The sequence below is a fragment of the Aulonocara sp. 'chitande type north' Nkhata Bay genome, linkage group LG4, assembly GCF_057382095.1.
Source record: "Aulonocara sp. 'chitande type north' Nkhata Bay isolate Kocher_YH1m ecotype deep benthic linkage group LG4, A_spYH_male_GT1.1, whole genome shotgun sequence".
Lineage (NCBI taxonomy): Eukaryota > Metazoa > Chordata > Actinopteri > Cichliformes > Cichlidae > Aulonocara > Aulonocara sp. 'chitande type north' Nkhata Bay.
Genome location: NC_141347.1, coordinates 29,341,955 through 29,463,850, shown reverse-complemented (window position 1 = coordinate 29,463,850; position 121,896 = coordinate 29,341,955). Strand labels below are relative to the sequence as shown.

At 40.9% G+C, this 121,896-nt stretch overlaps 1 protein-coding gene across 1 annotated transcript; it reads right to left on the bottom strand.

The window, feature by feature from the left end:
- Positions 1-2,108: 2,108 nt before the first annotated feature.
- Positions 2,109-112,289, bottom strand: srcin1a (SRC kinase signaling inhibitor 1a). Its single transcript, XM_086289727.1, has 21 exons — positions 110,965-112,289; positions 49,484-49,513; positions 48,223-48,578; positions 41,965-41,991; positions 34,608-34,803; positions 33,131-33,426; positions 30,682-31,502; positions 30,263-30,364; positions 29,715-29,842; positions 28,114-28,134; positions 27,293-27,453; positions 24,961-25,136; positions 23,900-24,030; positions 23,445-23,592; positions 22,216-22,507; positions 21,814-22,075; positions 18,991-19,130; positions 18,675-18,827; positions 11,534-12,421; positions 9,058-9,195; positions 2,109-2,749 (listed from the first exon to the last, which is right to left on the bottom strand). Exons 1-21 carry the CDS (start codon positions 111,035-111,037, stop codon positions 2,231-2,233), a joined length of 5,058 nt encoding a protein of 1,685 aa, XP_086145853.1. The 5' UTR covers positions 111,038-112,289; the 3' UTR covers positions 2,109-2,230.
- Between the last annotated feature and the right edge of the window lie 9,607 nt (positions 112,290-121,896).

Genomic DNA, 121,896 nt, shown 5'->3' with positions numbered 1-121,896 from the left:
ATATTGCACACATTGTTCATAATTGAAGCTTGTCAAACTTTGTTCTTGGATAACATCAGCTGAGCACTTTTGACTTTCAGAGATCCTTCACACCAAAGAATGCAAAGTGAAGAGGGCAGGGAAAGAAGTGCCCTCTGGCTGTCAGACCCTTCCTCTCATCTCTTTGGGTCTTTTATTTCACAAGCGCTCTCAATGGATACAGGACGAGTTAAAGCCGGCCTTATTAAAGTATCCTTCAAACACATGTCCCCAAACTAATCCCCTCTCCTAAAGCTGCCTACTCTTTGACATGAGCCCCTTTTCACATGTTTTAAACCTCAATGCCACAAAGCATCGATTTCACACAGTCATGCTGGAGAACCACTGAGAAGAATCACTTTGTCGCTTACGGTCCATTCAGCTACTTCACATCCCCAGCAGGCTGCCTCAAGGCAAACACGCAGGACAGGCAGCTTCCAAAGAGGTTCCTCGTGCAGGGTTCACACTGACACACCTTTGATGTGCTTGAAAATAATCCCAACTTGAGTTTCTATCATTGAGAAACACTGAAGGCCTTCATTCATAAAAGTTTCATGACTCAAAATGCAGGTAATATAACCAAAGCAATACTTGGAATCTAATGTGTAGCATATCAAATGTATATGCGAATGCTTCATCCTTTGTGCTTGTCATAATTAAAAAGAATTACAAAGTTAATTCTCGTTAATTGGGGATTTTGTGTTTGAGAGTCAACTGTGCTTGCTTTAGATTTCAATACTTTCCTCTCGTGTCGCTCTTGGTTTGTAAGACTCACTTTTAGGCTTTTTGTGTCATCTGCTCGTTTACAGAATGTGTTATATTTTACAACAAGGCCTAAAGTTTGATGTGATTAATTTTGAACTCAAGTATCCCAAGAGAAAGAATCTATCAGTGTAGATCTGGTGAGATCAGATTAATATAGCATAATTTACCAGAGTGCTCTTTATAAGTGGTGAAACAGATGTGACCTACGATGATTATTCACATGAGGTTGGCTGAAAGAAAAAAATAAGTGAGTCTGTGCTGTACAGGTTGCTTTTTCAAGTGTGTGTGTGAGAGAGAGACTGTGTATTTGTGTGTTGTTCATCAGTGTGTGTGCTTAAGTCTTTGGGATGGGTTGTGATGTCAGGCTCTGTAATGCCAGAGCAACCTAGAAGATGCTACTGTGGAAACATCCTGATTGTCATAATTAACTAGTTAATACACACATATGAAAACCAACATTTGAATACAATTCATCGTTTGCACTTTTCCCTTCTGTTTGCGTAACCGTGCCTCTTTGTCGTTTCTTTAAAAAGACTTGTGCTATTTCAGGACTGCTGCCTTCTTTGCATTCTTGTGAATGTGCTGCAGTTTCCAGTTTTCCAATTAGACATCTACTTTAAATGTCCCTAATTGCTGATGCAAGTATTTCGTTTGTAGGGTTGTAAATCTAGATTAAAATGCAAAATTAAATTAAAGCCGACTCCGAGACAGGAGGGGGAGGACAATTGTGTAAGCTCAGTTTGTACAAACAGAGGGGAAAACATAGCACCAGTTTAGAGTTTAAAACAGGCGATTTAAAAAAAAGCCACAAATGCCCTTTTAACACTAAACAGCTTGAAACCTCGTTCATCACCATGGCCACCTTCTGATTTTTTGAATTTTTTTTTTTTTGTTTTCCGAGTGGAATCACATTCTGTCAGGTGATGCAGGTAAGTCAAAACATTACTATCCTGAACACACACAACTACTGAACTCACTTGGTGATTATTGCAGCTCTTTTTTTCTATATGATCAAAGTCACCATCTAGATATTTCAACTATGCCACTAACAACCCACTGAGAGTATGTATGTGAGAATGGTGCTGTCAGCAAATACAGCCAGACCACATCAGCTTATAGCAGGTAGCTGGTGGGAGGGGAGGCCTGTTTGTGCACTCTCTATCTGGGAAGGTGACAGAATGACTTTGTGGGAGAACTGCAGTAGATCTAAGGTACTGGATCAGAGTAGGACACTTGTCCATGAAGAAAACTGTGACTCCATTTACACTGTGGTAGACTGTGCAATAAAAGGAAGCAGAAAAAACAAGAAAAGAAAAATTAAAAAATCTTATAAGAACTGGAATATAAAGAATATTGTTCCATAATGCAGCTAGTTCATCTTTATGGTTCATGATGTGATGGTTGTGGTTGAGAACTGTATCCAAAGTCCTTATCCTCCTCCTATTCATCACTTGTTGCCAGGGTAAAGGTCCTTTTTCACAGGCTTGTTGCCACCATCCTTGGACCTGTTGAGGCTGGAGCTGTCGAGGCTACGCCTGCTGGGCTTGAGAACTCCAGAGGAGAAGGCAAAGGAACCAAAGGTGGGAGAGGAGGGAGATAGGGATGGAGTCGGGGTGCTTGGCGAGGATGAAGAGGAGGAGGTAGCAGTTGGAGTAGGGGAGGAGGATTGGCTGCTGGGCAGGGGCAGGGAGGAGGCTCGCTGCTCACGTAGGAGGCGGTGATGACGAAGGGCGGAGGAAAGCAGCAAGGCCTCAGCGCTCAGGCCGGAAGCAGATAGGCTTGCCAAGAGGGCCTTTGCTTGGCTTGAGGAGGCTGTAAGTGCAGGCATCGCCCCCTCCTGGGGGTACTTCCTCAGACCAGGAACAAATGCTGCCGCAGGAGAGGCCACTCGGCCTGAAAAAATGCCCATTTTGATACCAGAGAGGTATGGCTCAATGCTGCCACTGGTGCTGTAGGTCCCTTTCGCCTTCAGGTAGAATAGGGACACAGAAGACAGGAGGGAGCAGAGGAGGAATGTAAAGAGATGAGGTTTTCAGGGGTCGAAGGGAAAAAGCATGAAAAATGAAAGTCTTAAAATTGGTTGTGGTTGGGTACTGTGCCCTGCAGCACCTTCCCTTACTATTACACTCAAACATTTCTGCGCAAGCATGCTTGCACACGCACACACACGCGCTTACACAGACTGGGTGTCAGACCATATATCAGAGTAAACATTGGGGATATGAAAGTAGTTGATAAGGTACAGGGAGCAGATGGTTGTGTGTATCTCTGGAGTCAGGTGAACAGGAGAAGAAGGAAACTGAAGATGCTGGACACGGACAGGTTGCTCACTGCTGCAGGTTTTATAGGTAGGGTATAGGTAGGGTAGATGGGCAGGCCAGAAGGTGCAGGGCAGCACAGGTTCACATGGGGTGACGGGGTAGGTGAGGTTGCACCGCAGGAACAAGTGTCAGAAGAAACATGTAGTGAAGGGGAGGGGAGTGAAAACAGAACAGGAAAAAAACACAGGAAATTGTTATTCAGGTTGATATCAGATTGTGTGATGCAAGCCACGACACAGGCTGCCATCTACACGTGATAAACAAAATCACTGATACCACTGAGAAGGTGCAACAGTGAAAGTGGGCAAATGACACTGTTGACCACCTTTATTTTGACACTTGTTTTATTAATGTTGACTCATTAAAAATGTACACATTCACTTTCAGTCCTTTTGTGTAATGCAGAAATGAGACACTAGATGGCACTGTTTCAACAGTAGATTGAGACTTGTGAGCAATACGTTTACAACATGTATTTGTCCGTCTTTGTTAAGCAGACTACATCTGAGAGAACAGTTTCTGTGTTTCATGTGCAAATCCATTTAAAAAAGTGAATACTCATTTTTTAATATATGGCAAAAAATGTATTTTTGTACTTTTCAGATGAAGCAACAGGAGAAAAGTTGATTTCTGTGGCTATAAAAGTTTTATTCTGTTTGTTTTGGGTTTACGGGAATTAGTTCTGCTTGAAAAGACAGCAGGTGTGCTAGTCTAGACTGCACTGCTGGGAGGCTTTCATCTGCTCTGTTGCAGCTCCAGATCCTGGGCTGCCAACCGTTCCCAGAGAGCCGGGCTGTTCCTTCTGCTCAAGGAACTCTTCTCAAGCCTGGTGGACGCATTTTTTCCTGATCTGCGAGTACAGGAGAGCACCCCTTCATCTCACGCACTCAGACCTGCCTGCCAAATGATAACCTCCATGGATAGTCCCCTACTAACCCCAACTCATGCCCAACACCTTTAACTAGCCTGCTTTACTGCCAGAAGTAATAAGTGCCCAAATGGGAAATGGAAATAGGGTTTTGCAGCGTGAAAGTGATTCACATTGTCATGCCTTCCTTGATCTGTGCCAAAGCAAACGGAGAGAAATTGTGGCTTTGAACTGTCTGTTCTTATCCAACACATTGATTTGAAGGATCCTCATGCCTGAAATGGTCTAAGTATGTCTCAGTATAGCTTTATTGAGCAAGCAGCCCGAGTACAGCGGCACGAGGCGCTATCAGAAAAGCTCTGTTAATTTTAACACCTGCAAATACACATAGATAACGCTAGAATTAAATCTAAAAAAGAAACTAATTCTCCAGGGGGAATAAAGCTACATTTTATACTGTGGTAAGGTGTAGCAAGTCCATTACGAAAATCTGACTGGCCAACTTTATCCCTACCCCATAATTCTAATTTATGGTGATTGAAATGCCGCAATGTTCAATCAGTATTTTTTCTTGAAACGGCAGGACCCGCGTTTAACGAAAAAGTGGTCTCGTTTTATCTTAAAAATAATAAACTATCCTTCCAGCTGGCTTTTAGTCATGACGAGTGAATGAACACCAGCTGCCTTTCATGCAATCTGGAGGAAAGTGTCATTGTGCGGTAAAGATATTTAAATGTATTCAGATAGTTTGGTCTATTCGTGTAGTAGCTGGAGCAGGGGACAGCAGACCATCAGGAGACTCTGAAGTGCTGTCCTCGTTCCTTTGGTTTGGACCCTATTTAAAATGCCCCAGAAATGTCATTACGGTTTGGCAAGAAGAGACAAAAGAGAACAATCTAAAAACACCAAGGGGAAATGGAAGGAGAGGTAAAAGTTTGGGACCATTTAGGGAGCTACGAACAGCAGATGTTTAAGAGAATAGCCCATTTTACCTTGAGTTCGGTGCCAAGGAGCGAGATCACCCAAGCTGGGCACATCTGATTGTTAAAACAACAATATTTTTAAAAAATTAGCAGTGAGTTTGGTGGTGAAATGTTGATGGGAAGCACTGTGATTAACTGTAGTCATTGCCACATTTTACACAGTTCAAAAATATCAGCTAAGCTTTAAGGTTTCATAAAATTAAAGAATACATCATATTTTTGTTTTTGCTTAGCAGCTGCAAGTCGAATTTCTCTTCAGAAAGATGACACGCCAGATGTCACTGAGGGGTTTAAAAAAAGATACCAGGTAAAGTAAAATGTGGATTAGGCAAAAGTTCTTAATTAGCTCTTAAAGGCAGTATGCAAATCAGCCAGCCGCCTTGATAATTTGATGAGATGAGCAGCAGATAATCAGCATGTTTTTTCCTGCCTAGTCTTTGCTCAGCTGTTTCATTATACTGAATTTAAAATGATTTAGTAGATAGATTTTGCCCCATCCATCTTTAAACTAAATTATCAGGTTCTGCACCATTTTCATTTGACATAAAAAGATTTCAAAAATATGTATAGAGTTAATGATGCAAGGACATTCAGACAGACAGATAAGTATCACTAGTATAGCCTTAATGCAATTATTCACCAATTTGAACTCTTCTTTTATATTTTTGTTGCTGTTATATCAGACCTTTTACAGTAAACACAGTCTGACAGCAAGTAGAGCAAAAACTGTGTTGCACTGATATCCATCCATCTATTTTCTTCTGTATACATAGAACCTAAGAAACCAAGGGGAGAACATGCAATCGCTACACAGAACGGGCAGTGGAACCCTAGAACCTTCTTGCTGTGAGGCAACAATGCTAACCACTGCACCACCATGCTGCCTTGTTTACTGATTACATTATTACAATGACAAAAATACAAAAAACCCCAAAACACTTTCAAGTAGCTGTTTTTTAAGCAATGAAATTTGGTTGAGAGTTATTTTGTTATGGTTGTAAACTACGCGAGGTACACTACACTGTACATGCAAAAAATCCATATGCAATTTTTCCACATTGCAGCATGAACTGGTAATGGTAACCTCACTTATAGGGATTGTCACAGTGCATAACAAGAGCAAGGGGTCACAACAAAGATAAAAAGTCCATTTTTGTGCTAAATTTCCCCCTGGCAGCTTCCTCCCACGGTCTAAAACAAGCAGGTTAATAAGTGTTTCTAAATTGGCCAAAGGTGTAAATATTAATGGCTGTCTGTCGCTCTGTGTTAGCTTTCAAGTAGACTGGTGACATGTTCAGGGACTACATCACCTCTCTCCCAATGACAGCTGAGAGAGGCTCCAACACCCCTGCAACCCTGAACTGCATGAAGAAAATAGACGGAAGAATAGATGGAAATTTTGGCTCTGCTAGGTAGATGAAGAAGAATGCTCGACAATGTTTATGAAGGAAACCGAGCAGATAGGGAGGTAAGAGTGCAGATGTATGCACAACTTTCACGATAGAGCTACTTTGTGACCAGTAGTAGAGGTCCAGATTACAAGTAGCCAGTGTTTATTTCCTCAATGATTGTTAACTGTGCATCAAAACTGTTGTCAAACTGCCAGTTTGCACATTTACGCAAGCCCGTTTGTAAATGTTCATCCATGAGGATCGCCACCATTAATGAATATTAGGATATTTAGGACAAGTATCTGACCAACTAACCTCTTTAGCCTTAAAGCAGCTAACAAACTATGGCAGCATTTTTAAAAATGGAGGCCTACCAACATTTTAACATCAATTTAATAAAGTGGCCAATTATTATATCAAGTGCACTTTTGCATTGAATAATTGTTTTTCACTTGTCTTTATACAACACCTGGAAATGTACAAAGGGACTAGTAGTCCCTCATCGTTAAAAATAATACAAAATAGAGTTATTGGCTGTTATAGCGCCTACCACAGCTGACTCTTTATTCTCCTACACTAAACCAGCTGGTTATTTGTTCCTCTTTGTTATTCATCACACAGTTGTGGTATGCTGCTACCCTTAACTGCTTGGCACCGACTTCCCACGCCGACAATTAGCTTTGAGTGTCCACCGTCCCTCGGAGGATAGCGCTTTCACTCGTACAGCATCTTTTCACAATGACTGTTTTGAAGTTTGTGGACAAAGAGACTGTGCTGCCTGTGAGTGTCATATTGAAATAATGGGATTAATTTTGCTTTCATTACACAAGTGTAGGCATCCACTCAGCTTCCAAATCTCGGGGAATGAGCGAGACTGACAGAGGAAGAGTGAAACGGAGAAAGGGCCAGCATGCATAAATTGCAGAGTAGAGAAAGCGGAAAGGGGAAGAAAAAGACATAAAGAAGAGGAAACCTGAAAGACTTTATGGTGGAAAGAGAACTGCCCTCTTCATAATGAATAATCGGTGATTGCCAGTGACTCAAGGGGTGATTATTACATGGCTCTGTAGAGATTCTTCTCAATCTTCTCTCAGTATGAGGCAACCAAACCCCTCCATGTCTCAAGTCTCTGGCTGTCTGCCTAACGCATTCATTTTTCAATCTTTAAGACTGAATTTGTGTCTGAATGCTCTGTCAAATTCTGTGGGTTATGAAGGTTTAGGTGCACTTCACTGCTTCGGTTATTTTTCAAATTACATTGACATTAAGCCTTTTTCCCCTCCTGTGCACCGGCATGCTGTAAAAATCTTCTCTTGGCTTTACTTGACCGACATGCTCCAACAGTTCAATTTCCTTGCCTCTAGAGGCCATCTAGCATCCTTATGTCCAGTCTTTTGCTGTACTTTAAACCTCTAAAATGCCAGCATATTAGAGACTGAAAAAAGAATGAAAAGCCAGCTGTCAGGCATATGCATAACAACAAATACTTAGAGAGAGAGTTTATGAAGTTTTATAAATTAAACTCAAGCGCTTTTAAGAGTTTCTTCATAACCAATTTTCTGTCAGAGTTCAGAAAAAAACAGAAGTGAAGACCTGTTAAAGATGCAAGCACGTCCATAATGCTAATACATAACAACACTTTAATAGGTTTAAATTATATAATTAGAAGCCACTTAAGACTTTCAGACATGAAACACTGCTTAGGTAATTAAAGTGCTAATCCTTCATCACTCTAACCTGTGTGACATGCATCTCTCTGTGGGACAGTGCCTGCAGAAAATCCTTTGATCCAATTGAGCATTCCTGTGATGATGAGCCTGTCACAATAATGTGACATTAAAAGGTTTATGGCAAAACTGGCTTTGAATTCAATTCATCGCTTCTGCTGTCTGCTAAGTTTGCATCTTGAATGTTACACAGACTGTAATACACAGAGGGCGAGGAATGTATCACGCTGAAAAGTGACAGTGGTTCTGCGGGGCACAGAAAGGATCCAGTGGCAGTGAAGAGTGGTAGTTAAGGCCCATTTAATCTTGATCTGGTGCAGAGTGGATTACTTGAATGGATGCACACACACTTGCTTTCGAGAAAATAACTCTGAACGAAGGCTTGCTGAAGTTGTTGGGGAGGTGGCGTAAACATTAACGCAAAATATGTCTCTATTTGAGGAAGAAAGCAATTATATTTGCTTAAATACAGAACAAAATCAATACTATCCTTTCTATCTTGATTTTTGGTAGGCCCAGATTTTTGCACTCCAAAAAATATTTATGCCCAAAATGCTGATATGACTACATAAGTATAATGTAAAAGAGGAAATTTAACAGAATCTGGTCAAATTAAATGTACTTTATTGGTATACATTCAGTATATATGGCATTTTTCCCTAATAATTACATACTTCAATAAATAAACCTTTGATTTTATATATTTCAGTTGCATTTTACTAAGAATGATAGTTTCATATTTCTCTTTGAACCTCTGACAGTTTCAACTGCAGTGACTCTGTGGGCATAAAGGCAGTACGATTCAATAATGATCATTATTGTAATTTTCATGTTTTTTATATCTCAATTTTGTTATATGCCTTCATTAAGTGCTTAAGATGGTTATACCTAAAAGCTAACTTGTCCATCTTAGGGATCATGCACAGACTCTGCCAGATCAAGTGCGTTTTGGCCTCAACAGCGCAAAACAAAGGCAAATTGTACCTGTTGCTGGCCCTGGACCTTCATGAAGTCCTCTCTTTTGCCACTTTTAGTCTTTTCTGTGCTGTTTTGTTGCAGGTGCTTCAGTTTGGAGGCAGCCGAGGAGTGGAGAAACTTCCCGCTACCTGAAATAGTTCCTCCCTAAGAATAGAATAAACAAGAGAAGAACAGAGGAGAACCATTAATAACACTTTGTCACACATCAGATGTCTGTAGATTTCACTTCCCCTCTACAGTGTATTTGATTTAAGCCTCAGACACACATCTACTTACTACAGAGTTTGAGTCCAGCCTTTATCAAGTCTTTCTCTTGAGACTAATAAGGTTTTTAAGACCTCAGCTTATAGTTGGTATAAAATGGAACTATCCACTTCACAGAGTTTCACTATCTATCAGCAGAAGATGACAAAGACCAGAATATAGAAATGCGGCATCAAAACTGACGTTGCGTAGCTTAGCCTCACCACAGGATCCACGAGGCAGCGTGCTTAATGATCTTTCCTGCTGAGTTACTCTATTGACTCTCTCTAATACACAGGAAAACAAATACACATCCAGTCAAATTTCCATCCAACTGTGCCTCATCTGCACACAGAGACATTAGCTAAAAGGAAAACTAACAAAAGATTAACCCTAATATCAAATAGTCAGTTACCCCTACTACATTAAATCAGAGAAGAAAGACTTGTAACCACCTTCCTTCTGCGCCAAATCCTTTTTTAACGAGAAGCAGAATTTTAAAATTAGATCATAAAATTTGCAAGTAAACTTGCTGTTTGATGTGCTAATTAAAAACTAAACTCTAATGGGTTCTGAAAGTAGATTTCTTGTCAGTGTGAATTTGGTAAGTGTGCCAGCAAATGTTGGACAAGAGTTGGAAGAAGGGTCATGTTGAAATGATGAACGTGGTTGAAGTTGGAGTGATGAAATAATGTGTGAAGACTCTGTAATCCGCAGCCGTGCCCATGGGAGTGCTTTCTGGCTCTACATCAGAGGGCTAAAACTCACCATGACAGTGTGACTGTCAAGTATTGCAGCCCTGCCCTGAGTGGTAGGCTACAATCAGAGTAACAGGGAGTGCTACGCAAGCTGTCAAGACCTCTCAGACGAGTGGCAGCTGACACAGGAATGCTTTTGATAATTACTAATCTTTTGTTGTGTAGCGGTCAGCTGGAGGTGAGCTAAAGCCAGGCCACTGACAACATCTGGTAATAGAGTTCAGCACATAGTCAGTACATATTAATGTGAAGTATATTAGACATGATACTAGCCTTTGGTAAGAAATCTTTTGTTTTTTAAACTTATTAGATCGAATTTTCTCTTTGTAGTTTTACCTCGTTATTTGAAAGCAGCTAAACAGTTTAAATGTCTGTTTATGTCCTTATGATTAAACATTTTGGGTCAGCTGTTTACAAGCGTTGTAAATTTATGTGGATGGATGAATACGCACTTAATCAAAACAATGTCGCAAAAGTGCTGCATCTGCATTTGTCAGTGGCTCTTTTATCTGTGACGCATGTCTGAATAGCTCCCCGAGAAAGGATTTCTCACATCTGTTTAGGGCAGAAGTTGCTGTAAATGTGTTACTCTTCATTCCTTGCATTGAAATGATTTGAAAGGGCAGCAATTAAATTGAGCTCATTAAAAAGCCTCGTCCTGTTTATTGCGCTTGAGGTGTTCATATGGGGAACTTCTACTGTGTTTGGTCTTTTAAAGTGAACATTCACAGAATAGAAATATTAGGCTCCATGTAAGCATAGCCACTCTGCCATTCTGACTTGTCACAGCAGGGCATTTAAGTAGGCCAACATGAACAATACCAGGACCTGGCCTATGTACAGATTCTTAAACTCATTAATAATGTGTCTGTTTAGCTTGCAATGACACGTCAAAACAGCTGCTGCAAAAAGAACATAATTTACAACAAAATGATGCTGGATGATGGAAGATACAGCTTAATGTAAATATGTCCTCGCGCTACCTTTTAATAAAGTACAACCGCAGTTGTACTGCTTTGTGCTTAAGACGATTAGTGAGGAAAAGAAAGTTGGATTTCAGGGCAGAACTAAGATAAGAAATTAAATGAATTAGATCGTACTAACCAGTAAAGAGCAGAAAAGGAGAAGAGGAAAATGCATTTATTTTTTATTGCCTCTTGGTGTAACAAAAGGCAAAATTAGCTAGACTCAGACAGATAGGAGATACCGGGACAGATCAATAAAAAACAATTAACAACTCTGAGCTCAGCAGGAGAGCAGCCCCAGCACTAATCACAGAACAGACAAGTAGGTAGGAAGTCTGCTGTCTGTCCCCTCTGCACGGTTTCGATTTCAAATACAGTCGCATGCCGATTTAATCAGGGAGCAGACATCAGAAGCTGGAAAGTGAATTTCCAACTGCCATCCACAGAGAAGAAGTGAAGAAAAAAAGAGGATGCTGCTTCAGAGCAGGAATGGACACAGGAGGTGTAAGCAAAAACCTGGATTGATGATGGACTCGAGGCGGATGGCTTGGGTGGGAGTGGCGGCTTCTTCGCCTCAGTTGGACTACCAGTCGTCGGTACAGGGCTACTGTTGATGATTGTCTGACTGTAGAGCTGCTCTCTAGTAGCATGACCACTGATCTCTATCAATGTGTTTTCCAGCTCTCGAATAGTCTCCTCCAAGCTGTCCAGCCTCTTGTAGGTGGTGCGTCGGACATCTTCTGTCATTCTCCTCTGAGTGTCCGCAGACCTAGTTGACCCATTAGAGTTAAGAGTACTGCTTACTGAGCTCAGCTCAGGCATTAACCTAATTTCAGGTTTGTGGTGAAATGTCAGCATGCTAGCCCCTGTCTCTATGCCGCTTCTGAGAGCCTCAGCTAGAGGCATCTGCTGGTCTGGGGCATGGGAGAATTTTAATTCGAATGATGCCACAAGGGAATACAGTAGTTCGTAGGCCTCTTTGACAGTTTTTTGTACCCTGAAGAGCACTAGCAGAGGCCGGTGACTCAGCTGAGTTTCAGACAGTTCCTTAGTCTGCGGTGAGATGATTAGAGTGTGAAGAACATCTCCTTTAGTCTCACTGAGCTCTTGGGCTTCAAGAGGAGACACCACTCTCATGCCCAGATCTGTCACCAGCAGGGCAACTTCCTGTTTGAATTCACTATCCGAACACTGTTCTCGCTGTGGAGGACTTTCAAATCCCCCTGAATGCTTTCCCCTTGAAATTATAGTCTTGCCGACTGAATGATGACCAGTCCAATCTTGTGATTGAGTCCCCTCCACAAGGTCATTCCCCAAATCTCTGACAGGATCCTCTGAGTTTGTGAGCGAAGCAGGACAGCAATCTGTCAACACGATGTGGGGGACAGGAGACATGTGCCCTGCCTATAAATGAAGAAAGCACTTGAGTTTTCAATTTAAACACACTCCAAGCACAAACTTCAAGTGAGATTACAAACCATGGCATTAAAAACACCCAAGCACATCAGAGAGCATGAAAGAAATATTATCACATTGTATCTAATACCTTTGTAGTAGGGGTGCAATGATACTCGTATTGATATTGAACCGTTCGATACAGTGCATTCGGTTCGGTACGCATATGTATCGAACAATACAAAATTTGTAATTTATTTTATCAACTTTCCTTCTGACGATGCTGTCTGTGTTGAGCGCTCAGTGAATCTGCGTTCGACTACTCCGCCTAGGCTGCACTGTCGAGCGCAGATCCACTGAGCGTTCAACACAGACAGCATCGTCAGAAGGAAGAGCGCAGGGCAAGCTAGCGAGACAGAAGTTAAGCTCTCCTTGCAACATGGCAAATTGAACCTCCCCCACCCTCATTCAGATCTGGCGTTTGGAATTATTTTGGTTTTCATGTGATGTATGACCCTGAAGGTAAGCGCGTCATGGACTAAAGTAAAACAGTATGTTGGATGTGCCACGCAATGCTCAATTACATGGGTGGGAACTAGTGTGTTAGCGCAGTTAGCTCGTTAAAGTGTTGGCCGTCTAGCCCCACGCAGGGGTAGCTCGTTAACGTCATTTCAACGAGATTAACGCTGACAGCACTAGTGGGAACACAACGAATATGACTGCACATTTACGCCGACATCATCCTAGTGCAAAGACAAGTGGAAGCAGACAAAAACAACAAGCATGCATGCTACAAACTTTACCCGAGTCATTTAGACAGCCGTTAGCACATGATTCTCCTTATGGGGACCTGATATGTTTAATATTGTGGCGAGCTCAGACAAGGAGGAGACGGAGATATCGTTTGGTCTTGCTTCCCGTGAGCTAGCCAGGGAGCACAGCCGTTTATTGACATCTGCAGAAGAACACTGCCGCTAGCTAACTGCTCAGCGCGGCAACCGCACAGCAACAAAAACACACAGAGCGCCCTCTGACCCCGGAAAGACACATCGTGGCAGCGAGAAGGCGTCACCCGTCACTATGGCAACATAAACAAAACATAACTGTACAAACAGAACCCCGAACAGCGCTGACCCGCTGCATAGCCCCCACCTAAGGGGTCAGTCGTCCCCGACGACCCCATTACCCCACACAAAGTCCTGCAAATGTCCAGGTGCCTTCTTTTGGCGCACCGGCCGGTCACGACCGGCGGGGGAAAAGTCACTCGGGTCAGAACATGGGGTGTCGCCATCATCCCACTTCTGACACCAATGTGGCGAGCTCAGACAACGAGGAGACGGAGGTGTCCTTTGGTCTTGCTTCCCATGAGCTAGCCAGGGAGTACAGCCGTTTATTGACATCTGCAGAAGAACACTGTCGCTAGCTAACTGCTCACCGCGGCAACCGCACAGCAACAACAACAACAACACACAGGGCGCCCTCTGACCCCGGAAGGACACACCGTCGCAGCGAGAGGGCGTCACCCGTCACTATGGCAACATAAACAAAACATAACTGTACAAACAGAACCCCGAACAGCCCTGACCCACTACAATATGCTGCTGAGAATATAGCCCAGAAGAAGCGTATAGTATAGCTTTTATTTTGGAATGAGCCATTTCTCTGTAATAAACTCTCTTTTCCAAAGATGAGTGATTCCTCAATCAGATACAGGTGTTACCGCGCCAGATCCGCGGCCCCGAACCGTAGTAAGGAAACCTCTGGCAGTTACTTGAAGGTTCCGTAACTGACTCATAGCCGGCAACAGCTTACTATACAGGTCAACTCTGCTAGCAAAAAGATCGAAGGAGGCGTAGGAAACTGCTTCACCGAACTTTATTTCTTCTCTAAGGCATGAACACCGCGTACAGTGGGCTGAAACAGTTTACTCACAGCGAGCATCGCCGACACAACTCTGGCTGTCGAGGGAGTTATTATATTCCTTTTATTTATTTTCTTTTCGTCTCTTCTGTAGCTAACCGTTACTTACACACCAGGCAGTCCCGACACACATCCCGAATACATTTCCCATCAGGCTTCATCCTTAAAGGGCCATGCCTGTAACACAGGGTTTGCAAAATTTTTCCAGTCGGGCTACCAAAATCTATCTCTGCCCTGCCCGTCGGGCTATTGTAGGAAGGAAAAATATATGTCAATGCTTTTGCATTCTTTCAGAAATGTAGCTGGGTAATTATGTCATTGGCATCGGTGAGCCACTGTCAATATGTGACATACTGAAATCGCGTTTGAATTTGCGCTTGTTTTTTTGCTTTCACTTTGTAAATGTCCAGGTGCCTTCTTTTGGCGCACCGGCCGGTCACCACCGGCGGGGGAAAAGTCACTCGGGTCAGAACATGGGGTGTCACCATCATCCCACTTCTGACACCAATGTGGCGAGCTCAGACAACGAGGAGACGGAGGTGTCCTTTGGTCTTGCTTCCCATGAGCTAGCCAGGGAGCACAGCCGTTTATTGACATCTGCAGAAGAACACTGTCGCTAGCTAACTGCTCACCGCGGCAACCGCACAGCAACAACAACAACAACACACAGGGCGCCCTCTGACCCCGGAAGGACACACCGTCGCAGCGAGAGGGCGTCACCCGTCACTATGGCAACATAAACAAAACATAACTGTACAAACAGAACCCCGAACAGCCCTGACCCGCTACAATATGCTGCTGAGAATATAGCCCAGAAGAAGCGTATAGTATAGCTTTTATTTTGGAATGAGCCATTTCTCTGTAATAAACTCTCTTTTCCAAAGATGAGTGATTCCTCAATCAGATACAGGTGTTACCGCGCCAGATCCGCGGCCCCGAACCGTAGTAAGGAAACCTCTGGCAGTTACTTGAAGGTTCCGTAACTGACTCATAGCCGGCAACAGCTTACTATACAGGTCAACTCTGCTAGCAAAAAGATCGAAGGAGGCGTAGGAAACTGCTTCACCGAACTTTATTTCTTCTCTAAGGCATGAACACCGCGTACAGTGGGCTGAAACAGTTTACTCACAGCGAGCATCGCCGACACAACTCTGGCTGTCGAGGGAGTTATTATATTCCTTTTATTTATTTTCTTTTCGTCTCTTCTGTAGCTAACCGTTACTTACACACCAGGCAGTCCCGACACACATCCCGAATACATTTCCCATCAGGCTTCATCCTTAAAGGGCCATGCCTGTAACACAGGGTTTGCAAAATTTTTCCAGTCGGGCTACCAAAATCTATCTCTGCCCTGCCCGTCGGGCTATTGTAGGAAGGAAAAATATATGTCAATGTTTTTGCATTCTTTCGGAAATGTAGCTGGGTAATTATGTCATTGGCATCGGTGAGCCACTGTCAATATGTGACATATTGAAATCGCGTTTGAATTTGCGCTTGTTTTTTTGCTTTCACTTTGTAAATGTCCAGGTGCCTTCTTTTGGCGCACCGGCCGGTCACGACCGGCGGGGGAAAAGTCACTCGGGTCAGAACATGGGGTGTCACCATCATCCCACTTCTGACACCAATGTGGCGAGCTCAGACAACGAGGAGACGGAGGTGTCCTTTGGTCTTGCTTCCCATGAGCTAGCCAGGGAGCACAGCCGTTTATTGACATCTGCAGAAGAACACTGTCGCTAGCTAACTGCTCACCGCGGCAACCGCACAGCAACAACAACAACACCACACAGGGCGCCCTCTGACCCCGGAAGGACACACCGTCGCAGCGAGAGGGCGTCACCCGTCACTATGGCAACATAAACAAAACATAACTGTACAAACAGAACCCCGAACAGCCCTGACCCGCTACAATATGCTGCTGAGAATATAGCCCAGAAGAAGCGTATAGTATAGCTTTTATTTTGGAAAGAGCCATTTCTCTGTAATAAACTCTCTTTTCCAAAGATTAGTGATTCCTCAATCAGATTATATTTATTTTTTTAATTACTTTTGTTTCAGCAACATTAAATTTAAAAACTGTACTTTTGAGTTAAAATATATATTTATAATTTTAATAAATGACAAATTAAAAAGGCATGAACATTTTTTTGTATCGAAAAAATATCGAACCGTGACACCAAAGTATCGAACCGAACCGTGAATTTTGTGTATCGTTGCACCCCTACTTTGTAGATAATGCTACCAGGATGCTCAGTGTATATTCTTTACATACTGACTCTCACGCACAAAAAAACACAATATTATTAATAAGTGCAAATACCTGTTAAGGACTGATGACTTTTATAAACATCTCTAAAAAGTTGTGTAACAGGTATAAATGGAAAGGATTAGAAAGATTGTTAATGAACATACTCAAACTGAATCAAATTACTCACTGTCAGACAAACCTGACTCTTTCAGTTATTGCTTTGGGTTTGCAGCGCATTATTGGCAGAAACCTCTGTATAGCTCCTGCCCAGAAACACTAGACAAAAGACAGCCTATAACCCCAGTTCCGAAAAAGTGTGGATGCTTTGTAAAATGGAAATAAAACCAGAAAGCAATGATTTGCAAATCATAAAACCAATGTATTTTTCTCAAAATTATTTAACCTGAAATAAAAAGGTGCAAGAAAAGCCAGAAAGAGCATCTTAGAGATGCAGACCTTCTCAGAAACAAAGGAGGGCTGAGGTTTGCCAATCTACATAAACCTGGATCTAAAAAATGTGGAACATGTTCCTGAAAATAAAATGAAAGTCTTTATATAGCTCAGCCTTTACAGTATATCATCAAAGGATTTAGACAACCTGGAGAAATCTCAGTGCACAAGGCCAAAAATCAATATTGGATGCCCTCAGGTGGCATTCTCTGTGAATACAGTTCGCTGTGCTATCCACAGCAAACAAGCGGAAACTCTATGATGCAAAGAAGAAGCCAAATGTGAACATGCTCCAAAAGAAAATGCCACTATCGTTTGGCCTAAGCTAATTTAAAATCGACTGAGGCAAAGTAGAAAACTGTTCTGTGGTCAAACAAATCGAAATTTGAAATTGGATTTGGAGAACATGGTGCCGGATCCTCTGGACTAAAGAAAAGAGAAATCATCTGGCTTGTTATCAGAGTTTTGTTCAAAAGCCTGCATCTCCGGTGGTATAATGGTGCATTATTGCCATGGATTCAGCAGTTTGCACATCTGGAAAGTGTAATACTGATTTTTAACGCACCAATACTACTTATTGTGCTCTATTCAGTTTGAGCACTTAAAGCATTTTCTTACATGCCTCATTCCACACATATACATGTGCTTTTATCTAAGCCTAAACACTTTTTACCTAATGTTCACACACTCTTACTTTGATACTGCATTTATTTCAACAGTAAGGCTCATAGAGTCCGTGTGCTGAACTTGCCTGCTTGCAGTTCAGATATTGTACAAATACCACAAAGAAGACCCATGGCATCAATATTCAAGCAACCAGTCTACTCAGTTCCCACATATATAAGCTTACATAGTTGCAAACATTGCCCTGTCCCAACTTCTGAGACATGTTGCTGCCATCAAATTCCAAATTCCTTTTTATTTTTACCTTAAAGTTTTAGTTTTTATTTGCATTTTATACAGTGTCCCAAGTTTTTGGAACTGGTGTTGTAGTTAATAATTCTTGTGTGTGGTAGCAGGTGTAGAAGTAAAGAGATGGAAACTTAATAGGTAGATAACTCAGGGTAAGCCAAAGGGTTACCTCACAGCCTGAGGCCTCAGGGGGCCACAGGTCCAGTCTGGATGGGTGTAAACTTTTTATACTGCATGGGCTAACTAGCAGGGAAAGGGGAGCTGGCATAGAGAGCCTGTGTGGGGCTCTCTCAAATAGCTGAGGAGGAAAAAAGAAAGTTACAAACTGTCATTATCTGCAAAATAAAAACACAGCAGCAGCTGAATGATCGAACTCAATTACTGTTGAGTCTTTACTCTATTCAGTTTCAGCAGGTCATCTCTAACACAGTCCAAGCAGCTATCAGGATCCATCTGTCTGGCTGTGATCTGTGAGCCCTGGGTGATGATGTGTGTGAGTGAGCAGTATGTGATCTTTGGGCTCTCACAGTGCCAGGGGCTGGGGACATATGGCACCTGCTGCTTGAACATGTGGTAATGAGGGTGAGCATATCTGAACAGACATTGTCTGCCTGTGTGCACACAAAGACTTGCTCCAAATTGTGGACGTAACATGAATACTAAAAACATTCCTTTTGGTTTTTTTTAATGAACAACAGACTATTGGGGATATTATTAACCTTGTGTTTTCTTTACCTCCAATTCGGCAGCAATTTTCTCCCCCTCTCCCTCCTCTTTGTCTTCAGAAGCCAGTGTGGGAGGTGTTGATGACGGACGAGGGTTTTCGGACACGGTCCTCCTCAGTTTTATGTGAGGTTTCTGTCCCTCTGTCTCTTCAGATTCAGCCTTCTAGGGCCACAAGAACAAAAAGGGGTAAGAACTTGTCCAAAGCTGGTGTGAGAAGCTTGCAATTTTGTCTTAAATATATCAATAGGGGAATTTTAATATGATGACTTGTAGATTTGAGAATTAAAACACTGGAATTGTTAAATGCACTATTTTTTTCAGTTACCTTTATGCTTTTTCCAGGAATTAGTGGCTCCCCACTGCGAGTGGTCACACCGGGAGATGAGGGGAAACTGCGTCTAGGCGGTGGAGGTGGAGGGGACTTGGAGGGTTTCTCTGTGCGATACCGAGGTACTGTCAGCTCATCTGAAAACACAGTAACATGTCATTAGAAAGAATTATTACATTATTAACACAACACATTTAAAAACAATATCATGCCAATAAATCCAATTCAGCTTATGTATGGAGGAGTAAAGGTGAGGCTTTTAAAAATATGATCACTGTATCAACTGTAAAGCTTGGTGGTGGTAGCATCATGCTCTGGAGCTGTTTTGCTTCCAGTGGTACCAGCACATTGCACAAATCCACAGCTAGAGACAACTGGGTGTTCCAACAGGACGATGACCTCAAACGTGCATCAAAACTGGTTTTGTAGTGGATAAAACATTAAGCTTCTGGAATGGCTTTCCCAAATCTCTAAACTCAAAGAAATGGAAATTGAAAATTTTAAGCCAGGTCTGTGGCAAGAAAAAAACAAAACATTTGAAATAAACTCTATCAGTTGTACCAAGAGGTGTTCAGCTCCTGTGTTCACTGAGATATTCAACATCTCTTTATCTCAGTCGGTGATCCCCACATGCTTCAAAGAGTCCATCATTGTTCCTGTCCCGAAGAAACCCCACCCTGCTTCTCTCAATGACTATCGCCCTGTAGCCCTCACCTCAGTAGTGATGAAGTGCTTTGAACGCCTGGTCAGAGACGTCATCATTTCTTCACTACCAGACACACTGGACCCACTACAGTTCGCTTACCGTCCAAATCGTTCCACAGACGATGCCATCTCTCATCTCCTCCACACATCACTTACTCACTTGGACACTAGAAGGGGGAATTATGTTAAAATGCTCTTCATAGACTACAGCTCTGCATTTAACACCATAATTCCCTCCACACTCACCACCAAGCTGGAGCATCTGGGACTCAGCTCATCTATGTGTCAGTGGATCTCCAACTTCCTAACTGGCAGACCACAGGCAGTAAGGATGGGCGGACATGTCTCAGCCTCCACCACTCTCAGCACTGGAGCCCCCCAGGGGTGTGTTCTGAGCCCCCTGCTGTACTCTTTGTACACATATGACTGTGTGGCCACTACCAGCTCCACCGCCATCATCAAGTTTGCTGACGACACCGTCGTGGTGGGCCTGATCTCTGATAACAACGAGACGGCCTACCTGAAGGAGATTAGGAATCTGGAGAACTGGTGCCAGAGGAACAACCTCCTTCTAAACGTCAGTAAGACAAAGGAGCTGATAGTGGACTTCAGCACTAAGCAGGAGAGGAACTACCAGACCCCCGTCATCAACGAGTGCCCAGTGGAGAGAGTGGACAGCTTCAAATACCTCGGAGTTCACATCACGCAGGACCTGTCATGGTCCTGTCACATCAACACCGTGGTGAAAAAGGCCCGTCAGCGTCTCTACCACCTCAGACGCTTGAGAGACTTCCAACTGCCCTCCAAGGTGCTCAGGAACTTTTACTCGTGCACCATAGAGAGCATCCTGGCGGGAAACATCTTAACCTGGTTCGGGAACAGCACCATGCAGGACAGACGAGCTCTACAGAGGGTTGTGCGGTCAGCTGAGCGCACCATCCGCTCCGAGCTCCCTGACCTGCACTCAATCTACAGCAGGCAGTGCCGGACCAAGGCCAGGAAGATCGTGAAGGACCTCAGCCATCCCAACAACAGACTGTTCTCTCTGCTGAGGTCAGGAAAGCGATTCCGCTCCCTGAAGACCAACACAGAGAGACTGAGGAGGAGCTTCTTCCCGCAGGCGATACGGTCTCTCAATCACACCACCACACAGTACTGACCCACACATATGGTTCTTACACACACACTGGACTTTCTGGACTTTGGTTTTGCACAACACTGGTCACTATATTCTTCATTTCCGGTTAATACTTGTACAGCTGCTGTTATTGTGTATATATTTATTTATATTTAGATTTCTTCATACATTCTTATATAGTTCTATATTGTGTATTGTGTATTTTGTTGTACAGTTATTTTATTTTCAACTTTAATTTATATATTTATCTTTATCTTATTCTTCCCAGTTAAATTTACCCTTCATTCTAATTTGTGTTGTACAGTTATTTCATTTTTAACCTTAATTTATATTTTATTCCTTCCTAGTTAAATTTACCCTTTTTAATTTTTCATATTTATTTCCTATCTTATTCATAGCCTTTCCTTTTTTGTTTTCTTTAGGTCACGAGCAGTTGTCCAAGCATTTCACTACATATCGTACTGTGTATGACTGTGTACGTGACAAATAAAATTTGAATTTGAAATTTGAAATTTGAAGAGGGATGGCCAAATATCCAGCCAGAATTACACCATATGGTATGCTTTACATACTTGTTGATGGCTACAACAAGCATAAAGTTGAACTGCAACTTTTAACCTTTAAAAGGAAAATTAACAAGTATTAGTGGAGTGTTTGTATATAACTGAGTATGTATATTTAATTCTGACCCTGTGTGAGGGTCAAAATACATTCAAATTAAATTCTTTAAGTCATTAAAGATGTATACTCTTCAATCAATCAACCCTGGAAAAAGAACAGTTTAAAGAAACAATTAAAAGCCCCAAATTACTATAATGTAAGCACAACCGTATGTTTTTAACATGCAGTTTAATAAACCGATTACATAACAGGGATTGTTTATTGAAGAATTAAAAATTAGATTCATTTAAAAAAAAAATGGATGCCATGAAACAAAACTGATCTATCATACTAATGCAGCCTGAGCCTCATCTCACCAGAGCCACGCCTGGACCCTCCCTCTTTCCCAGAAAGCTTGTGCTGGGGCTTGTTGGCACGGTGGTCTGGGGTCGCTGCCCCACTCTGGGGGGTCTGTGTTGATGGTGTGTTGGAGGAGGGCTTAATCTGCTTGGCAGCAAAATCCAAATCTGGAATAGCCTTCATTAGTTCAGCCTGGGTCTCTTCCAACAAACGGTTGATGTCCTGAGCACTGTACTGGGTTAGACTGGCCCGCTTCTCCTCCCAGTCCCGCTCTGCTGCCTGTGAAGTTGAGAGGTGGATGTGAGCAGTGTATGAACACAAAACTATAGTCATGCCTCACTGGTTTATTGGTTTGCATCACAAAGTATTTACAGCAGATGGTGAAAAACACGTAAATAAACAACAGAAATAATCCCTACCAGTCGGACCTCCATGGACAAAGCTTTGTCAGCAGCAGCACGACGCTCAAGCTCTTCCAGAGCTTTGCCCTTGTGGGGAACAGGAGGATGATTATCCTTGTGAAGGCCGGATGGGTTGCCATGTCCACGGCTGAGGCTGGTGTGAGGGCTCCAATTGGACAAGCTGTTGCCTCCCCCAAGATCATTGATGGTGGGGATTTCAAAGTCTGCAAACTTTCGCAAGTCCTCGTTGTGCTTGGATGATGAACTAGTGAAGTCTTCTTGCTTCTTCCATACTCCCTCATTTGCTTGTCTAGCAAGACAGAAGAAGAATTAATTAATCAACATTTTTAAATGTAACACAAACAACAAACATGTATTATACAGATCTCGAAATGAAAAAGAATTGCAAATGCTAAAAAAAGACCCCAAACACTAAACGCTGAAGGATAAAAACTTCCACTGCTGCTGAATGCATTTGCCAACTTACTGCTACCCAAAAGATGAAAGAAAAGAGCAACATTAGATGAGCTCTTTTATCACTGAGATTAATTAAGCCTGAGAGTGAGGCGCTTTTTGGACACAGGGCTGATTAGGAGATAGACAATGGCATGCTGAAGGGAAAAGTCCTTCAACATCCTCTAGTCTATACTAACCGCAAAATTAAAACTGTTACTCATGTGACTAAAAAGGACATTCATCAGTGTGACATTCAATAATGCCAATTAAGTACAACAATACTGGAAGCTTGACTACACACTTAAATACTGCTTTTCTTCACACTTGATGGATTTAAATCACTTCTATATCTCTTAATGAACTCAGAACTCTGACTTAAAACAGCAAATGTTTAAGCATGAAAGTTTCTGATCTGGATCAACAACATTATCTAATAAATTTTCTTGGTCAAAGGCCTCTCTCACTGCCTCATTTATGAAAATCCATAATGTTCTGCTGACACACCAGCACATAGGGGTGAAAACATTATGCCTTTGGCAGAGGTGCAAATGGAAAAACTGGGCTGACTGGAATTGATTACAAGTGGATACAGGTCAGTCAGTGTTCGGCATATTTAACAGCTTTCAGATCATACTTAAGAGCTTAAGAATTTACTGGACAAGTGCTTCCTTGTCAGTATTTAAAGGATTATTAAAATCTCAAACTCAGTGTAAAGACAGCTATTAGACTTTAATGTTGTTTTTTTACTGGAATACAAACAACCAAGTAGGTATTGTTGTGCTAGGTCATACTTGCGCATGGTAGCAAGGGTATCAGTTATAGTCTTGCATCTTTTTAACAGGGCATCAAGTCTGTGTGGCTCTTCCTTCAGGAACTTGACAGCTTCCACCTCCACCCGGAGCACCACCCGCATCTTGCTCTGCAGACCTGGAAATTGATCTTTAGGGGAAAGCAACAGATTAATACAGGGAGCCAACTGTGATCACACAAAAAATATCTATTACATTTGTCCAAAATGTTTTGTGGTAGGCAACCATAACCTTTTTCAATTTAGGTAAATGGTCACTGAGTTCATTGAGACAATGAGTAATCTGAGGGTGATTAAGTGCTACAGATTGGCTGTTCATGACTACAAGTTAGTCAGTGCATTGATGAGTAACTAGGGCGTTATAAATGGTCTGCCAGCATAAAGGGCTGTGTTTTCCTTTTTGCGCCAGTGTACAGTGAATCCACCAGAATGACTCACTTTTCAGCTCCGTGAGTGTTTCTCCCAGCTTTCTCAGAAGAGTGGCCTTCTCCTCCAGCTCCTGCACTGTCACCAGCTTGTGGTTGACAGACGACTCCTTCTGGATCTCCTCCACCGACTTCTCCAGGTCGCTGAGATGGAACAGACAGAAGGCTGAACACCAGGGATTCCTCCACCACACTTAGATTCGACTGAATATTTATCTCAAAATCGTGATATTCATGTTTCAGCCATGCTTTTGCCAATAAACTGTCTCTCAATCAACTGGGAACTAGATCAACAGTTTGGGCAAGCTGAACTGGACGAGGTACAGATTAGTTTTCGAAAGTTTCATGCAGCAACTGAAGTAAGAAACGTTTAAAATAGCTATATAATATGATGCCTTCAAGAAAACGTAAACTACGCAAATATAAATTCGTTAAGCGCTAATGTTGAGTTGATCTAGTCTGGTCCTCAAGACATATGATGAATAAAAATTCAGTGTATAATTAATCAAAATAATTGGCTGCCACTAGCCAGGAAAAGTACCAGACATCGATTAGCAGGGATCATCTAACAGTTCAACTAATTATTCTAAAATCCAAGTGCAGAAACGAGTGACATTCAATAAGTCTACTTCGACTCACAGAGCGATCCAGCAAATTTCCACATACAAGACTGAAGCAGGTTATCTGATTATTAAATCTCAAGGTAGCTCTTTGCTCTCATTTTGCAGTCAGTTTAATTAGTTGTTGGACAGTCGTGTAACTCAGATCTTAATAAGCATCTTGCTCTGTGCCGGGCTTAATTATAGCGACAGCTTTATCCTATCAGTGTGTCGTAAAAGAGACATGAATTTTGCTATGTCTGATATAATTATAAAATACAAGTTAAAACGCATCTTAAACTACACAAATGTCAACCAGTATTCACCTACAGCACAGATTGCATTCATAGATTCTTCTATATTTGGAAACCCCCTTTTTTTTTAAATTATCACTGGTTTCTATCATCAAGCGTGTACTGCTCAACAACTGTTATACACTGCACTGCCAAGAAACAAATCGTGTACTGTAACTGACTGGAGTTGCTGAATGATGAGCTCCTCCTCGTTGAGATATTTGAGTCTTTCTTCCTCCACCAGGAGGCGCTGCCTCTGGAGAGGATCCTCCTGTTTCCTCAGGGCATCAGTCACACGCACGTTCAGCTCCGCCTCTGTCCGCTTCAGCAGCGTTCGCACTGAATCCTGGTTCTCTAGCTGCATGAAAAAAAAGCCACACGTTAAAAAACAACATCACAGAAATACACGTACACTCAGCAAATATTTGGAAATTAGCTGTGGGAATGTTAGCCTTCTTGGTCTTTGGAGCATTGCTTGCTGGCGTTATGAAAGCTGCTATTTCATTTATCACAAAATACTATCGCATTAAGGAGGAGAACTGGAGCTGACTAAGGCTTTACAATGAAAACTTCAGTGATTTGCAACAACTGCACACCTTTTTCTACCTTGTCCTTGAGGGGTCAGGTTCTCTGGCATCTTTACTCCATGACCTTCCACATGAGAAGAACACTTAACTCTGTCCTTTAATGTATATTAATTTTCCAGTCAATATTAGTGAGTTTTAGCCTTCATGATGTAATGAACAATATGTTCTTAAAACCACTCTGAGATGCAGCCAATACTTCACTTTCTGCTGTCTGTATTTGCATTAGCATGTGCACACAATATTGTTCTAAACACAGAGGGCTGAAATACCCTGAGGAAAATGAAACAGATGCACCAAGCATGAACTCCACTTGCTTTCAGTGTTATGAAAGGAATATTCTACAGGACTATGCATGTAACACAACTCCCCAAGATTAAATCACCCAGTAAGCAAGAAAAAATTAATAATTGATTATTCTTTTGTTCCAGGAAGTGAAGCAAGACAACAATATCGCTAACATTTATAATTACCCAGTATTCCCTGATATACTGCCAGCAGCAGTGATGTAGATGCATGAGTCCAAAAGCAAGGAGTACAGTAACACATTAAAGAAAAATGTTTAATGCATCAAGAGAAATAGCATGCTCTGCTGCCTCTGTCTTGCTCAGTTGCCTGTCTCTACTTTACCCTCTTGCATAATTCATTCACATGTAAAATTAAAGCTGTTGGCCATCGGCACGGGTGGCAATATAGGCCCAGGTGCAGAGGTCACACTTGGGCACACTGACACGCAAACAGCAAACTGTTCTCTCTTCGGTGCATCACAACCATTGGTGTTTGGCTCGCCATCTCACTGTTTCGCTAGTTGAAAGCAGCCTTGCAACTGCTCTTACGGAACAAATAAAAGCACCACATGCCTATCATCTCTCACTTCCATTACTCAATTTTTCACTCCTTTTCCTGCAAGAAACTTCACTCCTCTGAAAGTGAGAGCATTTATCTCATCTCTTTCTAATTCCTCCTGCAGTAACCATGGCACCACTTCAAGCGGAGATAAATGAAACTCAGACAGAAAGGACTTAATTTCCACATTTTGGTTAACTCTTCTTGTGGCTTTCTGTCTAATTCTGCATCTATCTCGACAGGTCTAAGGAGCGAAACGGAAAAGGATGCTCCAAACAAATGCTACTAGCACATCATTCACGCTGATCAAGATAATGCCAGTTCGCTTCAGTAAAAAATGGGTTTATCTCAACCCAGAAACAGTGTCCTGGTTTCTCTAAATAATCTACTCAGCATGCTGTCAACACTCTTCCTAAGGACTACTTCTTCAGTAGAAACTTGTTAATAACAACTGCTCACGAGACTGTGTAATATGCAGAGTCATCAGTAAAGTGTCTCAGGCGAGGCATGCTGCTGCTGATTTTTTTAGAGCGTACATTTGCAAAGCCATTAGCAACACATACAAATACAAATAACCATTTGCATGTTATTAGGGTAGAGGTGGGGGTGTTAATAATTGTTCACCTTTTACAATTTGTTTTGATGAGTTATACCACTGTCACAGTGAATTTACATTTCAAAATATCGCATTAATATCAGATGTCTGTTTCTTTTTATCCTTATTACATATTTATATGCATTTGTTTTTCTGCTGTGCAATAACAACAATATAACTAACAAAAAAGATGAAAGAAAACATTATTTTCCTCCATAGGGAGGAGGACTAGATGTGTCCAGATAAATTTTATGTAGTTCTTACATAGTGGGATTCATTACACAACCACAGAGAGCTCGGTTCACAAACACAGAGTGCCATTGGCAGCTACGATAATCATTTAGATGAGACAGGAAACATTAAATATAAACTCGAATATCAAAGGTATATTTAGGAAAACAAACGGTGTTTGTAGAGCTAGACAATAACCAGTTTTCTAATCTGAAAGGACAAACCAATTAAAAACATTTAATCGTGGATATTAAATACCTGGATCTTGCGTAGCTGGTTGAGCTGTTTGCGCAGGTCGCTGGCGTTTTGCTGCAGACCGTGAAGATGGAGCTGCATCTGCAAGCGACCAACGCTGTTCACCTGGATTGAGTTAGAAGGTGGCGGCGGCATCAGAGCTAGAGGTGCCGACGGTGTATTTGCTGCCAATCACAGAGCAGGAAACGGGGGTCACCGGGAGGTCGTTGGGAAACAAAGCGGTTAGTTTGTTGGGTTATGCTCCGGTGAGAGTTGCAGCCAGCCAGCATCACACAGTAAAACAATAACACAAATACACACTTGCCATAAAGGCCAAAAAAATTACATATACAGAAACTCTGGGCGCACACACACAGAGGATATAGTGTGTGAATACAAAAAAGTCCCATATTCACAAAACTCTAATTGCCCAGTGGGAGAAATATGAGCTCATGCTATTAGTAACCCATAGAGAAGTGCAATTAGTCTATTCAGCAGTGACACACAGGGATAACCATGCTCTTATCTGAACATAGGCCTTTGTGAGTATGGTCATTGACCCACCAGATATTCTACCACATATTCACACACCCTCACAAAAGAGTTTTCCACTGTGTGCCAGAACAAACCTCTGAAATTCGCAAAGGAATAACCAAGCAGAAATTTAAAAAGTAGAGACAGACAGAACAAGGGGAGTCTGCGTTCTGGGAAACCAACCAGGAGATAAATAGGAGAATATACACTGCCAGCTACCCAGCAACACCACACACCCATACAGAGGTCAGGGAGCAATGAGAAATGTCTGGAAGGAGTAAAAGGGTGATAGAGTAGGAGATGGAAACTACCTTTCTTCTTCTGTCGTCCGGCTGGAATATAGAAAGAGTGAGCCAGTTACCAAGAAATTAATGAGTAGCAGAGAGACAAAGAGGGAGAGGAAAGTTTAGATTTACAGAATGGTGATCCCGGAGAACATTTTATTGACTATAGCAGAGACAATGGCTGTGATGATGGCATAAGTCTTATGGCAGTGATCCAATGCATGAGGAAGCTTCAAAGACAACAGGGTTAGAAAATTATGGAGAGACAGGAATGACTGTACAGTATCAAAGGGATGCATCCAGTGTACCTATCGGGGTACAAAAGCTGAAAAGCTCCTGTCAGTATTTAACAAATTCTATGATTAAATATTTATTTCTTATATAGAATATCTGATATTTTGAAAAATACCTTTGAACACAAAATTGAATTTACATGCCGCCAGCAGAGACAGTCACAAGTGAAGGAATAAACCTTCCAAAGACTTCAAAGCTGTCTTATTTCCTCTTTCTGGAGGTTATGTTTACAATTTGGCATCTCAGTTTATTTAACACATTTCACGAGCTGTCACCAGGTATATTTTTCAATCTCTGACAGATCCGTCTAGCATTTCGCCTCTGCTTTCCTGTATTTGTACTTAGCAATGCAAAAAAAACTTTGCGGTACAATCGCAAAAGAACCAAAGAGTAATTTTCTCATCTGACCGAGCTTTAACAATTCTATTAACCCGATTTGATGCTTGATTTGATGCTTAATTTTGATTATCAAATGATATATTAGACATTTTAAATTAAACTCTTCCACTTAAGAAGCGACAGAAAAGCAAAGACAGTCAAAGAGAAAAAGAAAAAAGAACTATGAAGGAGGTGGAAATGTAATGTCTCAGAGAGTGTCCAAAGAGACTTTAACACTGAACTCACTTGGTTCAATTAAAATGAACACTGGCAAGTTTTCCTGCGTAATGCAGTTAGTTTTGGATAGCTAGAAGAAAAACTGTCCATGAGAATTATTATGACTTCATAAGCTAAATCTGCTGTTAGATTTGCAATGCTTATAATAAAAAATGCACAGCCAGTGTAGGATCGCTATTTACGATACATGGAAGTATTACCATATAACCTATCATACCACTGATTTATTAAAGATATTTCATCTGACTCAGTGTATTATGCACTATATTTGGCCCATTAACATGTCAATATACATTCCCACTAGAGCAAAAATGAAATAAAATTCTTTGAATTCTGCTTGGGACAGGACACTATTACTGTTTATGTAGATAAACATGTTTAAGTTCCAGGGTCAGACTGTATAACTACATATTCACATGCAGTTTGATAGCTAACACATTGTTTGAACAATGCTGGAGTAGAACTAAAAGTTCCAAACAAACAATTACCAATGCTACATTTCTTAACTTAACCTCTTATCCGCCCTCTTGTAAGAAAGTTACCAAGTTGGCATATATTAGTCTTAAACCAGGAAGTCACCGCCATTGCTAGTTTGTGTACATTCGGGTGCGTGCACAGGGAGCAGGGAAATCGAGCCATAAAAGTATTCTAAACAGCACAGGAAAGGAAGTGTTAGTAACGGTTGGGTTCACAGGTAACAATTACGCTGCTTTACTCACTTCCAGTGGCGGAGCCATCACTGTTGGTTTCGGTCTTCTCGCTGGAAGAGAAAGGTAATGGCCGTGAAAACTCCGTCCCTTGGTCTGGAGGGCAGCCCGCCATCATGCAGAGACGCAGCAGGCCACATCTGAGGATCAACGGCCACAGGGCAAGGCAATTACAGTGCTAACACTAGAAGCACCAGTGCTGGATACTATCAGACTGATTACATTAACAAGTTGTCACCTTTTTAATGAAGTCTACTGCATATGTGAGAGTAAAGTGCCCTGATAACAATGGTCAGTGTAAGGAATCAAAATCTACTGAAAGACTCTAGGAGATGTCTGTATTTATCAGTGCACTGATCAGCATTGTGCCCTGTGGCTAATGTTTAGTGCTCTGAATTTGTGCTGTGCTCACACAAGGTAATGCACCACTTCACAGCTATGGAGCTTCTAATGGCTCTCATAATAGATAATAATCCTGTCGATCATCCTGTTTTTGTGTCCAAACTAATGCTGTATCTGTGACTTTCAGAGGGTTAATGGGCTGTAATGGAGAGTCTTACGTGCTGTCACTGTCTGGTGCTCTGGTCAGCACACTCTGGACGAGGCCAGTCAGACTGGCTATCTGCTTCTCCATGGCCTCCATACGCTCCAGGCGATGATCCCTGCGAAAATAACAAACAGCACATCTGTGAAACAAAACCCTGAACTCAACACAAACGAAGAGCTGAAAAAACACTTGGAATTCTTTGCAAACAGAAAAATATTTGTTCTTAGGGGTGTGAAATATGCAAATTTGAATAGAAGATTGTTAAACATGAATTAATAATATCTGTAAAATTTTATCAGGCAGAGAAAATATGTAACTTTGAGGGTTTTGTTTTTGTTTGTTTGCTTTTTTCCCCTGATGCACACTGCATCAGAAGATACAATAAAATACATGAATAAAAACAGGAAAACATTCACACTGATTCTTACTGACCTGCTACTGTCAGAATCTTGCCCAGATAACGAAGACCCAAAACCAGATGTGGTGCGGCTGCCCTCTCCAGGTCCAGCTGTTATACACAGAGGATCAGAACTGGAGCTGGGCCTGGATTTCGGGCTCTCCACAAACACAGAAGAAGAGGCAGAGTCCTTGCGGAAACTCTGTCTGACAGGTGAGGCTCTGGGTGTGCTGGAATAAGAGTCCCTGTCCCTCAGCTGCATGTCAGGGATTTTCTGTGGGGATGACGGTGGCATGCGAAATCCCATGCCCAGAGTGGCAGAAGAGTATGTGTCTGAGTATAGTGTACCTCCAGGCTTGTAGAGCGAGTCTTCCAGGTCTCCCTGGAGAGCAGCAGCTGAGTAGGTGCTGAGGGAGCGCACAGAGCCACGTCGGTACAGGCCAGCGGAAACAGGGAAGCTAAAGGGGTCTCCGATTGCAGCTAATGACTGGGTGGAAGCGATGCTGAGGCGGCCTTCGTGCATCAAGCTGTAGGGATCGGCATATAGCCCCTCATTTTTCATCAGTGCCATGTTTTTAGCAGAAACCTCTTCATCAGGCTTGACATCGCGGCGCTCCAGGATGGCACTAGGTGAAGGGGAAAGACCTGCGTTGGCACCATGGCCGGCTGAGGGATGGTGTGGGTGTCGGGGCTGATCATGTTGGGGATGGGATCCACCGAAGGATGGAGCACGGCCCCCGCTGTAGGAGAGGCGTGAGCGAGAAGGAGACCCAGAGGATGCTGAGGCGGTGGAGGAAGGAAGGGTATTTAGGCGGCGAGTTGGGGAGGAGTCGCGGGAAGAGTAGACCATTTCCCTCTGAAATGAACAAAGAGTGATGAGAGTTACCATGGAGACCAACAGATGAGTGTGCTGTGATTCCCATGCTTATAATGACTATGGCTATGACTTGGATCTGGCTGACACCAGACAAGGTGTCAGGATCTGCAGATGCCAAAATATGATGATAAATTTGTTAAACAACGAGACAAATTATTGGTCCAATGGAAGAGATCAGAGATGCTGCCTGTGATTTTGTTTATTAGACTAATGATAAAAGGAATAAAATTGATTGTGTCTATTCTAAATGGAAAGAATCTGCGAGGCAAAACAAGACCATGTAGTCTTAAATCTGTATCTTTATCTACAGCAGGATGATAACATGATGCAAAAGCTCATTCAACCTGAAAAGCTCTGAACGTTTCTTCACTGAGCTCTTCTTCCCTGCATTTTGTCTAGTATATTATTGTTAAACATGCCCCAGTGCTATCTTTAACTTCACCTCTGGCTGTGTTCCCCTGCTGCTAATTTACTCCTGTTGTGATTTTTCTCATTTCTGAACCTTTTAACTGTCAAATAGTCTGCTTTTCCTAGTCGCATATCTACTTTTCTAACTTAAGTCATTCCTGTTTTCATTCATTCTCAGCATCATAGCAAACAGTTTATTGCAGAGAATATATTAGACAAAGACAGAGTAATCTGTGATGTTTAGCCTTTGTAACCAGGGATAAATTTATTTATATACACTGAAAAACCATGGCATTAAAACTAAGCCAAACCCTGTATTCCCTGACCAGTTGACAAGTGGTTTCTGATTTTCAGTGGAAGAAACTGGATGTACCAAGAATCGCAAACACTAACTAACCACTGAGAGGTACTGAAACTTTAAAAAGTGCAGTAAAAACTACCTCCAGCCTGCAAGATTGGGGCTTTAGCAATAGATTTCACAGTGACTGTGAACAACCACTGGCAACCACTAAGGAATACTTATTTTTCCTAATCAACTGTTGCCAACTGGTTGCCAGGTGGTCACCAGCTGGTCTTTAGGCCTATGTGGATACTTGTTGATGTTTTTGTGGTGTACACATACTCGTTGGCCACCCCTTCCCCTCTTTTTCCATGTCAACTTCTTGTATAAAATGTTTACGTAAACAAGCACAGTACATGCACTGAAATCATTTTTCATTCTCTGTTTGCATGGTTAACAAGAGTTGTATTCTTAGTATTTTGTGAATAATGCAGATTGTAAGCAGAGTTTTGTATAAAAAAAAAAACTAAAAAAAGATCTCCCTCAGGCTCCCTTGATCTTTACTGAAGCAGAAATAGCTTTGAATGTTAAAATATGCTCATTTCACACAGGAACATTGTTCTCTGGTGTCTGCACAGCAACAGATGGCCTACTTGAAGATAAGAAAATACATTTCCAGGAGGAATACCTGTTAAATTACTAACCCGAATATACTGTAATAGCCTGTAATAGTCAAAGTAACCACTAAAATAATAAAAATAATAAAACAAGGCACTATTACCTTACCAAAAAGGCACCCAATTATAGTTTTCATTGACAGTTCAGTTGTCAAACTTGCCAGAGATCAGACAAGAATTTTGTTCTGTGAAATAGCAGAAAACAGGCTGGCCTTTTCACCTCCCAGCTCCATTCTGCTTACCCTCAAGTCCCCGTTGGCCAGGTGTGCGGCAGCGGGATAAGAAGCATAGATGGGTTCTTTGCGGTAAATCTTGATGATGCTGCGATCCTGAATGTCTCTGACATCCTCCAGCTCGTAGAAGACATTACGGGCCTCGTCCTTGATCAGGATGGCTGTGTTGGGTGACTTCAGCATACCTGCTGTCAACTTCTGAGGGAACATGTGCACGATGAGAGCATGCAGCGTATCCAGGCTGGTGAGCTCATGGGTGATGTGCACCCGACGCGTCTCATCTCCATATTGCAGAAACAGCACGCCTAATAGAAAGCGATGAAGGAGAAGGTGGCTGAGTCAGAAGATGCTGGCTTTAGTGGATGGAGAGAACTAGCAGAGACATTTTGTTGGCTGCAGCTGAAATGATACAAATGTTCTGACTCTTGAGATACGAAATCTAGATAACTTTTCTCATCAGATGTCAACATGATTAATGGCTAAATGAGTACCAAACCCACTCTTATTTTCTTAATGTTAGATTAGGATTGTGAGAGCTAGTTGAGAATTCACAGATAATGCACAAAGATGCATGCACAGGCTGAATTTTTTGCAAGGTTTTCTTTTTGAGTATTAGTTGCCCCACCTATGAATAATTAAACTCCAAAACAGCCCAACTTCATAAAAAGCTTTCAGCAGATTCTGCAACGATCATATAAATAAAGATGTGTTTGACGCCTGACTAACCTGAAAATTCATCTTCATACACCATGGGACAAACAAAAAGTCATACACCATGGGACAAACAAAAAAGAACAAACAAAGCAAAGAAAGACCAAGAGTTAAAAGTCAGGCAAAATTAAGTGTCAGTTAATACTGCAGACAAGTTGGGAAGAGAAGAAAACAAAGACAGTAGTTAGTGTAGAGACAGGGGAGACAGGCAAGCCTGGTGTGCCACTTTTGCTTGAACTTCTTATTCAGGAATGCCCTAATCAGGTATAGCTCTTTAATTTTACACCCACTTCTTTTACCTGCGCAAGGTAACTCCACACCTTGCTCTTCATGAATCTGCACCACCTTCACATTAATCCTCTCTACACTCCCAAGGCCCTTTTAATATAAAACTGTCCTCGAATGTTCTGCTTGCACACAAGGATATACTTAATCCAGTACAGTATGAACTCTGTTACAGTTAAATGAAATGTCACTAAAATACCTATCCTAAGAAAAAATTATCTATGTTTTTTTGTTGCATTCTAAAAACTACAAGACATTTTTGAGCTCACAGGGAGCGTACTGCATCGACACTGAAAAACAAAGTCATACTTTATCAGGTTTGAGTGTTCTGTACATTTTTATAGCAGGTCAATTAGACTAAAGACTGTAAATTCGGTGTGAATAAAACACAATTCCTTCAATTCCTTGTAAGCACAGTGGTTCCCTTCACCAGCTACATGAGGTAAAGAGAAAGCTGCCTTGAGTCCAGCTGGTATGCAGTGATTTTAACCTGGAGATCGTAGCTTATTCTGGCTGGCTGAGCGGGACAGCGGCAGACTCTGGCGAAATCGGTTCATCCGGTTAAACCCAATGGGGATGTCGGCTTCTGACATAGTCTCCAAGGATTCAGCGGAGGCAAAAGAGAGCTTGGCAGCCTGGTCGGCAAGACCAGACTGGGTAGACTGGGAGTGGCGTGGACTGCGGCTCTACAGAGAGAAAAGGGACAGATTAATTCACTGTGAAGTGAAACTGAAGTGGAAAGAATGGATTGGACGGGGCTAGTGGTGTAAGAACAACTCGAAAACAGAAAGCAGGCACACAGTGAGACACCACACAATGAAACACCTAACAAGATTATTGAAGCCCTGACAATGGTTAAGCTAGCAGCCATTTACAAAGAATTACTGGCGTCACAGTCTCTGACATTAGTTGAATGGTGCAGCAACAAAACATTATATAGCTGTACTCAGTTGGCACAGAATGCCAGGACATCAGCCTTTATGAATCACTTGTAAGGAGACGTATTAAGCAGAAACTCAGAAAAAGTTAGTGAGACTTTGCACACCTCCCACACGCTCTCATACAAACTTGTCCGTTTGCAGCTACGAACTTTAAATGAATGCTTGTGGGATGGGAGGAGAAGCTCATGCAAATCCCAGGCTGTCACTGTGGGTTTATCCTGCTGGCCTATGCCCAGGCGTCTCTCACTGAAAGACTGTTAGCGCAGCTGGGGCTGAGCTCACTGAACTGTCTCTCTGATCCCCCACCACTGCAGAGTCTCCTCCAGCTCAGAGGCTGCTGTAATGAGCTCCCAGAATGCTGTCTGCTCATTGTTTGGACGGCAAAAGCAAATGCATCTTTGGCCACAGCACAGGAGCCATTCCTGTCTCATCCTCCTTGAACCACGAGCACAACAGTCGTTCTGCTCGCTTAGAACAGTCCTTTCTAAGAATTTCCCTGTCTTCCTTTCGCTGCCTAAGTCAAGCAGCAGCATGGATCTACTGCTCCTTCCATTAATGTGGTATTTAATTAATGGGATACTGACAGAAGCAATATGGAGGGCCATATCTGCGCTCATTAAGTCTCAGCAGTGGATTGTTTGAATTCATTCATAAACACACAGCACTGCACAGAATACACAACCACTGTACATCCATTTATGGTTTTGTTAATTGGGTAATAAGCCAGGAAAGCATGCTGAACAAGAAATGAAAGATGCAAACAGAGAATACTTTCAATATGGATTTTTTTTTCAAAATAATCAATTAACTACTTAATCAGTAAAATGAAAAAATAGCAGGGAAGAAATCCATCTCAATATCCCAGACAGAGAATTTCAAAAGGGTGGGTTTTGTTTTTACCAAAAGGCAGCATGTGACAATATACTGTCACAGTGGGCAAAATGAATGTAGCACAAGATTAATTTTTTTTAGCCTTGCAGGTGGCACAGTTCAATGGATGGCAATGTCACCCTGTCAGATAGTCGATCGACCACCTCGGTGCATACTCAGCTTTTAGATCGATTGCTACAGAATTTTGCACCGATGATCATAGTTCAATTTGTCCAACACTTCCAAGTGAACACCAGCCTAGCTTTAGCTTTAGTAGATATCCTTAATATGTAGATGCAAATGATAATAAACGTTGCAGTACTCATGCAACTCAATGAGATAAATCTTTTTTACTTATTAAACTTCTGGGAATCGAGTAATTATTCCAGTAGGAAATGGAATAACCAAACAGCAATATATGGGACCTTATATCATGTTAGGTACTGCAGTCATTGGTAATTTGGTCTTTTAATTAGCTGCTGCATGCATTCACGTGTATGTTTACAAGACGAGTTACAAACCTGCAGCAAGACTAAAAATCCCAACGACCATTTTTTATAATGTAACCTTACATTCCTTTTGCCGCCATCATACATAATTCAATCACGCAATCATACACAGTGAACCAAACCAGTGATGGTAGCGGCAGACAGTGTCTGAGCGCACTGAGAAACTGCGATGCTGACAGATAACCCACACCATGTTTTCTAATAGGGTCATTTATCTAAGCTGTGACCACACCGAGGAACACAGCCAACAGCATCACAGAGGAGGAGGAGGAGCCCACACTGTAGCTTGCCTCATTCTGGCCAGACCATCCTACATAGGGACACTAAGGGGTGAGGAGGGTTGGGGGATCAAAATAAACCCTGGAGATTTTATTTACGTTTCCACTGTTTTAGGAAGCAAAAGTTGTGATTGAAATGTTGAAACGTGCTTTCGGTGTTATACAAGCTGTTTGATGTGAGTCTTCTGCTTAACTAAGAAGCTATTATTAGCAGACTGGCAACACTGGTGAACAGTCATCCCAGCTCTGAGGTAACAGCAGTATAATTCTTGGGCTTCGTGCACTTGCCAGACTACTATGTAGGCTGGAGTTATTTATACATGACCTTACGTCAAAATAGGCAAAATAACCAGTTGTAATTTTTACACTTTACAGGCTAAACAGTAAAAAGGTTACTTACTGAGCTAAAAGGTACTGATTTGTAGATTTTTGTTACTTTTTAGAATGAACCAGCGTAGTGAGGTGTGCTACTGATAGTGATGTTTTCATATATACTTTACATACATGAGACGGATAGCAATCTTCTCAACTAACTCTAGCATATTTCCTAACTATTACATTTTTTAATGTTAATTTTTGCTAGACTATTTGTAGACTACACTTGACGTTCTAAATGCCAATAAAGAAGGAGGATGATAAAAAGCAGTTTTTGGACTCTGTGCTTAACAAATTCAGGTGTTTAGCCAACACAGAACAGGTGCTGAACCAGCCGTCTAAATGAAATATTACTCAGTAAAAGTAACACCCAGGAGCTGATTTGGCAAAGAAATGCAGCTTTTTCTATGAATGGGAATATGAGCAACTCTGAACTACAGCTTGACTCATTCTAGCTGTCCTTGTTAGAATATAATTTAAAAGCGAAATAACCCACTGAGCTTTCTAGGAAATGGAAATGGGAGAGTATGATCCTGTATGTCTGAACTAGCTTTCCTGTCATCTTTTTAAACCCAAATTTACCTCCTTATTCACCCTGTATTCTCTCCGCAACTCCTTTCAACATGCTGCAAAAACAAGACAATGAAATCCCCATGTATGACTGGGTATAAGATTACTGCCGCTGTTGTTACATGTGGTTTTACTCAGATCGTCTTATTACAACAGTCCCCAAACATTGACTTCCATATTGGTGGTTTATGTGATATGTAAACTGAAAATGTCTCACTGCGGTAATTTTGCATTGTAAATAATATATGTGAATGCACCATCTGGTCATGCATCTGGTGCTGCTAGAAATGCCAGCGTTACATCACGGTGTTCACAGCCTTTGAGGAAAACTGGTTTTACCTCCTCATTTTTCCTCCACACCCTCCCACCGTCCACCCCCTTCCCTACACCTCAACCTTTTCTTTTAGACTTTTTCCAACAGCACTCAATTACTGTTGCAATCTCCACACTGCTATAAGGGCATTGCAGAAGAGAGGAACAAGAGGAGAACAGGATGATCTTACATGTGAATAGAGTGGAAAGTGGGACAAGGCAACCTAAGGCTACAAACTGCATTAAACTCATTGCAACCTCCCACCATGTCTTTTCTTGTTTCTTGCTTGTAGACACTAGCATGCGTGCATACACACAGACACACACACACAATGGTCTACTCTGCTTTAAGGTCAAAAGCCTTGTAGCCTTGGTATATGGCTTTCTATGTTTGGGGGAGCATTTCTCATCAAACTCCATCTTGTACTTCAGGGTCGTCTTATTTAGACTGCAAACTAGTTGTCAGATTTTTTATCTCTTCTTCAATAAAAATGGTGAACTTCACTTCAGCCACAGAATGTTTTAATCAGGCATACTGTAATTATACTTCTGGGGCGATCAAAAATTGAATGCATCTGCAAAGTTATCTCTCTGTGAAGATTACATTTAATTTAAACCCTGAACTTGTTTTCTGATATTGTGCTCAGTTTGAGGTGGTTGATGCCTGATTAACTAACTGCCTGAAGGTTCAGTGATCTGGCCATAAAAGTGAAGTGAGCTTGTTTTAAAAATTCTGGAGTATATTTTGAACTTGAAACCCCCTCTGTGTCCTTATATATTCCTATTTTCCTCTTGCTCATAACATAACATGTAGAATGTGAATAAATATGAACCGTGTGATGCACAAGCTTAAGTTAAGAGGAGTTCATGTGCGAGGTGTCGGCATTGGCTACGATACAGCTGAGCATCCAACAAGACAAGAAAATGGCTGAACACTGCTGTAACAGTCTAAAACCAGAGGCTGGCTTATTACATGATGGTTGCTGCCAGCCTCTTTCTAATCTTTTCTGCAAGAGCAGTAATTCTCCTCTTAAGTGACATTAAATTCTGTTGGATTTGAAAATTACTATATATAAAAATGCCAAACACAGCTTGATGTGAGTGAAGCCTTTGGTTCCCGAGGTGTAAAATCTTTAAATTGCAAACCTCACACCTTGTCCACATCTCATACTTTTTGCCCCCCACCAGCTTATTTTGTTCGCCCCTCCTAATAATATCTTTATCTTCCCTGGATGCTTCTGTGTGTCTTAGCCTCCAGTGATATGTCCTCATTTCCCACCTTTTATCCCCTGTCACTCATGTGTCCTCCTTTAATTCTTACTCGACTGCTTTGTGTGAACATATCTGCTTCCCCCTCAGTCTCTGAGGCCAAAGCCACATCCAGGTACATCTCTCGTGTTGTTTCTGTCTACATCTTGAGCATTTTTAATGTTTTTCCTCCACCCACAACCTGGCTCTTTTCCCACACAAAAAAAAGTTCACAGCTCTCACTTTTAGAAAATGGAGAGAAAACAGCCCCCTAAATCGATCCATCTCTCACATCCATTTGGCTCTACTTGCTTTTTTCCATTATTATAGCTTTTCATCTTTTCACACAGTCCCCCAATACTCTCAGAGTCCTTTCTCTTTAGAATACCAGGAATCATCAATGCATGGAACAAAATGCTTTGTAAAATTGCTATAAATTGTAAGTTGTTGCAATAGGTTTGCTTATAAAAGATAGTGATAATAACGCAGTGTTCCTCAAGACACCATATTATAACTGAGAGTGTTAGGTGGGTTTCTGGCCGAGAGAAACAGCAGTTTTGAAACTTTGACAGTTTCATTTCAGGGATATGTTCAGTCATGCATCACCCACAACTTGTTAATTAGACTTAAAAATGTGTCTATATTTAGCATGCTACAATCCAATAAGATCCCTGGAAAACATATTTATGCCAAAGATGAAACCATGAGTGTATGCAGTCCTTATACTACTTCCATTTGGGGGTTTAATTTGAGCAGGGAGGGTAATTCAGGGAGAATTAGCCTTAGATTAGAGATGATAGCATGAGGGAGCAGGACATGGCTTTCAGAAGCTCTAGTGCAAAATGGAGAAAATTGAACAAGATGAGGCGCCGACATACAGTAAAAGATGTCAACAACAGCCTCTGTGTTAAAATCTAAATATATGATATCTTTAGATTTATGATCACTTGGAGTATTTTGCTTATTTCATTTGACACTATATTAATGCTGCTGCATCTCTGGAACAAATCAATAAATTCTCTCTTTCTCACTACTGTGTTATTAAAACAACCTAATTTAGTGCAAAGCTGCAAAACAATACGTGAATAACAAAAAAGCAACTTGCACTAATAAATGCAAAGAAATGAAAACAATCTCTAGTAAATCACTGATAAAGAAAATGTTAATCATGAACTACTTTGACTAAAGAAGAGTTGATTAATTTTAGTTTTTTTCTAAAGCTTTTCTTCTAAACACTTCACAGTTTGTATAACGCAGCTTTCAGTTTCTCATTAACGGTTGGAAAAAAACTAAACATCCCTAAAGGTCAACTTGACTTTGGGGAATACCGATGAGCATGTCATGGCCTTCATTGCTAATCAAGAACCCACATTTTCAAATGCAAATATAATTATTAGTTTCAATTATTATTATTTTGACATCATTTTAACATTTTCATTGGGAATGAGCAGGATGGATAAGATTAGAAATGAGTATATCAGAGGGCTAGCTCAGGTTGACATGATTTGCACATGTGCAGAGGAGAGATAGTGGATATGTTGGGTAACAAATGGATAAAGGATGTTGAATGTGGAGCTTCCAAGCAGGAAAAGAGGAAGATTCATGGATATAGTGAAGGAGGACAAAGGGTTGGAGGCAGATGAATAGCATTCTCAGTATTTCTGCAGAAAATCTTTCAGTCTTGTTATTTCATTTCTCAAAAGTCATAATTGGTTCAATTGATTGTTTCAAATGCTATTTTTCTTCCTCAAACACCCCCGAGCTTTGGCAGCCCACCTGTATGTCCTGCAGAGTTCAAAATCGTTTACTTGTGTGGCACATTTATGTGACAGACAGAACTCTAAATTCATGTTATTCAGAATAAATTAGTTGTGGGAATAGGGGATAAATTGCTTACCCTTCCCCAAGGGTCAGGGCATTTAGCCATTGATATTTAGTGACATTTCCACCTGGTCCAAATGATGCTGAGAGCACAGACTGAGGTCAGAGTACAACTCAGACAAGCCCTGGGCTCTTCCCTCACACATATCAATACCTTCTTTAACCTCTTCTATTTAGATAGTACAACTCCCTGCCTACCACTATGATCTATAAAGTCAGAAAGTGATACACACAACCTTGCATGCAAGCCAGCAATTCAGCGTAAGTGATTTATACAGTCAATATCACTGCCTGTTCTCCAGTGTATATAACCCATGTTTTTCCTTTATAAACCTGTGGATAAAATACATTTAGCATCTTTAGCCATGACTCAAGCTTCTGTGCTAATGCCAAAGCATTATTTCAGTAATGCTTGAGTAGCACATCTGAAATGCATTCTTAATGTCTCACTCAGTAATACGTCAGCAGTGTCACATGGCTGCTATCCATTAATGCCAGCTGACTGAGGTATCATAAATCCAGAGAGATTCATCTTCTGCAGATTAAATGGAGCGGGAGAAGTTTAAGCTGTTGCCACCCCCTGACACCTCTGCCACCACACACACACACCCACACACACACACCCATAAAGAGACAAAAGTCTCACACACATGCACACACACAGTGCACAGAGAGCCAAGAGATGTCAAGCGAGTTGGATACTGAAGCCAAAGTAGCATGGAGATAGGCTAGTGATGCCTGAGGGTTGAAAGTGATGCCACAGCACAAAGCACACATAGACACATTCAAATGGACACACTAACACACACAACGGACAGGAAAAATGACAAACACACAGGGACACTTGAACTAGCAGCACTGACCTTAAAGCTCCAGTAGTTGGGCTGTTGCTGTGAAGTTTCAGGAAGGGAGACAGAGAGAATAGTTAGATATTTATGTCTCTGCTTATAGCTTAAGTTAAATATAAACAGAATATTGCGCAGAGCAAAGTAAACTAGTTACAAGACAGAGTCACGCTGCAGGCCACAAAAAGTTTTGCATTTTCCTCCAGAAAGCGTCATTTGAACTCATTAATATTACTGACAGCCTCATCTAATAGGGCTCTCTGAAGTATTAAATGATTGGTGTTAATGCAAGTGGTCTCTGTGTTTTGCAAGCACTGGGTTCCAGCGTACCTAAAACAAGATTGCGTTGTTGGCTGTAACTGGTGAAGGTGAGGAAATGAAAAGAATGAAATCGAATCAAGCAAGCAACCCACTCTGTAGCGGCAACGCTGGCCTCTCTCCCAGACTTCACCACCACAGGCAACCGAGCACTCTGCCTCCCGCTTGCCGTCTCCTGTCTCATCCATTCCCAATCCACCAGCTGCGCTCTTTTCATCAGAACCTCGAAATCTCACCTGCTTATTTTCGCCAGTGCATGCTGTATTTCTCATCTGTCCATTTGCCCTTCCTGCTGCTCTGCCACATACTAAAAGGCGCTCGCATTTTGGCAGAGGTCTCTGGCTTTCTATAAAGCCATAATTACCTCACAGTCAAATCCAGGCCAATCCACTGATGGCTCCAAAATACCTTAAACTGACATGGAAATTAAAAAAAAAAAGATTGCAAAAGTCCATGAATTTTAATTCTAATCCAAACTGTTATTCTTGTTCTTATTCTTATCTGCAGGCAATTTTCAGTCCATTCAGTCCCCGTTCTCCAGAACCCACATTAGTCTCCTGGCAGATGAATTTTTTTTCTTTTTCTTTTTTTTTTAAGCGACAAGTTTTGATTTATGATAGTTGGTGGTTTTTCATTACCCGCCTCCCATTCTAATACAGTCTCAACAAAAGCCAGATTATTTCTGTAAACACGAGAATCAGGGCCAGTGATTACTAACTTATTGCAACCCAAGCTTTCACTTAGTGTTCCCTCACTCTTTTTCAGCTCAGGTGTTTCTGTCACTCCATTTCCTTCCGTCTTCTCTTTTCGTATCGAGATGCAACTGTTTGCTTGGCCTTGACACAGAATGAAGTGCTATAATTAAATTAATACAAAGCAGTAAAGTTTCCTGGGCAAGAAGGTAGCAGCAGTAAACTACTGTGTGCTGAAACCCCCTTTGCAGCTCTTTTCAGTCAGTATACAAGGTGTTTTATGGCTCTGATGAAAACAGGAGAGGAAAACTTTAAATGTTTTGTAGCTACTTTACATAAATGAACAGATAATTATTTTATATTATCAGTTTTGAATTAAAGTGTGAATCTTGAACGCCACACCAACAAAAAGAATTAAAAAAAAAATAAAAATCACAAATGCACTAAAAAGACAATAAATGCTTTTTACTTCTAGAGCTATTCTACTAAAATTTTATTATTCTAATGATGAATTATTATTATTTTTCCCAGTACTTTGACTTTTTGCATCAATAGCACACATGATGGCTCGATGGTGTAGCGGTTCACGCCATCTAACAAGCAAAAGATCCCATCCCAGGAGGAGACAAATCCTTTTGAGGGTGTGTCAGGAAGTGCATCCAGCGTAAAAAAAAATATGCCAAATCAAACGTGCCGAGTGGGTCCCTTGTGAATAAAGGAGCAGCTGGAAGCAGCCACATCTACAGCACTCACGGAAATCATGTCTATATGGTTACCTAAAAATAAAAAGTTGCCAGAATAGCAAAATTTAATTGATTTTTTTTAGACAGAAGATACTGTATATACACACAAACAGGCTGGAGAGGGGGGAGCTAAATATCAAAATACATTTCCATGTTTCCCTGATATCTACGCTGCACTGATTGTACACTTCTCTTGAATAATAAAAGTCCATTTAATATGTTTAATAGGCTGCTGAGGTCCCGATAGACTCAATAGACTCAAGGACAGCTTTTACAACAGGGCAATGGCCCTAATCAGTGCAAACAGCTGACCTGATTGACTACCTCCCTGGACTTTTTTTGGGGGGGGGAAACAACAATAACAATAATAATATTTATAAAAAACAACGTGCAACAATAATTAATGTGCAATAATAACAGTGTGCAATACACAAAGACTTATTCTTCATTTTATTACTAAGTTAAGTTACTGTGATGTGTTGTGTTGTGTTGCATATAGTGCCAACGTGCAACAGTTTTCCAAGTTCATCATACTATTGTACTATGTATGACTGTACAATGACAATAAAGAGTTATCTTATCTTATCTTTAAATCAGCATGTAGTTTGGACTCAGCATTAGTCTTGGGATCGACTGCACCAACCTACCAGAACATCCCAAAAAGGGAAAAATATCCATAGCTCAGAATATCTGCGCCATTCATTACAAATCTGTGTTTTGTTATATATGATAGACAACAGCTTTAGAAGGCTGCTCTAAAATTATTCAGGTTTCGTGAAGTGGCTGCTGTCTTTGAGTTCATCTGTGCTTGTCTCTTCTTTTTTTATACTGCATCTCCACTATATAAACAAAACCTGCTTGGAGCTTACACAGTATACAATACAAAAATGGTTTAATAATCCTGTGATATGGGCCGAACAACAGTAACAAACTAACCACCTAAAAAATGAAAGACTGAAACCTTTAAATCTCACTCAAAGCATTGTGTGCCATTTTGTTATTTTATTCTCCAAGTAATGTTTTGCTAGTGTAGAGTGGAGTTGTTCTAAGTATAATTTTAAATGTGTATGACTGTGCTTAGGCTCACTGGCTCTGAGACAAGTGGGACGCAAATTTATATGGCGCTTAATCTCTACCCACGCTTCTTTTTCCCCGTGGTATATAAATTTCTACCAACATGTCAAAGCAGTTGCTAGAGAAGATGACTCTTTGGTGTGATGTCCCCTGCCAAACTCTAATGCCTTATATTGTTGCTGTCCATAGAAAACCACTCATCTTCAAAGTCCACAGGATTAAATTAACCAACATTGGTGATAATAAAGAGAAAACTCTTTGTGGATGATTTTAAAAAGTTCTCGTTGTTCACAGGAACACACTGGATTTGTAAATCATCTGGTCAAAAAGCAGACTCTCAGTTAGAGATTGAAGGTCAGTGATAAAGTGGGTCGCTTTTGGGGATATGCCAATACACAATCCTTCAGGACTGGACTTAAACTGAACTTCAATACCTGATCATGAGTCCATCATTTATTAACTGTAGCCACTGAGTTTTGTCCTTGACAATTTGTCGAACTGACAGGAGCTCAGGGGCAGCACCGGTGCATCATAAATAATTGCTGTTCATTTGTTCTGACAACCTTAATGATTTTATTTTCCCACAAAGCTGAATGACTCAGAGGCTTGGCTTTAATGGTGCAGAAGTGATTTGTGGTCTTGTGTGTCTGTCTCTTCCCAGTGTTTCTCTGTTTGTTGCTTTAATGAGGCTAACTCACACTAAAGTAAACACATTTTTATTGTTCTTTAACCGTTGCTCTGCTCTGACAGCTGCAGATACACTTCACTTGGACTTTGATTTGCAAATATTCGAATGTGAATGTGAGAGAGAGCAAACTGGAGAGGGCTTATTTCAATGTAGATTATTTCTCTTTAGCAGTTGTCCATGCAGGCAATAATCACTGCCATTAAAGAACATCTTCTGGGAAGAAATCATATTCAACACCTTAGCCTATAGTGCCAGTCGTTATCACTCTAATCCCAGATGAACAGATGACAGAGTAACTCTTGACTGTAGCTCTGCTACTTAGCTCAAATCTACACATTGTCATTTTTTAACTTCCACTTGAATTAAATAGGCTGCAAGCCCCACTTAGACAAAATTACTGATAGATGTTTGAACTTAGGGCTGGAGGGTTAAATGCATTTTTCACTGCAAAGTTAAGACATCTATATATTTACGCATAAGCTTGTGTTTGTGCACTTACTGGGGTTAACCACAGAAATCTAACAGAAGGACTTAGTCTCGCAGAGTGGAGCGCTGCATTACCTGACCTGCATGTAAAACAGGCTGCACTCGCTCCACCCCTCCTCCACCTCTGTCTCTTTCTCATGTCGTCATCCTCTCTGCACCCCCGCCCCCCTCAAATCAACCCTTCTTACTCTTTCTCCCTCGATCCTCCTCCAGTCCGGTGTTGTGTCTAAACATCACAGCAGCTTCTCCGTCTCTCTCTCTCTTAAAAACGCACACATTAATCAGCAAATTACTGCTCAAACAGAGACACAAAGGACGCTGTGAACAGCTTATACATCAGCCCCCGTGTAGCTTGCTTTGTGAGCATATGCACGCCGTCTATACAACCACAACAAGCACAACAGGTATGCACTCTAATCCCAGCGAGCACATGCCCTCCCAGAAACACACAAACACACAAACTCTCTGCGGCAGCCTCCAGTTTCCAGTCTCATCTCACCTGCAGTGCACCTGTGCCTGTCCACCACTCCAGTCATCCCAGGCTGTTCGTCAGGTACAGTGAATCCTCATCGTGCTTTCGCCTGTCTCTCCCTCCCTGAGCTTCTCTTACCCACCTCCCTCTCTTTCACTCAATCTCCCTCTCTCGCTGTCTCGCTCTACAGTTGCACATGCGGCGGAAACTCTTTATTTAATTCATTACAACACCAGCCGATTAACTCCTTCGCAGATGGGTGGCTGGGTCCTGCTGGTGCTGGCTAATTGAGCAGTGGGCTGCTTCACAGGCTGCTGCGCTCCTCTCCAGCTCCTCCTCCCACCCTCCCTCCTTCCTTGCTGTCCATGCTCTGCAAAACCACAAGATGACAAGAAATCCTGGGCTCTGCTGCTTCCTTCCCTGAGTGAAAATGCCCTGTCACCTATGGATCTGTCCACTCCACAGGCTGACACTTAATTTGAGAAAAACACCTACCTTGAGCTTATTATTCCCCTGTCTCTTCTGGATTCATTGCACAATTCATCCCTCTCTACACAACCTGACCTTTGCAATGCGATATCCCCACCTACCATACATGGGAGAGGTTACCAAGGCAACTACGGACTCCACCTGCCGTTCAACCACCCTCCCGCTCGCTCGCTCACTCCGTCACTCTCTTTGATTCTTTCCCTTCGCCCCTGATGTGCTTTTCTTGTCACATCATTACACTAAATCTACCCGGTTTTAACACAGCAGCTGCACTGGAACACAGAGAGCATGTTTCTGCGTAGTGTGTGTGAGACAGAGAGCCATGAAACTGGTCAAAGCATGAAGCACATTTAGAAAGGGGAAAACAAAAAGCGAGGAGAGCAGAGGAGAAAGATTATTTCGATGTGTCCGCACCTTAGCAGAACCCCTGCTCTGGTCTGAACCCCTCTTCTGAAGGCGGCACCATGCTGAGTAGCATCCTGTTGCAGCACCTCCGGCTCGGTTCTTTGATCTTTGTATTTTTTTAATCAGGGTTTCAACATTTTGTGCTAATTTGAGAGGACATCTCTCATCTTTAACTCTATGTAAAGTTTTGCTACTTCTTCAAGAAGTAAAACAAAACAAAGCATTTTATAATGACACCTGTTACACCTACAAAACTACCTGACGCACCTCTTTCACGTCTTTTCTATCTAGGTCGGTGTCAAACTGCGTGCTCGTTTCACTGTTGATATCACCAGCAAGATGCTTGTTTTTTTACCATTTAATAATCCATTTAACTCCACCTAAGTAATGGGGCATTCTGTGTGTACAGACAGCATGGTTTTTTTTTTTGTTTTGTTTTTTGGTGATGTCACCCACTGAGAAAACAGTAGTATGTCCTGAATTAAAAGCAGCACCTGCCAAAAAAGCACCATAAATGGAGTAAAACCCTGCAAGCTGGTTCAAGGCAAGCAACTTGAGCTGCGCTACGTCATACAAACGTAACATGATTCACGTCCTGCTGTCGTATATCAATAACACTGTCCCCATTTGATGGTGTATTTATACTTTTCTCTCCCTATAACAAATCAGTGCTGCTGGAGCCCTGCACCCACCTGTTGGCTCCCCTATCACTCCCAAATTTCTGCGCGTGTGATATTTGTGGGGGAAGAGATGTTCTCTGGGCTAAGATACCAAATTCTAGCTCTGCTGCTGTAATAAATTAGTCATTTCAAGCTTGAGTTGTCTTTTGGAAGTATCTCTGGAAATGGCAACAAAGTGAAAAATAGAAACAGTCGCAAGTACATTAACTAATAAATTAATATTAATTACTTGTTCTCTTGCAGATCGCTCTGATGTACCCCTCATGCTGGCGTGGGAGGGTGAGGGCGACGGTGGGTTGTGGTGAGGGCTGTGGTGTGGATGCTGAAGCTGCTGCTGCTGCTGCTGTTGTTGGTACTTGCTCTTCAGGTGATCCATGAAGGCGTCCCTCTTGCGTTCCATGTCAGCTTTGTGCAGGTTGGTCAGGGCCTCCAGGCTCTGCGCCGCACTGACTGTGTGCCGGTGCTCAGACGTATGCACCAGACCAACATTGGAGAAGCGCCGAGCATTGTTCCCCAGCGTCCGGTATTCCCGTGGATATTCCAGGTCATCTCTTGAGATCATGTGACCGCCAACACGCTCGGGATCTAAGAGACGAGGAAAGGGAGGACAAAGGAAAGGGAGAAAGGGAGGAAAGAAGGGTGGGAAGTATGCAGGAGAGAGGTGAATCATCACCCACACAAGCATGCAGAAAGATTTTAAGGTGGAGACGTACATACACACAGCAGGCACACATAGGTGGAAACAAATGAAGCAGAGAAGGAGAGTGGAAATATAAGGTACAAGAGAGAGCGAGAGAGAAAGAGAGAGAGAAATGGGATGGGATGTTAGACTATTTGCCACCAGGACAGAGCAGTTCCTTGCAGAATTATTGATTTCAAATGCTGAGGGAAGAAAAATGAGAAAAGTAAAATGCTTCTGCGGTACATCAAAGGAAGAAGCTCAAACTGAATTTGTTTTGCTGGATATTCCATTGTGATATGCCTGCTTGTCATCTTAAGTGGCTTTCATTGTTTTCTTGGAGAAACAGTGAAAAACAAACTACTGAAAATTGAGGTGATTGAAAGTCACATGGGAACATGAAGAGAACAGCATTTTCATTTCTCTCACTGTTCTTGTCCTTCCTCACCAACTCCTGTCGATCTGTGTGAGCATGCCCTCCATCCCATAACCCCGTGAGACATTTTCTCTACATATTCTTACTGTCTCTGCTGAAAGGTACTGATCCGGCTGTCCATTTTTAAGGAGGTGCTTCAAACTGACAGCCCTTGGCCTTTTGTCAGCTCTCTAACTGACAGACAACACAGCCCAAGGTGGAAGGAAAGAAAAGGACAGAAAAGGAGACAGTTGGAAGAAGACAGTGCGATTACACACACACACACACACACACACACACACACACACACACACACACACAAATAATTGTGTGACTTGAATCATGAATGAATGATGGTGCGATAAAGAGCAGAGAACCTTTCAACCAGTAAGTTACCTTGCTTAGGAAAACAGGCCCCAGCGTTGGCTAGAAGAGAAACATGCCAAAGGTTAATATATGTGTTTGTGCACAGATGTGCAACCAAACACACCAGAACACATGACCATCAGAAAAGGGCTATCAAGAAATGATAGCACTTCGTCTGAATTACGATAAGTTAATGCATTATATATGCATTGTGATGTATTCATAAGGGTTCACATATGGTGAAATGGCTTTCTATGAATGCTAATAGTGTCTGACGGTAACTTGCAGAATGGTGAATGACTACAATCATGAATTTTACACAGAAATAATGTTTCCTAAAACTCCAACACATTTAACTCTAACAAAATATTAAACGTCAGCAGGTAGACAAGCATTTTTCTTTTCAACTCGATAATAAAAACTAATATTATTTAAAGTAAAAGCATGAAAAGTGCTGAGGCTTAATAGGGCTGAATGAAGTGCACCATATGTACATTAAATTCACATCAGCAACATTAGCACGAGCTGAACAAGTGAGCAGCGGAGGGAGGCTCCTCGGGGCAGAAGCAACAAATGGACTGTTAATGAACGCACAAGTGACGAGAAAGCCGGCCAGATGGAGGCTCCGACGCTCTCTGGTGGAGAAACCTTAACACAGAAGGAGTCTGTTAAGAGCCGAAGGTCTGTGATCACTCCATGGCAGCTGCAATCAAACCGTGCACTCATTGTGAACCCATTTCTCACTCTCTTCGTTCGCCGAAAGATTCTGCACTTAAGTGTGAACTGCTGTCTCAACACCCCGCCCTACCACCCCGCACGTTATGAAGTGCTGATAAACTGAACAGGCAAAAGGCAAAATGGACTGACCTCCGAGCTAATAGCATTAGCATTGAGCTCTCCACTGCACACCAAGGCTGACGGCCATACTCATTTGGCCCCCTCTCAGTTTCCCAGATCTCTGGTTTACACCTCATTAGGCTGGAGCTTATTGTGCATCAGCTAACAAGGACCTGACTCAAGGGCCCCATTACAATGGCTGGCAAAGCTGTGCCTATGTAGTATGGCTTATTATGCAACTGAGTAGCAGCGTTGACAGTGAAAAGCTGAGTACACTAGGCTGCCTATAGACAGGCATAAAACTAAGAAGAGAACGAAACATCAGCAAACATTTATAGTACAGCCAAGAGTTTTATAGAGTCCTATAGACTGACTGTGAAACTTTTCACAGTGAATACCCCCTCAAAAAACATTTGGCTCTTCGAGTGCCATCATTACAGCCAGTATTAAAATACAGTAGATATATAGTATATCTACTATAATTAGATATATAGTAATAGTATTTTTACTTGAAGTTAAGACAACACATGGGAAAACGTTTTAAGGGTAACGAGGGCTAAATCTACAGCAAAATACAAGCACTGGTGGCAAGCCCTTATTAACTGTTAGCTAAATAATTCAAACCTCTTAACAACAATAATGCATCAGTGCTGGTTAATGCCTGGAAAAAAACATTTAGGACATTATCACTACACGGTTGTTCTCTAGAATGATGGCGTAAGCAACTAAACTGGCCTGTATATGATTTTCTTTCTTTCTCCTGGAAATTAAGTTTAAAAAGTGGGGATAATTTTATGATACTCCTTTGCTAGGCATGTTTTCACGTCTGATTATCAAGAATCTGTCAACTACAGAGGAGTTTCCTTAGGCTTATGTATCTCAGGGAAACAAGATGAGTGTAGAAATGTTTCCTATCTTCAAAATGAGTTCAACAGATGTCAGATAATTGGAAATTCTTTAATATCAGGTCTGTATTCAGACCAATATGCTATGTGGCTGTGCATATGTTTTAGTAAGATTTTATGTCATAGCAGAAGTCAAATGGCTTGCAAACGTCAACCAAAATGAATAACTCAGTATTTCTTTGTAACACTCGTTTCAAATCCAACCCAAAAACTTTCCAAACTGCAGTTTGTGGATATTCTTTGCAAAGCTGTACACAAAGCCCTCCATCTTAAAAACAGCGGGAGTAAAAGTTGTGTGGGCAGGAGCGTAAGAATAGAAAATGGAAACAGGTTATTCATCTTTACTTTCGTCATTCTCAGCCAATATATTTCCACATAAGCTGGCAGACAATAACCCTGACAGCCAAAACAATCTGTAAAAGCCCACGCAATGGCAGCATCATTTAAACACACATAAAAAGACGGGTTGGGGGAGGATTTCTAGTGTACACTATATAACAAGAAAGCACTTTCTGTCACAAAGTCTGGGTCTGCAGCGCACCAAATTGCAACTACAAAGCGCCTCCGGGAAAAGTTGCAGGATGTTGGTCAGCTAAAAAACAGAGGACTTGAATGACAACAGGAGCCTGCAATGAGAACTGATAAGATCTGTGAGCCCAATGAGGCCTGAGCTGCATTACCAAGATAGAGGCCACAGTCAAGTGCATTAACCTGTCTAAATAAAAAGAGCCTGCTGCGGCAAGCTCAGAGAGATAACACAAGACAAACAGAGGAGAAGAAATTACAATCCTGGAAAAATAGATACTATAATACAGTCCAAAAAATCCCAACAAAAAACAACTAACAACAAATGCAGCCTGATTGCACAGTCCAACTCCAGTGATGTTTCTCCCGGTTTATGCAAAATGCATGAAGTCTGAAACCATCTTCCATCAGTGAAGATTTTTCTACAAATTACAGATTATGCATAAAAAGAAAGTTGCTTAAAAAACAGGGCTCATACTAGTCATTTCCCCCCCATAATCACCTCATCCTCCTTAACGTTTCTCATCTATCTTTAAATGTAGGCAATTTCAGTTTCTGATGAGGTATTTGCCAAACCACCCACAAAAACTATTAAGAGACATACATGCATAATATTAATCTCTATCACTACAACCAAATTCTGGACTGTATACGAAAACGTGTTCTTACAGCCACCCACTGAGCTGGAGTTTCAGCTCAGGAAGAGAACTTGCTACTCATCATATGCAAAGACATATGGTATGGAGAATCAGGAGAAGGGGTTTGGATTCGCTTTTTGCTGGATTTGGAAGAGGCAGCCTGTGCAGCTTTATATTTTCGGGATGTTAAACATGTGGGTCAGAGAGAGCAGGGGGTGTATGAGAAGTTTTAAGTCCCACAGCATGATAAGAGAGCTTCAAGGTGCAAATAATCAGAGCTCTGGATTCCTTAATAGCTAAATCTAATTTCACAGGCACTTCAAAACACTTGAGTCTGCACATATTGTGCCATATGCAGGTGCAATTTAAGGCTTCTGAATAAGCATTGTTTGAGAGGATACAAATATGAATAAACATTCTTTTGACATAAAAAAAAACCATGATGCTTGCAGTTAAACAGTATTTTGGAGATGCAGTTATTGATAAATGTGGAGCATTTCTCCTTTAATCAATAATCATTTGGTCTGCACAATGTCAGAAAAAAATGAATATTTCTGTTATCATTTCCAACAGTTAAAGGTGATATCTTTAGTTTTCGAAAGTACTCTGGTGAAACACTAAAGAAGCTAAAATGCTATCATCTAGCTAAACAAGTTAATCAGTAACTAACTGAGGGATTGCTTGTCTACTTATTTAGGTGGCAGTAAGAAACAGGAGGAAAGAAAGCTATTTTTCCTATCTGTGAAATGTGAAATAGTTAAAGTATGAAGTATTTTCTAAGTTACTTTGTGTCTGAAATCTCTGGCACATGCTTTTTTCTAGTGTTTTTCAATAGTCTCGACTGTGCATTATCAGACAGCAAGAAGCAGAAGTGGCAAGAGGGAATAAATTAACGAGTAAGTGTAGCAATAGCTAAGAAAAACTCAATCATCTCTTCTAATTGGCCCTCTGGCCCTGTTGTTGCTATCAAAAATATTTTTTATAAGTGAAACTTCTTTTGATTTTTGAAGTAAGTATTTATTTTTATAACTCAATGTCCTCCCTATGCAGACGGTTGGGAAAACAAGGCGAGCACTTCCCTGTAAAGGCAATCTAATTTACTGCTACCAAGGCAAAGCTCTTTGCGGAATGCCGGCTGCAGCAGGACAGACTAGTTGATTATTAAACCTGTGAAAAAGTGGGGAAGATGTAAAATTAAGCAGAAGTAGGTAAAAAACTGCAAATTGCAAATCCGGCTCGTCTGTTGAGGCTAAAGGCAAAAGGAAATTTGCAAAGCCTAAAGCTGTTAGCAATTTTAACTCGGTGCACTCCAGTGGGAACACTTAAAACAAACAACCAGAAGGAAAGAAGGGCATGTCAGGATTAACTATAACCTCATGAAAACCCAACAATCAGGACATTATAAACCCTGCAGGTCACAACTCAAGAAAGAGGCTATATCTCCATAATGAATAAGCCGTAAAAAGAGTACTGTGAGCTGCATTATCAAAGATAGAACAAGGGTGGTTAAAAGTCAGGTAAGGTTAAGATGAGGTAAAATGCAGTCGCTACTGATTTTCCAACTGCAACAAGTGACTTGTGTCACAGTGATTGCAAGCTGTCACACATCTTGAAATCTACCGTAGCTGATATGAAGGCAACCATTTGAGTTTCATTGAATACAGCGCCAAAAAATGACTATGAACTTGTAAAAATAACCCCCCCTTCTCTCTTCTCTTGCTCTCTCACTGTTTGCGTCTGCTATACACTTAGAGCGATCAGGCTCCGGGTTAAAACACACACACACACATATAACCCAGCAGGCATGTGCTATTCAGTTTTTTCTCTCCATTAAGGTAATCTCTAAAAGCTCAGAGGCACTGCTGTGCCAGGAGAGGAGAGTTAAAAGGGGTGAAAGTGACGGCTGGGCAGAGAGAGCAAGCCATCAGGAGAAGGGCAGCCTGCCTGTCTGAGCTGCTGGATGGAATAACAGGCCAAGGCAATCATAAGGCTCCAGACAGCCTCACATATAACTGACAGAGACAACTGTAATCTGTTGCGCCACACAAAGCGATGGGGGGGACGCCTACTTGATCATTAAAACATGTACAATACAAAGCAACACGCCCATCTTTTCACCTTTTGCCCTCCACTGTCTATCTATTATCTGTGCCTCTCTCCCACCCACAAACCCAGCAGCCTCTAACTTTGTTTCCGTGTCAAACCTGGGAATACTACAGAGGCAGCCAAGTTAAAATTGCAGCAGTAATGTGGATCCAGCAAAACACCTGTTAATACACAAAGGCACACAATCGAGCAATTAGAGCACGCTACGGCTCCTCTGAAACATCTCCGGGGCCGTCTGTGGCTGCAAACGACAAATGTGTGTGTACTCAACTGGAGGATGAATGCGAGAGATGGAATATAAGTGTGACAAAGACATTCTGGAAGGGGAGGAGAGACCTGGGGAGAAACAGGTGGTGGTAGCTAGCGTATTGCATCTCTTTGTTTCACTTATCGTTCTGGTAAAAGCTGGCTGTCTTTTTTTTTTCTTTCAAAAATAACAGCAGTCCAGCAGCAGGTGAGAAAGCCTCTTAATTACAGCCTGTTGTCGAACCCGGTCAGGCAGCATGGTATTGCCACTGGGTGTGAGGAAGACACTCCAAACACACTACATTACATCAGTGCTGCTACATTTACCTCACTGGGGAGCTCTACAATAGGTTGCCAGATGGAGACAGGCAGGCGTGTTAGAGTTAAGAGAGAGCTGATGAAAAATACGTTTGGCGAGAGATACTTCAAAGAGCTGCAACCTAACCTCGAATCTCAACAGTGTTTTAGCTCATTTACAACAGCCAAACAACAATTTTAAGTAAATCCACCACACAGTATGTCTGGTTGCAGTTACAAAGTTTGATTTAAAGTGTGTACATCACCAAAACGATCCTTAAACTTATCCTTATAGGCCATAAAGAGACACTTTGGGAAAAGATTTTCTACTTCTTATCAAACCAGAGTGCGATTAGAAAATTACATATTTTAATTCCAGTGAATCAAATCTGTAAATTAAGGAGTAAATAGCAACCCTATACCAATGAGTCCAGTCAACACGGACTGTGATTGAACTTGTTATAAAAATCCCCCGGCTGCACTGCTGCCAAATGAAGCAAATGAAATCCTACAACCATTTTAGTCACAGCAGTATGAGGCCGCCTCTTCACTGAATGTGCCACGCTCAGTAACCTTCGAAGGGTCCAAACCACCGGAGAGGAGATAGAGATACATATAAAAACGAACAGTGAAATGAAATTGATAATATTATGGTGACAACTGATAGTCTGGGTTTAGAGACACATTACATCTCGAGTAGAACGCTAGAAAAAAACAACAATAAAAAACCCCAAAGAGGACATTGTACACTCTCAGTATGAATGACAGAGATGCCCGAGTCATCATAACATCTTAAACAAGCTGCTGCTGACAATACAACCTCTGGCAGGGCGATGTAATGAGATTGGCCCGTTGCCACATATACAGTGTATAAACACTGGGCACAATCAGCTGCACACACATAGCAGAGCTTGGCACAAACTGGTAGATGGTGTAGAAATCTGCAGACCACCTTTTAAAGTATCTGCATGGGTCCATCCTGTAAATGATGATGCATTATTATAGCTAATAAGATTCCTCATTGATCGCTGTTGCAAATGTGTCTTCCTGACTGATCCTGCCCACATGGAGATCAGAGTACAGTTTCAGTAACAGAGGAGTAAATGGTTCAGGTAAGTTTCTTCAGACATCAGGAATGTGAACTCCAGTTGAAACGCTAAAATCCAGGTCTATTTTCTTTTCTACTGATTTAAGGAGGAGTGTTAATGTATAACCACAATGACCTGACTCTACTGTATGCAGAGAGCAAACAACAGGAATTGTGTGGACCACATCTGGTTTGGTAGAAAAGGTCCTGTATACACTTTTCTCTCGCTTACTACACTCTCTAAGTGGCACCTGAACAGTTAAATACCAAATGGAGTTTTTGCCTTGTCCCTCTAAAATAGCATGATGCAATACACTGCTGAGCCTTTGAGTCAAGTAATGAAAGGAGCAACAAAACAAAGCATAAAAAAACAGCATCGCCTGTGGCCTTATCCAACTGTTTTTTCTTGTTTTCATTAGACGAATGCAGCACACTGAACTTTGAAACAATGGACGTCACTGCATGCGGAATACTGAATTTCCTTTTAAGGATTTAAAACAATCAGTTATTTTCCACGGCTGCATTTTCCTTTTCTTAAATTCATAACTGGGTGCCAATTTAGTTTACCGACTAGTAGCAGGTGACCCAAATGCTAAAAGGCTATAATGCAGTTGCCTGGGTGTGAATCGGCCTCAAAGACAGTCACTGCAAGTCTTCCCCTGGTCTTTCTCACATTCTTCTCTTTGCTGTTCTATCACAATAAAAGCCAAAATGTCTCAACTTTAAGAAACCAGGTTCTAGGTTTGAACCCACTGGTCCCCTCAGGCCTTTTTCTGGGGATTTGGCGTGTTTTCTTATTGCATGCACTGATTCAAGTGGAGTCCAAAGAAAGGTCCTCAAATTAGATCCACTCCGTGTGCCTAAATTGGCTTCAGGTGCAGCAGCGAGCATGAAATGTTGTCTGTTTCTTTATATTAGCCCTGTGATGGACTGGTAATCTTTCACCCTATGGCATCTGGGATAGGCTCCACTCCTCCTGCGACCCTGAACTGGATAAGCAGCTAAGAACATGGAAGGAAATAAAGATGGAAATGAAAAACCTCGAGATATAGTGGCATAATAAATCACGCCTTGAAAAAAGTAAAACTGAACACCAAACCACCAAACAAAAACATAAAGGATGGAGCTTTATACAAGTTAATGTGATTGTAGAGAAACAAACTATTTCGGGAGAGAGAAAGGGGACAGAGGCAAAATCCAAAGTTTTCCTGAGGGTTTCAACATGACTGTTTATCTTGCAAACAGGCCAACTCTGGCAAAGGCAAATGGATGACAACACTCATCCAATCAGGATCTGCCAGCTGTCCTCTTATCTTGCTCTCATATCAATAAATAAATCTCTCTAAGAACACACATGAACCGCTTGAAAAAAAGAGGTGCTCCCACTAAAAGCATTCAAGCTGCTGCATTGCACAACCATGTCTGAAGGACAGGGGGAGCCATAGTTAAAAATTAGAAAGCGGGAAGTGAAACGTTGCTAGAGGTCGCAGATAACAAAGGAAGCACCATAATGGCTGACAATAACTCTATCTTAAATTGGTTAGGTCTAATGGGTCATTATCTGCCCCACAGGCCCTGTTTTATTAACAGCAGGACACACCTGCACACACACAGTCACATATCCACATATCCAGATGCTTGCTAGAGTTTATAATGCAGCACACCCTAACTATAACATGACTGATGATGTGAAATCTGGTCGAGTAGCTGAGGCAGCAATGAAAATCTGAGGATATAAAAGGAAGATTTAAGAAGCCTTCGCTATCTGTGTTGATAACCTGAATGTTTACATATTCATAAGATGAGCAGGGTTATAATGACAGAGGGGGCAAGACGGGATGAGAGCAGTACTAAGAGAGCTATAAAGCTTTTTACAGCTGTGCTTCTATGTGTTCCTACAATGCGGACTGTAAAAAGCTATTAAAACATACATAAAGACCACTATAATCATGGTATATATAATAATGAAGCAAATAACTGGTGTAATAACTAAGAATGACCACCCAACCCTACTGCTCTACAGAGCTCCTATTTTATATTGCACATCATTTTCCTCTGATCTCAACTTTCATATTCTCCTGGCATCCTGGATGTAAAAATAATGTAATGTCTGAGTGGTAGTTCTGTCAGCTTCTCTCCCTGCTGCCAGCGGCCAAAAAAATCTATTATCCCAGCGTTAAAGGAGAGCGCCACCCATATTACTCGTAAAAGTCTTTTCAAATGTTTGTGGGAGTACCACTGAAAAACACAGAGGGGTCTAAACCCTATAACTTAAAAAAATCTGAGGCTGAGAAGCTAGAAAGGCTATGTAAGCTGTTGGTGGTCTAGTTGCACGATAGGTAGCGTTCTGCTGCATCAATTTTGATGTATTTTTCCCCTCCTTCGTGGCAATATAGGAGGGGAATGCTGAATTCACTGGCGTGCACTCTTATGTAAATACACCTTTGTAATCTCTGAGGGCCACCCACAAGCACAATTATAGGAAGTAGTGTTAGAAGCACATACATTTTTAGAAATAGATTCAAGCAGAAGAAGTGAATTTCTTGTTATAGTACAGACTGATGGTTCATTAAGTTTGCTTTGGACAGGTCAGCGTGCTTTCCTGTTTCTTTGCTCCACAGGCTGGCAGCATCAGGCTGATTTCAAAACATCCATCTGCAGGTATGTCAACAGTCTCGGTAAGACACCCGAGGTAAAAGTGAGAGATGTGGAATGGCTCTTCAAAGATACCGCAAGAACCAGCTTTCAACTTCTAAAATGCTCCTTTGGGTAAAACCAGCAGGTACACAATGAAAAGAGTTGTGAAATAAAAGACGACTAACATAAAAATGCTTGTACATGATGGAAGTGTTGAGGGTATTCTTTCCTCGGGCGAGAAATCATTCTTCTTCTCTGCAGTGATCAGACAGGATGAATAATATTAAATTAAATAAATTACCAGATTGTTGAAAGCTCTTAAAAGGTAACAAAGAAAATGCATGCTGAGGTGACAAAGACAAAGGAATTTACCCATGATATTGTTTGAATAGAGCTAATATACCTTCTCCAGTAACAATGAGTGTGATCTTTTAATGACTTACAGTTGACTAGAATAGAATAGAATAGAATAGCCTTTATTGTCATTGTACAGAGTACAACGAAATTGGAGTGCCACTCCCTTGGTGCAAGTTTCAATAATAAATATAAATGTAAAATATAAAAAGTACAAAAAAAACAATCGTAAGTACTCAAACAATAGTATGTACAATATATACAGGATAGCAGCATTAATATAATGACAGTATGAATAGCAGCATAATATAATGACAGTGACGGTATGGAATAGGTTCAATTGTTTTTGTGCTTATTTACTACGGTGATCGCTCTGGGAAAGAAGCTATCCCTGAATCTGTTTGTCCTGGTTTTATGTGACCTGTACCGTCGGCCTGACGGTAATAGTTCAAACAGTTGGTTGCTGGGGTGAGAGTGGTCCTTGATGATATTGCCAGCTCTGCTGAGGTACCGAGAGTTTGCAGTGACCTCCAGGCTGGGCAGAGAGCAGCCAGTGATCTTCTGGGCTGTGTTGATGACCCTCTGCAGTACTTTCCTGTCTGCAGCTGAGCACCCTGCATACCATGTTGTTATGCCGTACGTTAGGATGCTCTCTATGGTGGCTCTGTAAAATGTCACCAGCAGCCTCTCCTCCAGGTTGTTCCTCCTGAGCACTCTCAGAAAGTGGAGACGCTGCTGGGCCTTTTTAACCACCGCTGTAGTATTTGCAGTCCAGGAGAGGTCATCAGATATCTGCACGCCCAGAAACCTCATGGAGTGTACCCTCTCCACACAGCTACAACCCTTATTAATTTATTTACACTGAATAAACGCTAACAAATGACGCATTCCACTGCTAAAGAAACACAGCACTGCATAGGCAAGCAGGGTAACTGCAAGCACTTACTACTGTTTCTTCTTGTTATTGTATCTAATTAAACAGTCGGCCCCAAAATAACATCATTAATAAGATTATGCCTATTCTAATATCAATTTACTGGAATGAAAGCCAAAACCTAATTTGCAAAGCTGAGGCTGTGTGTCTAAGTTTTCCAAATGATCATGTAATGATGTGTAATTTACACTAAATCTTGTCACCACAGCTCTGGTAAGGTTACTTATTTTTATAGGGCAGGATTACTGAGCCGGTTCTGACATGTAGTTGCCGTCACCCCTCCCAACAGACCTGCTGCCAAGCCTCTTGTAGTATTAGCATTTTCATTCCAGACAGAGCCAACAGGCTAACCTAACGAGCAATCTCCCACAGGAACACATCTGTTGTCAGATTAGTTAGGCTCTGACCATGGGTCATCAATCAAAGTGGTGGATTACATTATGTACTGGAATTCATTCATTACTTACATCAGCTGATTAAATGGCATGAAGAGATGTAGAAAGAGCAATAGAGAGATGCCCGAAAATTGAGGGGGGGGAAGTTAAAGCATTCAGCTCCACAAATCAAACAGGATTAAATGTGAGTACAGTGAAACTGAGAAAAATGTGAATTGGCACCGAAACAAATGCATGCCTTGCTGCCTTTCAATCGGCAACATTATCATTTGTAAATGTCAATGTGCTCAACTTGATAACAAATCTATTTGCTATTCTTCATTTTTCTCAAACGGCACACATGAAAACATAGGGTACTTTCTGATACAGTGGCGTTTTTTAATGCAGATTTGCTCAAATAAGTCCTTTGTCTTAAATTTGGTTGTAAAAATATTAATATTTTGTTATTGCCTAATAAATAACAGTGTATAATAGGTTTTGTTATTTCTTGTTTATTTAAGACAGGTGGTCTAATGAAATTGTTAGGCACTCTTATGGGAACAAGAAGCTGTAGGGCATCGTGTTGGCACCATGTGAAGCCAAAAGGATCAATGATGAGGCCCTAACAGCCTAAGGATAAGCTAGACCTTTACCACAGTCATCTTTGTCTCTGCTAAAGTGTTTTCTGGCTCCTAGATAGAAGCTACAATTAGCTTTTCATGTCTTCTACCTGGAGGGGCAGGCATGCAGTCACAGTCACAGAATTGCTGATTTCCTTCAAATTGTGACAATAAACAGAAGCAATTTTCCTCTTTGATGGGAATTATCCTGACAGTTTAATTGGAATGCCGCTGCCAGAATTTTTTTTAATTGGAGGAACAAAACACACACAAAACTTACCTACAAGAAACTGGAAAAGAAATATAAAGGATCAATCAAAACAACCAGTACTTAGCCGCTATGAGTTTGACAGCGACTGTCACTGCAGATCGGTTACCTTGGCAACAGGTCAGCTGTTCTGCAAAGCCGTCAGCAGTTAGCTAACCCCCAAACACACGCGCGCACACACACACATTTGTCCAACAAGCATATGGTTAAAGGTTGCACAAGCATTATGGTGTGAGACGTAGCTAGCGACAGATGTGGCACAAGCAGGGTAGCGGAGATTACAAGTTGCTGAGACAACATGGCACATGAATCTGTGTTATGATACGGATCATCATGTGTCACAGTACAAACTGCTCTCTGTCAACTGGATCAGAGAGAAGACAAATAGAAAATCAGAAGATAGGAGGTAGGAGGTGGGTTTTGCTCCAGATGTCTGGTAGGAAACGGCTTTTAAAGGGCTAAGTTAAAGAAAAAGAAAAAAATTAAACACGCCTCTTTCATCTTCAAATCACATTTTCAAGTCGTCTGCTTTTGTGTTAACAAAACCCCTCATCTATTAGGACAGTCAGATCAGAAAACGCGCATGCTGAAAAAGTGTCACAAACACAAAGACGCCATGTTCATTTGAAGTCAAGCGAAAACTGTGACACAGATCAGAAAGGAATTCCCATATCTAGGATTTCAGCTTATTTAGCGGGGCTTTGTCATGACTGCTGTGATCCCAGTAGTAGAGGGGGGAGATGAACGGCACACAGCAGTCCCTAGTGGGGTGTCAGAGTAATTGCTTATTTTTAACCAGTCCCCAGAGGGCATCACAATGTGGGTAGCGGAGAAGCTCGACTAAACACTCCAAAACAGCAGCTCCACCTGCTCCTCCATATCTCCGTTGTCTGTCTCTTTGTCTTCATCACAAAGGTCAAAACAACAAATTCAACCTGGCAGGCTGAACTTTACCATTTACTTCAGTATGTGTCCCTCGGTAGTGTCAAAAGCCAAGCACAGAAAATATAAAGTATATTAGAGACACTGTCACAGTATAACTGGGAATTATGGTCAATAAAATGTTTGCCATTTTGTATTTATGGCAGGATTTGTCGATGTAATGAAATGACTTCACTGTACAGTGTACGTGAAGGATAAACTAAAACTCAAAGATCCCCAGGCGTACATTTATTTTTAAGTTCACTACTTAAAAAAACAGTTTCCCCATCACTGTGCAAGCTTTTACACAGGTGAGGATAAAATCAATTTTTAAATGTTACTGTTCTTTATATTATATGGTATGATCATACCGTCTGTCAGTACTGATGATGCTTCTGTTTAGGGAATTATAAAAACTTTAAAAAGCATGGTTTTAGTGAATTTTATCTTTATTTTTTTTGCTGTACATTAGAGACTATTTTCCAGAATTTCTTTTTCTTTTCATGAGGAAAAAAAGGCATGACCTGATTTCAAGTGTTTTTTGCTCCAATAATCCACAGAGAAGCAGAGCAGCTTGCTTAGAGGGCATCTGAAAGACATTTCATCTAGTAAATAAGTGGATCCTCTGTAGCTGGTATTGCTTCTGTTCAATGTAACTTACAGTATTATGCTTTAATAGTGGGATGCTGCATTCTCTAGATAATGCACCATTATTTCATGTCGCTGTGCTTTCCGATCGCTTTTGAAGTACAGCAAGATTGAGTTACCTTGTCTTAACTAAATAAAATTTTGCATCTTTCTCATTCATCTTCTCTTGCGCTTGAACAATTGTCCTTCTAGGCATCACATTAGTGGAGACAAAACTCTGCAACAATCTATGCTACTTGTCTGTTTTCCCTATTCATTTATCATGTGCCCTGTGATCGTCATGCCTCTTAAAGATGTCTCTTTCCTCCTTTATCTCGCGTTTCTACTGCATGTCTCTATGTCTTTCATTTGGGTTGGCGTGCAAAAAGATGAATGGGGTGGGGCAGTTTTACAGATGGATGCGTGGGGTTCTGTTGTGATGTACTGTAGGTGAGCGGGGAAGAGCAGCCAGTTGGCACGAAAGAGGAGGAGGAGATGACGAGTTAGACGTTAACAAGCTGTCGCTGCCAACACAACACAGCGCCCAATGCAACAACAAAAACAACAGAGACAACCCCCCGACAAGCCCGGTGCTATAAACAGCAATCAATATGAATCCAACACCGTTCCACCCACAGAGAAGAGGTACCCACTTTAGGTCAAGCTTGGACCAATTGAAACAAAATTAATGTGCGAAATCAAGCAGAAGCCTCCGGGTATGCAGAGATGCCAAGACCGGCAGTTCCTCAAATGGACACTTGAGGGTGGATCCAAACGAGAGTCAATCCCAACAGACTCTCACGTTAAAATGACCATTAAAAAGCACGTTTATGGTCTGGCACAAAAAACCCCTGAAGAGTTCTGATTTGAGATCGTTCCTCCCTTCACAACAACTGCAGGTGTGATTCTGTTTCTTTATCTCACTAGTTTAGATTTTATTTTTAGCATTTAAGTGGCATTACCTGACAAATAATATGAATTATTATGTGGTACAGCACATTCAGATGCATGTGCTATGGTTTTGGTTTGAAAAATTTTTAGTGTTTTAATAACTTAGTTAGCATTCAGCAGTCAACTGTGTGTAGTATTTACCTACTTAATTAGGCTCTGCCAGATTATACTTGTGTTTCTGGCGTTCCCAAACATCTGTGTTGCCAACAAGGAAATTATGGAGTGCCCTCTGGTGGACAATTTATTTAATATCAGCAATAATAACATGGTTGAAGGGTTTCTCCCATCTGTCTTTTACCCTTTTAAATGTCATTTATCAGGATTGCAAATGCAGATACTGATAGATAAGCACATAGCCAATATTGGTTATAATGTCTAAAATCAATCGGACATTAGTAGACAGCTGCACTGGCTTTGAGTGGGCCAACCAGCACGAACACCAGTAGATGACATGGCACCCCAAATCATCACAGACTGTTGAAAATTCACTCTGGACTTCAAACACCTTGGTTTCTGTGCCTCTCCACTCTTCATCCAGACTCTAGGACCTTGATTTCAAAATGTAATGTAAAATGTACTTTCATCTGAAAAGAGGACTTTGAACAACTGAGCAACAGTCCAGTCCCTTTTCTCCTTAGCACAGTGAAGATGCTTCTGATGTTGTCTCTGATTCAGGAGGGACTTAATAAAGAATGCAACAGTTGTAGCACCTTTCCTGAAGACGTCTGCATGCTGGCTCTTGATGCACAGACACCAGCCTCAGTCCACTCCTTGCAAAGGTCTCTCAAGTTCTTAAATCAACATCTGTTGACAAGACTCTCAAGGCTGCAGTAATTTCTGTTGATTATGCACCTTTTCCTACCACACTTTTCATTCTACTAAACTTTCCCTTAATATGCTTCAATACAGCGCTCTGCGAACATCCAGCTTTTTCAGCAAAGACCTTCTGTGGCTTACAGTGATTATGGAGCGTGTCAATGGTTGTTATCTGGACAGCTATCAAGTCAGCAGTCTTCTCCATGATTACAGCTTTATGAGCTGAACTAGACTGTGAAATACACACTATTTATACTGTAGAATATTTCATTTGAGTAAATTACTATTGAAAGAACGAGATACTGGATTTCCATTTTTCATGAGTATAAGCCAAAATCATCAAAATCACAAGGCTTTTGCAATTCTTGTGTTAAAGGTCTTAAAGCGGTAAAAATGAACCTCAAAAACCAATAAATGATGTCACTTTCTGAGTTTGAGTTTTCTTTCTTTCTTTCTTTTTTATTGTGGTGAATAGCAATTTTAGTTGATGAAACTTAGAAATAGAGCAGTAAAGTTTATTGTGCCCTTCCAGGCTAACCTCAGTGTCTCAGCTCACTCCCAAGTTGGCTTACTGCAGCAAGACGAGGATTAGCCAATGTTGCTGCCACCACTTCAAAACACTTTAACTGCAGCAGTCAAAATCAATCAAACCAAAGGAGAGAGAACATCAAATGTGTTCTGTTGCTTTTTGGTTAGTTTGCTTTTTTTGACTTTAGATAGCTTATCGGGATGTACATTTAACATTTAGTTTCCACTAATTTAAATTTACAGGAAACCTTTTGATTCCATATTATACCATGTAAAAGCTCTGAATGCTACAGTGCTCCCTATAGTATACTTTTAGTCACTTATTGTATTATATCATGGGACTAATAGCTGCAGGGCTTGGTACAGGCATGCCAAAAACACCTACTCCCTAAAACTCAAGAGCACCAAGTAACATTTACTCAAGTTAAATGTCAGTTATGATGAGTCCCAAGGCCAATCTGACTGAATGTTTTTCCTTCAATCTTAAGGCCTCATGCTGCCAATCACACCCACAGAGAAGCTGCCTCTCTGGACACACATAAATAGGCAGGGTATCACAGTTTTAAAACTAAAGCAGGCCTCTTTTGGGATCCTAGGTCTTTAAGGGAGAATACAGAAGTATTTAATATTAAAAAAAGACATCAAAAATGTCTCTATTTTAGCGATTGTTCCAATCTTTTCTTCCTGCCACCTGCTAGCTGAATGAAGCTTGAATCTGACAATTGTTAAATGTTCTGCCCCACAGCACCAGAGCACTTGGCAGAGCCGCACATGGCTGATCCAGTAAGAACTAGCACTGACTCACAACGAGCTGGGAGACAGAGAAATAGAGATGGAGATTGACAGAGAGACAATGGTTGCTACAGATAGACAGGAAGAGAACCTAAGTATTGAGGTAGATGAAACTTAGAGAGCAAAAAAAGAAAAATGGGAATATAGAGGCCGGCAGTAAGAGGGCAGTGAAGAGAGGAGTAATTGATGGTTTTCAGGTAAGCGTTGAAAAACAGCTGAAAAGTGAAGAAAGAGAGTGGAGAAGTGGGCTGAAATGAGGTGTGCACCGAACAAGACAGAAAAAAAAGAAACAAAAAAAAATCAACCGTTAGAGTCGGGGGCCAGAAAGGCAGTGGGGAAAGAGCAGAGAGCAGAATCCAGGTTGTGAAACGTCCAAATCCATTTGTTACCCAGAGACTCATTAGCATTTTTGAGTGAGTGTCTGGTTATAAATAGGATTGGGAGTGTGTGTTTGACAGGAGGGAGTCTACAATTTGACAAGAAGACATTCATCTCACCAGAGAACTCCCAGAAGATGGACAGAGAGACAAACAGACGGATCTCCCACAACAAAGCACAGTATTTCATCAGTCAGCAACTCACATGAAAAGTCTTTCCTACCCAAGCCATACCCTCATCACCCCATCGTATAGTACAACAGTGAGTACAACACTGAAACGAGTGCAAATAAATGAAAACCGCATTTTTATTTTTTATTTATTGTGAAAGTATTAGCAACACTTTATAGTACAACCCATAACTAGGGGTGTAAATCCCCTGTAATTAAATGGAATTTCAGTAGATTTTATTTGATTATATTGATTATATTACATATTACCACAAATATTTAAAGGTAGAACAACTAGAATATGGCAGCAACAAGTCAGGTTTTTACAGGAAACAAAGAAATTACTAAACAGTACATTAATTTAAGCACTACATAACTAAGTAGTTTTTTTTAAGTAGTGTGCACTTTTATGATAATCAATAATATTTTCCCATCTTACATCGTAACTACGCTGTACTTTTTGGGGGGAGGCCATATTATGAAGTTGACTGAATGAAGTTATGCAATAATTAAAGTTACTCATGCATTAGTTTTTAAGCATGACTTACTTACCAATGACTTACATAGTCTCCTGTAAAAGCCTGACTTGTTACACCCTATTATAGTGTATCTACCATTAAGTACAATTGCATTGTAATTTAAAAGAAAATCACAGGTGATTTATGCACTTGGGCATGGGATATATTATAAAGTGTTACAGACTTCTTGCATTTTACTTTACAAAGTTAGGAAAAAAATCTTTACACCAACCCTAATATTGTATTAAATCTAAGAATCATCCCCATTATCTCCCTTAGAAGGAGGAATACGGCTTAACAGCAGCTGAATTAAGGTATTGATATCATTGGCTCCCTAGTTTCTTCAGACCCATGTTATACCATAGCTGCAAAGACAGAAAAAAGAACTTGGCGTCCCTATATGTGGACATCACATTTTGGGTTGTCGACACCAAAATACTACATTTTGCTCTACAAGGGCCTGATATCCACTTACGAGGACATTATACTGCCACTGTTCTATTGAAATTTTAAACAAATATCCTTATATGTGGATCTCATTTTTCTCAGAAACAAAAATTAGGAAAAAAAAAAAAAAAGAAAAAAATCTGGTAATTCTTTGTTTTTACATTCACCAGGTGCCAATCAGCCCAAATATCAAAGAGAAATTTAAAATGAATGTTATGGAAGAGTTTGGGTCTTAGGAGGTTAATGTTCAAAAAACACCTGAAATATCTTGCTTCCACCTTACCATCCAGCAAATATCAACTCGGTGAATAACCATCGTTGCTCCTGCAAAATACTGCATTTTGCAATCGATTAGTTGACTTCAGTGAAGTGTATTCACAAATTGGTACATCTAAGTAGAGGCTGTCATCTTCAGTTAGTCCTCATAACTCCTACATGTCAATGAATTAGTGTTTGTATACATCACCTGCATATTTCCTTAGCAAAAATGTGGAAGATAAACACATGAAGAGAGCGTGATTGAAAGATTTAGTGCAGGATTTATTGGTCACTGAATTTAACAAATCAGGGGATTTTACCAACTTGTAATCTGATCCAAAACAGAAAGGCTTCACAGTCTCCTGCTCATATGGTTTTGGCATACACACTAAAAAGACCCTGATTCGTTTGATGCCATAAAGAGCACTTTTGTTTTTGATGTGACAGGTTTTAACTTCAGTTTTTCAAACATAGAGCCTTCCTCCATTCTCTCTTGCTATCCCTGCTTCTTTTTGGCCATATTTTGTCTTTTTCCTCCAACTTGAGACTGTGGAGCTCTTTATGCTTCGCTAGATGCTTTTGAGATATTTCTAGTTCCAGCTTAAAAGCTTGTCAGTCACTCGTGGCATGTTCACCAACTTCTTTGTCTCTTTCGGCCTCGCTCTGCTCTTATATGCACATCTTCCCTACAGTCAAAAAAATGCAACACTGGCTTTAATTATATGAAGAAAGAAAACTAAGCACTCTCATCTCCATCTGACATCTAGTTATATTCTGCTTTTGACCTGCTGTTGCTCTCACCCTGAAGCCATTTGAAGCATGTGTGTACAAATGTTCCATTTTTTTCTGTCTGTAGATGGCGCCTCTGGCTACAGCACTGCTTTCATGGTCTCCCCCACCCCCCAACACCGAAACCATCTCCTGCCCACGACACAAATAGTTTCAACCTCCAAAAATCTAGTCTTCCTGATTCTCAGCCCAGATCCACCATTGGCATTGCTACACTGTGGCTGGTCAACAGGACATAAAGCTGCGGCAGAGCCCAGGGAATGAATGAAGAAGGCCCAGAGCCATGCTTCAATCATGACCTGGAACCATTAGAAAACAAACTGCTTTCTAAGTCATAAAAAAATAGATTAAAACTGTTTTCACACGTGCAGTGCAATCCTGAATAAGTATAGGATTTATGGAACAGTAGATGGTCAAAAACAAGACCTTTGTGCAAAGGCCAAAGGTCACTTTGCATATATGCTGACATTCACTGAAGATTTCATCATAAATGTCATCATACTCTCAGAGCTAATAGGATAATAGAAAATTATAAAAAACTTTCTTATTGCAACACTTTCAGTGGTCCAGCGCCACAAACTGTGTTTTCTCAAAAAAGGGTCCCAAGGGTCAATATAACAAGTTAACTTAAGAGACAAAAAGCAATGCTGACACACGACCACATGTCAGCATGTTTTTCACAGCTTTGCAGTAAATTTTGATCGGATGTGATGGAAAGAAATAATCTATGCGATAACTTTTGGGTGTTTTTATTTTTAATGGATATTAAAAATTCATGTCATACGGTCATTTTGTCTCCTAGCTGGAGCCAAGCAATCCACCAGTATCTCAGGTCTGAAAATGGTTAAAAATGTACATCCATCATATTTTTGTGACCATTGGTGGTGGTATAGCATTTAAGATGCAGCTAACGGGATGCTCAGGGGCTTGAAAAACTAATGGGGTCTTCCTCTGCCGATGCTGTACCTTTCTGCAAACTTTCTAACGTTCCTGCTGGCAGACAAACAGAGAGAGATGGCAATTTTTCTTTGTGGAGTAAATGAAAAATAATCTTGTTTGACAAATACTGGATTTATAAATGAGTACAAACGCAATATCTTTAAGAAGGTTATTTTTGGTTACATTTACCTGTTACTTCAGATTAACTGGTCTAGAAGTACAGGGTGGGCCATTTATATGGATACACCGTAATAACATGGGAATGGTTGGTGATATTAAAGTCCTGTTTGTGGCACATTAGTATATGTGAGGGGGCAAACTCCTCAAGATGGGTGGTGACCATGGTGGCCATTTAGAAGTCGGCCATCCTGGATACAACTTTTGTTTTTTCAATAGGAAGAGGGCCATGTGATACATCAAACTTATTGGTAATGTCACAAGAAAAACAATGGTGTGCTTGGTTTCAACATAACTTTATTCTTTCAGGAGTTATTTACAAGTTTCTGACCACTTATAAAATGTGTTCAATGTGCTGCCCATTGTGTTGGATTGTTAATTATGTAATGTAGTCAGAGTATGTTGTTGTTACTTTGAGAACATTTAGGGATTAGTGTGATTTGCTATCATTTCAAGGATGAAAGTCCTTCCTAGTTTTCATTATGCAGACTATCATATTAGGATTAACAATTAATCTAGATTGTCATAATTCCCTGTTAAAGAGAGGCTGGTCTGGCTTTGAAGTGTCTCATATACAAGGCAGTAAGATTTAGACATTTGTCCTTGTATGTGCTATAATTGTGTTATAATGCTTAACAGCTTATAGCGAAAATCCTTGATTGTATGGGTTCATGGACACGAGGTTTTCCAAATAGAAAAAGATAGAAATGTAGATGTTTCGACTCACTCTTAGTTTCTTTTTGGCCATAAGCAAACACACCAAATAACTAAAATTGCCCTGTGACCAACCGTAACTCCACACTTCACTGTAGGTTTGTGATGTTACATCATAATTTAGCCATGACAATGGTCTTTATGTGATTTTGCAGTGTGACAACTAATGCCTAGAAATTCTTGCATTATCATGCATATGTTTCCAAGTGTGGAAAGAGGAGGTTAAACGCTTTTATATTTCAGAAAATCTGCCATTGCTGATATTCTAAATATAACCTGGACACTTGTGGTGAGAACACATCTCCACAGAGAGCTGCTGCCAGAGGTCGACTGTTCATGTCGTGTCAATGTGACTGAAAAGGAGGAAGAAAATGTATCAAAAAGAAATATCACTTTGAGGGTAAGATGGGGCCGCAGCCCTTCATCATCTCCTTTCTCCTGTCTCTTCACAAACAATTTTACCCTTACATCTCTCTCCTTTTTTCCATGGTAGTGACCAACAGTGCGCTTCCAGAGTTTCAAGTGCTGTTTCAACTCTGCCTGGAGAATAAAGGCAAAGCAAAGCTGCATTTTTTAAAGTGAATCCTAACTAACAGGAGCAATAACTCGGTGTAGTGAAATACTAGTTGTAAAAAACAAAACAAAGGAAAAAAAAACTGTCAAAATGCATCGAATGATTAACTGTCAATGCCCTTCATCAAGGACAATTTTTGCTGGTCTCTGGTGCTGCAATGTGAGGATTTGCTGCTTTTCACCACTAAAACCCCCACAAACACTTTGTTAAGCAATTTTCTGTCATCAAAGAGCATCATATCTTGCTCCTCAGAGAGTCCACAATATAAGACAAATGCATGAAAAAGATTTAGAAAAGACTTGTGCTGTAATCAATATTCACACAGGTTAACACCCTATAAATGGGAACTCTGTCTCACAGTCTGTCTTTTGGAAAGAGATCAGGTTGATTCTAAAACAAATTCCACTGTAGCCAAAAAGCTGATTCGACAAGGTTTATAACCAGAGAGTATATTTACAATAAAAATGAACAAACATTAATCAACCCGGCTTTTTAAAATGCAAAAACACTGTAAGGAAAATAACTCAGAGAACAAGTGTTACATAGTGTATAATAGAAAATAAACCAGAATGACATTTTGTTGTAAACCATACAATTTACAAGAAACAGTACCATCGTGATATTTTTGAAATTACAAAAAAGTGCAAGGTACTGTATTACTTGTTTTTTTTTTTAAACATTTCGGATTATCATGTGTCGAATGTCAGGACAAGTTGTCATTTGATTTACGATGAGTAGCACATAACAGATTAAATAAAACATGTTAAAATGCCAAACAAGCTTACTCTTTCCCTCCTCACACACACACACACCCACATACTATCTATGATCCTTCACATAACATAGATCTTCCACACAGAAATCCCAGCACACACAAATGTCAGCTGCCCACTTTTAATCTCCCACCGCCTATTGTCTAGCTGTCTCGAATCCTTTAAAAACTCATTTTATGAAGACGACAGACTGTAGGCGTTTTTAGAAGACGTAGAAGAAGGAAGTCGCTTATTCAGGAAGAGTTTGCTGCGTTTTAATCTCTGCAAAGATGTGTGTATGTGTTTGTGTACTAGACGGTTTGACTCTGTGAACCCTGCATCCTTCTGGCATTGATCCTAAATGCACGCATAAGCACGCGTACAGACACACATTAACTCGCTATTAAGTGATGAGATTGAACTAAGGGCATGATGAATAAATAATGGTTTAAACTCTTGGGGTTCAGCTGACTAATTAACAGGGAGAAGGAGCCTTCTTGTAAAGCAACAATAAAAAAAAGGGAAACAGAAGGCCATCTTGTAAATCGGGGATTACTGACCAGGTTGCATACACACCAGTACACGCACACCTGAAAGATATACACACTGCAAACATATCCCAATTTGTGCTATAGTGTGCTGTCAGGAAGAGACAAAAAAGGGAGGAGAGGAGCTGGCCTCTATTGACTAAAACCCAGTGGGCTAATGAGAACTCCAATACACAAAAACACACACAGACCCCACACCCTCATTACTGTCATATCCCTGCTTTGGAGGGCGAAGGTGCCATGTTAGCATCTCACCACAATCCTCTTCAGCTGAAGTCGTCATCAAGGAATATCTAAAGAGAAGTTGTAGTTGCTTCACAGTATCATTGATGCTCTCACCCGACAAATTCTCGCACATGCTGTCACTAAGGTCATTAGAGTGGTATAATTGTGAAGAATAACTGGTCTTGCTGGCCCAGCTGTCCCGTTGCATCATCCAACTAGTTTTCCCTGGATCATATTAGTACTAAATATGTGCAGACAGCAGAGGGACAGAGAAAGGAATATGAGAAAAATGAAAATGAAAAGGGAGTGGCAACACTGACTGAGGGCTTTTATTTTGGCAAGCTGACATCTCCTTGGAAACAGACAAGTTCACTATTTAAGGGATTGTAGGAGCCCTCGTAGAGTCAGTAAATACAAATCAGCATCAACAGCAGCAAAAGAAAAGTTTTTGCAAAAAAACCACAAATATAAACCAGCAATGCAGCAGAAGACGCAAGAATAGAAATCAAATGAACTACAACTGACTGGCTACAAATGACTTAAAAACTCCCAAAGGGCACATGGGACACAAAAGCAGAGTTTATGAAGAAGCTTCTCATGAATGAGGCAGCAGTGGCAGCAACAGCAGCAAGTCCTAAAGGAGCAACCAAGCTCAACAGCCTTTGAACATACAGGAGGCAAGCAAAGGCAGACAGCAGAGCTACGTGACTCTCATGACAACCAACCACAATCAAACAGATGCACAAACACACTGTCAAACACATCCACAAAGTCCCTCAGTGCTGCAAGTTATCAAGATTAAAAGCCACAAGCATCCAAGCAAATCCAACAATGCTCAAAGAAAACTCTGTAAAGAAAGAGGGAAGAAAGGAAGGAGATGGACAATAGACAAAAACGAGCAGAGACCAGGACACACAAACGGAGGAGAGGAGTGAGGGGACCACTCCGACTGCCCACCTGAGGGTTTCCCAGCATTATCCATCCGTGCTCCTTTTAGCTCTCTATCCCTGACTCTCTGTTTTCTTCTAGGTTACTCCATCCCTCCATCCATCTCCTCATTCATCCCCTGCTGCTGCCACCTTACTGGGACACTGGCTTGGGCGGACATTTGCGTACAAAAAAAAAAAAAAATTCAAAGCGAGGGAAGGCGGGGAGGGACGAGAGGATTGTGAAAGAGTTGGGAGAGAGTAGGAGTATTGGAAGAAATGCAGCGAGTGAGAAAGACACACACAAAGAAAGCAAAGAGGGCGAGAGAGAGAAAAGTGAGGCTGCCAGTTCCAAACATTGTCTCTTTTCTCTCTGTCTGATTGTGTGTCCCTAGCTGTCTGTCTTATTTGCTGCTCTCTCTCGCTCTCTCTCTCTTCATCTTCCACATTATGTCCATCTGAGTGGCCGTGCCAGGGTAGGAGGAGAAAACATGGCTCGCCCTGGCCCTAAAACACCTTGAAGACAGGCCACCGACTGCAGACCTGTGTGCACTGGTTGTGCGCTTCAGGCCATAGATTGAGCAAGGGTATGTGTGCAAGTGTGTGTATGACTGTACTGTCAGCCAGCCAGAGCCCCAGATTACCGACGCTCCACTGGCACGTCCCACTTCATCCTTCTCTTCTTGTCACCCCGGCAACACCTCCGCTCCCCACCTGCTTCCCCCGTCCTCAACTCCTCATCTTCCCCTCCTCCTCCTCTTCACCTCCATCTGCCTCCACTTTTTCCTCCCTTTTTTTTCTCCTTTGCATAAACTGAGGGAGAGTGTATATATTTATTTTCCTCCATCTCGCAAATCCTTACCAGCAGAGCCCACAGGAGAAGAAAAGATCGTCAATCTTTGCATCTTTATGTGCTCTGATAAAAAGAGACCCATCAGAGTGGTGTATATATATATATATATATATATATATATATATATATATATATATATATATATATATATATATATATATATATATATATACACACACACACACACACACACACAGATACACACAGTCCCCACGGTGCATCCTTGCTCAGATAAAGATAGCCAATCACAGGCGGGGGAGGCGAGAGGTGTGGTAATTAACAACACTGGGCCTGGGATTAGCTCAACAGCTCTCAAGAATCATACAGAGCAACAATCAATCAAAATCTTAGATGAATGAAAGCAAAGCTGTTGCTTTCTTCCCCTGTGAAACAGCAATAATGTTTGATTAACATGTTAGATTTAGTCAAGATCGGCACCTGAGAGACCTTCATAAAAAGCAAGAAAAGGTCAAGGCAGCCCTCAGGATGAAGATCGCCCTCGAAAAGCAATGCAAGTAGCTGCTTTTTTTCTTTTGAGTGCATCTGAGTCTTTTGTTAGGGTTACTGTCTTCCATGATGTACGATACGATTACTTCATGTCTCCCATAGGATAAAATCATACCGGATCTGACAGCTGCTGCATCAAAATAATGTGCAGCAACAGACTGTCGCCATAGCGCCTGCACGACAGCGCAGTGTTGTCATCGAAAAATGACAGCTGAAATTAAAATAACATAGTCGTTTAATATATATTTAATATATATTTAAAATAAAGCTTATCATTGCGAAATCATATAAAAAATACTCATGTTTGACATGTAAGTACAGATGTATAAATAAAAATTAACGTATGTTATGTTTAGACTGTCAAATGACAAAGATCCAACAAAATGTTAATACAAATGCGTAAGGCTTAATCTGAACATTTTTAGAAATCTTTTTGTTTCCTTTAAATTCTGTATTCTGTAATGGACTGACTCCAAAACATTGTAACTTTTATAAATCACCCATAGAACTAACCACATCTTTGGGGCTTCCAATCATGCACTGTTTTCCCCCCCACGTAGTAACTCTGGCTCTTTGTGTTTCAAAACCAGATGTAACAAGCGATGAGCGATATCTGACAGAGAAATGGAGAGACGCTGCACATCTTCATAGGTTATCCACTTGTCAATCACGAATTAGAAAGTGTGTGCCTTTTCTCTTGTTTTGCATGTATTCCATGACTTAACTTTTTAAACCTGAAAGCTACACACATTTTTATCGAGCCATGTTTTGCAGTAAAAAAAAAAGCACCCCCGAAATGATTATGCAAATCTCACTAAAGTAAGTTGCCACACTTCAGGCTTTAAGTTTTTTAAAGCACATGAAGTAGTCCTCTGTGCTAACCACATTGGCATATCTCCACACTTTTCAATTAAGTGTTTGGGATGGTTAGACAAAGGGCAACCCCCCATTATCACTGTATCACCCACAGATAATTTACCCTGTGCAGCGGGACACCTGCTGAGCGATGCAAGGTTAACAATGGCCACATAGGGATTGACAACTGCTGAACACGCAGCTTTGCTCCCTGGAGTTCACAGACTAAAACACTTGCACACACATTAAAGTATTCACTGCATTTCCATTGTGCATGTGTATGCATTGTATGGGACATGAGTACTAGCGTTCAAGCTCTGTGTTTTTGCCAATGTTGATAAGTGACAGGAAAGAAAAGTGTGTTGTTAACCTAACGCAGAGAGCTAATGCCTTGCAAGGACAAGTAAACAACAAGCAACAAAAAAGCGTATCCTCTACCTTTGAAAAACAACCCTCTATCCACCAAGCAATTTAGCACCAACAAATACATACAGATGAGATATTAATGGCTTACTGAGTCCTCTTTGACCTTTTAATTATTCTGATTTGTGTACAGAGCAAGCGTGCCGTAATTGCATTAGCATCTCTGCAGGTTTACTTAATGTTCCAGTAGAGCGGGAATTGTGATTCAGCAAGCAGAGAGGATAACACTCCCTTCTTTTCGTGTACACTAAATGATCAGTGTGTGTGTCTGTGTGTGTGCATGCTCGTGTGACTGCGGTAAATCATCTGAGATTTATTAGCTCAGTTACCACTAGTCAAACCCTCTGACGTGCAATTATGCTCTATCAGCAAATAAATGATTTGGCCATTACAGACCATAATTGGTTATGGAACAAAGGGCCCAATATATTGTCCATCTCTTTTCCTGATGCTTAACATCTTGTCCTACTTTTTTCCACTTGTATTACCGGAAAACTCTACTTGCCCTCTGTCTGCCCCCCTCTTCCTATTCCCCATTTCCTCTTCTCCTTCCTCTGAGCATTTCCCTAGAGAGGACTCTGGCTCCTTACTTTCTCTTTATCTTCTGGCAAGGCATCTGGAAACCAGCTCTGTCTCCACCTCTCTCGATCACATTCAATCATCCTGATGCTTATTCAGTTCTCTGCCCTATCCACCAACCCTCTTCCTCCCCATCTCCCACCTCCTGTCCCACCCACCCTCCTCTTGGCTTGTCACCAAAGGATTGCTTATAACAATCCTGCATCCTTGTCTTTCTGTCATCTCTCTCCAATTGTTTCCTTCCTCACCATCTTGCCTGTACATGATTCCTTTTCCTTTTAAATTTCCCCTCTGTCTTAACAAGCTTCTGTTCTAGACTTTGCTGCATCCTTCGTGATATCTGAGTGTACTGCTGAAACTTTTGCAAGCTCTCCTCTGAAGCTGTACTTCCATCATACATTTTGTAGTCAAGTTTGAAGGTGGTAGTCTTCGGGTTCTCACTCTAGTTAAAGCTAAACCATACACACTTTTAATCACTTACGGGCTCAGCTTCTGCACCCAAAGATGAACGAATCCCATCCTTTTAAATGCTTTTATGTTTAAATGATTTGATGCAGAGAAAGTTCACTGATGCTTTCCTTATAAAATTGTTTATGTACTACCAGAAAAATCCTAATTTCAATGTAGTCAGAAAATGATGACATAATCCATGGGCCACTAACTTTTACAGTTCATGAAAACATCTGCTCAGAGTCTGTATGACATTATGAGCATTGTTACATGCTTACTATCTACCTCACAAGTTAACTGCCTTAACTTACCTATGTCCTTGGCTAAGAGGACGTGCTTCCAGCCTATTGCACTGCACACACCTATAACACAGAACAGCATGCCTAACTGCAATAGCATCACCATGTTAGACCAGAACACTAAACATATGTTTTGGAAATATACCCAGAAAAAGTATACGCAACACTTTCCCCTTGGTTTCTCAGACCATTATATAAGATTACTGCTGCCAAATACAGGCAAAGACAGAAAACACTCAAGATCCATTCAAAAGTCATTCAGATCTGCAATAACAATTTTGTGAAAACACTTAGAGGCTGTTTTGAGCTCACCGGCTAGGAGATATTCTGAAGGGAGCGAGACCTGAACTCAATAATTCCTTCTGCCTGTAAATGTCATTCTGCGGTAACGATGCTATTTCAACTAAACAGGTCAGATTGTATCCTAATAACAACCCCAGAGAGCTGAAAAACAGTGTGAGATCAGAGGGAAAAATATGCCAATGAACTGAAAAGGCAGCTGAAGCATAAAACAAAGCCAAGGTCTGATTTAAAAGTAAAACGGAAGAGAGATTTACCCAAAGACAAGGGATGTGAGGCAGAGCCCTGACACCTGACTTCAGTAACCAAAGCTGTTCGGGAGCCGGCACCTTGATAGAGGTCAACATGCTCAAAAGGAATGAACCCATGACATACTCTACTCTTTTGCCTAAATCCATTTTGAGGACCAGAAGGATACCCAAAAAAATGAATTTCAAACTGAATATGAATGCAAAGATTTGGTGGTGATTGTGGAGTTTGCCACAGCAGCATCACTGTCTAACTTTTCAAGATACGGCGACTAGAAGCTTCACTCTTGAAACTCAAATCACCTCATGTTGCACATGTGACAGATGAGGGCTCCTGTTCACACATACAGGAAGAATGTGGATGCCAAGTTTGTCTAATTCCAGGAAAACTCCCTGAAAATGAACATTAGAAAGTTTAAAGAGCATTGTCACAGGGTCACCTCATACGCTGCCTTTGGACATATGGCACTATTATGGAAAGGCAGGTGATGAACTCTCGCTCGCACTCTCACAATCCACTCTGCATCCTGGTAAAACATCTCTAAAGTGGAAAAACAGGAAAAATCTCACAAGCAAGCAAAATCATCGACACAACTCTCAAGACCCTCACAGTCACAGAGTAAAAAATAAAGCAGACTTCATCAGAGAGGACCCTCCACGACCACTTCACCATTCCTTTCAGCTACTCTCATCAGGCAGCAGGCAGAATTCAAAAAAACTCTTCACCCATCAACAAGTGCACTCTTCCTTTGTTTACTTGTGCGTGCGTTTATTTCGTTTTATTTTGCATCACTTTTAGACATTTGGAATCAAATGGACATTGCACCTGCACAGCAAGGTAACAAATAGTCAAAAACATCAGCAACATTTGTTACATGAGGTGAAAATTAAACACAAGAATTTGCATGTGCATCATTTGCACATGTTCAAATGTAAAGCAGAAAAGGTGTTCTGTACACAAGCTAGAACTACTCTCTTTAGGTACACTCCATAGCTTGATGCTTTTAGACAAAGCACAGACTGAGAGGATCTGTGATATGAGTGAAAACCCACATCACCAAGACATAATTGCTGTGCACAAGCTTGGTATAGGCCAAATAAGTGGAGCTCACCCTGATGCCTACAACTTCTCCCACACTGCAGTTAATTAATTCTATCCTCTCTCTTCCTCTCTGAGAGCGAAAAAGAAAGTAAATGTAATGACAGCACAGCAAAACAAGTGTAACCTTTTGGGTCAGATCTTATTTTGACAGGGCATGTAAACAGTCTGCTCCACAGAAATATAGAAAGAGGTAGTGTAAGGGAGATGAAACTCGTATCTCTGAGTGAGAGGGTAGCTGAGGAGGAAGTACCTGTGTCATTATACCCCAGCTTGGCCACACAGGACATCTCTGCCCCGCAGGGCCAAGCCATGCCACTGATAAGAGGAAGTCCGGGCGGGTTGAGCCGATAAGAACCGGCTTTAAAAATCGCAGACATTGACAAAATTGAAGAAAATCTCAACAGAAGTGCAAGTGGAAAGAGAGCTAAGAGAGCCAGAGATGGATTTGCTGAGTAAATGGCTGCAAGCTAATCAAGACGCTAACAGTAATGGATAGGCAGGGCTGTGCAGATTGCCTCATTTAAGGACACTTGAGTATCGTTTAGGTAATCTTTCTGACGTCCTTGCCATGCATGGAAGTCACTGACAGAATGGTCAGCAACGCAAAGACATTTCACTTCTTTCCCATAAAACGACAAGAACAAACAAAGAAACAAACAATCGCCTTTGTATCTTACTGTTCCCTGCAATGGTAGCCAAAACAATTGCCCTTGGGTCAGCATTCAGGTAACTGACAATGTTTGTAGAGTAGAAATACCGTAGCTTCTTCCATCTCTCACTGAGCCGACATGGAGTCAAGGAAGTAAACTAAATCAGAAAAAACTGAAAGTGTTTCCCCTTCCTTTGATCCTCAGCTGGAGGCACGATCATCAGCGACCCTGAACAACCTCTATTGGGATTCTTGCTTTCTTCTACACTTAAAGCTGCAGACTCTTGTATAGCTGCACTTACTTTTTACCTAGTTTTTAGGTATCCTATCCCTTCAGTGACTTTGCCATTCAATATATTTTCACGCATCTATTTCCTATCTTTTCTCATCCCCGACAGCATCTAGGTTTTGTACCTACCCTCCTTCCCTCAATACCACTCAGAGGATCTCTCAGTGGTGTTGTTGACTGTACTATGGCCCACGCCGCAGTAATCCGATGTTATTGGGGTGCTATAACTCAGTTTTATGTGATCAGGAACCACACAGACCTGGCTTCTGCACCTAATGACAAATGACCCAAGTCAGACATATCACCAATGAGTCAGTCAAACTGAGAGGCACTGGTAAAACCAGCTTTTGAAGCCATTTGTATTTCCGCTTTTTCCAGGCTTGACTGTATGTTGAATGTGTGTCAGCCAGCGTTCATCACTGTGTGGGTGAGTTTCTCCATCAGCGAAGAGTCAGCTCTGCAGAGCAGCATTAACATTAGATGTGATCAGACCGCAAGGAATTCAAAACAGACAGCGGAGACGTGTCGGGATGTTTTCTTTTTAAAATGCCACAGTGTAAGAGCATGAGAGAATCATGGCGGTGTGTGTTTAATCTGCTCTCTCAGAGGGAAATGTCTGTCAAAATTTCCTTCCATTTGTCTAAGTGCTTCCTCAACAGTACACTGCAAGCAAATGAAGACAGGCATTCGAATGCTGCTTGTTGGATCGTGTACTAAACAGAGTAAGAAGACCTCGGTTTTTGTTTATGATCATTTCTTATCTAACCGTTCTATGACAGGAAAGCAAATAGCATTGGTTAGATTTTATAAAATAAAACCCGCTAATACCCTTTTACAAACAACAACCATGTCATTTGACCTTGTATGCATCTGTCTCTGAGAGAAAATAAAGAGCAGTCATAGATTTGTGCTGTTTGCTTCAGTTTGTTATTTGAAAGGAAATCTTTACCTTTTAAAGTCTTTAGAAGAAACTATAAAAAGCTGTCAGAGACGTTAACTAACTCTAGTTCACACTGAAACACAAGACAATGTAACCTACCTCTGCAACTGACCCCAAATAAATCTAAAAAGTCTTATTTCTTCTGCAAGAGGGCTCGCAGCCACAAAAAAACGAGGTCCTTCTGTATGTAAAAAATCTCAGAGAATACTGTGATAATAGAAAGTGAAAAAAAAAGGGGGGGGGGGGGGGAATACAAATGAGCTGCTAATTATGCACCAGAGTCCCTCTAAGTATGTGAAAAACTAACTGTTAAAATAAAGAGTCTTTTCTCAGCAAATGGTACTTTCAAAAACCAATTTGCTCATGGATTTTTGTATGATTTTTTAAAAACATCAATACATTCTTGAATTAAAAAAAAAAAACAATAAATCAAATACACCACTATCACAAAGGCTTCCAAATATAGGGAGGGCTTTACATTAATCCCGTTGCTGTACTACATCAGCAGTTCTGCGAAGGTGCCCTCTCAAGGTCTATCCATCAATCCTCCGTCCCTGATGACCGCCTAGTTCTATGACGAGAAAGAGCGCAGTCTTAATTCTTCAAAAACACGGTAAAGGCTGTGATTGGATGAGTGTCTAAAGAGAGCAGTCACTGTGTTCTCGTCTGTGTGTGAGACAGCTTCTCTTCGTCCACGTTTTTCGAAAAATCTTGCACAAAATCCCAAATAGGCATTAAAGTTTATTAAATATGCAGAAGTTAGACTAAAAACACATTCACTTCAGCATCAAAGAAAAAAATGGAGCCCAGTGTCCTGTGACGTCTTAAGCAGCTTTTAATGACTGTAAGAGAGTGCACATGGGACCTCTGGCACAGTGGATAAATTAGCATTCAGCACTGGAGGACACAAAGACTCAGTCAGGTCTGAAGGAGATCTAAAGGGAGTAGGCCAGCCGTTTCAACTGTAAGCTGGACAACTATGTGACATATTGATCGGATATTGGCTACGCAGTACTGCACTTGAGCTCCATCACATCAAGGCTGCACTCTGTCACTCCCCCTTTTCAGCTGTTAATTTGTTGCACCCTGAATTTTAACATTTTGCCCTACACTCTGGCAGCCATCACATTCAGGAGAAGACCACTACATCAAACTGCAGCTATGACGACAGGAATTTTAACTACACCGGAGAGGGGAAATTAGAAGTGCTCAAACACACACTAATGTTTCTGGGCATCAGCGTGTGCGTACCTGGACTTACATTCGCTGACTCCATACAGTATTATTAAAATCTCTCCTTGTGTTATTACCCTCAACCCACCTTTCCTGCTCTGTTTTAATGTCCAACTTAAACACATTCATCAATCATTTAGCTCATGCTTTGATACTGATGTGCTGAATTATATTATTAATATTTCCAGAGAGGCAAATTATGAGCACTTTGTATTTAAGAGGCTTTACAGCTTCAGCAAGCAGTTTTTTAACTACCCAGCCTTATCAGTGGAAATCCAGACGTCCTTGAAAGAAAGAAAACAAGGTTCTGCTGACAGTGAGATGAGAGTTTCACCAGTCTATTCAGCTCTTATCAGGTGCAGAAACTTCACTTTTACAATGTAAAAGTGAAGTTTCTGTAAAGTTTTGATTCGTGGATAATCTGTGTGCAGAAGAAGAGACAGTATCACCAATGAATCCACTAATTGGCTGTTTAATTGGCTGCAATTAGAGAAATCTGTATCAAATAGCAAGTTAAAATAGCAGTAATAAGCTGCCATATCTGTCAAATCCTGCTGCAAAATTGTAGAATACTGTATGAATGAGGATGGGTGCAGTAATAGAGGGGGGAAAAGTGGCTGTGCAACAGGAAAAACACAGCAACAGAATACTAAACCACTACTTGTGTGCTTTATACGAATGCACCTCTCCTCCGATTTTGTCCACGAGGGATTGAAATTTGTGTTTTATGGAGGTATTCAAGGATTTATGCTTGGTCTCTCAACTCAACAGGGCAGCTCTGGGTCTTCTGGGGGCCTTTCATGAAATTTAATTTGGGCTCTTCATTCCTGGCTCTGTGTCAACCATCAGCACACACCCACATTGGTACATCTGCAAAGCATGAGTCAGATTCAGGCAACATATGCTTGGGTATCAAGGTGAGATAAATAACACCGTATACTACAATCGCAAAGAGATTATAGTTCAAAAATGTTTGATTGTGAAATGAAACATGTCTTAAATAGATTTAATCTTGTACGCTCGATTTATTAACTTAATCAAAGCAGCCTAATATATGATTAAATTAGCTGTAAAATATTTGTCTGTTTAATCGCATTTATCAATCACTGGTTTAATGATAACTGTCAACACCACAACTATGATCGAATCGTAATTAAAATGTTGTGTATGAGTACCACTGATATATTTATTGCAAAACTATTGGTAAGGTAGTATAAATAGTGGGGGCAGATTCAATCAAAATCCCATTTTTAAGTCATGCTGCAACCAGTCTCATCCTAAAGAAATATGAAATTCATTTTTAAAACGAATGCCAAAACAGGTGTTTTCTAACTTTATTATAATGGAGTCAAGAACTCTCTAAATTAGGACTTCTTACGAGTTTTAAGAGTCTGTTGTGATAATGGAGAGGAAGCCATAGAGACTGCTGTAATGCTTCATGAGCCATACAAGTCTCTCTTATTATAGAGAGCCAAGCTGATAGACAACATTTGGATAAATATTACTCTGAAAAGGCATAATTAGATATTACAGCTCAGTTTCCCCAGACATGGATTAAGCGTAGAGTTGGACTAAAAAAAACTTTTCCAGTAGCAATCTCCATCAAAGTTTTCTAGACTAGGTTTAATCCAGGTCTGGGAAACTGGCTGAAAATGGTTTATAATAGTAGCTTAATCACAGCTGATGGCAAAGTAGCTCGAGCTGCTCACACTCATCAAAAACTTCCCACAACCCTGGACCCACATCACACACCGGTTAATAAGAGGGGTAGAAACAGAAAAGATTATCACTTTTGTAGATATTACCTCATCTCATGAGGTAACCGTGAGCACAGTTCATGCTGTTATGCAAGTAAACAAATGCTTGACTTCATGAGTCTTTGTTTTATTGATTTATCTTTGCTGTCGCTTTGATGCATTACTACTTCAGCTTTCAGGAGGCAGTCCTATATAAAACTGTGTATTTTTCATAAATATACTGATCACTAATAGCACTTTATGACCAAAAACAAATACGGATTTCAGATGTTTTCTGGTTTGTTAGTTTTTTCTAAAAACCGAGACAATTCAATTAAAAAAAATCAAGTCTGGCAGATAAACTATAAAATACTGACACACTTTATGAATTTCTTCCGGCTTGTTCCACCAGAGTTTATTAGACTGTTCAAAAGAATACACTTACAATACATATGCTTATATCGGCTGATATTACCTCAAACTACAGAGTGAGAAATTAGCAGCTATAATACATGCAGCTGCATGTTCTAAAGGCAGATGCGCCGACATCATTAATGCAGGAACACTGACTCGTACAGGGAGTCTGTACGCTGTGTGTGAGGAGGTCAGGGCTGCTGTTGCAGAAAGCATCAGTATGGGCAGAGCCTTTCTCCTGAGCTACTAGCTGTCTGCATCTACCAGCTACTGTGAGAAGAGCTCTATAGCTTCACATCATAAGACTTGAGCTTGCAATTAACAGAAAAAATAAAAGCTCACATTTTAATGCTGAGGTCAACAGCTTGACTTTATCCGATGCTGTCCGAGTGTTTTTCTATTTACAAAAAACAAATAAATCATTTTGCAGCACGAATCAGTCCACATTCAACACCCTGATATATAAAGTATCTTGCATATTCTTTCATTGGAGCATTAAAACTGTACGGGAATGGAACAGTTCTAAACTTACTCAGTTATATTTGCAAATGGATAAACACACACAAACACGCACGAACATGAACACTGATCCAAGCAAGCATTCATCAAAGATCAAACTACGGTTTTGTTTTTCCTGAGATACTGTTTTAAGCTCTCGGATATGTTGGGTCCCAGGGGATTTTTAGAGCTGCCTTCTCAGCTAGTAATAAGTTCATGCACATGTCAGTGATGACACATAACTGAAGATTTTACTATTATTCCAAAACAGCGAAGAGAATCAAAGGAAACTCCCCTGCTAACAGGTGGGTAAGAAACAAGTAATCCTGACCTCTGTCAAGGGAGACGTGTGGATTTACTGCTTTAAGCCCAACTGATCCACAAGGCACTCCTAGCCTTTATCTAAAACCCTACTTTTAGTTGCAGCCTAGCCCTAAATAGATGGAATCATTTGCACTCCTTAAGCCTAGCTTGCTAAAGTCCAAGCAATTTAAGGAAGGAACTGCTGTTGTAATATATATAATGCCAGATTTGAAAAGTAATCAGTCAAATATACCCCACAAGCTTTTGCCAGTGACTTGGAATATTTGGAAGTTTTGTTTCCATTTTTTTTTCTATTGAGATAATTCATACACAGAATTAAAGACACCTCATTATCACCCACGGCAGCGGATTCAGCATTTTTAGAACTTCAGTGTAAGGATTTTGGCTTCTGCCATGCTGGCTTTTTTGGAGCTTTTTTGGAGCCCTCCACAACAGTCCCACTTTCTCGTCTGGCCCCTTGAGAAAATTAATCGCCCATCCCTGCCTCACATGGATGAAAGGATGGAGTGCAAATTTATCAGCTAATACAAATAAGCTTGGTTAGCAATAAACCATATGGGATGCAACATGGATGTAATATCAGCTAATTACTAATGGACTAATAACATACTAGAATTTCACTCACGAAAACTGAAGCACAAACTTCTTCTACCCTGTACGACAGAGCAAGCCTTAACATTAGTCAGGTAATCCATTAAGACAGGCAACAAATGCATACACACACACTCAATGAAGAAGTTGAGTTTAGTGGATGAGGTCTAGCAGACTCTGAGGCTCCAGTTACCTGTTAGGACACGTGTCAATCGCTTGGCCACACCCCTAACTTAATTATGCATCAACCTCACTCGGTTCCTGAAACCATTTCCCTATTGGTTGAACACAGCACTTTCTGCCAGCCGTGCACCCGAGTCATCTCACAGTCAGTCTCCACAACATCTTAACATCTTTGCTACTACTTCGCATCTCTTTCACAACACTGCTTCACTGAAACCATTCGCAAAGCTGTAAATCACAATTAACAGCACAACATAAGTGATAAGTGCTGTGGTGTCAGTGGTCTCTCACTCAATTAGACTGTTATGTAATTGAGTTTTTTTTATTACAGGACTGGAGAGAAGCAGTCTGTTGTATATCCAACGCCATATTCATGGCTGGTTTTTTTTTGGGCCTTGAGACCATGGTGAAAGAAAAGAAACTGGTAGACTGGTGGAACAGATCCTAAACAAGAAAAAGTTCCTGATAATAAAAATTCCATGTAGATTAATTTAAATTACTTGCGCTGTACCGACACAGCAGCCGACACCTAGAACAGATCTGTGATGCTTTATTTGAAACAGATGACAACAGTGTAAAAGTGTAACTCCAACATACAACTGCACAAAAAACAAAACCAAGGTTGAATTAAAGGTCATATTTGTGTAACTCACCACCAACAAACACCTTAATATGAACAAATTTCCACCAGTGTCCAACATTCATTATCCTTTGGCCATCTACGCTGTTTGTAAGACATATTTAATGGGCTCCAATCAGAAGCAGCCATCTATTCTGATCCCACTTTCAGGTGCTGCGATTCCTCATCAGTCTTCATAAAGTCTACTGATCCCTGTGGGACCCTGATGAACCCTGATAGGGTGGTTCACCTGACAGAATAACAAACAGGACATGTGATTCCTATATTGCAGAGAAGCTATTGTCCTGGAGCTGACACGTTACAGATCCACGCATGTGATTCAGAAGCAATAAGGATGCACAAAACAGCATTCATGTGTTCCTGTATTTATTTATTTTTTTACCTGGAACACCAATGCAGGTATAATCAAATCCAAATTCTTCAGGTCAGTTGAAAGACTTGCTATTTGCTTTATTTGTCTCTTCTACTTGACTACACATCAGTGTCACTAGCAGAACAAATTAGGGAGCGTGCAGTGTGTGCTGAATGAAAACAATGACCGTGAGAGTGAAATGGAGGCAGGAGTAAAAGCCAAGCCATTTAACATGGTTGAAAAGAAATGGAGCACACATCAAAAGAAAGATTTGTACAAATGAGGGATAAATGAAAAATTGAAGGGAAAACAAAAGTATCATGTAAGCTGTGAGGGAAAGAATAGAGGGAAACAGGGAGTCTAGGTCCGGGTGTGACCCCTGTCAACTGGTGACAGCTTAGAAAAAGAGTCGGGGCATGTTCCCCTACCACCTTAACATCACATGACGACAGCTCGTGCAGTGACTACAGGTCATGGTTAATACAGTGAGAATCACCCAAATGAGCCCCCGAACTTAAGACCTGTTCACAACGGTTTAGTGCAAAAGAAAGCCAAGACATCATACTCTCATTGCCATACTGACTTTCTTGGCTCCGTCTTCTACGTATGTGCATGTCTGAATTTTTTTTTCCTCTTTCAGGGATGATGGTAGAGTGTGAATGTGTCAAAGGGACACAGGACCAGACACCCATGGGAGAAACATTCAATCCTGTTGCACTGCCAGAAGGACACAACAGGAAAGCACTCTCTACCCTCAATCAACCCCTCCCCTCCACCATCCCAGCACTTTCCAGCTCTTGGCCTTTCCCTTTTGTGCATCTGAGTGGTAGTGATAATGGCGGGCTGTCTGTCACGCAAAGTCTGACCCAGATTCACTCTCTGAGAAGAACAGCGAGTGGAATAATGGGGATATCTTAGTCCTGTACCCATAGGATTGATCCTCCCCAGTCGGAACTGTTGGCCTGGAAGACAAGAATGAGCAGGAGAATGCAAAGCCAAGGGCGTACGCTAACCGGCATCTACTACTGGATTCCAATACAAACCCACAGCAGCCAACTCATTAGGCCAGTAACCAGCAACAGGGTGTCAAGTTCCTCATAGACAGCTCCATGAAATAAAGGCCACTGAAACCTACTGGGCTGTGGAGGGCAAAACGAAAAGAAAAAAAATAATAAAACTGAACTTTAAAGCATACTTTTAAATGTGATTCATGATAATGGAAAAAAAAGTCAACATTTGTGCCAATCAGAGACAATCCCCTGTGGCTGTGCACACACTGTTGCATGGATACAGCTACACAGGGCGGTAAGAGAAATCACAGAGAGCTGGGTGGGTGGGGGCCGAGCACACAAAATGGCTGAAAGGGAATCTTAAGAAATTAAGGCTATTTTTTTTTAGATTTAGATTTTTTCTGCTGGCTAATTGTTCAAATTCAAAATGTAATTGTGATGTTTGTAAGGAGATAGTGACCGGGGAAAGATCACAATGTTTACTGATTAATCAGCCTTGTTCAAGTGGTTCTTTTTAATGTTATTTTTAAAACAAAGTTGTCAGACTTACATTATCTGTCATCAGCTTAAACTGCAAAAAGAACTAGATTAATCTAAATACACTGTTTAAATATTGGGTTCAAACTCACCCTTATCCTTCTGGAAGAACACAGCATGAAGATGTCTAACTGATGCTTTGGAAAGTTTAAGAAATGCTTGTACACAGATACCCAATTTCATGTCATTATGTCACAATAATTCAGATGTCCTGATTGAGTATACTGGCAGCATTAAGCTCAGCGGGGCTCGTTTGTTAATTAACACGTGACATGGACAACGTCAACTTTGTTATTACCCTCTCAACGCTGAAATCTGCGGGAGTGGCTTATTAAGATCAAACAGGTGAAAATAAAAATGTAAAAAGCCAATCAAAATCTCGATGAGTGTTTCCCATCTTACAGTCTCATAAATATCCCGTTCAGGAATCAACCACAACAAGCTACTCGAGGCCCCAGTCACACAGTCCAGCTGATGAACTCCTGGCAGCCACTGGCTGTTAGGGAAAAATAAGTATTCTTTGGCAAGTTGTGAATATTTGCTGAAAGTCGCTGTGAACAAGATTGCTAAGATTCAGAGCAGGGTTAAAGACCGGTCCATTTTTCCTTGGTAACCACCTGTCACTAGGGAAAAATTCATATTCTTCAGCCAGTTGGTGAGCGGTTGCTGGCATACTGGTTGCAAAGAGGCATATGCATTTGCACCTAGCAGAATGATGCAATCAAGAGAATACCTCCGGTTTTGTAAAGTTAATTATACAATCCAAATAAGCATGAAATAATAGCTTTCTAAACAGAGACATTCACTGAAATCCATGATTTTCCCTTTCTTTATATCTCATGAAGATCATGTTTTTATAACTCTTTTTAAACGTCTTTATGTTTGCACATTGCTTCAACTCCACACTCAAACTGTTTTTAAATTGCACTCCAAGCACAGAAAAATGAAACCTTTCGCACATTCAAAGTTACCAAAACCTCTTAAATTATAACTTGCTTTGACTATCACCTGGCAGTTCATTATTTTTTGCTCTGAACAGAATTCGTGCTGTTTGGAATTCCACTAGATCTGCAAATTTCAGTGTAATAGTGAGTTTGTATGCTCCCTATAACCTGCATTGTCGATGACGTGAACTACTTTTTTTTTTCAAAGTGAGAGAATTCTTTATCTCCAGTATGTGTTGCCCTACTAGTTTCACTACCGCTCGTTTGGAATAAGTCGATGCCAACGGGTGATTACAGCAATTTGCTAGTGACTAAACCAATAACACACCCTCTTTGTTACTGATTTCACCTGGCACCAGCACACAACCTCCACAACCACTGCCAGCCAAGAATACACATTTCTAATTGGTCTCCAGGCCCGTGTGACTGAGGTCTAACATGGCAACTTTACAGGGACATGAGGAAGAAGACTGTAGCTCCAAAAGCAGGAAGAATCCCAAGAAAAATGAATGCTAATAAAGATGCAGTTCTTATCTGAGTCAATGTGTTTTGATTCAGCTGGACCTCATTTTTTTCAAGAACGCCTGAACCTCCATTCATCCATTCTCTTCCACTTATCTATTTCACAGTCGTTGTAGCCTATTCTTCCTATCATAGGGCAAGAGGCAAACAACCATCGACACTCACATTCACAATGGGCAATTTAGAATCACCAATTAACCTAACCCCACTAACTGCACGCCTTTGGACTGTGGGAGGAAGCCGGATTGCACAGAGAGAACTCACACAGACACAGGAAGAACAAACTCTACACAGGAAGTGTGGATTCGAACCCAGGACCTTCTTGCTGTGAGGCAACAGTGCTTAAGCTTAATCGCTTAATTCACCTCTTAGGAAAAGTATCCCTGAATAGTACTTAGCATAACATTTAGACTGCCGAAAGTCAAGAACATGTTTGAGCATTCAGCCTCTTCTCTTTTTTACATGACATTCATATCATAGTCATAGTTTCCTTTGTTTGTCAATTCCCTTTTTACCAAGTAGTGTGGCAAATAAAACTGTACGCACAAGTCATTAACAACCACAAAATCCATTCACTAAGGTTTAATCTATTTAAAAGCTAAAGTGTAGTGCCCTTGCTCACTTCTTCTGAAAAAGGATGGTATTACTTTTCAATATATCCTTTCAAATTGGCCAATAATACGTTTTTACGATGGAGAGCATGAGCTACAATACTATTATTCACTAAAGGAAAAGGTCTGACGTTTTCGCTCGCTTGCTCAGTTTCAGTACTCTCTGCTTCTCTCCCTCTCCCTGCGTCCTTCATGTGTCCTTGCGTGACAGTGCAACCGCAGTGTGCTTCACCGTTTCTGTGGGAGGCATCTCTGGGATCCCAGTGTGTGGGAGAGGACTTGCGCCTGGCTCCCCATCTTTCTGTCGCTTATCTCAATCATGCACACTCCTGCCATCCCTCCTACTGCCTCCCAATCTCTCTCTCAGCTGTCACACAAAGCCCTGCTTCACTTTGTTTCTCACACAAAGGTGCATTTCTCAGTCTGTCACCAGGATAATGACTGGTGGGGAAGTGAGGCATTTGTTTTCTTAATTCCTCCAAAATCTTTCTGAAAACCGCTTTGACAGCTCTGTCATCAGTGTGACAGGCAGGTTGTTTAGGTTAACATAGGGTAACCTGTTCCTCCTCACAGGGTATCCTCTCGTGACAACCTTTTCAGCTGCATTAATTATAAAGAAATAAATAATTTAACATAAAAATATCTCAAGCTGTCAATACAAGCTGCCAAAAATGCAGGACAAAATCCTGCTACTCAAATCATCAAGGGTAATAATCGTGATTAATAATTGTCATAATTATCATCCAACAAAATAAGCAGGACTATCGAGCAAACACACGTACATACACACACTTGGATTTTCTCTATCCCGGCTCGTAGCTGCAGAGAATTTCTCCTGATTGAGAGTGCTACAGTGCCAGAACTAATTAACAGCATTTGATTGTCTTGCCGCAGAGGTGGAAGTCATTACCATCATATTTCCCTGTGTATGCAGAATATAGTGCTTAAAAACTCCAGCAGATGTTCACAATGTGGACGCACTGTGGGTGAGCTTAATATGCATCTATAGTCCATCATCATACTGAATCACACTGGGAAAAAAACATGACATCAGTGCTGGTCCAGTTAATCATCTGGAGTGTGTACATGCACAGGAAGACATCGGCTCAATCTCTCCTTTCTACCTGCGTTTTGACGCTTTATTATCATCATGATAATAGTGGAAGGAATGTGCCTTGCGATCTTTTTTTTCTACCACTCTTTGCATTAGTCAGTGGTTTTCTATTGCTTCAAAATCTTTTGAACATTTTGAATGGGATGGAGCAGCCTAATTAGCCTTCCTGCCTATACAACCCTGGCCTCTGGAACAGAGGGGGGCAGACAGGGACTCTAAAAGGGAAGGAAGGCAAACAGGAAGTTTTGCCTTCTTTTTCCATTCTTTCTCCACTGATCAATCACAGCTTGGATTTTTACAGCATATCCCCTGTTCACCCCCACTCAAGCCTCAAATTATTCTAGCGGACATCAAATGAGCTCCGTAGCTCACACAGAAAGCTGCCAGAGCATAAAAGACCACACCAAATCCAGACACACAGTAATGGTAGAAGCACAGAGGACTATGAATACAGGAGCAAAGAGAATCCAAAAGCAAAAACTGTTTCGCACGACACACTGCTGTGTGAAATGGTATCCCGGGCTCCACTTGGCAGACAAAGTAGGTCTGAATGATTTATGAGCGACAACAAAGCTTGCCAGTTGTTTGTTTTAGATAAATGCTACACAAAGCAAAAACTAACAAACGTGATGATGGCAAACAAAGAAAGACAAAAGTTTCTTGGCCAAAGAAAAAAATGCACCTAGATTTCCTGAGTTTCAGAGTACTCTTGATGAAGTGGTACAAAGTTCAAACCCACAGGCTGTTTAAGCCTTGGCGCAGGTAGGGCTTTCTGCAGCAGTGCAACAGATCCAAAAAAATAAATAAATAAAACTTTTCAAAAGCAAGAGCTGAATTTCTGAGAGGATTTCATCTCTGAAGCTGAACCCGCTTACCTCCTCCAACAGCATCCATGGGTCCCAGCACTAACACCTGGCCAACTGCCCGCCCATCAGGTGTGAACACCTGGTAGTCCTCACCAAACATTCCCTCCCCCTGGTCTGCCAGCAAACAGCCTCTATCCATCCACTAAAGCTGCTCAGCTTTACTCAGCTCAGCGGAAAACCTGTAAGATCAACTGAGTGATGCATCACAGTACTATACTGTACTTTAATGTAATCTTCTGTATTCAAAGTGTACAACACCACTTCCCTCCCACAGTAACATTACGCCTCAATGATTACGACTTTAAAGGACACTGAAGTTAGAGTATGACAAAGGCCTAAATAGGGTAGCTGACTGATAACATAGTGAACGTGCATAATAGGGACTAACAGCACCTCTTGCTCTCTTTTACTACTATACAGTCTTTCAACATCTGTGCTCTTCGTCAGCAACATGCTTATTCACAATCAGGATCGGAGACAAGCGCTCGGGGCTGCAGAAGCACTTCCCCTTTCCTCTGCACTTTCTCTCTGCCTTGATCTACCCTCTTTCCATCTCTGCCTTTCTCTGTCTGAAAGGTTTCTGTGAAAGGCCCAAGATGAAAGGCTGCCCTCAATGGGAGCGTGATTGCAGAGACAGTGCTGCCGGCACAAGGTGCTACCAGAATTGCTCACTCAGAATTGCTCCGCCCTGCAAAGATGCACACCGCCACTGTCCAAAGTTTGTGCATGTGCAACAGCAGAAAGATGTTCCCCTTAACAGCCTCTTACTCAAAAAGATTTATCCCAGCAGTGTTCAGACAACATGTGCGTCGTGTCACATGGAGAGGATGTAATGTGCAATGACACGCACACACACAGAGGGGAAGCGCTATAAGATAAATACTAGCTACACCTTGTAACATGTACATAGATCTGCTGCATTATATCTGCTGCTTTCTGTGACAATGCGATTTGTTTCAGGATATTCACACAGCATGCACATGCACAAAAATAGACACTTTTTTTGTGATGTGCTGGTTTCTAATCTGATAATCTAAGAGCAAAAGGCCTAGAGACTTGTGCAGGGAACAGCCAAATGTCTGCTCATGTAAAGATGAATTCTTGGAGAGAAAGCGGGGCACATTAAACCATGAGTGCTAAAAAGGTAAAACTGTACAAGAATGAGACATGAACAAAACTCTAGACAGGAACAATCTATATTTACGTAATTCTGTGTTGACAGGAAATGTTCCAGGATATTAAAATCTATTGAACACCAATTTAAAACATACATGTTTATGTGTAAATGCAAACGTGATTCACTTGGAATAACTTCAGTTATAACCCAGTTATAACCCTCAATATCAGAATATGAAGGGAAAGATACTCAGGAATGCTAAATCATACATTTACAGTAACAATTTAAAAACAACCTACATGTAAATACAAATACATCACTAAACAACAAACAAAAACCACATAGAAGAAGCGAGAGTCCTCCTGTAAATGCCTTGGATACAGCAATAGTGCACCGTTGTCTGTTCTATAATAAGCAGGACTGCAGATCGATAATGCAGAGTGATGTTGCTGTAATGTGACCAGAAGCCTACTTTTCCTCTCATATCAAGATAAATACAAAAAGATGTGAAATCTGATATTACGCTGCACGTGTACAAAACGGATTCACCAAAGGCCTCGTACCAAATTTAAGAGAGACGATTGACCCTCTCAATCCCAAAGATAATATTAAAACACACACACACAGATGTAACCCCTAAACCTATTATATATATACCCACAAGAGAAAACAAAGGATTTTCAGTTCAGTTCTACCAGAAGCTCCTCTCATGTCACCTTCACCACAAAATTACCAGTTTTATGGCTACAGTCCAATTAAAGTGATTATGTGTCAGAGAAGAAAGAGTAATATGATGATTATGATAATGACAGATGCAACACTTTGGGAATGAGCCACAGGTGCAAAGCTAGACCCAGGCGCAGCCATCCCAAATAGGAGATTTTGTGGAGCCAGTAACCGCACAGGGTAAAGAGGTGAGAGATAAAAAGCCAACCCTTCAACTTGCAGAGACGGTAATTTATGTGGAAAGAATTTACAGGTGTCACAGCCCAATATCTCTTAACGGCTCTTTGGCTGATTTAAACAGAAGCATTGGGGCTGATACTAGTCCCTTCAAATTAAGTGGTCTACAGGGATTGAGCAGTGAATGGAATTCATTATGTTGGTTGACGGCTGTGATGTTAATTTAAGCAAAGATAACAGAAAAGTAACAGGATATAGGGAGAAATGTCCTACGACCAGACCACTGTTTTTCCCTATCACCTAATCCCCTCAACTGGTCACAGCCTTTATTTGAGCATTTTAGCCTATAGTATACAGCGTTGATTGTTGGTGTGAACTGGTGCAGACCAATCCCCCTTCCTACCTTGTCTTTCTCCCCATTGCCAACAGCATGTTGTTGTTACTAATCAGTATAATCGAAGCTATGGTTTACTAAAAAAACTAAAAAAAGTGAATATCTGACCTGGAGAATTTAGGGCTAACATTTTCAGTCATCAAAATTACAAAGATACAAAAATGCCAGTCTAAATAACTTAAGATTAGCTGTACAATTAATAACTTAATTGCGTTTAAACATCATGAAAACTGTGAAAAATCCTAGGTAATCTGAAATTTTCTTGGTTTTCTTGGATTGTATTTAATACTTGGATAAAAACTATTTGCAGTCAATGAGTGCCTGAAATCTAGAACCCATGAACATCACCACGGGCTGTGGTTTCTCCCTTGAGATATTGTGCCCAACCTTTACACTACAGGCACTTTCAGTTGCAGCTCATGTATGAGTCTCTCTGGATTCTGTTTCAAAGCAGGAGATCAGGTTGAGATCAGGTTACTGACTTAGCTATTACTTGGCTTGAAGAATATCCAATTTCTTCACCTTGAAAACCCATAGGTTGCTTTTGCAGTATGCTTTTGGTCATTATACATTTGCACTGAAGTACTGTCTAATCAGGCTTGCAGCATTTACATGAATCTCATAGTGTATTTCACAATTCACCCTGCAGTCGCACTACCAATAAACACTAGTGGCTTAGTTTCACTGACAGTCATACATGTCAATGCTATAATGCTAATATCATTTAAAAGATAATGCATTATGCAATGAATTATGAGTTTTCATGTGTTTCTTTCCTCTTCTATACTTTTCTTTTTCCTGCTCAAGTTCATCTTGATTTTGTCTGTCCAAGGATTTTTTTTCAGACCACTGCATGCTCTTTTAGACTTTTCTAGCAAAGTTGAATCTGACCTTCATGTAAGAGTGTAAACAGTTGTTTGCACTTTGTTGTAAGCCCTCCGTATTTCCATCCATGAAAGTGTCTCTTAATTTTAGTCTTTAACAAGAATGCCTACTCAAGAATGTCCTTGACTTGGTGAGATGTTGTGAAGTTTTTCTCAACCATGGAAGTATTGCTGTCATTATCCACTTTTGCTATCTTTGTTTTGCTCTTTTTTGAACCTGACTGCTGATTCGGCCACTCCTAAAGTTCCTCCTGTCTCTCTGGGAGCTTTGTTTTGGTTTTCCAGCCTAATGTTGGCCTCCCTCACTTGCACTGACATCCAAAACTACTATGAAAAGTTAAACTCAACAATTTGAATCATCCATCCGCTTCCACTTTTCAGGGTCGTGGGGGACCCTGGAGCTTATCCCAGATGTCATAGGGCGAGAGGCGGGGTACACCCTGGACAGGTCAGCAGTCTGTCACATGAAAAGACAGACAACCATTCACACTCACTCATTCACACCTATGGGCAATTTGGACTGATCAATTAACCTACCCCTACTAAGTGCATGTCTTTCGACTATGGGAGGAAGCCTGAGATTGTGGGGAGAACCCAAGCAAACACGGGGAGAACATGCAACCTCCACACAGAAACCCCACCCTGATAGTGGAATTGAACTCAGGACCTTAGTGGTATGCAGCAACAGTGCTAACCACCATGCCACCGTGCTGCCACAAATTGAATCAACTTCAGATATTGTGTCTGCTTCATTTTTCATGAAATAACAAGGGGAAATGCCTCATCTGGCCATCTGGTCTCTCAACTGTCCCATTAATTCTGAGTATTTGAATAGTTTTGTAAAAATCCTTGAATTGAAGTTGAACATCTGCACTTCAAACATATATCGATTCTCTGATTTAAAATCCACTCTGGTGGTGTACAGAGACAAAACTAGAAAAACTGTGTGGTTGTCTAACAAATTATGAACTTAACTGCACCTGATAAAGTTAGTGGCCCTCATTCAGCCAACCTGTAATACCACTTTTGTACACCTAGATTGAATAGTGAGTATTTGTAGCAGGGTCTGCCCTCCATCCAACATGGGAAAGAGTATTTCTGCCTAGAGAGCACAGTCTATGATTCTGACCCTGTGTCAAAAAATGAAACCGTAAACACAACAGTGGCTGAAGCTGTTGGCAAGCATCCTGAAGCGCAGGGCGAATAGGAGACCTGACCATCTAGGGTTTGTTTATGTCTCTACATGCTATTGTCTTGCAATGCTCAGAATGTGATGTTTACTTATCCTCACTCAGAGCAGTGAATAACACCTTATAGGTACTCTGAATTCAAGTAACTATATCGACAGCCATTTTAAACTCTATTACTCTATGTCTGGATTTTCAAACTGTTTAATATACATGGATTTCTAAGGGGCTCTAAAATAAATCACTGGGATATTTTTCTCACCTTATAAAAGACTGCTGTGAGCGTCCTGCTGCTCCAGTGAAAAGTCATACCACTGCTGTGGGGTTCCAGACAGCTACCAGTACAGATAGTGTTCATGGGGCATCCTGACAGCGAAAACAATAGGACATTTTTGTGATGTATGGATAGGATGGATGGACTGAGGACGTTGAAAAGGATCAAAGGGCCACAACAAAGCCCTGCGTGTCACTGAACTCCTGCGTCAAACACCCAACAAGAGAGCAGAGGGAAGAGAAATCAATAGTGACTCATGCTATGCTCAGGCTGCATCAGGTATATTCGACCGTGAAGATGAAACAAGAAAAGAAGGGAGAGAGTACAAAAAGGAGGAGATGAGGAGAAGAAGAGAGCGATGAGGCACATTTTGAAGGCCAACTCTGCTCCCTATTGTTATTAGACAGCTCCCTATAGCCTCCCCTCCACTGCACAACTCTGATGTGCTTCCTCCCCGTGACCTTCGTCTGCTAGATCACATTGTGCTCTTTCCCATCTATTGTAGAACATCTGAGGGAAACAATCTATTTCAGTGTGATCATCATTTTGCCTTCAATCATGTTCTCATTGTGCGAGTGTCTTAAATTACCATAACAACGCAAAGTTGTAAAGGTTAAATTAAGCCTGGAACAAACAGGAAATTAAGAACTCGATGGATCGGTTCCGATTTTTCATGAAGTTGTGAGAGCGAGTCGTGCAGGTGACCAGCATCCCAGAGCGCTGAGTGACACCTAAAGGGCACAGCTTGACTTTTCCAAGACATCTGCAGCAGGTCTCATTAGTATTCAGCTATGAATCATTCATACAGCCGGCTGTCATTACCACAAACAGCATCAGGGGGGACTTACAAAGACACACATACACACTCTCGTTCACAGTTAGGGGTCCGTACAAAAAATATGCACACAACCAAAATTGCTCAAAATGTAGAAAAGTGTGAAGGAACTGTGTTAAAAAGAACTAGTTAGATGATCTGATTAGTTCATCTGCAGAAAACTGATATGTGAATAAAGGCATGTCTCAATTACAAACTGACAGGAACCGATTCAAGTTTCTCCACTAAGGATTTGCTGCTTTTCTGTCTCCTTTACTTCTTTTATTTTTTATTTTTCACAAAGTGATGATCTAAAACTACTGGCTGGACAACTGAGAAGACATTAACTCTACTACAGATTCACGGAAGATGAAAAAGAAATCAATTTTTGTACATTTTAAAACACTAAATTCCATAATTTTAGGTATTTTTGCTTATTAAATAATCAAAGAAACAGTTGTCACTTAGCTTGCTGTTAAAAATAAACTAATTAAATTATTACCTAATCATTGCAGCTCTAGTGGCAGCCCCTGAATATTATAAATGATACGCTGATTACCAACACTCTATGTAAACAATACCACAAGGCAATGCAGTAACAGAAACATGCAAATCACAAACAATAAGCCCTTTGTTTGCCTCCACAAGGTGAGACCTCTTTCCAACAAAAACTCCATTTGCATGCTGTGTGCAACAACTGTTTGTGGTTAACAGGCTTACACACCAAACCAGAACAGACTACTAATGCAGAGAGGATCAACTTCAAAGATACTCCTCTCCCTCTCTCTCCTTCTCTCCGTGTGAGGAAGCAACGGTGCTCGGAGATGATGCACGACTCCGGGAGCACAACAACTTTGTGTCCTCGACATTCCGTCTCCATATTTGACATTGATTATCTATACATTTGCATTACAACACGCACTGTACTGTAACAAACAACAGGACAGTCAATGATAACCCAGTGAGCCACAACGGAGTTGTCATTATGTACGAAGCCAGGAATCAGTATTTATTAACCACATCACATTTAATGTGTGCCAAGGGCTCTATTCGCTTTAAAACACTACTTTAGCAAATGTGTTTTCATGCCAGTGTTTGCAGTGTGAGTATTACTGTTTTGTTTTTTCTTGTATATATCCATTCATTCATCTGCCCATTTCCTTAATCGCTTACATTAGGTGAGAGGCAGCCATTCACGGATAAACACATCCTAAACTACAGCCAATGCACGCTCACCGATTAACCTAACACGCACGTCTCGACTGAGGGAGAGACCTCTTGGCGCACCCGGCAAACCCAAAGCCTTCTTGCTGTGAGGCAACAGCGCAAACCAGTGCATTTACAGTATACAGTTTAACACAGATACACAGATGCACTTTATGTATTGATGCAATCATAAACACAATTTAATCTTTTCTTCCAGCAATGATCCAAATTGAATCCAAGGGTTGTGATCTTTCCTTCAAATGTAGCTTCTCCATTCTCGAGTCGCACTCAACACATCGCAGAAGGTGAGAAAAAAGACAAAGCAAGCAGTTGTGTAATTTCAAAAACCACACCGGGGAAGACACAAAGCAATAAGGGAAAGTCCACAGTGTCTTCAACAACCTTTTTCTGGCATTTTCCATCGCTGAGAAACAGAATGTCTTTTAATGAAACCACTAAAATAAAACTCCCCCCAGAGCACACAACGCATTAATAATTCTATGAAGGTATGAATATTTGAAGCTCAGTTTCAGGGTAAGTGTCAATGTTACTTGTGAGAGCAAGAAAAGAGCGCTTTATATTGATAAAAATGAACTGATGCCGAGACATTGCTTGCATAATCTGAAAGGGCATTATAAGCGGCAAGCAATCATATGAAAAATAAGTGTAAAATAAGCGGTTAATAAGCATCTTACATAACATACCTTTTCATAAACCCTATAACTTGTGTCTGAGACTAATGAGCAAGAACCATCCGTTCAGGTTTTAGAAATGACATTTCATCTCAATGAACAAATATCACAGCGGTCTGAATGACAGGCAGCAACCCATCTGTGTATACGCCACCATCTCCAGAGCATCTGCTTGGCAGTGGGTGGAAGTGGGCTGGACTGGATGAGCTCTGCTGCAAAGCCCTGGAGCTTCTCTCTGCAGCCAGTGGTGCAGAATTCCTGCTGTTATCTAGAAGGTGGAGCTAATATTTTATCATGATGGCCTCTTGGCGCTCCAGTATGCCAAAAGGCAGAAGGCTGCAATACAAGACAAATGACAAGCTCCAAATTCCCTGGCCAACAAAACCCACATCTGCCAAACCAACAGGCTGTATGAAGCACACTATCACAGCCACCTCTGCAGAATGAATGAATAGTGCTGAAGAACATTAACCAAACCGAAAACAAAACAAACACAAGCAGATGCACAAATACACATTTGTACCAGTAATACACCTGTATGCGTGCCAACACAGCGGCAGAGATTATAAGTTCAAGACTGCTGCACTCTGTTTCCAAACACGTACTGGAAGATCAGCGGGTTGATCTATGGGTGGGTGATCCAGCATGCATGCACAATGAGCCTAATACATTGTTTATCAGTGTGAAAGAACTGGTAAGCAGGGTCATTAGAAATGTGGACACATTTATCACAGCAGAGATAGCAAGAATTAAATCTTGGACTCAGAGGAAACAAAGCAAAAGGATGCAGAGATAATACGTGAGCTTATGTGTTTATTCAGTAAAATCTATTGATTGTCACTGAAAGAAACTAACAGCCAAAACAGAAAATGCAGAATGGGTGCAGGTGTCACTGAAGCAATGCCAATAAACTGGATGACACGGTAATCTTTCAATGTATACAAAATTTGGAATTTGTGCAGCATTTAACCCCAGAGCTTCACTTCTCATAATCACGTTAACACTTGCTGCCAGTCTGCTGCTTCGCTGCACCTCCACAGCCTCAACAGCCGGCTCTGTGAGCCTCCTGTTTCCTAGTAACTGTGGCAGGGACACAGGGCTTGGTGAACGGAGGAGCTTCTCTTTTTTTGTCATCTTTCTGACAGTTGGGTGCATGCATGCACTGATTTTTAAATAATTTCAGGACTCCTTGCATACATATATGATTTTTCACTGTAGAGGTAACTATGTCTGTCGGTCCGACAGCTGGTGCACGTTTTGGTCCAAACTAAAATACTCCAACCAGTGAAAACAATTAGTAAAGAAATGACAATTACCAGATGAGAAAATATAACTTTTCAACATCTCGATATTTAGTAAAGGCTTTAGTGGTTTAAAAGCAACTTCTGGTTGGATTACCATTAAACCTAACACAAACAATCATGACTCCCTCAGGATAAATTATAATAACTGCTGCCCCATTACCTTTTCATCTAACAGCAGCTGCTTGTAAAAATGCAAATAATCTTATAATTTGGTTTATGACCCGAAACATGTAAAACTAATCAACATTTCCATGCTGTCCCATCACTTATTAAGCCTCAGCTTTTTTTGTTTTGTTTTTTTGTTTGTTTTTTCTCTATTTGACTGAAAAAAAATAACTTGCTGAAATGTATTCAGATGCAGCTACACTAAAATGAGCAACCTCAGGCTTGATGTATAGGAGACACCAGGGAGAAATATGAAATATAGTAAATGTCTATCCTCATTACCAGGCTACAGTAAAGGAAAAAGCAGGAAAAAATAATGCAAAAAACATTTTACCTACACCTGATTATAAATGTAAATTACAAAGTAAATAACAGCCTTATAATAATGAGTCAGTAAACACTGACATTAACTAAGCTGTTCTAAAAATTATCATTTGCAGCTCTGCCAGGTTTGATGCAACTGAAATTAAGCACATCAAATCCTACACCAGTTTTAGTCATAGAAGTACGAGCCAGTCTGTTCAGGAAACGTGTCATGTTATGCAGCCTTAAAAAATTGAGAATTTTTGTAAAAGATATGGGATGATTCTGGTACAGACTTCCAGGGTGGAAGACGACGAGTCTTCATACTGAAAAGGGATATCAATTAATTTGAAGAGCCTACTGAGAGAAAATTAAGCTGCAGCTCATTACCTGTTATCAAATGAATATATAGCATATCATACATTCACTGGGGGATAAAATTCCACGTGTGAATTACACTGGAAACTAAGAGAGGTGGACAAGGAGTCTAACACCTTGGGAATACTGCTTGCAATTTGACTGAAGCAACAAAAGCTCTTTAGTTAAAAAAAAAAACCCTCATGGTTTTGGTAGCATCTTAATAAACATGTTGTGTCCCAAGACACTGAACTCTGAATCAGGCCATTCCAGTTTCCTGCTGTTAACTAAGCACTGCCAGTGGCAAAACATAAAACATAACAACAAAAATGTTAATTAACAACATTTAGTCATTATGTTGATAATGAAAGAGTAATGCAGCAGGCATTGCATTTCCTTCGAAATGCATTTGCAGTTGCAAACGAGTTGCATATAAACAGTTAAAAGCGTCAAAAGAAGGAACACCATGACAACCTTCAAACACCCTTGTTACAGGCTGAGCTCGGGATTCAGCGGCGATTACCTCTGTGTGCAGTCCTCAACAGACCTATTGTTATTGAACAAGGTCGGACATTAGAAGGCAACTCCTGGCTTCGGAAATCATGACCCATAAGTGACTCAGTACCACCAGAAATAATAACTAACCTCCGCACAATCACTGACCATTCATGACACGCAGTCATATTAAAAGCAGCCATTTTCCACTCTCAGTCTCGCTCTCTCTCCGTTACCACTCATAACACTTCATAAAACATCTCTCCTCCTCATATTGAAAAAAAAAAACAATCTCAGCACATCCTAGACATCTCTTCTGCCATTTTTATATTAAGCTGCAGAGTGCACACTATAGACTGCGTTGCAGAAAAAGCCAGTGAAATTTGCAATATGAAACCCACTGGTTTCCAATTTAAACCTCCAGCTGAGGAGATGGATGCTGCCCAGTTAATCGATCAAGAGACACAAAACACAGGAAGAAGCGCTGGAAGAACCAGAGGGATACCGGTCTGTCTCAGGGTAAAACACATCTGACCTTTTCAAACTCACTGCTCTAATAGTTTATGGCGGCGAGTTTGGGCTCATCCGCGAATTTCACATGCAATGTTTGTGACTGCACTGATCCCCCGTTACAGAAAATCCATTTTTTAAGCTTGGCTGGACTTCTCAATAATGCAAGTCCGTATCAGCTTCTCAGCCGGTTACAACTCATTACATGTATATTAGTGGGCGATAACGCAGGAATTGGTTTCCTTGTGAGAAGGGTAGCTCCTAGTGGGGAAAATGAGGAAGGAAATGAAAAGTGATCCACAAAGTTGCAGCAGAGCGCAGCCTTTCTGACAGCACAGACTTACAATCACATGAAGAACTGCAGCATGGCTCACACAAATTATACTAAACTGAACGAGCGACTTAAGAAACTGGTTCACAACTGACAGTAAATATGATGGAGGTTTAAATTTTGACTGGAGCAGAATCACGATGGCAATCTAAAATCGCAGCCAAGCCCCAAGGCAATGCAGACATATTTGATGGTTCAGTTCGCAAAGTGATACCCCAACGAACTCTCGTTACAGTTTGATAAATCAACATTTAGTCTGAACATGGGGACAGTGAAGCCGTATATTGAGACCAGGGCTATAATGAGATGAGGGATATTTGGATCCAGTCATAAGCAGAAGAAGGATAATCTGCCCATAATCACTAGAGCCTGCACTCCCTGCTTTGTATTCCTGCCTGAACATCTTTAGAAGGAAAATCAGATGTGCACGTAGGAGGAAATAGTCTGAGAATAAAGAACACCATAACCACTTCTGCTAGCGCCTCGCTAACACCACCACGTTCATTTCCTCTAACTGCCTAGCTTTCTTTGGGGGGAAAGTTTTTGGGGTTTAGCAGTTTCCATAATTTAGTCTTCTCGTGCTTCACAGTTCAGCGCACTCTGTGAAGTAACACAGATTCCAGAAATGAATCTTTAGCCCACAGGTATCTGAAATGTAAGTTAGATCAGTCTCACCCTACACTCAGGAGCTGACTTATTCGTAAGTGATTCAGCTCAAAACGCTTTGAGCCCTTTTAAGCATTCACTTGGTCATAAATGTTTAATAACGACCACAAAAATATGTCTACATAACAAGACACAACCTTGTGCAATATGATCTGCATCTCATAAGTTTAGGCTATTGCTCTCCCATGCAGGGGAGAAGTAGATGTACTTAAACCTGACACAATGTTTCCACTGAATATTAAAAACAGAGCATATGCATGCTGCTATTTCAGGGACTGCAAAACACCAGGTGAGGCTCGTGCAGTTATCAGACCTCTTTGTTCCACAGGCAGAGAGGACGTTTGGTTTTTGCAGGTGTGGAGAAATGAGAAGGTGCAGATGCATGCACGAAATAACCTCCTGGTAAACAAAGCTTATCTGTAGTTTCTTGTTTATTTGTTGCTGCATTAAAGAGAAAAAATGGCAAAAACCTACACAACAAAATCAGGTTTGTGCTGTTGTTTTCAGACAAAAAGTATTCAGATAAGCAATATTTTAACAGGTAAACAAGTCCAAACTTTTACAATAGAATATTTACAATTTATTAGGTATACCTCACTGATACAGAATTGAACCCCCTTTTGCCTTCAGAACTGCTTTAATTCTTCATGGCACAGATTCAGCAGGGTGCTGGATACATTGCTCAGAGATTTTGGTTTATATTGATAGCATTGCACAGTTGCTGCAGATTTTCCTGCACATCCATGATGGGAGTTTCCTGTTCCACTACATCCCAAATGTGGCTGACTGGACTGAGATCTGTGGAGGACATTTGAGTACAGTGAACTCATTGTCATGTTTTCAGGGAGGCTGTGGTCTTTAAACGACGCTAAGTTGGTTTTAAGGGGCTCAAAGTGTGCCAAGAAAATATCCCTCATAGAATTAAACCACCATCAGCAGCCTGAGCCATTGATGCAAGGCAGACTGCATCAACTTTTCATGATGTTTTTGGTAAATTCTGAAACTACCCAAACAGAAAAATTGGAGTCTAATCAGACCAGGCAATGTTTTTCCAATCTACTGTCCAATTTTAAGCAACCTGTGCAGGTTTTAGTGTGAACTTCAGTGGGTCATCTTAACCATGTCTACATGCCTAAATGCACTGGCTGCCATGACATAGACTAATTAGATATTTCCATTAATGAGCAGTTTAACAGGTGTATTTAACAAAGTGGCAGATGGGTGTATATATACTCAGTGTCAAATTAAATATGAATATAATTGATGTAGCAGTCTCCAGTGCTGTTGCATAACTTGGAGGTGTTTGGGATGTTTTATTAAAATTACAGGGGAAAAATATTCATTTCATTAATGAGATCAGTGCAATATCACCACTAAACCTACAACCTCAGTAACAGCTGAATTAGTACCTCGGATGCTGTCAATAAAGCTAACAGAATTTGATTCACACACCTTGCACTAGTTGCATTTTCTGTCCAATAATGGACCGAAAAAGAAACCTGGCTCTGATAGACACGTCTTAAATCAAAGGCTAAATTGTAAATGATAGCTGTAACATGGTGGAGGTAAAAAATTGAAAAAAAACCAGCAGAAATGTTAAAGCCTCTCTGCTCAGTCATTTCACGCTTGAATTTTGTTTTCATAGATCAAACAAAAATTGCATCTGAAACATCAGAGCTTATCTGATTAAAAGCTAAAATCAAAATTTACATGCAGACACGCAACATTTTTTTAAACTGTTCACTACAGACAGCTGTTATAAGTTGATATCTTCATCCAGTGAAAATGCATGGGGTGAAAATGAATAAGTAAGATGTAACTACCACACTGAAAATACTGACAGCAGGATTAGTGTGCTTTGCTGTCAGTCATAAAAGTGCTGATCACCAGAGTCTGAGTGAATCTGGGAGTCAGATGAGGGGAGAAACTCTGCAGCCTCACATTGGGTGAATATTTCAGTATAAGATCTGACCATCAGTGATGGAACTGGTGACCTTTTATATCTAATGTCTGCACAACTGAAGATCCCAAAACAAAAAAATGTGACTATTAATCATTGCAACAAAAAAGCTGAGTTCTGACATAAAACAGGTCCTTTTCTCCCCTAACAAATTTGAATATTTACCTCATTATCTCCTACTTTTTCACACATTGATCTCCACAGTACCAACTGTCACTGCTGCAGAAAACAGATGTTGCTTTCAAATGCTGTTGAGACGTATTGTAATTACCAGGATTGCACATTTTAAATCGACCGATATATTGTTAAATAGCCAACAAACCTCCCTCTTTTTTTTTTGCTTGCATTGCTAATATGCCAAGATCTTGTATTCTCATTACCCTGCCATCACAACACCACTGCTTTCTCCTGCCGCAGCACAAAGTAGCTCTGTACCACTCTGTCTCCAAAAGAGTCAGCAGAAAGCTACTTTTGATTTAGAGACCATATTGTTATGTCTCACTACAGAACACCTTAATATACGACAAGTTGTTTTTATGACTCACAGGCTGTAGCTTTTAAGGGCACATTAGGGCAGTACAACTTTTTCAACAGATCACTGTGGACCAACTAGAGCTCTGTGACGGGGGGAGGAGGGGGGGATCTCGAGAATAATGAAGTAAATATTGCCCTCTTGGACCCACAGTGCAATCGCTTCAGGATCATGTTGTACAAGCTGCTGTGGAGGAATTTTACTCAGTTTCTGCTCTTTTTGGAATTACAAGAAAGTAGCTGCAAGCACTAGAGAGAAGGCTGAGTAGGAGTAGCACCATTCAACTTGATTAGTGTACAGACTTTACCAGCTGACAGGAGGTGATTATACCCTGCAACTGACAGCAGCTGGAGGACAATTATAGAGCTGTATTCGCTTTAAAGTAAGAGGAAAGTGGTGGAAAGTTTAATATAGATTTTCAAATAGATGCACTTTGAGTATGTTTTTTTGTTTGTTTGTTTTTTTAAAGAGTACAACTCAAAATCTATGGGTTTTTTTTTCCTCATCCAAGATTTTTCAAGGTCAAGCAATCAAACCTGGTTCATGGTTGGTTGCTTGAAACCCTGTTGTTTCCAAAGTGCCATTTTAAAAGCGTTAAGTTAAGCATTGCTATCTTAGTTGTAAAAACAAAACAAAAACAAATAAAAAAACAGCTCTGACTGTGAAACCAGACCCTCATTGGCTGATGAAGTGTGACAACCTGTTAACTAAAGAGTTATCTGTATACCACAGATAATCCTCAATTTCAAAACATGGTATGACCAAGATTTACAAAACAGATGCTAGGTACACCGATGGAAGCTACATCCATGCTATATACGGTCTGTAATCTATAAACAGTATTGTATGACATCATCATGTTGCCTAGTAACAGTCTAAAATGGTTTTGTGTTAGCATCTACGCACCTATAAAACCTTAAAAATGTTGTTTCGTTTTTCTTTCACAACAGTGAAACTTCACTTTACACAAATGCTGAATTATGCATGATGATCATGCAATATGACGCCACCATGTTGCCTGGCAACCACTCAGAAATGGGCTAAAATGGTCTGTTTTTAGCCTTTATACACCTACAAAAAATGTATAAAAGCATCATATCATTTTTATTTCACATTAATAACATTTATATCCACAAAACCTGAAATATACATGATTAGTAATCACATAGCAACTGAAATCATCCAGGCCTAACAATAGCATGGGCATGTACTAGTCATTACTTTGACTTATAATGGTAATGCAAGTCATTGACAACCGCCGTCTTCATGCTGAGAAAATATGTGATCAGACTTATGTTCCCATCATAAAAGCTGTATCCTACTGCATAGGTCTCTGAGAAATCATTTCTAATATAAGACAAGACGAGACAAAGAATTTCTGTGGTGCAGTATGGCTTAATTAATGTGACTGACAGCAGAAACAAAGACCTTCATGACACAGAGAAAAAAACACAACAAGAAAGAAAATGTATTTTAATTTTGGACCTGTTACATCACTTGCAACAAGCATTTCATATTTAACTCCACACCCAGCGGTGGTGGTTAAATAGCTTCACTTTTTAAAACCTGACGTCAGTTTAAAAAACTAAAATCATAAATGAAATACAATTTTTTGATTGAGTTGTATTTGAGTTTACCATTTGCTGAGAATTTCATTCACACATGGTAAGTTTAACCTGCTTTAATTACTTATTTATTGTACTGGTGTGCTTTCAGAAAACTAAACATCCAACACTTCATAGCAAGAATAAATGTTTAACATCTTTCTTCTCTTCTTTTAGTTAAAATTCTCCTTGAAAAGCTCATTATTAAAGGAACCTACAATCAGATTTTTTTATACTTATAGTTACCCTTGAATAAAGCAATAAGTATTACCCCCATTTTATTGTGTCCATTCTCATGCACAGATATCAAACTCTACCACGCACACAGTTGTGGCACGGAAACAAGGACCTTTGATAAATGCATGTAATATTTAAACCCTTGAATCATTAATGACCTTGAGAGCTTACTAGTGTGCTTACCACCGCAGCTGTGAGAGACTCATCATATACCGTCAACAACAGACCCCCTGGAGTAACAGCACAAAGATTCGCAAAGATCTCTGACTTGCAACTTCATTTCCCATTAAAGCAATTCTTGACAAGGGTGAGAAACCTGAGCAAAGATTCCGAAATTCGATGTGAACGATTTTTTGTTGTTTTTCTCTTTATATAGTGATCAACTAGAGAACAAATGTCATCGCTTGAGCACGATCAGTTGCCACATATAAAAACTAAATGCTGCATGTGTCATCATCATCCTTCATCCATCCCAAAGTACATATTTGAACATATGCATGTGGGTGCACATATGTGGTGAGGACACGGCGTGAAGCAAATCTAAACAGCTTGCAGATTTGGGCAGAGAAGCCTGGGATTTTATCATTGCACGATCATTAAGTGCTCAACCCATTTTATCAGCTCGAGGTTGTGCCCCAGAATGTGGGGAGTGTGTATATCATATAAATATTTTGTTTAGCACATTTGCGTTAACATCAGAACAACTCTGGTTACGCTATTCCCAGCAGGGTCAATTACTTCAGAAATCCCCTCCAAACATGCAGCTCCTCTGCCATAAAACATTGCATCATCGTCAGCCAATCACAAGGCAGGAATCATGGGGCTTTGTGTGGCACAGACCTAGGGAATAAGCAGGTGCCCAAGTACACTAACACACTGACATCCACACTGTGCTGCTGTCAATGGCAGGCATTTAAAGCTTAGAACAATGCTTTGGTAAAAGAAAAAGAAAAATCGCGTTACTTGTGATCTGATCCGTGCTCAAATAGAATTTAACAGGGGCCAGGATATAATGTGGTTCAATGTAGATTGTGCCCTTGCATGCAAGATAAATATCTGGCAGGTGCATAATGACATGACCTCGTACAGTCCACCTGTCTTTGCTTTCAGTATTGAAATGAAAAAATGGTAAACAGAGCAGCTCGGTGACTTGTTCCAAAACAAAACCTGTTCCATCAAATGCAAATCTTTACTGGAACTGGAACTGGCCTGAATTTTCCTAGCTGTCGTTAAAAGCAGTTTCATGTCAATGCATGACATAAATTTACTGTCTTTTTACAGGTTTATCCTTTCAGATAAATCCTCCTGCAGTTTATCTACCTCGACGCCCAGAGTATGTCGTAATGGCGCCAATGTGTCTGCACCAATGTCAAGACAAAGCCTCTGTATATCAAAGAAAATCCACCGGGCTAATGTGGCCAAAGAGGTCATCACACTACCTCACACCTAACCCGTTACTGTTCCGAAGAGAACTGGCCTGAATTTATGCCTAGCAAATCACAACATGTAACATCCAGTCAGCAGGTTACTTGTGTCTCTTTTGATGAACTATAGAATTACTTCAGCAGTAAAACAGCATCTCAGGCACTGCGGGCCCTGCTCTGGCTTTGCCTCTCTTACAGAGGATCATAAGACAGACAGGCATGCATGTTGACATAACCCTCAGCTGAACATACCAGGGTAGCATGGAGATAAAAAGCTACCAGGATCTACAGTCTCTGTACAATGGCAACATTACGATAAGTGTTAGCTCTCCGGCAGGCTAACACTGGCTTAACGCTCGACTCTGCTAATCTATTCTTTATGGTTTAGCCTTGTGAGCTGGAAAAACTCTGAAATAGGCTTATGAAGATGTTTCCATTTACAGTTACAGGAAGTGTGACAACCAAGTGTAAGAGCCATACTTCTTCACTGGTTGAGTTGGGAAAGTTAAGCCTGGTTTAGGAAATTGTTTTCCAGCTGGTGACTTGAATGTCTTGAATTGATTCGGTCTTGCCAGCTTTTTAATAAAATAGTGCTGTTAATTACCACCAGCAGTAATGACAATCCTGAATACTGCAGGTGTAATGCAAGTGATTGGAGATCTTTTGTTTCAGCAAATTATCCAAAATTGCTGATGGTGTAAAAAAATTTAAAAAAACCCTAATAGCGCAAACATTCAGTCAAATGTAATGTCTGCTTTTAGAAGTAATACACCCAGGGGTTTGTATTCAGCCTGATACATCTCTCCAAGACAGACACTGACTATACAGAGCTCCAAGGCCAAGCTTTATAGCGATAAAGCACAAAAATCCAATATACACACAGGTCGTATGCCACTGTACCTTGCCTCTGCCTTCACCTAAGCTGCAAACTTATTTCCCTCCATCTGAAGAGCCAGATGAACGAGTCTTACAAAGAATTCAACCTGAAAAAATGAAACTATTCAAAGGTCATCTGTAAGCAAAAAGTAAAAACAGACAAGCTAAAGGTATCAGTATTCAACACCAAACACAGAATAAGCTCACAAGCCAACAAGTTGGTTTACTATTCCACTGTTGAGCTCTCACAATCACTGCAACTAATGACCGATTAAAGGTACTCAGCACTTTTAAAAAAAATTATGTTGCCTCTGCCCAAGCAAGACTTACCTGTCCACCTACGAGCAAACCCCTTTTTTGTCTTTTCTTTTGAGTTTCCTTTCATTCTCTCCCCGTCTTTCATATCTTCTGTCACTTGTCTCCCTGCTCTTCTCACCACTAGCTACCAGACTGTCCCTTGGTGAGAGGCAAGTGAGGATGAAGAGGAGGGGAGAAAGAAAGGAGAGAGAAAAAGTGAGGGAGAATGAGGACTTAGAAAGGGAAATGAATGTGGATGAAGTCCCGGAGCTGTGTCATGTTGCCCATCTCTCTGAGAAGTGAGCATTTATCCTGTCCTTTCTTTCTGTCTTTGGATCTTAAGAGTGGATCTTCTGCTGCCTGTCAGACAGCCTTGCCATCCCAGGAGTGTTTCAACATGCCTCAAGTACATTCTTCCTACTTTAATCCCACACCCTTTTTATACTCTCTCTTTATCATGTATTTTTACCTCGTTTATTTGGGGGTGTAAAATCTGCAAACAAATAAGGCGCACTGTATTTTGCTTGAGAAAATCTGGTGCAAACTGTAGATACATTTGCCTGCTTCTCAAAAGAAGACTTTAAGATCATTTTCAACGATTGCTTTTTCAATAATGCAAAAAAAGAAGAAGAAATAACGAAAAAAGAACGATAAGGGGCGGAAGGAAATAGCAAGAGGAGCTGACCCACCCGATCATCCGTTTACAATACCATCCCCCATTCACTGATAGCAGAGCTGCCTAGTCCCTTCATTAAGCTATCATTACATTCACCGTTTTTTCTAATTTGTCTTTTTTATCTTTGTTTTTTTATGCATTTCATCATCTTTCAAACACACACACACCCACCAGCATGCACACACCCCTACACTTTGGAGTGCTTCACTTCCCAGAGGTTGTCCATGTGGCTGACAGCAACAGCTGCAACCAACACACCAATGCAATCACACTTTCCAATCAACTACACACAAACATCTCTCGAGTCCTTCTCTCTCTCTTATGTACACATACACATACACATACACAGACTCACACCCACCAGCACCACCTGCTTCACTAATGGTACTTCTGCTCTACACCGGTCCCCTCCCATATCTTGCGCTCACACATGGTGCCACCACCCTGTATTTCCAGCACCCTATCCACATTCAACAGCCTCCCACCTCAAGCCTTTTCCTGGGGCACCTCACTCCTGACTTACTGCCCATTAACTGATGCTACCTCACGGCATCACTCTCCTCAAGCAGCGCCGCTCTCCACAAGCCCTCAGCCCAACCCCCCATCCCTGCTTTCACAGAGTGTGACAGGAGGACAGCCAGCTGGTTGGGTAGCACAACATACAGAATCAAAAAATACCTGCCACACAAGTATGCATAGAATTAGGGTTGACATGCCTTGGGATGGTGCATTGCCCATGCTGCGACACGGACCGCTGCAGCTGAAAGTGATCGCGTTTCCTGTTCCCCCTCCTCTTTTTTCCTCTCTCCTCCTCCCCTCCTCCTGTTCTTCGCTTTCTGTTCTTCACAAATCGCTGGGTCTCTCCTTCCTTGTGCCGGTCCCCGCGCTCCTATTCGCTCCTCGCCTTCTACCGTCCTCCTTCCCTTTGTCTCACTCTGGCTTTCTCTTCCCTCCACTGGAACCTCCTTGGCGAGATGGCTTTGGTCCAGCAGCGGCGCTCCTGACAGCACTGCGCGTGTGTGATTGCGAGCACGTGTGTGTGTGTATGCGAGTGTGTGAGGGAGAGGCTGGGTGGGAGCGCCTGGGTGTGTTTGCGTGAGGGAGAGAGAGGGAAGAGATGGGCGTAATCTTCAGCAGCTTTGGGAGACTGTGCATGCCGGTGCAGGGATGCTCAGCACACAGCTAGGAGTGAAGCACAAATTTTGCCCATGATAAATTCACACTCCCTCACCCACTCTCTCTCACTTCCTCTCTCCATGCCTTATTTCCTACTGAATACACATTATACTCTCGCTCTCCTCTTAAAGACACAGGCGGCACGCTGCATTGCTACATGTCTAAGGCGTATCTCATGATATCGTAATAAAGGGGAGTCCAGGGAGATGGTCCTGCATGGGGCTCCTGAGCTTAGCCAGCAGGAGGGGTGGGGGTGGGGGGTAGAAGTGCTTGAAGCATCTATTGTACCAGGAAAGGTGGGGAGGGACTGAGGTGGGTGAAAATTAAAAGAAAAAGAAACAGTGGAGGTGAGAGAGACAGAGAGAGAGTGAACACTTGAAATATCCTTGTGACAACATCAGCTAATGATAAAGCTGTGTAAGGCCAGAGGGGAGGTTATAGTGGGATTGCTATGACAACCGGAGCTCGGCGGCAGGTGAGAATGACGAAAAGGACGCCACAGGAGGGCAACCTCAGCATCGCTCTTCCCTGCTGGATGTTTGTATAAATTATTACTATTTTTAGTCCTGATAAGTATCACCCAAGTCCAACATTATCTCAGCTATTTAAGAGCACCCTTGAATGTGGGGGGTGGGACAAATCCACACTGAAATGAATCTTGTGTGTTCCTGAAGGAGGACAAAATGAGTTAAAAGTAGCTGAGAGAAGAAGGCATAGGGTGTGAAATCGGGGACAAATATTGTATAAGCCATGGATGATTGAAATCCAGAATACTGCTGTCAGGCAGAGTGAAGCAGCCTCTGGGTGCTGATGAATTAAGAAGTTAAGAGCGGGGGAAAGAGAGACGGAGAGAAAGTAAAATGCCAGGAGATGGAGAGATAAAAGAGGATGGAGGGCCTCTTCATGATGAGAGTGATGAATAATATATGATCAGCCTGCTCATGACTTACACAGCACACTGGAACGTCCGTCATGTCCAGCTGGTTTACAGGCTCAGAGAAGGGATACATCAGCCTGCCTTGTGTAGCCTGTCCACCTCAGCTAGAAGCCTAACCCTGTCACAGTGTTTCAGTGATCAAAATGTCATCATAACACTTCCATTGTGTGTGTGTGTGTGTGTGTGTGTGTGTGTGTGTGTGTGTGTGTGTGTGTGTGTTTAAGATATATAAATATAATATAAAATGTTCTTCAGAGAAGTAAAACATGGGAAGGGGGAAAAGTAAATGCTGTTTTCGGCAGTCATGCTGTCGATAACGGTGCAGATGGTAAGAATTATGTTCCCCAGTAGACACTAAATCCAGCACAGAACATTTTTAATTATCTACTTTTAGCTTTATAGAGCCACTTCACAAGATTTAACTTCCAACTTGACATGACTAGCGACAGGCGATCCTTTAAAGAAGATTTTGTACAGATATTTGATTTCCTACTTTATATCTGAAGCAAGATATTGGTCTAAAAATATTCAACATGAGAAGGCCGTATGGAAGGACCTCAAACTCACTGTGAAATTTGTTGGTGGAATATTAAAGGAGAACTAGGGTTACTAGGAGAAGGAGAACAGAAGTGTTTGGCTCATTTCCATCTCCATTTTTATTTTTCGCTACTAGTTCAGCTTCTGCATGATAAACATTTCAAAATAATCTTCATTCATCTTGTACTGGGAATTTGTGCAGCCGACTAGAAAGCACAGAAACCGTCTGAAACAAGCAGCTTTAAGCTCCTTTACCTTGTCTTTAAAGTTGTTTTCTTCTGATTAGCTGCACCTTGCAAATAAATGTAAACAGCTGGTGGGCGGGGCTCTTCTGTTCACAGCTAGTGCTGCCAAAGACACCTGCTTTCACTGACATGGGGAAAAAATAGCTTGAAACTGAGCATTTAGAGCAGTCTGAACTTTTGGGTTTTAGGGATTCTTTGCTGATCAGCTTAAATGAAACTTAGTTTATATAAACTCCTTCGTTTACATAGTTTTCACCTCAGACAGATATTTATTTTTATTGACCTATTATTCCACTTATAGAAGCTTTTTTTTCCCACAAAAATAATTCAGGAATCAAACCGGTCCTAGCCTAGTTTTAATCCTATCAGAGGCCTTTAAGTACAGCCATCATCATGAACCCTACAGAATAACTATGAACTTAAACTAAGCGAATTCCAAACTTAAATGTAGCTATAACCACAGCAGTTACAAAAATATAACATTTTAAAATAAAATTAATATGTACAATATTCTCACTGTCATGTTTTCCTCTTCAGAATAGGTGATCCAAACACAGCAACAATATAAACAGCTTAATGTGCCAGAATGAAATCTCCCTTCCGCTTCACCCTTCCACCAGCAAACTCAAAATGCAGCAACACAAAATGCTGTCACGTTTTTAAAAACAATTATAAATAAATATTCTGGTACAATATATTCCAAAAACTGCTTTGATGATGACTTTTTTTCTGCTTTCCTGCAGAGCACTGCCTCTCTTTCACACCCACATCTGCAAATCTCTGTACAGGAGGAAGGCAACCCTGTTTAATTTAGTCAGCAGCAGGCTGTCAGAGTTTGAGAGTCAACAAATATGAGAAATTAACTCAGCTCTGTAATGTGTTCTACAGCATCATGGACCGCAGGTGTTAGAACCTGTGAAGGACGGTCAGATTAGGGATTGGCTTTTCACACAGGATTGTGGCTGCTCCTCTTTATCAGCCGATCAAAGCGTTCATACCAATACTTGCAAAGCTAGCTAACCATACAGGCACTTCAGAGACCATTTCATATCAAGGCCTTCTAACAGCAAATGTGCAATTGCAACCGTGGTGCATGGCTGCAATTTAACAAGTGGAATTAAAAAGCCGCATGTCTCATATTGTAGGTAATGTAGATGTAATGCAGGGAGTTTTTTTTTTAAATTTTCATATAAAATCACTCTTTTATTTCGTTAGTGGTAGTTTTCAGGTGGAAACATCAGTGTTTTGCTGTGTGACTATATTTTTCAATAGGTCTAATTGAGCAAAAAGATACTGCACTTGACATAATGAGATAATTGCTGTCATGTGCATAATAACTATGCATAATAACTTTCTGTCTACTACATTTAAGAAAAATAATGCTAAAGATTGGGTCAAGCTGGTGTTTTGCCTCAGGGCTTGTATATTTCACTGAGCAGGAAGCTGTTCATATGCAGAGATGGAACTTGCTGAGCAAGTAGCTCCGAGGAGACAATGACCACCCTGTGCCACTGTTTTCTAATAAAGCGACAGCTGCGGTTTTAGTGTTGGCTCTGCAGCTGACCATATTGTAGAAAGAATTATCAAGGCACTTAGTCTAAAAATGATGCGCATTTTCATTTTCCAAGTTTCACACTCATGTTCTTAGAAGAAATTGTCAGTTGTCCCGAAGGAGTTTAAGGAAACCCAGTTTGTCCTGGCTGTCCTCTTTCCTTCTCTCCATCTCAGCTGTGCGAGCTCATCGACCCAGAAACCCTTCAGCACATTCTGTGGCACAATAGATCTGCCCTCGCTTCAGTGGAAACTGGCCATCTGAGGTTATTAGAGGAGGGGCTGGGGAGGAATGTCAATGACAGCGTGACTTGGATGCAGAAATATAAGACAACCTTAGAAGGCAGTGAACACAGGTTTTCTTACTGTACAAGAAAGACAAAAACATGTCACTGCAATCATGTAAACGCTTCATTTGCATTTACAGTATGTGTACTAATGCAGAAACCTACATATGCCTCATTGCAACCTTCAAAGCAATACCCAAAGGCACTATACATTCAGAGCTATTAGAGCAGAAAGTTGGAACCTCGAGGTCCAAGGATAACAGGTAAGAGGTAAGGTCTAGAGATTAATGTCTGCAGTAATGAATATCACTTTTCTTCATCTGCCATGAACCTCCAATACATAGTGAACCAATTCTACAATAAGCATTTATCATTAAACCATTTTAAACATTGCACAAATCCAGCAGTGCTACTGGTGCTAAAAGACTCTTCCTGAGGGAACAATAAAGAACAATGCCCGCTGGAGAAAATGAGCCACATTTAGTGAGGCAAGTCACAAAGAACGATAATAAATCCCTGCCAAAATCTTGCACTGGACACAGAGCCTGAGAACACAGATCATTCCACTAAGAAACATCGCATACCACACTGTAAGTGATCACTGCCTTTCATCTCTCTTTAGTTTGTCAGCAAGAATATCCAAAAACTATCAGGTCAAATTTATGACACTTGGCAGAAAGGTCGAGCATGACCAAGGAAAAAGCTCATTAAAATTTGGTTTAGATCTGGGCAACATTTTATATATTCATCAAGATCGTCTAGTCAGAGACATAATATGCCAACATGCAGAAGAAACTGATTTAAAAACCAATTTGTCCCAACTGACAGTGGCCTGTTAAGTAACTCAGTGTGAGTGTAATGCTGCATGGTGAACTTCTGGTTAGCAGAGTTACCTCATAGCAAGAAGATCCAAGAGCAAAGTCTGTGTGAAGTTTGCATACTCTCCAGGTCCTTTGTTTTCCTCGCACGGTCCAAAGATGTGCATGGGAGGTTCACTGGTGATTCTAAATTGGCTGTCAGTGAATGGTTGTCTGCCTCTCTGTGTTAGCCCCGTGATAAACTGGCGACCTGTTAGGGATATGCCTGGAAGAAAATGGGTGGATTTTAATGTATGTTTCATACTGACCTTTTCAATCTCACTGTGCTTTTTATAACTCCTTGCTTGATGGTTGTGTGATTTCTGCTGTGCAAAAATGCCAACAAAGGCCAGAGATCAACCTTTACTATGAAAAGACTCATTTTTGAGATATTTTTGCCCAGAAAAACAAAACAAAACATCAGTATGGATTTGCAAAACATATTTGGCCTTTTTAATTATTTTCGCACACCTGGTTAATTGCAATTTATAATCTATCGGCATTTGCAGTGGGCTTTATGTTATTGTTATTTAGCTACTACTCAGATCCTGATCTTGTGGTCAACCTTGCAGAAGTGGCACCATGGGAGGATGCAGTGGGGGAAGCATACAAACACAAAAGGCTAAAATAGACAGACCAAGGCAAGGCAGAAAAACGTGGCTGGTGTACCGAGGTGTTCCCTGTACAGTAGATGTGGAATGCAGAGCATTTTTGGCCACATTAACAACAAGGCTCCCGAAGAGAATCAGGGTTTTTGAATAGCCCTTCTGAAAAGCCATCAAGTCACTATGGGAAATTGCTCATGACTTACAGATTGAGCAAAGCAGCAATCTGCTTTAGAAGAAGAGGAAAAGCTCCAACTGGACTGGAAGACATCTGACACGCAGGGATAAAAGCCTAGGGGGACACACCTGGGACACCAGATATTGTTGCTGAAACACCTTCCACAATTCGTAACACAAGACATCGATGCCAATTATCCTCAGAGATTCTGATATCAACTCCTATGAGCTTAATTAAAAAGGCTTTCTCTGAAATAGAGTAAAGCTATGCAGGGCACCTTGAGTCCCAACTGTGGTTGTGCAAATAATTCAAATCCCTTAAAATTTAACAAAAAAATAATTTTCATCAACCGAATTGTGTGAAAGACCACAGATAATTATGTCTTTAAGGTGGCACACACTGTCACTCTACAGTACAAATCAAGGGTTGAATAATTTAGGGAAGAAAACTTTTAGGGAAACATTCGGCTAAATAAATAAATCACAAAAACTATAAACAGTAGCAAAATACTAAGTCTTGTGCTTGTCAGGATTTGCATGATAAGGTCCCAATTGAAGACTCAGGAGACAAGCAGGATTAAACAAAAACTGATCCACAAAGGAAAAGATTAAGTCCAAAAAGCAAAGACACAGAAAATCCTCAAGGACACAGAGAGAATCGCACAAGTGACCAAAGAGACAAAGCAATGACAGGACTACATATAGACACAGAAACAGCTGTACACACAAAACCCAGGCTAACCAGGGGAATGAGTCACTGCTGTGGAACAGGTGAAACTAATTAGAATAATGCACAGGGGAAATAAAAACACATGCAGAACACAGGAGTACCAAAATAATGGAACTAGAGGAACTCAGAGACTAGAACTTAACAGAATGAATTACACTAAAGGACCACATAGAGGGAACAGATAAGCTAATAACAGAGAATAAACACAGTGGCTCTGAATAGAACTCTAGAGAAAAATCATGAAACCAAACTTTCACAAGAAACAACAACAAGAAACCAAAAACCCCGAAGAAAGGATAGAAATCAAACACCAAGCCCTAAATTTCAAAAGCCAATAAAACACTCGGATCACAAAAGCCATTAAGTTCATGGAGACAATATTTTTGGAGCTCGTGAAATATTGGTTACAGTAAGAGACTCATATTACATTCATAGCTAGCTAGATAGCAAGATAGATTTTATCGGGCTTACTGATTCATCTCAGTTCACTTGGAGCAAAAACAAACATTAAATAAAAGTAACTTTATTTTATTTTGACAAGTGTTTTGTCTTTATTGTGAACTCGAGGTGTTGTGTTTTTGAAATTAATTTATTAACCTCACAGTTATCCAACTAGCTTTGCTAACCCATCATTGTGCAATATGCTTGAGCAAAACACTTACCTTCGGCCACAAATACTCGGTTAGGCATTAAAGCTGGGAGCTGAAGCCAGGGATAATCTGGGAACTGAGACAAGGAGCCCAGCAGTCCTGTAACAAGTGTTACTTAATGTGTTAAACAACACAGTTGCTCAAACCAGGGGTGTCAAGCATAAGGCTAGGGGGCAAGAATCGGCCGCAAAGACCTCAATCCGGCCGCTGGATGGTTTTGCAAAATGTGAAAGAGAGCATAAAGTTTTAGAATTTTGAACTGTATTTTAACAGGTTTTACAGCTTTTCGGACCCATACAAACCTCCCTTGTCGCCATTCACAATACACCAAAGTAATTCAATTACAGATTTCTGTAATTTTATACATCACTTCTTACAATCTAAGCCTAAAGAGTCATGTGGACATATACTACAGCAGCATTTCTTTATCATGTAGAAAAACTAAGACACAAAGTTGAAATTGCTCTTATTTTATTTTGTATTAAGATATCTCATTACATGTGCAGTTAAATATTTACACTGACAGAAATTGAAGTTTCATCAGTGCATCCCACATTATAAAGTGGGCTGTATGTGGCTCATGACATAAAATGAGTAAGCTGAACATCTAATCTAAAGGGGTGCGTTGAATTTATGTTATGCTGTGTAGGACAATAACTGTTATAGCCTACATTTACCTAAGTCCTAGAGTTACAGAGGTACCTTAGCGCTTTAAGCTGAAGCATCAAATCACACTTAATATTATGATTTACTTTACTGCACCCTTAAACGTATTTTTGGAGTGGTACACTGAATAATTTAACTGGACTGTGATGTAAACAAATCAGAAATAATGCAATATTAAATAGTAAACCAGTGGTTCCCAAACTTTCATGTGACCACTTAAAATCAGCAGTATCCTAGTACATCTCATTGCGCTCTAAGTTCAAATAGAGATTCAATTTCTCTCAAAAGATGTTTTTCGAAAATCTTTTCTAAGCTATATTAAATAACTACTTGAGTTTCAAGCAAAAGATTAGAGAATTTTTAAAAAAGAAAGAAAAGCGGTTGCTTGATATTCTTTCTTTCCTACCACATGAGTCATCTGAAAACCCCTTTGATCAACTATGACCCTTTGAAGACAGCCAGATCTCCACATTTTACTGACTATAATTTTGTACTTTTACCAAAATCTGATTATGATCAAGGACTTTTATAATAACAGAGTGTTTTTTTCTCTTTCATTGTTGACACCTCCACATTTGGCAGAAAGAGCCTCTTGAGCTGGATCAGCATGACTGCTCATATATGAAAACCTCAACGAGAGGAATGAAAACAAAGAAATATCATGAACACGTGTCAGAAATCTATCTGTTTATTCTAATTCAGTTTGTCTATATGAAATACTTTGTTCACGTTAAATAAGCTTCATCGTGCTCTTTACCAATGTGAAAATGTTCTTGCCCTCAGTGTTAATCCGCTGCCAATCAAGTGGACCAGCTCTGTGTTTCCATGGCGATATGAAAGGCTAGAGATGACTAGTCTTTTAGAAAGGTGTAGTCGCTGGTGAACTCTGTTTTCTTTGGCGAGTGTGACTGTGTGGGAGGATGGTCAGGATTCAAAATACCAGCCTTATGTGCAGGCACACTGCTGAGCACCTTCTGTGACTTCTGCACACCAGCAAAACGCAAGGGACCCTTAACGTTACACATGCATACGTCTATGGTGGAAAAGACTACATAGAAATGCAAGTTCAAGTATTATATGTACTCGAAGCATACAACCTTTTTAACCTTAAACAGACGCGTACTTTTCCTTGCCTTTGTGATTCATTATCAGGTGTCTCTCGATTGCTCCTCATTTGTGCAGCTGATCGATGAAAAATAATGGTGCAGTCCTTCTCTCCCTTGGGATGGAGGTCATCAGTGGTCAAAGAAGTAGATCTTGTACTCGGGTGTATGGATGATTACAGTGTAAATTTACTTGATTGAACATGAAGCTCTTTAACATTTAAGAGAAAAAAAACAAAACAACGAAATGCACTGAAAGCACTGAATCTGCAGAGAAATAAACTGTGACGGATCCATTATGAGATTGTTAATATTGATGCATCTTCCCTTATTCAGCACTTTGCTGCTTTTTTGCTTCTTTTTTTTTAAATTTATAGATGTAGCAGTTTCTAACTCCCATGCGTCAGAGGATAAAACAGAGGAGCAGCAAGATGATTAATGTGATAGGAAAGAAGGAAAAATAAAGTCCTCCTGTACAAATGTGTAAGCAGCATTATTTGGACTTATCTCTCAATTTTTTATGAAATAAGAAAGAGGTTAGCCCTGCATCAGACTGGCAGCTAGTCCAGGGTGTACCCCACCTCTCGCCCTGTGGTAGCTGAGATAGGCTCCAGCACCCCTAATAAGCATCAATAAAAGAGAATGTTGGATGGAAGAAACAGATTCTCGTCTGAATCTTGGTTTGAGAAGGTTGGAGGAACCTGTTTTTTTGGTTGGTTATTTCATTAAAAAAAATGTCAGTGCCTCCCACCTGACGCCCTCAGAATA

Bases quoted from the DNA above. Each gene is read 5' to 3' on its own strand.
- srcin1a (XM_086289727.1), bottom strand. From the start codon at position 111,037: ATGAAAGACGGGGAGAGAATGAAAGGAAACTCAAAAGAAAAGACAAAA. The intron at 19,131-21,813 runs GTGAGATGAGGC...CTGTGTTTTCAG, and splicing joins AGGGTCCAGGCGTGGCTCTG to ATGAGCTGACAGTACCTCGG. The intron at 12,422-18,674 runs GTAAAGAAAACA...CTTCATTTATAG, and splicing joins AAATTGCTGCCGAATTGGAG to GCAGGGCACATGTCTCCTGT.